Genomic DNA, 140,967 nt, shown 5'->3' on the forward strand with positions numbered 1-140,967 from the left:
GTCACGCGACATTCGAAAGTAAAATATTGTGTGTTGTATCGTATTGTATTGCATTCTTTCTTTAAGACAATAAAGTTCGTGGGCAAGAGCAAACGAAGACAAGAAATGTGTGGTTTAATATTCAAAGTGGCAATCAATCATAATGTAACACCTAAAACTGTGGTGTGAAAAAAAAAAGAACTATAAGGTTTTAAAAAAAAAGTTAGAGCTGAATTTTTGCGTATTTTTGTCCGGTGAATTCGAATATCACCAACGTCTGACCCGAACGTATCACTAAAAGCGAAAGAAACCAAAAAAATAAATAAATAATGATAACCACCGGATGTGACGTCATACCCAGGCGTTTCAGCGCGCGTCGCTTGTGAGGGAAAGCGTGCAGCGCGGGAATGTTGAGATATCTGCATAACGTCAACGGTTCCCTCCTCTCACCAAAAGCGCCTGGAAAAAGGTGGGGCTTCGGCGCTATTTTCAAAGTCCTGTTGTGGCTACTTGGCACATCAATCTGAAATCTAATTTTGGTATTTGTGATCCCGGATGCCAAATAAAAGCCATCTAAGTGTTTTCTTTTTTTCCCCGCAGATACAGAGCCGCCTTTAGTTTTTCTTTCAGTTAATATTTTACTCACCACATCCGCAGGTGTTACTGACTTGTTACTGAAAAAACCTTCAACGTGGCCTTGTGGACGCCCGTCTTTTGTAACTGGGCATTTTAAAATAAAATATATGTACTGTATTGTATTGTATTGTTTTCTACTTTAGAATACTGTGATGTATCCTTTCTTTCCAACAAAACAAGTCCGATGGGTCTAGGAGAAGACAAGATTGTCTTCTGTCGGGGCCCTAGTACCTGCATGGTTACAACACTCAACCCCCCCCCCCCCCCCCCCAAAGAAAAAAAAAATGAAGGTGAGAAAGAGGCAGTACAAAACAACACCAGGAAATTGATCACGAGTGTCAACGGGGCATCAGACACACACTGACTAATGGTACTTAGACCAACAACTTGAGGTACCAACTGCAGATCACGAGACCGTTGTAAAATGATTGTTGAAGGTATCATTTCATGTCTGGAATGAGCTGGTAGTCTGAGTGTAGTCAGTAAGGGTCAGTGAAGTCATTTTTAAAAAAGGTCGTTTGTCCACTTCTCTAGGTTTCTCCACCGGACGTTCGTCCAAGTTATTCTTGGTTTCCAGTTGTGAGTTAGATGGTTGCATTGATAATCTTCATACACTGGGTAAAATCTGCTTTGTCCGTCTTTTGTTTCAGTTTCTCCCATAGAAAGTTGTTAATACTAGCAATTTGCCTTGAGCCCTCCTGCTAAGGCAAATGGCTAGCTAGTACCAACTAGCAATTCTCGTAAGAATACGCGAAGATGACGATTCAAGACGCTGCGTTGCCTTCCCGGATCTGGAATAATAGGATTGCCGCTAAGCTCCTCCGCGACCCGGAACTCTACAGCCAAGGCCATCGGCACGCAGGTGCAGTGGCGGTTTTTTGTTGCGGAGGGTTAGCGGAGGGGGAAACACGGTCTACTAAAACTCCCTAATAACACGTTCGGTAACGGGTTCCAAAAATGAGATTAAGAGAAACAGGGAACCGGTTTTGTCGCTGATTTCAGGGAAAAGCGTGCACAACGCCCATGGGAAACCATAGTGTTGTCTAATTAACCGATTAGATGATGAGTTAAAGCTATACCATGAGCTGCATGGGCTAATTGAATGCGGGGGTTCATGACCGCCGTGACGCCACGGTATGCCGTGGTTTGCGCGTGTGCGCGCGTGGGTGCGTTTGTTGTTGGTTTGTGTGCTTGCTGTATACATGTGTGTTCGTGTTTGCGTTTGTACACGTATACATGGCGTTGGGTGAGCGTACTCCGTTTGTATTTACGTCTTTGCGTCCATTCTTCTCATGCAGGCTCCATATCTTTCCGAAACGTTCGGGCGGTATTTAATATCTAAGGCCGTACTCCGGCTACTGTCAAATGGGTCGCCTGCTACACCGTTACAAGGAACCGTAATGTGGACACTAGAGAGATTTTGGGAACCGTTTTTGCCCATCTGATACGCGCATGCGCAGTTCATTCCGGAGGGTTCATCGTACCGTATCGGATGTGCAGAAACCGTTCCCTAAAACTCTTTAATGAATAAGTGACTATCACTAATGTTACTGTATAAGCAAAGACGACCGCGAAGCACGCGGACTCACACCACGTGGTCGACTTTATGAATGTTGCTTTTCTCGTCGCTGAACTTGACGGACGTTTGCGGGAACTCCATATCACTCCGCCTACCGTCTGCATGGTGGTCCGTTACCCGGTTATAACGACGCACAGCCGGTACGTATTGTGAGCAACGAATAAGTGAATATGACTCATGTTACTACAGGCGGACCACGCCTGCTTGTGTACTGTGGCCAACGAATAAGTGAATATGACTATGTTACTACAGGCGGACCACGCCTAGTTGGGCATTGTGGACATCGAACGCAGAAGCGAACATGACTGATGTTACTATCGGCGAAGACCACCACGGCGCGTGTAGACTAGCACACCACGTTGCCGACTTTATGGATGGTGCTCTTCTCGTCGTTGATCTTGAGGGAGTGGCCTGGACTAGATAACCCCCGAGAGAAGTCGGCGTCTTAATAATGACTCACTCTGTATGCACGCTTATGATTTGTTGCTGCTGCGGCGGGGCTGACGGCCAATTGTCCCTAGTTCACCGACGCGCAACACGGTTATGTTCGGTTGCGTAACGAACCGGAGGTCACGCGGTCACACAGGTCAGGCAACACCCTGTCCCTCGGAGGGACCACCAGAGCCACACACACAAAAAAAAGACACGCTTCAGAATACGGTGCCCATAGCACGCTCGTCTCCGACTGGTGTGTTTAGCGTCCTATCCCCCCCCCCCCCTCCCCACCTCCCATACATCAAAAGTGGACCGGAAGTGGCAACGAATGGCGTCACAGAAGCCCAACTGTCATGTTGTCGGATGGTGCGATGCTGGCGGTTGGTGCTACAAGTCCCGGTAAACAAGTAGGAGCGAACGCGCGTGTCGCCGTCGTCGCAGCGTGCCAACTACTGACTGCAGAATCTTCCGCGGACTGTCAAAGCTGGTGAGCGACCTGCAGCAGAAGAGGGGTCTGCCACATCTACCATCGCTGCTGGGACACCGCCAGGAACGCGGGCGGCGACAACTTGGCACTTTTTGATGACTCCATCAAGCGGAAATCGAGAAACCACTTTTTTGGACACGGTAAACACAGCAGTTGGAGACGCGTTCCAGTGACTTTAGAATAACGACACTTCAGTCGCCGTGGTGCTCAATATCGTGGCGGCCAGTTGTCTGAAGCTTCATCTAAAATCGTAAGAAAACGCTTTTCCGTCCTTCTGAAATGTTGAAACAGCCCGCAACCGGAAAAACAATATTGCCACTAATAAATTCGGTTGACAAACATATAACTGAAAGTGAACATTTAATGAGGCAAACTTGCGCCTACAAGCGTCGGCGACGGACGCCGACTGTCCCGAAGCAGCACGTTACCGCTACTCTTATACACGCGGTCCGTTCAGAAATGTTCTGAACCGGAACACACGATGACAGCCAAGAATGGGCTGGAACTTTCCAGAAGGACATTGACTGATAAAAAAAAAAAAAAAGAACCTTGAGGGTTCCAACTCCGTTCCTCCGCTTGGCGGCCGCGCGGGCGTTGACAACTCCGCCACACACGCGGTAATATTTCCCGAGATTCCTTGCGCCAGCAGCCAGCATGCCATGAAAATCGAGGAGGGTGGAGAGTCGTTCTCCCAGCCCAATTTATAAAATGGCATCGAGAGTGAAATGCCGCGGAGATCCCGCAGTAAACGCTTTGACTATCATCATCTCCGAGAACTCCCAAACATAAAAGATGTATGACTAAGCGCCAGCCGACCGAAACGCCTCGCTACTTTTACTCTTCCATTTATGAAACCTCGGAGCGTTTGAGGAGCGTGGCCCTTTAAACTAGATCTTCTACCGCCACGCACGTGCGTGAACCAGGCTGACGTCTCCGATTCGCGTAACCTATTCCCAACCCCAGATGAGGCGACGCCACCAAGCGGAAAAGGCGCAAAGGAGAAAAGCGAGCTAGGAGCTACAACCTATACATCCAACGTGCCGCAGCAAAATGGCACTGCCTGGCGGCCGAAACGTGAAACAGAGGAAATGAGATTAAATGCGCGTGCTGGTTCTAGTGGCGACTACGTGACAAGCAGCTGATATCCTCGAAAAGCTTCTCCGCTTCAAGTTCGGCCCGAGGTCGCTATACACAACTTGCGAGGTAGACCTATATTTTTCGATCGCGCTCGCACGACCTCGTTCTGTAGCTATAGGAAAAAAACAAGCGACGAGGCCTATTCAGCGGGTATAATAATATAATACACATATCGGTGTTGCTCACGGATAGACGTACTACTACGTACAGTCGTCAAAAACTTCCTCGGTGTTAGTCGCTGCGCGCGCGCCGCGCCGACAATTGGTATCCGTCTGTACACCCTATAAGCTGACACATGAGGTGGAAGCCAGGCAATCGCCGGACCAATCAGCCGCTACCCTTTCATCATCTGACCCCGCTCTCTGCACGTGGGAAATGGCGGGAGTATGATGACGTGGCGAAAGATAGAAGCACGATTGGTCTAACTACCACGTAGCTTTCACAGCACTGTCAATTCAGTGGTGAACGGATTATAGTTAGAGAAACCTTGTACGGTGTCCGTTCCGCAATTGTCGGCGTCTATAAGTACGGCTATGAGGGAACTTTTCGAAAGTCCATTGCTAACAATAGAGTTGAAATGCGTCGGCGACGAATGATTTTCTCTTCGTACCCCTGACGCTGTGTGCTCACGGAGCGGGCGGCGTTTAATTGTGGGGTTTGGCCGATGGGTGGTGCAGATATCGCCCCCTTCTCGAATGAGTTATGGTTTCGGGTGGCCGGTGCCGTTCATTTTATTTTCGAGAGGCACGCCGTTGTTGAAGCGTTCCCGCGCTTCGCGGCGGGCAATTGGTGCTGTGGATAAACTATCGTTGATTCAATTGACCCCGCGAGCTAGCTGCTTCTATTTCTGACCTAGAGATAAGGCGGTTTGTTCGGATTCATTCCTCGTGCTCCTTTGTCATACAGTTGTTTGTGGGTGGCTCTTGTTGTGGTGGTTGAGAAACTAGACCGAAGGCTATAGAATGGCTGCATGATCATAAGTATGCACACGTATGTTCACTGTGCGCAGCGCCCATGGTAGCTTGCGCGCACGTGTAAACGCAAATGAGGATGCGTATATTGCAGAAACTGAGACCATGAGGCAGAGTCCCCGGATCACCGAGGGCCAGACATTCTCCTCTCGAAATATTGCATAATAAGGAGTCCTTTTAACGCCCGGAACATAAAGTATGTCGCTGGCTCACGTAGGAATGTGGAAGGGCGAACGCGAAATGCAAACACAGCGACACCAGAGGTCGCTCCTATTTGCACACAGCACGAAAGTGATTTCAGCGCGACGTACTGTACCCTCCGCTTCGCATCTGAGCTGGCAGTGCGATGGCTAGGTACTCGTTGAACGATTCATACGTCCGTCTTTTGCCACGTGACCACACTCCCCCGCTTATACACACGCGCATAATGCGGGGTCTGCTGATGAAAGGGAGGCAGTGGATTGGCCTGGCGAGCACGTAGCTTCCCCCGTACTGTGCAGCTTGGTGGTGGATGGAGTATAGCAGGGGTCGTTCACTGAGAGCGCTCGAAAAGCACGAGTCTTTTTTATTTTTATTTTGAGGTACAAGCGCCTCACTTTCTCAAGCAAGAGCACGCTTCCACTTTGCATAACACACACACACGCCGAAAGTTTTGTCACTTGTTTCTTTTTTTCACTACTCTGACGCGAGTGTTTCACCTTGTATCCTCGGTGGCTCTAAGCTAACACGTTATGAAATGTGTATTTCTCTGGCGTGAGAGGGTTCCACAAGTTGACTCACGGTTACGACGACAGTAACAAACCGCGCGCTGCACCGCCATAACGGAGCAGCGACAATTATATTCACTAAGAAACTGAGAAAGTGGAGGAGACGAGAGGGCACGAGGACGTCAGAACCCCGAGCCCTAGTTGAAATGATTAACTTAAACCTATGGTTTCCTTTGTCTCTACTGCACTCGTCCAGCGCGTTAGAACGCTGAACGCCTGCGTCCGGCGTTTGCTTTCCCATTCGAGCACGTTCGAAGAGTGCAGTGGCATAGCTTTCTATATACTGAAAAAGCCTGGCAGATCGCCACGAGAAGCGGCCGCCAAAATGGAAAAGGTGGAGCGGCAGACAATGAAAGAGAGGAGAGCCACGTGACTGGCGCCCCGCTGCGGCGAGACGCCGAAACACGTTTTTCCCGAGCGAACAAGTGTGTTTCGGGTCCTCGCCGCTGCAAAAGCGGTGCGTTGACGTCCAGGTTCCCCGAGAAATGGCTTTTTGATGCTCTGTGCTACCAAATCCTCGCGCTCCAAATCTGCGATCGGGCACTCTATGGCTCCGTTGTCGAACTGCCAGGCCTTGTGAGTATATATAGAGGAGGCTATGGCAGGGAAGACGAAGGCAGTCTTTGTCACCACCGCACTCGCTGAGCGCGCAAAAACGCGGAACGCCAGCGTTCGGCGTTAAAGGCTCTGTTATGCTGCATTCACACTGGAGTTCCAAATGAAGCCGCGAAGCGGATACGTTCAATTTCATCATCAAATGCGCGTGAACTTGTACCGCTTCGTTAACCAACCGCGTTCGCAACCGCTTTGCAAATTCGGTTCAGCCGCCAGTGTGAACACGGCGTTATATTCCGACGTCGAGCGTTCAAACGCGGAGTAGCGCAGCCCACACAGCTACCGACTGGTTGCAGATATCGAGTTCCTGGTCACCGGCCAATGAAAGGTGCGCGTTCTGCGCTACGCTGCGTTCGCTGCGCTCAACGTCGGACGGTATACGAAGGGCGATTCACACACTTCCGTCAAGTCCGACCAAGTGCGGCTGCAACGGCTTGCGACGTTAGTCCTTTCACAGATTGCTATGGCGACGTGGTTTCAAGTCGCTGACAACAGCCCCGATGCCATAGCAATCCGTAAAAAGATTAACGTCGCAAGCCGTTTCGATCACTCTTGGTCGGACTCGTGCAACTGTGCGAAACATCCTTTAGGCTCTCCCATTCGAACGCGCTCTACGAGTCTGCAGTGGAGACAAAGGCAGCTAGGTTTAAGTCTATCCACTGATCATTCCAACCAGAGCTCGCCGTTATGACGTCCCCGCGCTCCCCGGTCTCCTCATCCATAGCCTCCTCTATACTCGCAAAGCCTAGCAGTTCGACGACGGAACCATAGAGTGCCCGGTCGCACATTTGGAAAGGATCTGGTAGCAGAGAGCATCAAATAGACATTTCTTGCGGGAACTTGGAAGTCAGCGCACAGTTTTTGCAGCAGCGATGACGCGAAACACACTTGTTCGCTCGGTAGAAGTGTGTTTCGGCGTCTCGCCGCAGCGGGGCGCCGGTCACGTGGCTCTACTCTCATCCGTTGTCTGCCGCTCCACTTTTTCCATTTCGGCGACCGCTTCTCGTGGCGATCTGCCAGGCTATGCCTTATCTCTCTCCCAGTTTCTCGGCGCGTATATGGTCGTGTTCCCTGTTTCCTGAATGGTCGCACGCAAGAGCTTGCATCATGTATATTGAAATTCAATATTGGCAATACTGAAAAAGAGAGAGAAAGAGGGAGAAGGAACTCTACAGCGTTCGTTTCGTCCAGTTTCTCGTTTTGCCCATGGGCCAGTCACGCTGTTTCAGTATATGAATACGTGTATACAACTCACCCGGTTTTTCATCCTGTGAAACTATGGGGGTGGTGCCGTACAATTATTACTGCAGAAACGCCGAGCAAACATAAAGCGGCATGCTTATCGTCTCTGCGCAATTATATACGGATAGAAAGTCGTCTGCTTCTAGCACGGGAACTGCGGTGACGTCAGAATGACGCCGAGCCCTGATTGGCTTTGATTGAAAGGATAGTGGGTAGACCTCAATGCTAGACGCCTTCAGATCTACTCACTACTTTTTCAATCAGCCAATAAGAGCTCGGCGTTCTGACATCATGCCAACCACTGCAAATTTGCGCTCCGCATAATCATAGTACACTTAAGAAACGCGGGGCGGGACTTCTTAAGTTCGCGACAAAAATGCTTATTTCACTATTGAAAAAGAAAAATTTGTTTGTTATTTTATCTAATTAACGGATCAGAACTTATATAAGTTATATTGCGCGTATTAAGTTCTGAAATACTCTTATATGTTTATTAGATAGATTTATATAATCTTTACAAAAAAACTACACCACCCTAACACGAAAAAAAAAAAAAAGAAGTGACGTGAGGCTCTAAAAGCGCTGTCATAAAACAAAATTAGGATTAGTTACACGTCCCAGCTAGACCTTACCTGGTACTGCTGTTTGTCGACTATCCAGTTTGTCGACTATTTAGATCCAGATGCTTTGATGGGCCGCGAGCGCACTTAATATGGTCGTAAAAATTGCGCTATAGTACTTCGTTGCAGGTGAAATCCAGACGCAGCCGAATGCCCCGAGCTCATGGGACTAATCAAACAGCGTAAAAAGCGCAAGTCACTGGGCCTATCTTGTTCACGATAGCTACAGTGATGATGTATAGAACACCGTGATGGTGTGCTTTTGACACTGTCCGATTGGTCACTCTTAGCGTCGTGTTCTGCGGGGCAAAATCAACACACTCAAACTTTGGTCGTTGTCAGCGTTATTAAGACACTCAGTTGGGGAAACTCACCGTTGAAACCCGAACCGCTCGCGTTCACCGATACCAAACTAAATACGACAAACGCGCCACCCTTCAGCGACTAGTCAAAACATGAAAGTTCATTTATATTCCTACTGCGAAATGACAATGCGAGGTGGCGCCACCGGCCCTTGCGCGACTCGACATGAACCGATACATGAAGACGTGGAGTTCCAGGAGTGGCCGCTGCGGGAGAAACGGCGGCGTTGCGATCGTCAATAGTTCGGTGCTCGAGTACGGGCCGAAGCCACTTTTTCAAAGAAGGCTCTATGGCAGTTTCCCAACAGAGTTGTTCTAGTAATGTTGGTCGTAGCGCATATATTTCGTGACACCACCTTCCAGCCTTGCGCCTACTCGTTAAAGGTTCTTCCCACCGAGTATATACATACTTGCGCCGCAGATAACGCCATTGCAACCACGCTGTCGGGAGCCCATCTTCGCGTTTAGGAGGCGCCTAAGTTAAAGCTGATCGCTATCAGACAGCGTAGGACTGCGGGCCAGCGGCGTAGGTTAAATCCTCTTGACAAGAACATTATCTACGTCCTCGCGGTGATTGCGACCGTGAATGCGTTCGCGGAGACAAGAGTGTGTAAACAAAGACGGAAATTTAAAAAATGAGCAACAAAGAAACACGGGTTGCGAAAGCTTTTCGTGGGCGCTCTTTTGTGTGCTCACTGAGGTGACAGGTTAGGGGTTTAGTGTCAGAACAATAAACGTCAACCTCGGCTTTTAGCTGTGATAAAGCCTGGGGGCGCAAGGTCGACTCTTTTGACAGTTCTCGTTGTTTGCGAACTGAGAGCGCGCGACATATTTTGTGTATTTTCTCTTTTTATAGTCCACCTCGCTTTGGAGCTGAACGTGTCGACTGCACAGTTACATCACTCAACGTACCACGCCGTTGATATCAAATTGTGTTATACAAAAACACTGATCCACGACGCATAAATATGGGTTCGCGTTTATCCTCAACTATTTCGGGACTGCATCAGTAGTGTAGACAGCAAAAAGAGAAAGAATCCCCCTCCCCCTCCCCCCCCCCCCCCCAAAAAAAAAAAAAGAAAATGTCTGGCTAAGCCGCGGGACTTGATAGACATGAGAAAATTACGCGCACAACATAATCGCAGAACTTTCTGCGATTATCTGTTGCAATTGTTATTTGAATATTAACTTTGTTGCCGGCTTTAATCATTTTCTGTATCAGTGATTTATATATCAGACATCTTTCTAAACCATCTTTAAAGAACAAAATTCGACCGACTATTTTTTTTTCTCATCGTTTTGAAGTTTTTTCGCAGTACAGGGATGTGCTCGACGAACTTATTATTAAGGTACATTTTAAATTCTCTGCTGTACTTTATTTTTAAAGTACCCAATTCAAGATTAATTGTGGGATTGCGTCTAAACACAATCCCACAATCAATCGCTACGGCGTAATAAAATGTTCCATCCTTAGAAGTTCGCGATATGTAGCAAACTCTGACGAAGAATCCAGCGACACGAATGCCAAACTTGTTCGCCGACACATCAGACAGAAGCAAGCATTATATCAGCCGCCGCAGAGCACGCCGCAGAGCGCGTGCATTACCCGAACGGTTTCACACATCCTTGGCCGCGTTGCACCCTACCCATGAAAGAGTGTGAAGCGCCCACAGACGACGCGAGCAACAACAAATCACCAACGCCGGCGGCGCTAACGGTAGTGACAGATCACACCGTGCAGCCCTTCGAAGCCTCCCTCACGGTCACACTCCATCTTTCTCATAACACGCCACGCAGTCATTCATCAAGCACCGAAGAATGCGTCTTCTTCAGCCTCCCGACAAACAGAAGAAAAAAAAAATCTACTTTAAAAAAGACAGCTGGAACACGACCCACAGCTTGCTTCGAGAGCTCGCCTACGACAAGAACTCCCTGCTGGACTCCGTCTACCGTAGCTTGGCAAACGGCGAAGGCCCAGTGAGCGAATCAGCGAGTCGGATGGAGATGCGTGACTAGTTCACTAGTGGCGGGCAGTGCTGTTCGAAGTCACGGGAAAAAGAAAGATGAACTCCGCTTTCGTACGAATTTTGAGGGATAGGCTAATCTCCGGGATGGGGACAAGAGCGACATCTTGGACACACGATAGAGAGTGCGTGTAAGAGGGGAGTTCCCCCTTCCCCTCTTCTCCAAATGCTTGGATTACGCCCTCGCCCACCCGTACCTTTGCCAAGGTCTGTCACGTGCTTCGCTTCCGTCGTTCTGATTGGCTCGGGAGGGCCGTATGGCATTCGGTCTTTGTCAAGTCCCGCTCAGACGGAGTGCAGCTCCCGCCATCGCCCCACCAAGAGGTCGACAGCCTCGTCGTCAAACACGAGAAACAACACGCACGCGCCCACGCCGCGAATCATCGTGCAATGCCGCGGTGTCGAAAGTTATGCGGCTGGGCTTTTTGATCGTATACAGCACCTACCCTTCATTTCGTGTTTGGGCATGGGAACCATATCGTGACCGCGAACCCCTCCAGAAGGACGTGTCGAGGTTATCTGCGAGAAACAGCGATAGAAAAAAGAGATGAAGCCACGACATATCTTGGGAGACTTTTGCTCGAGCGCGTTGACGAGTTATCTAAAGTGCTTCTCGAACATGACGGGTCAAGTCCAGGAGCTAATGTTCGTCGGTGTGGGTAACCCCTCTTGACTGCCTTTCCTTTAGTTGTTGATTTCTTTCGCTTCATTTATGGGCGAGAGGGAAAGCGTCGTGAATTCTGGTTTCGCCTATGGTCTCTCGGAGACCTGAGGTCGTATACCATAGGCAATGTACACTGCGCGTGCGTATGAACTACGTAAGATACGCCTACAACTAGAGGCGACCCAACTTCCGTGTATTGCGCAAGCGATGCTACGCCGCGCGTGGGCTGTCCTTGCGGGGTTTGATGTTCGAATGCGCGCGTACGGCTGATGGGAATTCTATCGATGCTCGCGTGACTCGACTGTCGAAGTCTTCGGCGCAAGGCGCGGTGCCTTTCTGGTAGACCAGCTGGCTTACGTAGACGGGGCGGGGCTGCAGTTATACTCCTTTCACCCCTTAACAGACAGGTATAAGGAGGGAACTATATATGCTCTATCCGGGTCATTCAACCGCCGCCTTTTAGCCACCCGATCTCGCTCTTTGCCCGTGGGTATGGGCGAAAGAGTTATCACGTGACGAAAGGAGGACATGCAACTGGTCAAACGAGCACGTCGCTTCCACCGCACTGCTAGCATAGGGATTAAAGACTTTCCTGTCTGGAAACGGAGACCCCTTGAGATTACGGAAATTAGCCTGACATGGCTTCCGCACGTAGTGTCGTAAAACTCACCGTTAGTTATCGACTCGACGGCTGCTCGTTCTGCGTGCCGGAAAGGAATGTCGGCTCCAGTTTGTGTGTTCGCTCGTGACGCCACCCGTTTTAAATCTAAACTCAACTTGAGGTATATGTTTCTTGCTTCTGTACTCAGTATGCGCATATTTTTCAGAAATACTAAAACTGAACCTGAACATTTTTTTTTTTTTTCAAGAGAAGAGGTTTTAGAGAAACGATTGTTACGCGCCACAAGAAAAGAGAAAATAAAGAAAACCCGGAAAAAACTACTTGAAAAAAGTTTCGAAAGTCTGGATGTAGGCACCGTAAAAACAATGTGTAATGTTCTGTGTTCGATGATAGTAGTGGGAGCAACGTAATCGCAAGTTAAAGTTTTGTCCGAGCTCTGCCAAATGTCACTGGCACTTCATTATCAGTCCATTTAGACAGCCATTGCGACCTCCCCTTCTGAATCTTTTCATGAATCAGGCAAGACGCACACCGTCTACTTTTAATGAATCTGTCCCACTTTTTGTTTACCTCACTTTCTGGTTCCTCATTGATCTTATAATAACTGTATAAAGCTTCTTGGCGTTTTTTTATTTTTTCTTATTGCCTTTTTTTACGTTATGATCCCGCCAGTTCTCAGGTGTGCTTCTTCGTTTCCCATTCCTTTTTTTTTTTTTTGCATGTTTTAGACAGTTCTTGTTCGAATAGCTAATTAGCCTTATGTAACCCAAATCCGTTTGAGTATCCCCAGAAATTATCTCCTCTATTTGCTTAACAGCTATTTCCAACTGCTTCTCTGTATAAAATGTCTTGCTTTTGACCCTGCGTTTCCTTCCCTATAATAAAGCTCAGCTTTATATGTTTATGATCACTACCGAGGCATCTTGAACCCTCTTCATCTGTTTTCATTTCCTCTAGCCCGCTATACATTCTATTTGCCATCAGTGCGTAATCTATCGTAGAATGTAAACTACCCGTTTCCCATGTTATTAGGTCGTCGCACTTTTCACTGGTATTGCATGAACATAAGTCGTGTCTTTCACACGTCTCTTCTAGCATATTTCCTGTCCGAATCTGTATACCCATCCCGGTCCTCTAAATGGGCATTCATGTCCCCTAGGATAATTAGTTCGTAATGTTCTCCTAGTTCAATAATGTATTTTGAAATGCATTCTATCACATTACTGTTCTCCTCTTTAGCATTTAATCCTGATCAGTGGTACACAAATCCAAGAAGGACCCGTTCCCTCGCTAAATCCCCTTTCAGCCATCATGCATTATTCTCTGACTTATGCCAATTTGCACTTTTCTAAAAAAATGCTCTAATCCCGCCTCCTTTTCTGTTGCCCTCCGTTCTATTTCATTGTTCCCATACGTTATCAGGATAGGCAAGGAGGTTGCTCCGCGTTTGTCAGATGCATTTCAACTAACCCATATGGCATATACCAATAAATCCTCCTGTCTTAGTTGCTCTTCTATCTCCTCCCATTTTTACCTGTCCCAACCTCTCTGCATGTTTATGGGTGCTATATCTGCTCTCCCTTCGCACATAAGTCTCTTGCTCTTGCACTTTTTATGTCACTTACTCTTTGGTACTTCTCCTAGTTAAACTTCATACATCGGAGCCCTCAAGAAACAAGCCCCCCCCCCCCCAAAAAAAAAAAAAAAAAAAAAAAACTGCGACGTCACGTTTAATCCTTCCGCCTACCGCGCTACTGTTGGCTCCACTGTAGTGAATGCCCCATGCAAATAGAGTCAGAGCGAGCCTCATACACCACCCTGTATACTTCCAATACACCGTAGTGAAGTCGTTGGCTCATTCCCCTAATCACCAGGTTTTTAGCTTCCACCACCCGCTGCTCTGTCTGAAAAGACTGTCCCCACAGACCTCTGGGATGGTGCATATTTGCGCATGTACCCTCTCAGAGACCTCCCCTCAGCTTACGTACCCCAATCTCTATGTTTCGGCCGAGGTTCTGCACTGTTAGCAAGTGCCGTGTATTTGGTGAATATTTGGGGTGAAAAACACGCTATTTACACAAATTACCATAAATTTACACGATGAGTAACGGATAATACGTTCAGATATCATGCGAGGTTGTAAAAAACGTGTTTTGGTTCGGTCATACACGCATAACCGTGTAGCCGACCTCGATAACACGCATCGCCTCCGGCGACGACCGCGGCATTGCCGGCTATCGAAGCACCGGAATGCTTGGGGACACACTTAGAAAGGACCGTCGAGACAAATGCCGCGGAAAGAAACATGTCTCGGAAACAGATAAGCACCAAAAGCAATTACGCCATGTCGCGGGACGTTGGCGAAACCCGCGCTTACCGTGGCTCGCCGCCATTTTCTGGTCGATGGCAATGCGGCTTCCCTCATGTCGCCCATGTTTGCATTTAGTTTAGGGCTCTTGATAATAGTTTCTTACACACCACAAATAAAGTCATGGGTCCAATTATTCGTTCAAAACAGTTAAAATGGATATAAAAAGCCTGTCTTCGATGTGAACACGTGACATTGCAGTTGGTTTCGTTTTTGCTTCAACCTTCAACTGCTTCAACTGCAAGCGATCTGGCCGATCTGGCCATGGGGCAAGCGCAACGTCGATGTACGGTGGAAGCAAGAGCCGGTTGGCTTTCGTTCTTTTTGTTTGACCGGAGAAATTTCTGGCAGCCGCTATACGCCTCGCAAGTGGGCTCATTTTCGTCTTCTGCGCATGAGAAAGGAAGTAGCGATGACGTCAGAATGCCGAGCCCTGATTGGCTGATCGCGACCCCCTATCTCAGCGTCGTCTGCTCCTTTGCAACGTCGTCTGCTCGCAACGTCGTCTGCGCCCGTCTTACCTTTCCTGCGACTTTCGGAGCGAACTCGACTTCGAGGGCAGACGAAATAACTCGAGCGGTACGTTGTTTTTGTCTAACAACTAGCAGACGCGCATCAAGGAGGGAAGTCAAAGGACTCACTGGCGAGGTGTCCCGGGGCGCCGAGGTTTGTTTGCTTAGAACCGAGAGTGAGCGTGTTAGTGTCCGCAAGTTCCCTCCCAAATACTTTCTCCCTCCATTCGTGTGCGGCGAGACCCCTCACTCTTTAACGGCGTCGGCGGGTTGGCGCAGTTAACGTCGTCTGCTTTACGTCTGCGTCTGTCGGAGATTCACCGCTTTTTCACCGGAGAGTCACCGTTGCCTCGGGAAGCAAGGAGATAACAAGAGGAAGAAATTGACCTCTTAATCTAAAATTGAGGTCAGCGATCAAAGCATAATTCGGGAAGGGTTCACAAGGGTCGTGCGGGCGTATTCCATTCAGCACGCCAGCCGGTCGTGGGCAGACGGTCGCCGAGTCGCGGAGTGCCTGCTAGGCCTAACTGCCCAGCTCGTTTGGTCGCGTTCGTTGGAATCGAGGCCGTTGGAGTTTTTCCCGGGTGTTTGTGGATCCAGCGTTCTTGTTCGTCGTGGTCTGTTTCAAGTACTTCTTAATTTTTTTCTTGCTGCCTGAAGTCGGGACGCGTCAGAAGCGCAGGTAGAAAAATAAACGTCCGTGGGTCGTCGCGACCGCGACGCTGTCGGCCATACTGATTTGATCGTAAGAAGTGCGTAAGACAGCTTCGGAGCTGCCGTAAGATTTCGTCATAACCTGCGCAAAACTTACGAAAATTTCGTTTCGTGAATACGAAAAGCTTTGTCTTACGCACATTTTTGGCGTAAGATCGTTTCGTGAATCTGGCCTCTGCACTTCCGAAAGTCGCAGGAAAGGTAAGAGTGACGCAGACGACGTTGCGAGCAGACGACGTTGCAAAGGAGCAGACGACGCTCAGATAGGGGGTCGCCATCAGCCAATCAGGGCTCGGCGTTCTGACGTCACCGCTACCCCCTGCGCAAGAAGCAGACGAACTTGCCCTCCGCATTGTTTTGGTTTGACGGGACGCGAGAAGCTTCGCATAGAGCTTCGCAGTTTGCGAGCACATAGTGAAGACGTGACCGGAGAAGTGCCCCTGTGATGTTCCCGGAAGACGGAAAGTACCATTTGTCGTGTGTGCTTTGAAAGCGAGCGAAGTCACAGGGTCCACGAGTGCGCAACCACAAGCCAAGGTTCACGACAGCGCTGCGTTCTTCGGCGATCTCGTTCTGTTTGGGGCAACACGGCGATGCGAGAAAGGGCCGAAACGTTCGTGGTGTGTGGTGCGGTGCTTGTAGGTAGAAACCCGCACTAACGCGGAGCTCATATTGGTTGTTGTGGGGTTGCGTTTGACGGGTTTAGCCCCGTCGTCGTCAGCTGATCCGGTCCAGCTGGTCGGGGAGGACGCAGCGAGCGTTCTTAAAAGTAAATCTTCCTTCGTTCCGTTTCAAAATGTGGAAGATTCCCGACGCATACCGTGAGTAAAATGCTGCGGACGTTTTCAACAAAATTACGTCGTTTTAATTGAACAAGGGACTTCGGATAGTTTCCCTAAATCTGCCGTTTCTATGCTTCGTGCCGTTAGACTGCATTTGCACAGCGACGTGTTCGCACAGCGACGCACACCGCTCGAGTAGATGATTCGGTCCCGCAAACGACCGGTTATACAGAATTTCAGGGAAACTTAAGTCACCACCGATGTTTTCCTGTAAATCTCGTGTGGCTCGTGTGAGTTTGTTGCGCTCATCATGCGGTGTGAATAAACTAGGGCAAGATTTTCTACCTGCCCACAGATGCATGAACTGAGACCAATTTTTTACGTAGAGAACATAGTGGTTTTTCTTTACATTGGGAAGAGGCCCGAATTTGTCTCTTTTCCCTCTGGCACTGCCCCAAGTTTCAAGTTGCAGTTTCAGTAGACATACCTACTAACAGGCACAAACTGCTCTAAAGCAGGTAAAAGACTGGGAAGTCAGGACGGTGCGGACACCGTGTTTTGCGCTTCTCGCAAGGTGACTGATGCTTTTGCGAGGTATGCGGAATATGCAAACGATTTTGTTATGCCCTTCGTTTGCGCCTCCAGAAAAAAGAATAAGATTATTTACAAATTTAGGCGCAATCACAAGCCAAGATTTACGATAACAGTGCGTTCGCTTCGGTGGTCCGTGTAGTGGTATTATACGCTGCTTTCTGCAACACCGCGTCATGACGAAGAGCTGGAACGGTCACGGTCTGTGCTGGGCTAGCGGTTGACAGAAACCCGCATCGCCCGCATCGGCACCGAGTGCACTTGGACTGTTGATGCCCGAGCCTTTCATACGCGGCTTGTCGCCAGCTGATCCTGCTGCTCGACGGTGAGGAAGCGGCGAGTGTGACCTCTGAAGTAAATGTAAATCCTCGTTCATCCAGTTATCCAGTGTCAAAGTGTGGAAGATGTCCAACGTGTACTGAGGGCGGGAACTACGAGCGTTTTGCCTTGCTTTTATAACCGAAACCAGAGCAGCGAGATAATTGCCTTGCGTATACTCCAAAATGACGCAAGCAATAAGTTTCAACAGGTCGATTACGTCACCGCGGATGTAGGCGAGACTGTGCACTGTTTAAACGCTTGCAGTATTCACGAGTGCTACCAGAAAAACGACGTCAACAGAGAAGGAGCTCGCGATTTTAGCATAATGCAGTGCCACGGGCTCGTGAATTTTCAATGTGGCTATATAGAAATATTTAAAAAAAACAAAAAAAAAAATGCATCAGCGCCACATTAATGATCACGAATAACACCGGTCACAAACTCCCAAGCCTCACCGCTTCGCTCGACACCAACACGACATACGACAACAATCTGCATCAAAACGCCCCAAAAGTGAAGGCGTCTGCTCCCGTACGCGTACTACAACTAGCGGAAGTGAAGTGTTGGGCGGATGTCCTTCACAATAATATATATAAAAAATGCCTTGCGCAAGTATAATTTCCATTGATTATTGAATACGTACTGATAAAATCCCAATCATTTGTTTTTCTATCTGATTCAAGCGAGTCGGACTGCTCAACACTGGTCGAGCATGAAAATAACAAAAATTTTAACTTTTTCATGGCTGGTTTAAGATTTATTGTTAGTACATCGTTGTTTTTCGCAAAGGACTAATTTTACAGATTTTGCCTCCATACTTTTTAAATGCAAACAGTTCTTACATACGGCTGTCCATTGTGCCGTGTTTTGTGTCTTCTTCTATAAATCGGTAACGATCAGCGACCAAAGAGCTCACCCGTACATGTCAAGCATATATACGCCGCGGGGAGAGTCCGTTGTTAGTAGGAAGTGTCGGGCGTAGTGTCGGTGTTGTGTTTGTGTATGTGTCGCTTCTGTGTCCTACATGGTGCTCGTGTTGTCTGTGATGTATGAGAGTAGCAGTCTACTCGTGATAGTTCCCAGCGTATTAACCGACTCCTGCTTTTTTTTCATTGGTTGCTAGAAATCGCACTAGGTGGCGCAAGTTACCGCCCGATTCCAAGAGTTTGCTTGAGCTATTTATCCATGTAAGTTCAATATTCGTTTTTTTTTTGTTTTTTGTCTAGCGGTTTTGTCGTAGCTGCCGACGCCACCGACCGCCGACGATGCACGTAGGTACCTTTGCACGTAGCTACGTCCGCCGCTCGGAGACTGTTTACTGTGCATAAAAGACATCGAACGAGAACGAACGCGTCCTGTATGCTTTCAGTTCGGCTGAAAGGCGCGGCTGGCTGGGCTCGTCCCTCGCCTGTTCTCGGCTGCTGGCCGCCATGTTTCATAAGGAACACGTTGAACCGTGCTTCTCGGAAGGCAAACACGGTGTAGCGTGTTAACTTTACACAGCACCTCATGTGTAGACGAAAAACACAGATGGCTCCGTGTAAAACGAACACGTTTCGACGTGTCCAGGGTTGCCACTGGGTTTAGAGTCAAAGTAGCCAAATCACGTGCAGAAAGTAGCCAAAAGTAGCCATTTCGTTTGGGATTTCGCCCAAAGTCGCCACACCTAGTATGTACAATATAAAGGTATTAAAAACAGAAAAGAAATAAAAAAACACTATATTAAACCTTTATAACTAACAGTCTTGAGTTTACTGCACACACGTGCCGGCTGTACTCGGACGTATCACAAGTTCACAAGCGTGAGGGTGAAGCGCTTCAATTGCTAATATTGTATATATCAAACACTGCAGCGAAGTTCTAGAAGATTCTGCTGGCCCAAGAATAGTTTACAGTCATTTTCTGGAGCACCTCATCTGTAACCGTGTATGTATGTGATGTTCTTTGCTGCAGACGGAGGCCAAACTTTATTCTTAGGATGGACTCCAGAAGGTCAAGCTTAATCTTATTGCGAAGCTCCGTGTTGGTCAGCGCTATGTGGGAGAATAGTCTGCTTCGGCATTTGGAACTGGAAGTGTCAGAAGTTTGACTGCGTCTGTGGTTTCCACGTCTCTTGGGGTTCAGGCAAGCCAGCGGGCACGGAAAGAGCAACTAAATATCAGTGCGTCATATTTTAACCAGACGACGCGGAAACCTCTTCCACCCAGGGCCGGCCTTAGGACAGCAAGCGCTCTGTTCAAACTGCGGCCAGTCTTTGGTCCTTGGCTTGCTACTGGTCAGAGCCTCTAAAAGCTTCCTTTTAGTCGAAATACAAAATATAAGTGGCGCGAACCGTTTCAGTCATTTATAAAAGTAGTTTTTGTAAGTATTTTAGATCTGAAAAGAAACAAATGCAGTTTATAAAGTCGGGAACAAGAAATTACCCGTCGACATACCCGCCACCACGCGGTGGAAAAGGCAGCGCATACTAGAAAGGTGTAGTGGGATTAGGCACACACGAGCGGCGAGCGTAGAAAGGTCCCAGATGTAGGCGGCGGCGCTGCGGTCATGTACGGGCTCGCTAGGATCCGACCGGTTGCAAGCTTTCCGAAGGCCTTCGGCGAGAAGGTTTGGCTTGCGGTTTGCCCGTTGGCGGTATGGCAGAGCGAAGTGGTTCCCGTTCTATACTGATCTTTACCCCGTGTTTGCGTTCGTTTGTGGCCAATGAAGTGTCATGCCTAATTAGTGTTTAATCGCGCAGCAAATGCAACGCGAGCCGCCCTGGCTGCCCGCTTCAAACAGCCTATCCAGGACATGCTTTAGGGGCGCCCTCTCGAGCCGTCGACACGGAGTGCGGCAGCCGTGAGCGCTCTCTGAGCTCACTACTCCTCCTCTAGTTCACGGCCACTGAAGCATGAAGGTTATTTTTTTATTGTTTTTGTAATTTTAATTTGCCCATAACTTTTAAAATAAAGCGAAATTAGAGAAAAGGAAGTTTCATTAAGTTACTATTTTCAGTGCACTCAGGTTCGGTGCAAATAAAAAAAAAAACAGTAAAAAAGACCTTGCAGGCCCCTTTTCAACACAGAGCTCGTCTCGTTCGTGGCAAAAGCAGACCACAGTAGTCGGATCTCCGCTTCCAGCTCATTCCTAGAGGTTCTGAGAAGGTGCGAAGGCAAACTAAAAATCTCCCGGCAAGCATTGGACCCCATTACAATCTCCGGCCTGACTGCTTGAAGCCTGCGGAGTGCAGATGTTTCTTTACGATTGCGCGTTTGCACTTGACTCGCCAGTTTCTCCAAATACTGAAAGCATCGTACTGCATCGTAAACATGGATGCACAGTAGCTCCTGGGCAGGCAGTTCGCTCGAAGCAAGCCGTTCTGACAATGCCGTCCCAAAGTCAGCTTGCGCAGGGTCCAGGTAAATGCTCTCCATGCGTCTGTATTCTTTTCAATCAGTCTGCCCGTGTCCAGCATTTAAAGGTTCATGAACCCAACTTGCAGAACAAGCCCGTTTTGGACCGGAAACGTGCCTGTGCGATACTGCTGAGAGCCACAGCGGATTGCCGAAAGTAGCCGAAAATTCGCCAAATCGCCAAGCGTAATTTTCAGTAGCCAAGCGCCCCCAAAAGTAGCCAATTTGGCGAAAAGTAGCCACCAGTGGCAACCCTGGACGTGTCCGCTATGGGACAACGGTTTACACGTCTGGGCGTGTTATTTTTGCTAACAGTGTGGGTGCTTCCCTTCGTTCCCCCTTTCCTTCGTCACCCTATTCAAAAGTGCAGGCCGTCTACTAGCTGCTGCGCCAATTATCTAAGTCCGCCATTGCTTGGATCCGCACTCTGAGCGTGTATTGGACGCGAGGCGAGCGTCAGTATTCGGTGTGAACTCGGCTCAGCCGGTATACGAGAACGAGCGCGGCGCCAGCGTCAGGCGGAGGCACGGGTTCAATATCACACGATTCGTGGCCAAGAAATAGTGACCCCCAAAACTGCTTGATGGGGTTTTGAAGAAGATTCTATTTCAGCGCCACAACTAAATTGAGAGAGAGAGAGAAAAAGAAAGAACAATAATTAAACTGCTTTTAAGTTTTCTATTTTTACAGTGTTCCAGTTCTTTTTTTTTTTTTTTTCTTTTTTAAGCTGGTTTAAGACCTAAGTTTTAAGGCTCGTTCGCACTCTTGCGACCGACTTCGACCGAGAGAGACCAGACATGTTTTTAAGCCTTTTGCGACTTCTTAGGACCGTATGCGATGCAGCGGAGCTGGTCCTAAGAAGTCTCTCTCGGTCGAAGTCGGTCGCAAGAGTGTGAACGGGCCTTAAGATCAACCCAAATAGTATTCCGTAAGGTTACTGCACTCTCGAGCGCTGAACGTCCTCCAGTTGTGTATAGCACAGGCTCACTTTGCACCTTTAGATGCCGGAAGCTTCAAGTTATATTTAATCAATCAGCTTTTTTTTTTTTTTTTTTTTTTTTAGTTTATGCTATGAAGAAACGAGATATAGTGACTGTCTGGAGCTGCAGACATTAAACAGGGCAGATATTCGACTGGCCTCGCGCCCAGCGGGAAACGGCGAGAACATCGCCACGCTGGAAAAATAAGCCGCAACTATTATTACACTAAGAAGTTAATGAAAAATAGCTTTGGTTAGCGTCTCAGACGAAACATAACCATATAAATACCCGAGCATATATAGCGGACGGTCTACGATCAAACAGCTCCATGCGGACGCGGCTCCAGCGGAACAACTCTGCGAGACGTCAGACACGAAATGTACACAAACTGCTCGCGCTTCTGCCGTTTTCGAGCTCTTGCTCTTCGAATTCGAGCACGTGCTCCATACATTCTAATTTATCACAATCGAACGTACAGCCTCGGAAGAGATCCCTCACAAACAGCCATAACTCACAACCGCGGGCGTCAGCCAGAACTTGAGGCACGACCAGCTTTGGTATATAAAAATAAATAGACCGTAAAAACAAGAGGTCGGGTACCCACGGACCCTATAGGCTCACAGTGCGGTGGAAGATACGTGCTCGTTGGACCAATCACATGTCAGTCTTTTACCACGTGATCGCGATCTCGCCTTTAATAAGCGCAGGAAGTGGGCTCGGAAGATGAAAGAGAGGCGGCTGATTGGTCTGGCGAGCCCGAAACTCCGACCGCACTGTCAACTTATATGCACGAACGGAGAAATAAAGAAAGTCGGGCATTTCGGGCTTATATCAAGACGCGTAGACAGTTGACTTAGTTAAGCTTCTTGGGGCTTCCAGTGGGTGCGGCGAGGTTAAGAAGGATCACTGGGGAGCGGCGGCAGGGGGCGGAATATGTATCGCTCGGAATGAAGGACCGAGTAGTTCTTATTAACTATACTCCGTTCACCCCTAAGCTGACAGGACGGTGGGCGCTGCACGCACGACGGACCAATCAGGTGCCTCCCTGTCATCACGTGACTTCGCGCTCTGCGCGTGGGTGAGGAGGGAAGAGGGATGAGGCGAAGGAAGATCGGCGTATGACTGGATAACGAGCGCATAGCTTCCGCCTCCCTGCCACGAACTTTAGTCGAACCTGAGGCTCTACGAACCTTCGAACTTTTTTGAAGAATTCGACGAAGTCCGGTTTTTGAACAGTGCTGCCCGACTTCTACGCAAATATTGCAAAAAATTGAGGCGAACATAATTTATACATTAGTTTGGTTCATACTTAACACAGTAGAAAGGTGGACACATGTTCCTTTTAATTGTTTAGTTGTTTTGTTAACGCTTAGTCAACCTTAACATCTTTCTTTTTAAATCTTTTTTCTATGACCTCTACCGAAACTGCATTTTTGTGAGATAAGAAAGGATATTATTAAACTATACACCCGATAAATAGCGCACCCCCTTTCCGCCAGGTGGCGTCAGATCGTTTTCGCTATCCGCTCAGGCGCGTAAGAGTCCAACTTTAGGCCAACGTATTTTTCGAATTTTCGTTCAAACTTCGAAAAATGTCGAACCAGTTTTCGAACTCGAACCTCGTGAGGTTCGCGTTTCAGTTTCAACCATGGATTCGTGCGTGATGGGGCTTTACCGTTCCTGAGCTGCACGCCAGCCGCGATTGCGTGGGCATCGTCGTCCTAAGCTTAATTTGCAACGACGTTTGCCCCTACTTGTCATTTTTTCGGTGTGTGATGTCTAGAAAAAACAACGGTAAATCATTCTTTTTGTGTGTGTATTTTGAGAGATGGCGGCGTTGCTGTGGTGGAATTTCGACTCGTACGTTTGTTGCGTGTCTAATAGCATGTAACAGTGTTCCTTTTTCTTTTGAGATATGTCTTCGTTTGCTCTCAGTCGACCCTATTAGAATGACGCTCCTTTAACCTATACTTCGGTCGAAAAAAAAAAACTTTGGAGTATAGCGATGATCGTCAACGATGCATAGTTGCGTCACACGAGTGCCAGTGTAAACTTGCGCTTAAATGAGAAACATACGCCAACTGAATAGCTTTGCACGGCCCATCTAACCTTAACTCGTATTCACCTCAAGAAGCGTACTAAAAAAAAAGTCCGGCTCCTCGCGGAACATCACTAATTCTCATCTCTTTGTGAGAACTACTTCGCGCAGCGCACCAATGATGCGCAAAACGTGCGTCTTCTTGATGTGACGAGTATAGACCCACAAACTAAGCCACCTTTCAAAGTAACGATACTCCAGCCATCTTGGTGCTTAAAATCATTGTTGCCAGTTTATTTGAAGATTTATCCGAAATCGCAGCAAACGCTTTTGCGTCCCCCAGAATTCTTTAAAAAGTCCGCGACGGAGCAAGAACGATAGCGTCGGAGCTTCCTGACACCCAAAACTCAGGAAGTCACAAAACGATCGCCAATTTCACCCGCATTGCAGTGAGCACCAAAATGGCGGCGTCCACAATAAAAATCGGGGAATTGATGTCGATTCTCCAAGCGTGGCTTCTTTAGTGGTTGTGGTTGTATGTATGCGCACCGAAAAGGCGGCTGAAGTAATGCAGATCCTCCACCAGGCTTGTAATTTCTAGTAAATTAGTTCAACCGGTTTTAGTGTGTCCGGACGTTGTGTGGGACCCTGCAGCAAGGGCGAATGTCGAATAACTCGAGGGTGTGCAAAAGAAGGCTTTGCGCTCTGTCCATAATGAGTTCCGTCACCGGATTATATTGACGATCTAAAATTGATCTTCTATCTAGTCGTCGCAGGGCCAATCGACTAAAGATTTTATATATCGTTGTTCATGACTCGTTCCTTTTCTTGTTTAACAAATTCATGCAATTTAATACCCCACGTCAGGCACGTCACAAACATGCAAACATGAATGTCGTACCCTCCGCGCCGAGTGTCTAAAACAAATTATTTGAGTGGAAGTCTTCCCGCTAACATTACGAGTTCTTCGTTCACTCAAGAATTTTCGACAGCGCTCTATTGTTGCTTTTCAAATTCATTTTTGACAGTTTAATTATTCTTGCATCTTTTCATTTGTGTATTGCAATAAAAAGAAACTATTCTTGTTGTGTATGTTTCAGTCGTGTATGCCTCCCCCTGCCTTGGCAGCCAAATGGCAGCTGGCAGTATGTGTAAACAAATAAACAAATAAATAAATAAATACTACAGAGGCAGTAATAACAGAGAAGATGCAGACGAGCTGGTGCACTTTCAACATCATTAACAACAAGGACTCGGGAACAAAAAATTAACCTGTGTGTATGTCGTCGACCTCATGCCACTAAGGCTCGGGTCTTCACGATGTAAAAAAAAGCATTTTGTCTCTCGCTATTTTTTTTTTTATGACCATGTTTGCCGTCGGCAAGTGGTATACGGCGTCACACCCCTTATACATCATACGGAATAGTCTGCGTACATATTCGAACGTGCTTCGAATGCCGCATGGCAATGAGTTCAAGGAGAAAACTTGGCACGCGGCATTCGAACCACGGACATTGCGGTGACTCGTGTTTACAGACAGTCTTTTGTATGATGTATGAGCAGTATGACCCCGACCATACTGCAGCCAAGGCTACAAGCGCGAGCAAGCCCGCTCTCCCGGCTTTGAGACGTGCATTTCCTGCGCGAGTGCTCGTTCTGCGGAAGAACGCTTCAAAGCAGCGACTTCGAGCTCTCGAGCATGTAGGGTAACCGCACCCGAACGGGCATTAGACACCCTATAGGCTCAACGTTCGCCGTCTTCGAGAAAACGGCGACGGCCCGACCCGGCCCGGACGAACGAGCAATCGCAGACGCGTGTGGGCCGTAAGCGAGAACCTTCACGGCGCGCGTCCGTCTTCGGAGCAAACACACCGCCAGGCCAGGCGCGTCCAGACTTCCCAGGTACAACGACAAGCTGACCCCGGCCGCCAACCTTGTGGCTCGAAAATTTTTCTGGGGCCGGATCGGGCGTTTCCCCGTTTCCCCAGAGCCACGTGGGCGACTCTGTATACAGGGGGGCAAACGCCGACCGACCTCCCAACTTGGAAACTTAGCACCCCTCCAATCTATTTTGTAATGGCGAGCAACGGGGGGTTTCGGGCGACCGCTCAGCGCCGTTCGCTTGATGTCTATACGTGCGGAAGTACAAGCGTATATCGAGTCATCGACAGTCCAAGGGTGGATCGGTAAATCATACCGGTGTTCACTTTTTCAAGTGATAGCTTTATGTGGGAACCCTGTACGGAACTTGCTTTCTCGTGTTGGTGTTGGTCGTGTACCTCAGTACGTTACAATGTTACCTAACGTCATGGTTTCCCGCCACGTCACGTTGTTGCGTGACACCAGTGTCAGGTGACGTGACGTCATGCTGTGATTTGACGCCATATATCACAGAAGTATTAATACTGCTTTGTTAGGATTGCAGAGGCGTCGGAACTATTCGGGAAGGGGGGAGGGTGATTTTTCGCCCTCTCATTTGCAATGTTTTCATTAACTTTTTTTTTTAATAATTGGAGAAACGATTGCCCCCTCCCCCCCTCCCCCCCCTCCCCCCACTTGTTATCTCGTTATTGTCAGGGAAGAAAACGCGCTGGTTCGCACGCTGGAGCCACATGTTTCACTCACTATACAATAAAATTACGACACGTATCTTGCGAATTCCTGTATAGCTCAAAGTTTAGTGCTAAAAAAGAACGAGTCCGGTCCAAATTGTCATTTTGTTTTTCCTAGAGCGTTGTTTGCATATTCATCAGTTAAAAAGTAACTGACAACCTAATCAGCAATCAGCACAGCACCAGAATGGTTAAATTCAGTTGCTTTAGGCCGCGTGCATTCCAGAGTAGCTAGCCCCTATGGGGATTTACTCTGAACCAGTTGGTTTTCGAATTTATGGTCTATTGTGTTTGTTCCTGTCAAAGTATATATAAAAAAGATTCAGACGGATTCTATATATACCAAGAATATCCAAACTGCAAACCCCGAGAGCACTTTCTTTCGCAGACGTGAGAATGAAAAAGCAGTTATTGCAGCGCCGCCATTTCCTAGCCGGTTTTGACAGCGGTCGTTCTAGCTGGAATGGGATTTTTGAAAAGAGTCAATTAGTCACTCGTCAACCGGGTCTTCTCAAAAGAACTCCTTCGAATGCCAAAGCTCACTTTAACCAGAAGAGAGCAGGAAAATGAACTACCATCCTCAATCACTTTCTTGAACATGCACTTCTAGCATTCAGAAAGTAAAAGTACAAAACAAAATTGTAACTCGAAACGGCAAAAACTTTCCGGCAAAAAAAAAAAAAAAAAAGAAAAGCACGCACACAGGAGACGCTACATGCAAATGTTGACAAGAAATGAATCCATCAAGACCACGTCTGACAACACTCTCAAGAAGCCCACAACAACGATCAGAACTCTGGAGTTGACGTCTGGTCGCAGGGGCACCGGCCCGGAACGCCTCGTCGAAACAGGATCTGGCCGTGACTCGACAAAGAACAACAAACAACCCACCAGCTAGACACAGGCAACAACAACAACAACAACAATCAAACTGGATATATGCTACGGGGGACCAGAGATGGCTGCCGCGGTTTCGGCGATAACCGCGATAACTATACCCTCGAGGTCCTTCACACCAGGACAGAGACTCCTCTGGATGCATGCGCTTGCGCTGCATCGTGCGAAAATATTGACCGTGGCGCCGTTCCAGTGTAGACCCGGCGTCGATTCACACCACTCTTGGGTTTCGAGAATTTCAGCCGGGGTTCTTGAGTGAAGCCGGTCGTCTGGAAGGTTTAGTGGTTTCGTTTTCGTCCCGACGGAGGGCGTCAAGAGTGCCGTACAGAGTTGACACCTCTTACGTCATTCATCGCTCCTGGGGTACGGAGTTCCTTCGTATAAAGTACCCTTGGCGGATTTCTTCTTTTTTTTTTATGTTTGCGATTGAATTGTGTGATGCATCAAGTTGGGCAAACCTGGTAGATCGAAGGGAGCTATACCCTTTTGGGAACTCGTACGCGTCAAAGTTTGTAAAAGTTGTCGTGAGTCGACGCTTATAGGACATTGAACCAGCGTCGCGAGCCTTATTTGGCGAGTCAATAGCGAGGATGTTGACGCGGACCTAATGTCAACAAACAGTGTCGCTTGCCGAAACAGTTCGAGGATATATTCGTTCAAAGGGCCATATCCCGGCTTGAGCCCGCGGTATGGTAATGCTACGGATGTCACTCCTCGATGAGCTTGCATAATTAACTGCCAAGAGTAAGTTCTTTCTACGCTTCATCTCAAGAATTATTCTGCGTAGTTGAGCGTTCCATCCGTATGCAAAGTAGTCAGCAGTAGGGTGGGGAATAAAAATCATGATTGAAACCGTAATTTCAACCACGCCGGTTTTACTTTGACGATTTAAATGGAGCCTTTCCTTCAAAAATAATCTCGAAAATATTATTTTAACTATCATTTCATTATTTCTGTGCATCTGTTTTGTATTTAAATCGAATATTCATCAAGCAAAAAAGATTTATATAAGAAGTGCCGTTCTGAGCGAATCGGGGCGTTGAGCCCCGATTCGCTTCCTGCCTTGCACTTCGTTAGTCAACTACGTAACGTCCTAGTCAAAAACAAAATAAAAAAATAAAAAAAAAACAGAACGCAAAAAAAAAACGAAGAGTAAAAAAGGATGTCCTTTACAATCAAGTTACAACTCGAAAAAAATCATATTAAGTTTTTTAATTAACTAAAAAGAATCAACTGTTTGTGGTCTAGTATGGCGGAAATTACAGCAATAAAAAGAAGGTTAATTATACTGTACTTTACATTTACAGTAGTTCTTTCTTCCCTATCGTTATCAGTGACTAGACGAATCGAGCAATCAATCTGCCATGTTGAAACATTTATCTAGTGACCAAAGAATCACAATTTTATAGCTTTAGCAATTTAAATCAAATAAATCTTATTCATTTGGTTTTTCTTTAATCATTTTTTTTTTTCTCTCCCTCCTGGTCTGCACTGACAAGCACTCCCGCTTGTGTCTTTGTTACCGAGCATAGTTTATGGGATGAACTATAAACGACAAGGCCCTTAGACTGAAAAAAAAAGGGGGGGGGAGACTCCCCCCCCCCCCCCCTTTTCCCCTTTACTTTGCTTTTTTTACAATTTTGACGGGAGGTCTCTAGCGCGGCTTCGCGGATGTCAAGCAAAACGCTAACTTTTTCCTGTCTTTTTTTTTATTTATTTACGTTTCGCGGCAACATTTTGGGTATTTGTTTTTGGCCGGGGGTAAGCTTCAGCTAGTGCGCCCCGCCCCCCTTTCCCCGAAGAAAATTCCTGACTGCTGGCCTGATATACGAAACTATTTACGATGCCGTCATAGGCACTGCTGCCCGAATGTATAGTTATCAAAACTTTTACACGAGCACTCACGAACGAAAAAAGCCGCTGCCTCTCACAACGCCATGCGGAACTCTTGAATGCATGATGCTACGAACAGAGGGTTGACCGCGCATATGATTCTTTTACTGTATACGGGTGAGCCGGAATCGCCACTCCCTTTCACAAGCTGCAACCCCCGGTTCTTAAACCGTAACACGATTATAGGTTAAACCTAATAATTAACGGGAAGTCCCAGCGATTTTTTCAGCTACACCGAAACTGAACATATATATGCGGAATCGCGCACCGGAACTCTTTCTGACGCGCTATTCATTGTCTCTAAGTTCAAATTACCCAAATGAGAAAGCGGCAAACGAAGGTGATGCCGGCTTTGAGGTGGTGTTGCTTTTGTCCCCACTTTTCTTTTGCGTCGCCCCCTTTTGTCTCTGCGGTATTTATAGAGTGATGCCCAAACCCACATTCAAAGTTCCCCGCGCTCTCCATTGGGGTGACGTCACACGTTGCCAGACTTCGCGAGTCAACCGAGGGCCCTAAACTCGTCAAACACAAAGTTGGAGCCAAAAGTTCGTGGAGCGGGCCGATTGAACGTCGGTGACAAAAGCATGTTATACTTTTTTTTTTTTTTTTGCCTGACGTGAATTTAATTAACGTTCATTTCACACCACTAAAGTTGGGAACAAGCTGTGCTGTTCCCGTATTGCTCCATTTTACATCTGACGTCAATTTTTCAGTGTTGTCAAGAGAAGACAAAAAGGGTGGAAAAATATTTTTTATTCAATTAAATGAGATTTAGTTGATTTAAATCAAATGCATTTTATTTAAGTAAGATTTGTTTGATTTAAAATAGATAAATATGGTACAAATCAGATTGATTTGATTTGCACTAGATAAATTTGATTTAGATCATTGTAGCGAAAGATTAGTGACTCCCCATTACAACACGTGTTTTTAAACCTGGTAGATTGTAATCAATCCATCCTATGACTGAGAACATCGCGGAACAGAAAGAATTATACTCTAAATGTAGACTACAATTTAATTAACTACTTTGTATATCTAACAAAAACAGCTCGATTTTTCTAGTAAGCTAAAAAGTCTTACATGATTTTTTTTTTTCTTTCGCGTTCTCATTTGCTTGCAATAAGACACTGCCTTTCTAGTTTTTGTTTCTTTCTTTCACGTTTTGACTTGCTCGCAATAAAACGTTACCTTTCTAGTTTTTTGTTTTTTTTCACGTTTTGAATTGTTTGCGTTATGTAACTGACGAAGTGGAGGGTAGAAAACTTAATAATGCGATTTGCCCAGAAGAACCAATGTATTTTACTCGTGTTCTGCCTGATATAAATCTTTCTCGCTCGATGATTCTTTAATTTAAATACAAAACAAATGCGCATAGAAAGCATCAAGCAATAGGCAAAAGGTAAATAAAAACGATTTTCGGAATTATGTTTTTCCAGGAGTGGTTTGATATAAATCATCACAGTAAAACCGGTCTGATTTAAATTACGATTTAAATTATAATTTAAAGCATCTTAATTTTTTTTAAATTCTCTTCCCTCTTTCAGATTAGATTTAAAAGTCCAATAACTTTGCGAACAAAAAACAAATACTGTGACTTGTAATTTAGATTATTGACCCAGACGGGTTTACGTTGAACCAATTTTGAGGAAAATCAGTAACGGAGCAAGTCTAGAAAACACTATAGTCGGGATTTGCGAGCATGGACTCGAACCACTCCAACCGGCCGTTTTGTGTGTCTGTTGGTCCAACAAGCTCTGTTATCTCTTAATATGTCAAAGAGTGTAAGTTATAGGACCTCAACTTTGCTTTCCATTTCTCCCAGTTCGAGCAACAGCTCTCTCTCTCTCTCAAAAACAAAAAAAAAAAAACAAAAAAAAAAAAAAGAAACTGGCAGGTACGGCAAAGGATCATGAAGGTCTGTTTCAGCTCATATTGTTCGCGACAGAACACAGACAACGCGTAGGATTGAACATCGCTCTGCGGAAGCGATCGCTTTCGGCTCCCATTCTTTTTTTTTTTTTTTTTTGCAAACCGCAATTTTTTTAGAAGCAAGTTCTTTGACCTTCCTCTGCACACATGTCTGGTGACCACTCAACTCGGGACCCGATAGTATGTGAGGCGTAGAAAAAACAAACGAACAAACAATTAATAAGTATAGTATAACTTCCCTTCCAGAATGATGGATTATGCTTAATGACAGACGCCAGAGAGAAGAGACGAGTTCTGGCAGTGCGGCAGCACGTTCCGTCTTCCTTTGTCCCTCGCCGTGGACACCCCCGATGAAGATGTCTACCCCCCCCCCCCCCCCCTCCCCAACCCCACACACACACACATATACACAAGGGCACATTTCGCGTGGGAAGGCAAGCCCGTTGCAATGTTCAAGTTTCAAAATTACGGGTTATTTTTCTTTTTTCGGGGAAAATTGAATGTTTAAGCTCGAGATTATTACTGGGCTCTCCACCCTTGAGCACTGCTGCGGGACAACGGGCTTCCGATATGTCTACATGTTAGAACTCATCAGTGCCAATACACGTAAGTTGTTTTGTGCGTGCTTATAGACATGCTGGAAGTTAGTTAGTCTGAATGGGCGTCTCTGGTGTAGATGGAAAATGTAGCCCGCGCAATACAACCACTCGCCTGGGGTCTTGAACGTGCACCACGCAGTAGAGGTACACGACCGCACGCCGGTAAACGGTGCTCGTCCAGATTGCAAGGGAACCCGAGATCTCTGGGTTCTGCAGCGCGATGGCCTTTGCCCCACGTGCTTCAAGCTCCGTGCGTTAACACAGGGCATGTATTCGTGCAGCGGACTAGTGCCACTAAATAAGCAACCCTTCAGAGTAACGACACTTATCCACCTTGTGGCTTAAAATCATGGTTGCCAGTTATCTTACGTTTTATCTGAAATCGCGAGGAACGCTCTTCCGTACACCCACAAATGTTTCAACAATTGGCCACAGAGCAAATCAAGATTACATGCGCTTCCTAACACCAAATTTTGAGGAAATCGCACTTTTGAATTATGACAATCGGCAGATGCGTTTGCTCTGTACTAAGCACCAATATGGCGGCGCCCACAACAATATCGGGGAACAGACTGCCCATACTCTAAGCGTAGCTCATTTACGGACTCTATACAGCGGACTATATGCTTCACGCGCGTTGAACAGTACGCTAATAACTAGAAACATCCGACGAAGAAATGGTATATCGTGTTCTTGTCCCGGGCACAAGCACCGCCCAATTCGCAACGCCTGACACGCGCATTTTTGATGAGTCAAGTATTTGTCACGAGCAGTCGGTTTTGCCGGTGTCCCTACGGAACTCCGCGCTTTCTTGCGAAGAAGACAGTAAGTGCAATCACTGTGCGAGCCATGAAACCGAGGGAGAGGGAAGGAGACGAGAGCGCGTGGTGACGTCAGAACGCCGAACTCTGATTGGATCGATTAGTGGGTAGACCTCAAGTCAGCTGCCTTTGTCTCCACTCTTGCACTTGTCGGTACGCGTCAGAACGCGGAACGGCGGCGTCCGGTTTGGCTTGCGCCGTTAACCACGATAACGCCAAGGATAGCTAAAAGACACACTAATTAGCTAAATCATTAGCTAAAATTGACTAACTTTTTGAGTAGTGAAAATAAACTAATGGTTTCACTGAAAGACTCGCTAAACATTGAAAACCACTCAATTAACTAATTTTTTAAAGATATAAGACAAGGGCAGGGGATTTTGCGGCATTTCCCCGCCCCTCCCCCCCCCCCCCCCCTCCCTCCTCGAAAAAGAAAAAAAAAAATTACCGCATCTTTACGAGGTGAATGATGTTGATTGGGGCGAAGCTCGGGTGGTGCTTATGATACTGATTTTGGTCATAGGTAGTGTAGTGCTGATGGTGCCGTTTTCATTCATGTCAGTAGGAGAATGTGTGGTTTTCTTCTTTTTCTTTGTTTTAAGAAGACAGATGGGATGGCAACTCAGAACCCCTACTCTTTTTTTTTTTTCTTTTTCTTGATACTGATTTTGGTCATAGGTAGTGCTGATGGTGCCGTTTTCATTCATGTCATTAGAAGATTGCGTGTTTTCTTCTTTTTTCTTTTTGTAAGAAGACAGATGGGATGGCAACTCGGAACCCCCTACTCTTTTTTTTTTTCTTTTTCTTGATACTGATTTTGGTCATAGGTAGTGCTGATGGTGCCGTTTTCATTCATGTCAGTAGGAGAATGTGTGGTTTTCTTCTTTTTTCTTTTTGTAAGAAGACAGATGGGATGGCAACTCGGAACCCCCTACTCTTTTTTTTTTTCTTTTTCTTGATACTGATTTTGGTCATCGGTAGTGCTGATGGTGCCGTTTTCATTCATGTCAGTAGGAGAATGTGTGGTTTTCTTCTTTTTTCTTTTTGTAAGAAGACAGATGGGATGGCAACTCGGAACCCCCTACTCTTTTTTTTTTTTCTTTTTCTTGATACTGATTTTGGTCATAGGTAGTGCTGATGGTGCCGTTTTCATTCATGTCATTAGAAGATTGCGTGTTTTCTTCTTTTTTCTTTTTGTAAGAAGACAGATGGGATGGCAACTCGGAACCCCCTACTCTTTTTTTTTTCTTTTTCTTGATACTGATTTTGGTCATCGGTAGTGCTGATGGTGCCGTTTTCATTCATGTCAGTAGGAGAATGTGTGGTTTTCTTCTTTTTTCTTTTTGTAAGAAGACAGATGGGATGGCAACTCGGAACCCCCTACTCTTTTTTTTTTTCTTTTTCTTGATACTGATTTTGGTCATAGGTAGTGCTGATGGTGCCGTTTTCATTCATGTCATTAGAAGATTGCGTGTTTTCTTCTTTTTTCTTTTTGTAAGAAGACAGATGGGATGGCAACTCGGAACCCCCTACTCTTTTTTTTTTCTTTTTCTTGATACTGATTTTGGTCATAGGTAGTGCTGATGGTGCCGTTTTCATTCATGTCAGTAGGAGAATGTGTGGTTTTCTTCTTTTTTCTTTTTGTAAGAAGACAGATGGGATGGCAACTCGGAACCCCCTACTCTTTTTTTTTTTCTTTTTCTTGATACTGATTTTGGTCATAGATAGTGCTGATGGTGCCGTTTTCATTCATGTCAGTAGGAGAATGTGTGGTTTTCTTCTTTTTTCTTTTTGTAAGAAGACAGATGGGATGGCAACTCGGAACCCCCTACTCTTTTTTTTTTCTTTTTCTTGATACTGATTTTGGTCATAGGTAGTGCTGATGGTGCCGTTTTCATTCATGTCAGTAGGAGAATGTGTGGTTTTCTTCTTTTTTCTTTTTGTAAGAAGACAGATGGGATGGCAACTCGGAACCCCCTACTCTTTTTTTTTTCTTTTTCTTGATACTGATTTTGGTCATAGGTAGTGCTGATGGTGCCGTTTTCATTCATGTCAGTAGGAGAATGTGTGGTTTTCTTCTTTTTTCTTTTTGTAAGAAGACAGATGGGATGGCAACTCGGAACCCCCTACTCTTTTTTTTTTCTTTTTCTTGATACTGATTTTGGTCATAGGTAGTGCTGATGGTGCCGTTTTCATTCATGTCATTAGAAGATTGCGTGTTTTCTTCTTTTTTCTTTTTGTAAGAAGACAGATGGGATGGCAACTCGGAACCCCCTACTCTTTTTTTTTTCTTTTTCTTGATACTGATTTTGGTCATAGGTAGTGCTGATGGTGCCGTTTTCATTCATGTCAGTAGGAGAATGTGTGGTTTTCTTCTTTTTTCTTTTTGTAAGAAGACAGATGGGATGGCAACTCGGAACCCCCTACTCTTTTTTTTTTCTTTTTCTTGATACTGATTTTGGTCATAGGTAGTGCTGATGGTGCCGTTTTCATTCATGTCAGTAGGAGAATGTGTGGTTTTCTTCTTTTTTCTTTTTGTAAGAAGACAGATGGGATGGCAACTCGGAACCCCCTACTCTTTTTTTTTTCTTTTTCTTGATACTGATTTTGGTCATAGGTAGTGCTGATGGTGCCGTTTTCATTCATGTCAGTAGGAGAATGTGTGGTTTTCTTCTTTTTTCTTTTTGTAAGAAGACAGATGGGATGGCAACTCGGAACCCCCTACTCTTTTTTTTTTCTTTTTCTTGATACTGATTTTGGTCATCGGTAGTGCTGATGGTGCCGTTTTCATTCATGTCAGTAGGAGAATGTGTGGTTTTCTTCTTTTTTCTTTTTGTAAGAAGACAGATGGGATGGCAACTCGGAACCCCCTACTCTTTTTTTTTTCTTTTTCTTGATACTGATTTTGGTCATAGGTAGTGCTGATGGTGCCGTTTTCATTCATGTCATTAGAAGATTGCGTGTTTTCTTCTTTTTTCTTTTTGTAAGAAGACAGATGGGATGGCAACTCGGAACCCCCTACTCTTTTTTTTTTCTTTTTCTTGATACTGATTTTGGTCATAGGTAGTGCTGATGGTGCCGTTTTCATTCATGTCAGTAGGAGAATGTGTGGTTTTCTTCTTTTTTCTTTTTGTAAGAAGACAGATGGGATGGCAACTCGGAACCCCCTACTCTTTTTTTTTTCTTTTTCTTGATACTGATTTTGGTCATCGGTAGTGCTGATGGTGCCGTTTTCATTCATGTCAGTAGGAGAATGTGTGGTTTTCTTCTTTTTTCTTTTTGTAAGAAGACAGATGGGATGGCAACTCGGAACCCCCTACTCTTTTTTTTTTCTTTTTCTTGATACTGATTTTGGTCATAGGTAGTGCTGATGGTGCCGTTTTCATTCATGTCAGTAGGAGAATGTGTGGTTTTCTTCTTTTTTCTTTTTGTAAGAAGACAGATGGGATGGCAACTCGGAACCCCCTACTCTTTTTTTTTTCTTTTTCTTGATACTGATTTTGGTCATAGGTAGTGCTGATGGTGCCGTTTTCATTCATGTCAGTAGGAGAATGTGTGGTTTTCTTCTTTTTTCTTTTTGTAAGAAGACAGATGGGATGGCAACTCGGAACCCCCTACTCTTTTTTTTTTCTTTTTCTTGATACTGATTTTGGTCATAGGTAGTGCTGATGGTGCCGTTTTCATTCATGTCAGTAGGAGAATGTGTGGTTTTCTTCTTTTTTCTTTTTGTAAGAAGACAGATGGGATGGCAACTCGGAACCCCCTACTCTTTTTTTTTTCTTTTTCTTGATACTGATTTTGGTCATAGGTAGTGCTGATGGTGCCGTTTTCATTCATGTCAGTAGGAGAATGTGTGGTTTTCTTCTTTTTTCTTTTTGTAAGAAGACAGATGGGATGGCAACTCGGAACCCCCTACTCTTTTTTTTTTCTTTTTCTTGATACTGATTTTGGTCATCGGTAGTGCTGATGGTGCCGTTTTCATTCATGTCAGTAGGAGAATGTGTGGTTTTCTTCTTTTTTCTTTTTGTAAGAAGACAGATGGGATGGCAACTCGGAACCCCCTACTCTTTTTTTTTTCTTTTTCTTGATACTGATTTTGGTCATAGGTAGTGCTGATGGTGCCGTTTTCATTCATGTCAGTAGGAGAATGTGTGGTTTTCTTCTTTTTTCTTTTTGTAAGAAGACAGATGGGATGGCAACTCGGAACCCCCTACTCTTTTTTTTTTCTTTTTCTTGATACTGATTTTGGTCATCGGTAGTGCTGATGGTGCCGTTTTCATTCATGTCAGTAGGAGAATGTGTGGTTTTCTTCTTTTTTCTTTTTGTAAGAAGACAGATGGGATGGCAACTCGGAACCCCCTACTCTTTTTTTTTTCTTTTTCTTGATACTGATTTTGGTCATAGGTAGTGCTGATGGTGCCGTTTTCATTCATGTCATTAGAAGATTGCGTGTTTTCTTCTTTTTTCTTTTTGTAAGAAGACAGATGGGATGGCAACTCGGAACCCCCTACTCTTTTTTTTTTCTTTTTCTTGATACTGATTTTGGTCATAGGTAGTGCTGATGGTGCCGTTTTCATTCATGTCAGTAGGAGAATGTGTGGTTTTCTTCTTTTTTCTTTTTGTAAGAAGACAGATGGGATGGCAACTCGGAACCCCCTACTCTTTTTTTTTTCTTTTTCTTGATACTGATTTTGGTCATCGGTAGTGCTGATGGTGCCGTTTTCATTCATGTCAGTAGGAGAATGTGTGGTTTTCTTCTTTTTTCTTTTTGTAAGAAGACAGATGGGATGGCAACTCGGAACCCCCTACTCTTTTTTTTTTCTTTTTCTTGATACTGATTTTGGTCATAGGTAGTGCTGATGGTGCCGTTTTCATTCATGTCATTAGAAGATTGCGTGTTTTCTTCTTTTTTCTTTTTGTAAGAAGACAGATGGGATGGCAACTCGGAACCCCCTACTCTTTTTTTTTTCTTTTTCTTGATACTGATTTTGGTCATAGGTAGTGCTGATGGTGCCGTTTTCATTCATGTCAGTAGGAGAATGTGTGGTTTTCTTCTTTTTTCTTTTTGTAAGAAGACAGATGGGATGGCAACTCGGAACCCCCTACTCTTTTTTTTTTCTTTTTCTTGATACTGATTTTGGTCATCGGTAGTGCTGATGGTGCCGTTTTCATTCATGTCAGTAGGAGAATGTGTGGTTTTCTTCTTTTTTCTTTTTGTAAGAAGACAGATGGGATGGCAACTCGGAACCCCCTACTCTTTTTTTTTTCTTTTTCTTGATACTGATTTTGGTCATAGGTAGTGCTGATGGTGCCGTTTTCATTCATGTCAGTAGGAGAATGTGTGGTTTTCTTCTTTTTTCTTTTTGTAAGAAGACAGATGGGATGGCAACTCGGAACCCCCTACTCTTTTTTTTTTCTTTTTCTTGATACTGATTTTGGTCATCGGTAGTGCTGATGGTGCCGTTTTCATTCATGTCAGTAGGAGAATGTGTGGTTTTCTTCTTTTTTCTTTTTGTAAGAAGACAGATGGGATGGCAACTCGGAACCCCCTACTCTTTTTTTTTTCTTTTTCTTGATACTGATTTTGGTCATAGGTAGTGCTGATGGTGCCGTTTTCATTCATGTCATTAGAAGATTGCGTGTTTTCTTCTTTTTTCTTTTTGTAAGAAGACAGATGGGATGGCAACTCGGAACCCCCTACTCTTTTTTTTTTCTTTTTCTTGATACTGATTTTGGTCATAGGTAGTGCTGATGGTGCCGTTTTCATTCATGTCAGTAGGAGAATGTGTGGTTTTCTTCTTTTTTCTTTTTGTAAGAAGACAGATGGGATGGCAACTCGGAACCCCCTACTCTTTTTTTTTTCTTTTTCTTGATACTGATTTTGGTCATCGGTAGTGCTGATGGTGCCGTTTTCATTCATGTCAGTAGGAGAATGTGTGGTTTTCTTCTTTTTTCTTTTTGTAAGAAGACAGATGGGATGGCAACTCGGAACCCCCTACTCTTTTTTTTTTCTTTTTCTTGATACTGATTTTGGTCATAGGTAGTGCTGATGGTGCCGTTTTCATTCATGTCATTAGAAGATTGCGTGTTTTCTTCTTTTTTCTTTTTGTAAGAAGACAGATGGGATGGCAACTCGGAACCCCCTACTCTTTTTTTTTTCTTTTTCTTGATACTGATTTTGGTCATAGGTAGTGCTGATGGTGCCGTTTTCATTCATGTCAGTAGGAGAATGTGTGGTTTTCTTCTTTTTTCTTTTTGTAAGAAGACAGATGGGATGGCAACTCGGAACCCCCTACTCTTTTTTTTTTCTTTTTCTTGATACTGATTTTGGTCATAGGTAGTGCTGATGGTGCCGTTTTCATTCATGTCAGTAGGAGAATGTGTGGTTTTCTTCTTTTTTCTTTTTGTAAGAAGACAGATGGGATGGCAACTCGGAACCCCCTACTCTTTTTTTTTTCTTTTTCTTGATACTGATTTTGGTCATAGGTAGTGCTGATGGTGCCGTTTTCATTCATGTCAGTAGGAGAATGTGTGGTTTTCTTCTTTTTTCTTTTTGTAAGAAGACAGATGGGATGGCAACTCGGAACCCCCTACTCTTTTTTTTTTCTTTTTCTTGATACTGATTTTGGTCATAGGTAGTGCTGATGGTGCCGTTTTCATTCATGTCAGTAGGAGAATGTGTGGTTTTCTTCTTTTTTCTTTTTGTAAGAAGACAGATGGGATGGCAACTCGGAACCCCCTACTCTTTTTTTTTTTCTTTTTCTTGATACTGATTTTGGTCATAGGTAGTGCTGATGGTGCCGTTTTCATTCATGTCATTAGAAGATTGCGTGTTTTCTTCTTTTTTCTTTTTGTAAGAAGACAGATGGGATGGCAACTCAGAACCCCCTACTCTTTTTTTTTTCTTCTTTTTCTTGATACTGATTTTGGTCATCGGTAGTGCTGATGGTGCCGTTTTCATTCATGTCAGTAGGAGAATGTGTGGTTTTCTTCTTTTTTCTTTTTGTAAGAAGACAGATGGGATGGCAACTCGGAACCCCCTACTCTTTTTTTTTTCTTTTTCTTGATACTGATTTTGGTCATAGGTAGTGCTGATGGTGCCGTTTTCATTCATGTCAGTAGGAGAATGTGTGGTTTTCTTCTTTTTTCTTTTTGTAAGAAGACAGATGGGATGGCAACTCGGAACCCCCTACTCTTTTTTTTTTCTTTTTCTTGATACTGATTTTGGTCATAGGTAGTGCTGATGGTGCCGTTTTCATTCATGTCAGTAGGAGAATGTGTGGTTTTCTTCTTTTTTCTTTTTGTAAGAAGACAGATGGGATGGCAACTCGGAACCCCCTACTCTTTTTTTTTTTCTTTTTCTTGATACTGATTTTGGTCATAGGTAGTGCTGATGGTGCCGTTTTCATTCATGTCATTAGAAGATTGCGTGTTTTCTTCTTTTTTCTTTTTGTAAGAAGACAGATGGGATGGCAACTCGGAACCCCCTACTCTTTTTTTTTTCTTTTTCTTGATACTGATTTTGGTCATAGGTAGTGCTGATGGTGCCGTTTTCATTCATGTCAGTAGGAGAATGTGTGGTTTTCTTCTTTTTTCTTTTTGTAAGAAGACAGATGGGATGGCAACTCGGAACCCCCTACTCTTTTTTTTTTTCTTTTTCTTGATACTGATTTTGGTCATAGGTAGTGCTGATGGTGCCGTTTTCATTCATGTCATTAGAAGATTGCGTGTTTTCTTCTTTTTTCTTTTTGTAAGAAGACAGATGGGATGGCAACTCAGAACCCCCTACTCTTTTTTTTTTCTTCTTTTTCTTGATACTGATTTTGGTCATCGGTAGTGCTGATGGTGCCGTTTTCATTCATGTCAGTAGGAGAATGTGTGGTTTTCTTCTTTTTTCTTTTTGTAAGAAGACAGATGGGATGGCAACTCGGAACCCCCTACTCTTTTTTTTTTTTCTTTTTCTTGATACTGATTTTGGTCATAGGTAGTGCTGATGGTGCCGTTTTCATTCATGTCAGTAGGAGAATGTGTGGTTTTCTTCTTTTTTCTTTTTGTAAGAAGACAGATGGGATGGCAACTCAGAACCCCCTACTCTTTTTTTTTTTTCTTTTTCTTGATACTGATTTTGGTCATCGGTAGTGCTGATGGTGCCGTTTTCATTCATGTCAGTAGGAGAATGTGTGGTTTTCTTCTTTTTTCTTTTTGTAAGAAGACAGATGGGATGGCAACTCGGAACCCCCTACTCTTTTTTTTTTTTCTTTTTCTTGATACTGATTTTGGTCATAGGTAGTGCTGATGGTGCCGTTTTCATTCATGTCAGTAGGAGAATGTGTGGTTTTCTTCTTTTTTCTTTTTGTAAGAAGACAGATGGGATGGCAACTCAGAACCCCCTACTCTTTTTTTTTTCTTCTTTTTCTTGATACTGATTTTGGTCATCGGTAGTGCTGATGGTGCCGTTTTCATTCATGTCAGTAGGAGAATGTGTGGTTTTCTTCTTTTTTCTTTTTGTAAGAAGACAGATGGGATGGCAACTCGGAACCCCCTACTCTTTTTTTTTTTTCTTTTTCTTGATACTGATTTTGGTCATAGGTAGTGCTGATGGTGCCGTTTTCATTCATGTCAGTAGGAGAATGTGTGGTTTTCTTCTTTTTTCTTTTTGTAAGAAGACAGATGGGATGGCAACTCAGAACCCCCTACTCTTTTTTTTTTTTCTTTTTCTTGATACTGATTTTGGTCATAGGTAGTGCTGATGGTGCCGTTTTCATTCATGTCAGTAGGAGAATGTGTGGTTTTCTTCTTTTTTCTTTTTGTAAGAAGACAGATGGGATGGCAACTCGGAACCCCCTACTCTTTTTTTTTTTCTTTTTCTTGATACTGATTTTGGTCATAGGTAGTGCTGATGGTGCCGTTTTCATTCATGTCATTAGAAGATTGCGTGTTTTCTTCTTTTTTCTTTTTGTAAGAAGACAGATGGGATGGCAACTCGGAACCCCCTACTCTTTTTTTTTTCTTTTTCTTGATACTGATTTTGGTCATAGGTAGTGCTGATGGTGCCGTTTTCATTCATGTCAGTAGGAGAATGTGTGGTTTTCTTCTTTTTTCTTTTTGTAAGAAGACAGATGGGATGGCAACTCGGAACCCCCTACTCTTTTTTTTTTTCTTTTTCTTGATACTGATTTTGGTCATAGGTAGTGCTGATGGTGCCGTTTTCATTCATGTCATTAGAAGATTGCGTGTTTTCTTCTTTTTTCTTTTTGTAAGAAGACAGATGGGATGGCAACTCAGAACCCCCTACTCTTTTTTTTTTCTTCTTTTTCTTGATACTGATTTTGGTCATCGGTAGTGCTGATGGTACCGTTTTCATTCATGTCAGTAGAAGATTGTGTGTTTTCTTCTTTTTTATTTTTGTAAGAAGACAGATATGGGATGGCAACTCAAAACCCCCTACTCTTTTTTTTTTTTTTTTTTTTTCTTGATACTGATTTTGGTCATCGGTAGTGCTGATGGTGCCGTTTTCATTCATGTCAGTAGAAGAATGAGTGGTTTTCTTCTTTTTCTTTTTTCTTTTTTTAAAAGACTGATGGGATCAGGATGGGATTAGAGTGCCTTCATACACTCGTGCTGTAGGCACCCTAGATGGGATGGCATCTCAGAGCCCCTTATTTTTTTTTTTCTTCTTTTCCTTTTTGTCAGTTTTTTTTCTTCTTTTTTTTTTTTGTTTTCTTTTCTTGCTCTCGCTGCTGAACTCACGAGCAGGGGCACGCCGGACGGACATACGGACATGGCAAGCCCCTAGGTTTCAGATTTTTTTTTTTTTTTTTCATCGGAGCGCATAATTTTGCGTCATCTGTCCTACTCCCCGGTGGCCGAGGCTCGCCTCCCTCGTAGGATGGAGGGAGGTGCATGTATGTTGCGCGTCTCTGCCACTGGGGAAGGACCGCCGGCACAAAGATGAGCTCCGATAGGAAACCGAAACCTAAAAACGTGCCCAAAGCGAGCGTTTTTTTTTTTTTTTTGTGTGTGTGTTTGTTTTTTGGAACCGTAAAATATGCTGCTCCTGCCTTAGATAGATCTAAAATTAGTTAATTTACTAGTTTTTGACGATGCTTAGCAATTTTCTCGTCGGAACCTTATGTTTAATTTCACTAATTAAAATCTAATTAGCAAATTTGTATTAATTGTTTTGCTAATTAGTGTGTTTTTTGTTGGCAATCCTTCACGTCCGTTTTGGTTGCCAGTTTGTTCCCGGAAAGAATTTCGTTTTTTCCTTTCGCAACCACCTCTTTTTAGGAATTTTAGGAAGCCTTCGCTGAAACACCCTGTAGGCTTCATATCAAATTATCAACCATAAAAAAAAAATTAGTAAAAATTACCCCCCCCCCCCCTCCCGCCAAACGCGTTACGCTCAACATGTACAAAAGTAACTTGTGTTGTTTTTTGTTTGTAGAACAGATAGCTAAGTTAATGCCTCCAAAAAATAAAACCTAAAAAAAAAAGAAATAAAATAAAATGAAAAAAATGATTTTTTTTAACAGTCTGATTGGAACACGCGTGTCAAAAAATAAACTTTACGCAAAAAAAAAAAAAAAAGAAAAGGCCGATATTGAGGGCGAGAGATTTATTTGAAATTCTGCGCGCGAGGTTCATGACGGCACGGGTCATTCCGGAATGACCATCTCGGTCGTGAAGGCGAAGCCGCTCAAACCCTCCTCCACGCGCCCGAAACGCTCAGAGAGAAAACAAGTGGAAAGACGGTAACTGCCGTCAATATTGCTCTACTTTTTTTTTTTTTTCTCGAATTACTTTTTTGAGACGTGTGTCTCAATCAGACTGTTTAACTTTTTTTTTTTAAGGTTTTTTAAATATAATAACAGAAACATTAATTAGTTCATAGTTAACACTTTTGTAATGGGATTAACTGACTGACGAAGGCAGCAAGCACAGTGGCAGAAATATACCATGTTCGAATGTTTTAGATCTTACACAGGTCGACCTAGTTCGGACTGCGATTGAGCAGAGCGCGTCATAAGAAAGAACCAAGCTCATTCAAAACTGATAGCCAGGTAACATACAGGCAAGTTTATTTGTCAACTAAAATATGTAAACATCTAGGAAAAAAAAAAGCACGAACGGTCTTGCATTATGGCATATTAGCTAAGGTTACTCTTAATAAATTTGTTCACATTGTCAAGTAAAGTAAAATATGTAAAGCGTTAGAAACGATCAATTATGCATCCCGGCTCCTTAAAAGTGATCGGTGTATCATCGAATCGTGCTGCGATTTAGCACGTTGGTAGCCGCAGGTAATGAAATTTATGCATCAAACTTTCAAGGCATGTACGTACTTACCTGAGTAAAAGGCAAGATCATAAAACCAATAAAACATTTTCTCTAACTGCGTCCGTCTGAGCATACGACACGCATCTGACTAATGCTGTTTGCAAATAAAAAATAACTGCAAATAAAAAAAATAAAAAAAATATATATATTTTTTAAAATTTAATATTTGTATTATGATTTTTTAATTGATTAATTGTTTTATATTCGTAAGAATGAAAAAAATCGTCCCTGGCAATTAATACGAAAAAGTGCGTGCCGTTTTTATCTTGGCAAGATCATCGCAAGGAGCAGAAGTACCGCTGCTGCCATCTCTCGACTACTTTGCCAGTTAAGATTAAAAGTACTCGCTAGGTGATGCAAGCAGCCACCCAATTGAAAGAGGTCATCTGTGTGCATACATCCACGCACCTTTACAGTTGTAAATCCATTTGAGGCTCATTTAGTTTCGAGGAAAACCGCCAGGCGTCCTTTTAACGCCATTTTGTTCACGTGGATAGCAGGCAAGATGAGGGTAAGTGTCAGAATTAATTCATTTGAAGACCTCTAACAACGAATTAATCTTCCGATAGTCCCGTCAGCTTCTCCCACTGCCGTGCAGACTTCACCATACTCTCATATTTTCACACTGAACAAAGTTCTACAGGAATTTCGCCGGGGTACCGGCGTATGCCGTCCGTCTTTCTTGTGCCGGCACGGTTTCACGAAGTCTGGAATGTGTAAAGAAAAAATAAATAAAACTCTGCATGCTGGTCATGGCAGCACGGTGTTCGCCGATTCCAAGTACCGGCTGCAGCGAACAAATAGCGTCTCGTATCAGAATCGCATATCAATCTTTTGCGTATGACGTTTCAGCGATTGAGGAAACCGGCGCAATTTGTCGGTTCAATGTTTGACAAACATTTTGTTCTAGGAATGTGCGCTTCACGGCACACAAAACTGAGAACGCGGATCACTTTGCCAACTTGCAAACAACATCGATTTAATTTACTTGAAACCAATGCTCTTTGTGTGTTTCGATCGGCGTTGATCCGTAAAATTGTTCGTCGTCCATGGACATATGTTTTGACAAGAAAGGAGGTCATGGCTTGGCGACCCGTTGTTGCGGTTTGTAAAAAGTCATGAACCGTTTGTTTCTTTTTTTCTTATCTTTTTTTCTTTCAGGGAAGCAGAGAAGCGAACATGAGTTCGCAGGAGAAGTTGACGCGTATCGCGATCGTCAACACGGACAAATGTAAACCGAAACGGTGTAAGCAGGAATGCAAGAAGTCCTGCCCTGTCGTGCGACTTGGTAAGGAGTAGCGTACCTTGACTCGTATCCTGAGCTTCTGGGAGCCTTTTGAAGTTCAACTTATTGTATTTTCGTCTTGCAGGAAAACTTTGTATAGAAGTGACGCCCAACGACAAGATCGCTGCCATCTCGGAGAACTTATGCATCGGCTGCGGCATCTGCGTTAAGGTAAGCAATTTGTTCTACTGTTCTGCCACTTGCATGATCTCTTGTTGGTAATGATTCCAAACTTTGGAACAAGAATCGACTTAAAGGGAAGATGGGGCACTTCTACATTTGAGAAAAAAACGCTCGAATTACGTTCATTTGGCCTTTAGAATAACAGATATCAAAGTTATATTTCAATGCGACGCGCCGGAGAGCCACAAGAGCAATTTCAAAATAGGGCTGAAGCCCCGCCCCCCTAGCCTTGGGCAGCCAAAAGATCCTTCGATGACGTCACGGGCAGCAACTGTCTTTCGCGTTTTTCTCGCGTTTAACAATACTTACGCAGCAAATGGTATGGGTATTCGGGTTCACGGGGTAAAAATACACTAGAATTCACTTCTAACTCATTTTTTCCAAAAAGCTCTGTTGCTTCCTTTAAAAAAAAAAAAAAAAATAAAGCACAATTTTTTTGGGGTAGCTAGCCAGCATAGATATGTCGAAGCTCTGCTCTAAGCTGACATATTCCTGTATTTCACAGAAATGCCCTTTTGAGGCAATTTCTATCATCAACTTGCCCAGCAACCTCGAAAAGGACACTACCCATAGGTATAGCCAGAACTCCTTCAAGCTTCACAGGTGAGCGTTTGGTGGTGGTGGTGTTCCTGCACGTTTGATGGGCACCATAGGTGCTGGTTTCATTTCCCTTCCCTTTCACATGCACCATAAAGGGGCACTGACAGGTTATTTATGCTTGCCAAGGTTTTTTTATTTGTACATGACATATGGGAGCCCAACTACACAGAACACAATTGGCAGCTCGAAATTCATTTTCTTTCCGCCAGAAAACTGTTGATAGAGAACTGGCCGCTTTGAATTACGTTCACTCTCTTTACCGTGGTCATGTGCCGTTCTCTATGGTTTAGACGCACGCACCAAATATAGTCAAAGTCGTAGGTTATTGAATGCACATGCTTAATATTAAAAAAAAAAAAAAAAGACGCTTAAAAAAATGCGCAAAAAACGTTGATTAAAAAAAAAAAAATTTTTACACAGAGAACTGGAAGCATTTTGTGCATTCTCTGCGTAATTCTCAATATGGCGTTGTATTCTGGGTATCGCGGGCTGGATGGCTGAACGAAGCGGACTAAGCAAAGGCAGTGAATGACGGGCGTGGGACCTCTACTTGAGAAATGTTGTTTGCGGCACTGTGAATCTGTCTAGCTTCGAAGAAGAAATCTTTTACTGATCGAAACAAATAGGATTTATTCCATATGACACGCCCAACCACCAAGCTGATTTGCACAAAGACGTCGCTGAGTCGTCACCTTTTCTGGCTGAAGACATAGCTCGCCTTAGGAACACGAATTGGTAAGAGCTTGAAAAACGTGCTGTTTTGCGTTCGACGTGCAACGTGCACGTTTTCGTCTGCTTGGCACAACAACGAAAAAAAAGAAAAAATGCAGTTGGGTGTAGCCACGCTACTTCCGGCAACTCTCTTCTTCCTTTTCAGTTCAGTTTTGGTTTCGAGCAGTCGCGTTTTTGTGACTTTTGCTTCCGACATCCGACATCGTATTATATTTTGCTTCCGACATCGTATAATATTTTCTGGAGGTATACCAGTATTCTTTTAGCTCATTTGTCTTGAGCGATGCGTGCTATGGTGCAGCTGCAGCTGGAGGTTACTGCAAGGTCGTTCTAACACGCCGTGGAACGGCTCTGCAGGTTGCCTACTCCGAGACCCGGCGAAGTGCTGGGGTTGGTGGGCACCAACGGTATTGGCAAGTCTACCGCCCTGAAGATCTTGGCCGGAAAGTTGAAACCGAACCTTGGTCGTTACGGGGTAAGTTTTGAAACGGCTGTCAAGTTAACGAGACAACCTTGTTTTTTTACAGGGGTTAGGACATGACAAAAATAGAATATGAGATAACTTTATTGCTAGGAATCATTGTAGGTTTCTATATTTCTGCTAAATTCGTTGTGAGAATGGCGCAATAGTTTCGGGGACCAATCGATTAATACACGGGACCCTTGGATCCACCCCATTCGAGAAGGTCGCCGTGGTTGTTGGGCCGGCGGCGTCATCAGCCCAGTGTGCGGCGTCCTTTGGCACGCACTTGCAGACTCTGCTCTCTCAAAGTCTCTATCGTCAGCTTCCTCGGCGATTTCGAACATGTGGTTCGTGACGATTATGTCTGCGACGACGCTCACTCGGTCGAAGTCTTTGACACTGATCGCAGCAGCGATGAGAGTGATTGTTATCGAGAGATGTTGGAAGCTGGTCATGACTGCGACCCGCTGGCAACCGGCTCCAGCGACGACGAGTCACGGACGGACTCGCCGTGGTCACTGTCGTCCGGGGCGTTCTCGCAGGTGCATGCGGGGAAGGTCAAAGGCTGGGGCGAGAGAGAAAATGGCGTTGGAGTAGCCGAGTTGCACGAGAGGTTTTAATTGTACCGCGGCAAGGTGAGCTTAGGCGATCGTGGGAGCACCCAGAATGAGAGCATTCGTGACCACGTGGTGTATGGGCACCATGGTGTGACTAACTTGGGCGGTATTGCCTGGTCGGCGGGTAAAAATGATCAAAATTCGTTAATTGATTATGGCAATTACTAAGGCCTTAGAAATCGAAAAACTTGGTGTATATGCTAAGTAGCCTATGAGAATTCTATATCCAGAATAATCTCGTTTAATTTTCGTGTCCTAACCCCTTTATACTGAAACCCTTCACAAATCTTCCTTGCTTGTGTTGGTCTGACTGTGCAGCTTTGTTGCCAATACCCTCTCCCATGACTTGGCGTTCTTCCATGGCTGACACATTCTTTCATAGTTTGACGTCATTGCAAGTGTGACCCGTGTCCCCCCTCATGGTGCTAAGAAACGGGGGCTACAAAGTGAAGTAGGAGCTGTGTTTTCGTAAAATAATCTAGTAGTAGGTGCAGACGCATTTCACGGTCAGATTGTCTGCACAGCGGTATTTTAGTGAGGTTCATGGATGAAGAAAAAAAGTATTTTATACATTCAGAATTCCTTTGCCACATTTCACATTGCATATCATTCCAGTAGCAAATGCTGCCATTAAAAACCCTTTCAAGTGGTGCTTTCGCACTCCTATTGCATTTGGCGAAATCTTTGAGCGATTTATTTGTTGTCGCCGATGAAAGTCCCAGTTCTGCCGTTAAAGCGTTCCCCAATTGGCTTCTGGTTGTCTTCTTTTCTTTCAGTCCTTCATTTTGAGATGTCATTGTATTTTTTTGTTTTTTTATCACAATAAGCATATTTTAATCATTCATTCAGTCTGAGATTCTTGCTTCATTGCCGGTCACCTTGATGGTTTACCAGGACCCTCCAGACTGGACGGAGATCCTGCAGTACTTCCGCGGATCTGAGCTGCAGAACTACTTCACCAAGATCCTCGAAGACGACCTGAAGGCGATCATCAAGCCTCAGTATGTTGACCAGATCCCCAAGGCCGTTAAGGTGAGTCCCATTTTACCCGAAATTGCTCTTCCCTGTATCTTGTCTCGTCTCGTGCATTTGCGGCAAGATGCGGATGAGCTCGAGATTGTGAAGAAGTAATTGTCTGGCTTGTGTGTTCAGCCGACGGGAAGTTAGTCAGCCTCGATGGGTGTCTGGTGTCTTTGCTGTTGATGAGAAATTCAGATAGTGCGGTACCACCGCTAGCCTTGTGGTCTTTAACGTGCATCACGAGTAGAGATTCACGATGGCACATTGGTACCTGGCTCACCCAGATTGAAACAGGCAGGGGCAGGAATTTAACCCAGGGTCCCTTGGTTTTGCGGCGCTAGCTTTCAGTCTATGTGTTCCAAGCTACAGTGCGTTAACACACCCGGCCACTGATCACCGTTGAGATTGTTATCGGTTGGCTCGTAAAATGCCTGAAAGCGTGCGTTTTTCATCTGCCAATCCAGGGATCAGTCCAGCAGCTCATGGACAAGAAGGACGAGATGCAGAACCAAGAAGAGGTCTGCCGTGTCCTTGGTGAGTCTTCAACGAAACTGTGAAGTGTTTGAAGTTACTGTAACTATTTACGGGTATTCAATTTCAATAGCTGTAAGTAGAACTCTGTTGCATTTTTGTGCGTAACCTGTTACTTAGTTTGGTTGGAGTCCTTTGTCAAAATTACGTTGGCTTAGCTTCCACATCGACGCTACATGTTATCCGTGCAAACACTGCCATGTGCAGAGTGCTGAATCGAAATGCAGCTCTGCCAGTACTTTTCCCGCATTGAGAGAAAGAGTCGCAGCACATCTCGACGTCGTGGGATATTTCAAAAGTAATCGAAGTGTAGCTTTGTTACTTTTTCTGAGTAGCTGTAACTACCATTGTTTCCCGAGAGGTTACCCACCCTTAGAAATTCTGTTATTTAGGGCGAGGTGATTTGTAGGGGGTAAGAATATTAGTTTTGACAGTAGTGGCTATTTCTTTGATAGTTAAATCATCAGTCTTGCTTTATCTTTGAACTAATATGACACAAACCAAGTTGAGCGTCCTTTTCTCTGGGTTCTTTTAGGTCGCACGCCAAAGTCAGTTGACCGCCTTTTCACAGCCCATTTGGCCTCCATGGGGGGTGGGCCATCTTTAGGCACATTACGGTAGATACATTTGTAAAATGTAACTGTACACTGCACGGCAGTGTCAGTGCAAACACGACATCGGCATTTTTCACATTTTACTTTGTTAGTGCATTGGCGGGCCCCAACCTTTTTCCCCTTAGGTTAGTGCCCCAAATGAGCACTTTCCATCACACTAGCAGTTTTAAGGACAGCCTTACAGTTCTAAGAAAAAAAAAGTTGACTGCATGTTTGGTCATTTTGTTAAACGCATTTAAATGCGGTAGCTTTACAGGGTGGGTGGAGCCTAGGGTAGGGCTTTCTGTGGAAACAGATTATGTCACACCATTGTCTCTTTGTGACGCTGTGCACACTTCCCTTCAGCACCACCCGGATACAAAGCCTTTGTGCTGAGTTTGCTGGGTCACCAAGAGAGGGAAAGCAGGCTTTCCTGCCCTTTCTACTCCTCCTCGTTCCGCGCTGTTTTTACCCCACCTGTTTCTGCTCCTCTCATTCTTGCCCTTTCCACTCCTCTCCGCTCAAAGTATGTGGGGCATGGTGACAATAATCGGGTTCTACCTCATCAATGCGCAGACCTGAACAACGTGCGAGACCGCAGCGTGGGGGACCTTTCGGGAGGAGAGCTGCAGCGCTTTGCCTGTGCTATGGTCTGCATCCAGAAGGCAGACATGTGAGTACATTCCCCCCTACCATGCCACAAAATACGCTGGGGCCCTGAGAATTTCGGGTCTCGACTTAAACCTCACTGTTGTCCACCCTCTCCCATCTTCCGCAGCTTCATGTTTGACGAGCCTTCCAGTTACCTGGACGTGAAACAGAGGCTGAAGTGCGCCGAGGCCATTCGTGCCCTCATACACCCGCAGAAGTGAGCTTTCCGAGTTCCTTGGTCCTCATTCTAGTTCAGATCTCCGGCGAAGGCTTGCAGCAGTGTGGATCACCAAAGTCCACGGTTGCAGTCGACGTCTGAATGGATGTCCGTTTAATCTTGCAAGTCATACTACTGTAGTTACAGTGAACTCGCTAATGTCAGTATAACTAACTACCAATGCGAAAAAAAAACAAAAAAAAACACCTGTTAATATTTGATCTATTTTTTTTTTTATTTGAGCTGTGTTATGTACGCCCATAGATTAACATTTTTGTGCCAGATTGCCAAGGACGGCATAGTTTTCGCATCCAACGCTGTCAAAGCTACTTCCGCAAGCACGTGGCTTTGTTGTGCAAATCAGATGCAAAACAAAGCCACATGTTCATAACATAACAGGGAAACGTTGATGCCGAACATGGATACAACCTACCTTTATTGATAACAGGCTATCGCAGTAAGCTAACACCCATTCTTCTAGTTGAAGGAATGCCAAAGTGACGCCGAAACATTTGTAGGTCACGATTGCAACTGCATTAGTACCATGCTTATCAAACGCTTCAAAACGAATTACATCCCCTGCGCATTGTTTGTTTTAGACAAGCAATTACCATAAATTAGCCTTTTTTTTTTTTAACTGTAAAAGATTGTCCTTCTTTCGTCTTTTTGATATAACGCCGGATTGTGTCGTTGCAGGTACATTATTGTGGTGGAGCACGACTTGTCAGTGCTGGACTACCTATCCGACTTCATTTGTTGCCTGTACGGAGTGCCCGGGTGCTACGGAGTGGTTACGATGCCTTTCTCGGTGCGGGAAGGTGGGTGTGCCTCTTTGTCATTTCACTTAAATTGAAAGGAACCTGAGAGCAATCTTTGTCAAGTTTACGGTCGTAACCTGTTTAGAGGGACGTTCGGGTTTTGACTGAGGCTTACCTGACCTAAGTAGACTCTACCAGTCGACTCACGACAAACTCCAGTCCTGAAAAACGTCTTAGTAATATCATCAGTTTCTTATAGGGAGTATTCACTGGCGGCCATAGCTGTGTGCGCGAATGCTGAGCGCGTGCTGATGGCGAGCTTCCACGGTTCTTTTGCAACGTGCATTCCGCACCATCAAGAGTGCCGGTCTTAGCAGCCTATTGATGTGAGCTCGTTCTGAGCATGCGCTCTAGGCAGCACCCACAAATATGGCGTGCAGTGAATACTTCCTATAGATTGGGGGTCTCCAAACTTTTGGGCTAAGGGATTGGTTATCTGTTGCCGTCTCGAGGGCCGGATAATAAATAAGTAAATATAAAGGAGAAATAAACTTAATAAATGATCCTAAATCAGCATCTTAACACAATGTTGAAAGTTAGATTTAAACAAATATATATATATATAAGGTGGATGAAAATATATACTTTAATTTTAATTTGAAATCAATATTTAGCTAATTATGACATTACACAATAATTGGGACCCAGAAAACTCGCAAGGCATGAATTAAAGCGCATAAAAACTTTGGCATGTTCACACAGGGCCGAAGACTAATGAGAATGATAGAACTGATGCTGGAAATATGCAAGAGATACGATACAGGACACTAAGCGCAATACACATGGGCACGCGAAGGAATTTTAACATATGTACACAGTTACACAGATGTGAAACAGTGTGCTAAGAATGGTGATGCTGGTGATGACAGTGTCCAACAAACAATGTGACGAGAGAACACTCCTTATCAATTGGCAAAAAAAAAATTTTATAACATTTTTGTTTATGTGGTTGGTGTGCATTGCAATGCCATTTCTTTACGTGCACTTATTGTTGCGCTGGTAACAGAAGTGAGCCGTGGGCCGGACTTCATTGGAAGTACTGCAACCTGCCACGGGCCGGTCAGAAGACCTCGGGCCGGACTTGGCCCTTGAGCCGGAATTTGCATACCCTTGTTATAGACTGACTAGCTTTTACACGAGGCAAGCCCTGCTCAAAATCAGGTCATCTCTCTGGATGTGCTTGTCGTAGTTTGTCTTCTTATAAGTGCGTCTGTTCTTCTGAGCTACGCCATGTACCGACGTTGCATAACGACGCACAAACCGACAACTTGGGAAAATTGTAATCCGGCACTTTGCAACCGGCTTCTTGTGTTACAACACATTGTTTTACTGGGCATAAGGGGGGGAGTTCTTTTTATTTGTTTTCGCACATAATTTAAATCACTACGAAATATCTTTGTGTTTGTAGTAGTCGGAATCCTACAGTGCTGGACCAAAACCGATTGTGATGTTTCTCTTTTTGCCCCACCGACATAAATGCAGGAATTAACATCTTCCTCGACGGCTTCGTTCCGACGGAGAACCTGAGGTTCCGCGACACCTCGCTGGTCTTCAAGGTGGCCGAGACCGCCAACGAGGAAGAGGTGAAGCGCATGTGCCGCTACGAATACCCCAACATGCGCAAGTGCCTGGGTGAGTTCGCCAAACGCTGTCTAGCTCTACATCCGCGTGGAGCTGGGCATTGAAACTTTGTTCGTTGTCTCTTCTTGAGGAAGCCTGTTACAAAGAGCATGCACTAGCTACTACACGTGATGTGAAATGCTGTCCCGTTCCACACCAACTGACTACTTTGACAGTCTCTTGATTTCGCTTTAAAGGCCGACCCACAGAGTCCTCTTCTGCCGGGAAAAAAAACGGTTCCCAGTTTCCTTCTCTTCATTCATTCTTGCACTCCTCTCTCCTTCTTTCCCCACAAGAGCAGGTCTCTGAGCTACACCCTGCAGAAAGGGGGGGGAGAGGGGTTCCCTCTTTCTCAAATGGGAAGAGAAATTGAGGAAGTTTTCTCCTTTCTGGCTATTCAGCTTAAACTTATTGGACATGACTACGCCATCAGCGTTCAGCTGGCGGTAGTGTCCAATCAGTGAAAACACAACTAGCCGAACGCTCATGCCATAGTCATGTCCAATCTCTGGCCTACAGTGACCTTTGTTAGTGACATGGGAAAATTCAGCACTTAGGCTTTTTTTATCTGGGAGGTGTTGGCATATCGAGCACCTTAGGAAGTGAATATAAACATTGAGACTTTTCTCTGAACATAAGAGTAAATAAACCAGCACAAAAAGGGCACAGGCACAAGTGGAACAGAAACACAGGACTGATTGTCGACTGTTATTTTCCTTCAAAGTCGGTAGTCGGTACTGTGTTTGTTTGCGTCTTCCACTTGTGTCCGTGGTAATTTTGCATTATCAGTGTGCTCTTTTACTTCATCAACACACTCCAGAAAGTTTTGGGACTGAAACGACTTCAAGAGCTGAGGAAGAGTTAAGATCGGCGAGTCTGAAACATTTGCCCCGTTTCTTTCGCAGGTGACTTCGAGATGAGCATAGACGCTGGAACTTTTACGGACTCTGAGATCATTGTGATGCTCGGGGAGAACGGAACCGGGAAAACTACCTTCATCCGGATGATGGCTGGGCGTCTAAAGCCAGATGACGGAGGCAAGTGACACGTTTTGTGCATTTTTAGGTGCAATCAGCGACTTGTTATGCCTTTACATGAAAGCTTGATCAGGCTGCATCAGTACCTGTATCATACTGGTACCTCGCATACCAGCATTGCAAGCTCAGCACAGTATTTCTTTGCCGTAATCATAATTTTACTATTTTTTTTTTCATGATGTCCAGAATGAATTTGAAGATGTTTAAAGTCTGTTCATTAACGGTCGTAGTCAACTTAGTGGACTAGTCTGTTAAAAAAAAAGTTATGTTCGAAGTTGGGGTTTAAAGAGCTTATAACTGAAGCCCTGCGTACCTATCACGCTGCTCGCAAGAGCCGTCCTGCCATTGGTTGTCGACTCGAAACAGTAATAATGCCCGCGACGCTTTCAGGAGACGTCCCTTCGCTGAACATCAGCTACAAGCCCCAGAAGATCTCGCCCAAGTCCCAGGGCACTGTGAGGATGCTGCTGCACGAGAAGATCAGGGACGCCTACGTGCACCCGCAGTTCATCGCCGACGTCATGAAGCCCCTGCAGATCGATGCCATCATCGACCAAGAAGTAGGCGACCCGTATCCCTTGCACTTGTAGATTCCGCTAGTAGCTACCAGCAGACAACTGTTACACTCAGTAGTCGGTGGCAGGCTAAGAGTTCAGGGGAAACTCCTGGCACGTCTTTCCAGTTTAGCGGAGGGAACACTGGAGGGGAGGTCGCCTCCCCTCCAGCGTCCACCCCGCTTAATAAAAGGAGGTGGAAAGAGCTTCCCCTGAACTCCTAACCTGTCACCGACTATAGCCTATGACTTGATCGTGGATCTTCTCATAGAGCTTTATTTCAGTGACATAGGCACAGGTGACCTACGTCCTACGTGACGGATGTCGCGATGTCACGTGTGACCAATGCCCCAATCATGCCAGTGTCCCATCCGATTAACGTCTCATGTGACTGATGTCCAACATGACTGATGTCCGATGTATCCACTGACCTATGTCCCATGTGGCATGGGGCATTGGTTATGTGATGGCCCATCTGAATAATATCTTATGCAACTGATGTCCCACATGACCGATGCCCCATGTATTCAATGTCCCATTGACCAAAGTCGCATGCAACCGATGTCCCATCTGATTGATATTCCGCGTGCAACGATGCAGGTGCAGAACCTGTCCGGAGGAGAGTTGCAGCGCGTGGCCCTGGCGCTGTGCCTCGGCAAGCCGGCCGACGTGTACCTCATTGACGAGCCGTCGGCCTACCTGGACTCTGAGCAGCGTCTGGTGGCGGCCAAGGTCATCAAGCGCTTCATCCTGCACGCCAAGAAGACGGGCTTCGTGGTGGAGCACGACTTCATCATGGCCACCTACCTGTCCGACCGGGTCATCGTCTTCGAGGGGCAGCCCTCCGTCAAGACGCGTGCCAACACGTAGGTGCCCGTAGGGTTCTCTGGCCGCACCGTGGTGCCCGTAATTAGTCTCCTACCGGTGTGCTTTCGGCGACGCGTTCCAGGCACCTTGGCCGCGAGGATCAATACTGCATGTCGTGCGATGAAGTTACTGTGAGCGTACTGAAGTAAGAGGACGTGTAAATCAAACATCCCGAATCAAACCGGCCTTTGGCAGACGTGAATAGGCCTTTTCCGCAAGTGTTGGGCGTTATCTATCGGCAAGCAGGAGAGGCGTTTTTGATGGCCTTCCTTGCTTACGGTTCTGCCCTCTCCAAGCTATGTTGGCTGTCTGAACACGGTCGGGAAATAAGCTGAGCTCACTGCTCAGCGTTTATTTTTCCTTTATCCAACACAATCGACGAGCTGATTTGTTTTTAATTATTGCGTTAACTACGGACAACTTTGTGTGTTTTGTACATTTTTTTCCCGAATGAATGGACGACTGACTTCGCCGTGGCGCCCGTTGTGACTGACGACATAGTTGAAGCTCTCTTCGACCTATGAAAAAGTACAAATGGTAACTTTAAACTAGGATTCATGTCATATGCAGTAGCGGCAGTATATTCAGAAAATATTCGAGACCAAGTTACAGTTAGGGAAAGCCTTTTTTTTTTTCAATTGCTAGCTATTTGTTTAATTTGCTCAAAAATTTTAATTGGCAAGATGTGTTCTCATAAATGTGAAAGCTTACTCTAAACCGTCCGAAAAGCACCGGCGCCTGAACGTACCAATGTAATTCTCATCAAAGGTGTATTTTAGTGCTGGATTTCACCTTGTGAAATTTCAACGCGTAGCTCCATTTCTATTATAAAATGAGACCAACAAACTTGGCCGGGTCAACGGCGGACTCGTTCAGCGACTATACCAAATGTAGTTTGTGAGCGCCACTGACCCTGGCGAGTTTGTTGGTCTTGTTTTTGACTGGAAAAAAGCATCACTTCGAAATTTCACAAGATCGAACTCACCACTAAAATACATGTTAAATAAATATCCAAGATTAATACGTGCAGCCACCGATTTCTGAGCGAGCCTCGTCATTGATGTCACCCCACTTCAGGCTACAGCTGTGTGTGACTGTAGGTCCTGAAGAAAAAAAAAACAACACAAAATCGGCCACACCTGTTTTCGTTTTTTTTTTCTTCTTTATTTGTAGTTTAGCGCCTGTAGACAATGTCGCAAACTTATTTTTTTGTTTTTTCAATACATACACGAGGACAACACATCAAGATGATTGTTTCCTCTTTCTTATTTAGCCACAAGACCAGCAGATGCGGTCGTGGTAGCGATAGATCTGCTCCCATTTCACTTTCTGGGTTTGCACCTAGCAACAAACTGTGCAGCATAGCCACTTTATCTCAATGATTTATAGATATTTGAAAACTGGGTTATTCTAATGTTTACAACAACCAAAAAGCAGACAGGCAGTTTGCGTAGCAACGCGAGACCGTCACATTGGTAAACAAAAAAGTGTGCCAGTGAAACGCACTATCCCAGAAACGCCAACTCCGAGGCGCTCACTCTGCGTGGCACATAAGCGACGCGACAGCATACCTAACCAATCTGCTGACTTGTATTCACACTCAAATAAATAATGAAGGAACAAATACATGACCCTTCCTTAAAGTGGCAACTGCAAACGCGGGAGTGCTTTGAAGGCTGCCTTTACGAGCCGTCCGCATTGTATCGCTGGATTGCCCGAATCCAGAGCTGCCTCGTCGTCGAGTGCAGGCTAGTGGAAGGAAACCCAAAGAAGCTTAAACCGCGACAACGCTTGCTGTCGTTGCTGCAGCCAACAACGAAACAGCGCTAGGGCCTGTCGGAGAGCTTCAAAACGCGCGACCACCGCTGCCTCCTGCTGCCCCGAGCCAGACGTACTACGCCATCAAATATGACGGACTCCTGTCTGCGGCTGCCGCGCATGCGCCGTGGAAACCCCGGAAAGGCCCATTGTGTTCGGCCAATTTTAGGCTTCCCGTCTTTGAAAACAGCTAAGTCCCTTTCGTAGAAAGGAAAACGTCTGACTGTGTCGGTTCAGACCAGCATCTGCGGTAGCCACAGAAGTCAAGTTTTCTTTCCTTTTGTCTAAAAACTTGCGCATCTTCAAAGTTTATCGAGTCGACTTTACGGAACCATAGCGTATTTCGAAGTTCGCGGAAGTTTTGTTAGGCCTAATTCGGCTACGGTTGATTTGCGATAGGGTTTGGTTGGCGTGCGAGCTACAGATAACCGGCTGTAAGAATGAATTTCTGCAGGCAGACGATTGAAGCCAATTGATTAACCGTGCCGTTCCAGGCCACAGACCTTGCTGGCGGGGATGAACAAGTTCCTGGAGCTTCTGAACATCACCTTCCGCCGAGATCCCAACAACTTCAGGCCACGCATCAACAAGCTCAACTCTGTCAAGGTGCGTTTATGCATTTTTCAGTCGCTCCTTATGAGAGGACGCAGGTACGAGGCTCTACGTTCCCAAGGTGCTTCTGCAACAGAACATGCTCAGAGCTTAGCTCCAGTGTAGCATTCTGTCACTGGAAGCACATAACCTGCTGCCAGCTCTGCGACGGGTCAAATATGCACAAGAAACGAAATGTATCCAATCGGAGGTTCCTGAAAACTTTAATTCTTCGATTCATTGGATTAAGTATGGTTCATTCATCTGCATATGTTCGTTTATATCCTCCTCGGAGACCACGTACAATGGTGTGAAGTGCCCGTGTTGTGTGTATGTGTGTGTGTGTGGGTGTATGTGTGTATGTATGTATGTATGTATGTGTGTGTGTGTGTGTGTATGTATGTGTGTGTGTATGTATGTATGTATGTATGTATGTATTTAAGATCTTGATAGAGCTTGACAGCTCTATCAAGAACTCAAACAAACTAGATTTAGTCAACCTTGTTGGGACGCACTCACAACACTGTTCCCCAAAGTCAAACGCGAGGTACAAGGCTCCAGGCTAAGAGAAATGCCTTCATTGAGCCTAATCCTTTAACTATGGAAGGCAGCTGTTTATCTCGAGTGTTACTTCTTAGTAGGGGTGTGTGAATACTCGAATATACGAATTCGAATCGAATAGAAAGTTCCCGAATAATTCGATTCGCGAATCGAATTCCTAGTATTCGGTCACTCGAATATTCGATATATTCGGCCAAAGACGTGCGGCCGGCGCGGAGCTGACAAAAAAAGCCGTTTTTCTCCCCGATGTAAGCGCCGTGATGTTAGACAAACCATACGAAAAACAGCTCTCGGTTCAACCATTCCACAAAAATCTAACGCACAGGTTAGAAAAAAGAAAAGTAACGACCGCCACAAACTTTATAGCACGCAGATTTACTCACTATCGTGACACAACCTACCCTTGAATCACAACCGAAACATCCCGTTTGCGCCGCGTCCAGAGAGGAATTGTTGGGAGGCCGAAATCTTGAGCCATGCCTAATTCTTTTCACGACTAAAGCCCCTCGTTTCAAATTGAAGCACCGATGTAAAACACACTTGCCGCACTCACAGGAATCGGCGACTGCACGATCACAGAAAGAAAACTACGCTAAACACGCCGACAAAACCAGCCGAGTTATCGTCGTCGTTCTTTTGGAACCTCAAGCCGCAAATTCTGATTCGGAACGAAACGGAACGGGAAAACAGTGTGCCTAGATTTGAGAGGGTTTCCCATCGATAGCCGCGTTTGAATAGCGAACTGCGAGAAGGTGACGAAAAAACGAAAGCGTCGATCGGGATCGGGCAGGCAGGGCAGGGAGAGCAGGCGTCGTCGCCCTTCTGTTTGCTCGCCTTTTTCCTCGCGACAACACAACACATGCGCACTTACGACTAATCTGCACTGGAGCCATCTCTGTGGTTTCAGTTTTGCTTGTTCCCTCTTTTAAATCAAGGCTCTCGAAAACAGGATAGATAGACGGAAAAATGGATGCATGGCGGCAGTTGGACGGTGTCTTGCGCCACCTAACAATGTTTTTGTTTTTCTTACTTCAGATTATATTCTTTAAGCCTGTTTACTCAGATTTAACACCTATCTGTTTATTTACGTGAAATAAAATCCCGGGTGCCCTTTTTCTTCCTTAAAATGAAAACCAAATATCACAAAATGCCCCTTTTCTGAGATATGCAAACATTTTTTTAAAAAAGTCGCGGTGTTAGGTTGGGCTTAAAAAAGGCATGCGTGGCTGTAACTATGGTTTTTTTGGGACGTTTAGGGAAGATAGCTTATATTTGTGCCATAAAATTGGATCTTTAGTGCCCAACATTCAACAGCAACTGCTTTTATTTTATTTTTTTTTCACCAGAATTTTTTTACATTTTAGCTTTTGTTCTGCACAAGATGCATATTCTGCAACAGGTGCATACTCTCACATATAATAATCTCATTCGCAGCACACTTCGAAAAATTCCTACAAATAAAAACACTATTCAATATTCGATTCGATATTCGGCTTTTTTTTCTTGATTCGATTCGATATTCGGTTCGAAAACTACTATTCGGTATTCGCACACCCCTACTTTTTAGGTTACAAAACTTGAAGGCAGCAAAAGGACGAAGGCAGGACGAGAGCTCTTCCCCTCCGTTGCTCCTTTTTTGCTTTCCATTTATTCTTGTAATCTAACCAGCAAACTCTCCCTCACCTATTACTTTTTAGCTTTAACAGCATCACAGCAGCAGAGTCCTGTTGCAGGAGCGCTAGGTTGACACATGCACTCCCTTTCAGGACGTGGATCAAAAGAGGAGTGGCAACTTCTTCTTCCTGGAAGACTGAGCAACTGCACCAGGGCTGCCCAAGGAAGGGAGCTCGGCCTCGAACCTCGAAGGCATTGAAAGGCTACAGACGCAAGGCCGGACCTCTCGGGAAGTGCGGGTGACCTTCGGTGGAGCGGTGTATTAAAAGAAAAACTGACGGACTAAGCTCCGGTTTTGAATTCTAGACGGCTCCTGTGGTTCGTCTGGTGTCTAGCGTAAGGCCTGCCTGGCGGAGCATACTTGGCCGTTGTCGCCTTGCAACGGGGGTGGAAATTAGGTGTGTAACGGAAGTGGTTAAATGAACTCGGGTTTTCAATGTAACTGGTCCCATTTTGGTGTTACTGTCAACGCCAAGCGGACCCTATGGCTTAGGAAAGAAGTGTCGTTAATCATTGTGAATCGTTAATTTAAGGAACTGTAAAATGGGAGCAGACGTGACGTCTGAAGGTGTGCTCTAGAATAGCTGCACTGACGTCTCCACGAAACGACGTTTCACTTCCAGTACGTAGTCATCGAACACACTGGGGAAGAATTTCTGCAGTTTGCCTTATTTATTTGCATGTAAGCAATGCTTTATTGGTATCGTTTTTTATGTCGTAAAGTCTGAGAAGTGCAGCCAGTGACTTCGCCGCCGACAGGACTCAAGGAGCACGATCAGGGACAAGTTTGGGTCGCATGGACACTTGCCTACTCGGCTCTCCTTTCCAAAGTCGGCTTGGGCGGGACCGTTTTAACCGCTGATGAATCGTCTGTTGAAGCACTTGTCTTAAGTCTACCTGTTGTTCGGTATGCTTGAAACCGAGTACCGTCCGATGCCCCTTTCTGTTGCTGTCTACCTCATCTGGCACAGCCGATTCCGAGACAAGAATGCAAGCGAGCTAAAAAATGCTGCCTTGATGTATATACCTTTGTCACAAGGGTGCCGCCATTTTGAATTGTCATCACTTCCAGTAGGGGCGAAAACATTACTTTGCCGTTGTTATGCCAACAGAAGACATTTAGGATACAGTAAGTGTAACCGTCACATATTCTCGTTTTGCCTCCTCTCTATTTTTTTTACTATTTACAAGTTGAAACCTTTTTTTTTTTTTCGTTGCTCATTTTTGATATGCCTATGAGGTGGCTGGGGACGACAGTACATGAAAAAGGTCTATAGGGAGCATTCATTGGCGGTCATAGCCAAGTTTGCGGCCGTTAAACGCAAGCCAACGGCAAGCTTCCGCAGTTCTTTTGCGCGGCACATTCCATGCCGTCGAGATTGGGAGCTTATAAGTGCGAGCTCGCCGTGAACGTGAGAGGAAAGTTCACCAACGTGGACTCCGACAAGGTTTTGAGCTGGAACTGAGGTTGTGCAAATGCCCTACTAGCTGTCACTTTTCTTTCTTTTTTTTTAATTTTTTTTTTACAGTTTTGTGTAAGGACTGGTTTCTGGCAAGAAGTCCAACTAAGCAGACTATTCGTTTGCCAGGAGATAATTCTTGTTTGTTTCGTTAAAGGTGGAACCATCTGATTGTGGTTGTAGCCATCTAGTTGGGAGGAAAAGAAATACGGGCCTCACAAATACCCTTTCTGAAAAAACCAGCTTGTATAAAAGGAATTGGATTCCTGTTTCATACCTTATCAGCGTAAAGTGTTTATTTTGAACACTAAATAGCCAATGTGAAGATAATATTTTCTGGTAAAACAAAAGTCAGTCAAATTTGTTGTATGAACGTTTGAAGAGCAGGAAGTTAGTCTGCCTCAAGTGTCCGAAGTCTTCGCTGGAGATGGGAAATACTGCAGTCTGCCTCAAGTGTCCGAAGTTTCCGCTGGAGATGGGAAATACAGCCGGTGCAGTACTGCCGCCCACCTGAGGTCTTTAACGCACACCACACAAGCGAAGCACGAAAGTGCACTGGTGCGATGACCATCCAGATCAGAACGGGCAGGGGTCGAACTTGGAATCCCCGGGTTCTGCGTTTGCAGACTTTCGCTCCACACGCTCCCAGCTGCGGTACGCCAACACACTTGACCACCGGTAGCTTTAAACGAAGAACGGTTTCGATGATTTTGAGGAATCTATGCAGTGGCTCCTCTAGGTGGCTGCAAAAGAAAACGTACCATGACAAACATTTTTTTGTAAGAGCGATTGTGCCAATGACTTATAGGCATTTGGTCTTCAATGACTTTTAAACTTGCCAAGATGTTTGTTCCCGAGGGACGTGCCAGGTTTTTCAGTTTTGAGGAATACAAATCTCCCCTTTTCTTCTCCTGGAACAAAAACAAAATTGAAAAAACTTTGTTTAGACTGCTTCGAAAATGTTGAGGTGCCTTGCAAAGCAACGAGAGGTCTCTCACTTTTCGAATGTCTGTCTGGGCACGGACCAGCTTCTTTCTCAGGTCCGAGTTTAGTTTTCGGAGAGACGACGCCTTGGTGCGTGCGGCTCGAATCTCGGTTTCGTATTCTGACGCCATTTTTGAAGCCTCTGTTTTCCACCTAAGATTGTACAACAACAAAAACATTCTTTCGGTCTTAAAATTGGTAAAGCGTGGCACAGGTGTAGTAGGGAGCATAAAAATCTGGGCAAAGTGCTGACTTGTTTTTATAACCTGAAAAGGAATCTAAATAAAACAAGGAAAATGGCACTTTGGCTGTTGTGTCCTGCCTTGATGCAGTGCTTAGTTTTCCAGGGGGAATTCATATACCCCTTATTTGGGAGATATAGAGGTGAAATGTCGTGACCCATCATATTTTGTTTAAAAAAATATTACAATTTAAAAACAATCTTTTTTATTAACTACCTTGATAGGTACTGTGATGTAAAAATGGAAGTCGGGAGCATTGCGCCTTATGTCACAAATATTGCATTATTAATCTTGTTTTTTTTCTAAAATGGAGAACTGCATTTTTTTTCTTTTTTTTTTAGTATTTATATAAAGCATTTTTACGTTTTCAAGTAAGGAACACAGAAAAGAATGCTAATTTCTGTATGCACTGCTCTTTCAACAAGAGTTTGCTATGAAGTATAGCACAGACTTGACCCAATGTCTGAAACGGACCGTAGTGGCTTTAGTCTGCGGAAAGACGCACCTGTCATTCATAGTCTTGTGGGCCTCGAGCAGAGACTGCAAGTCCATGAGTTTTTTTTCGCATCTTTCCTCCGTGTGTTGAAGCTTGGCAGTGTGTTCAGCTTGCCTCTGCCTCAGTGCCTCCTGTAATTCTGCCACCTGTTGGCCAAAACAACCATTATAAAAAGATGTTGCCAGTGTTGGGGGAAGTGCTCGAGGTACGAATTCCTGCTTGGAGCCTTTATGTTTTAGTAACTTACTGTAAATGGCTAAATATTTGCAAAGACCTCGTGTTTGCAGCGATTTTAAAAATATAAGAAAAGATGGGTCATGCGAATACAGTAGGCTCTCATTAATTCAAACTCCAGGAAGCCACAAATTTTGTTTGAATTATCCGTAATTCATATAAATACGATGCAAGGTAAAATTATTATTTGCTCCATATGAAAGGCTACACATACAAAGCAGATATTTGATGGTTTGCTTTACATAGGCCTACTGATCATAAGCAGGTATGCCACACATGAAACATTTGTGAAATGTATGACATAAGTTTATATCTCAAAAATGTTTATCGTGAACTGTTTAGGCATGTCCGTCGTGGTCGGTTTCAAGTACTTCTTTATTTTTTCTTGCTGTTTGAAGTCGGGACGCGTGAGAAGAGCACATAAAAAAATAAATGTCCGTTGATTGTCGCGATCAAGTAACTGAGTGATGCTGTCGGCCATGTTGATTTGATCCTAAAAAGTGTCAAAACAGCTCTGGAGCTGTCGTGGGATTCCATCGCAACCTGCGCGAAAGTTACAATAATTTCGTTTCGTGAATACCAATTTGTTCTTACGTTTTGGTGTACGCACATTTTTGGTGTAAGATCGTTTCGTAAATCTGGCCTCAGGTCAAGAAGTTGTCTAATGTGGACTATGGGACACACGAGCGATGAAGACGAGCACCACGCGGCAGTTTTCATAGCAACTTGCGCGGACACAGTGACGTGGACCTATGCCATGCCGTTAAGTCACAGCATCCGCGCAAGTTGCTATGGAAATTTCCGCGTGGTGCCCGTTTTTATAGCTCGTGTGTCCTGCTTGAGCCCCGCTGAGTGCGCTTCTCACCGAGCACCAGTGCACTACGGAGAAGCAACACCCGCGGAAGCAAGCTCCGCGGGTGTTGCCTCTCTACATAGCACCAGTGCTCGGAATGAAGCGCACTCAACGGGGCCGCGAGAACAAAAAGTATGAATCGCACGAAAACGCCGTTCGAATTAAGCAGCTTATAAATACATGAAAAATAAAGCGGGACAATAAAAATTTTGAAATTTGTTGATTTAACCAGAAGTACGAAAAATCCGAGTTTTAATTATCGGAGCCTACTGCATACATTACCCTACGACAATGATACTACATATCATACCACTCTCAAATGCAAGATTTTGTGCCCACGAAAAATTCCTGAAACCCAAACTTTGCAAAATCTGAAAAGTGTCAAGCCTGCAAAAATAAAAGTTGTGCACAGTATACGTTTCAAGTACAGTTTGGCAGTACATTGTACCTGTATTTTATTGGGGGCACATTTTGCTGGGATTTCCTAGTGAAGTATGATCTCTTCCAAGTATATCTTTTTAAAATTTGAGTATCATAAATGGTTTAAACTAATGAAACTGCTTTGCTGATCATCACAGAAACTTGCTTCTCAAATGGACAGAAAAGATTATTTCATTTATTTATTTTTATGTAACATCTCTTTGCTGGGAGTGAGAGGAAACAGTACATTTCTTAGAAAGTACTGTTCCCTTCAAGTACACAAGCTACCAGCTTGTATATATGATGGGGCTTATAATTAATGCAGACAATAAGATGCAAACGCAACAGGACACTGCTGTTTGTGAAGTGAAGTACAAGAAGCCTCTTTGTACTTCACCTCAAGTTGGCAGGTGTGCTGCACCCAACACCGGATGAAGTAGCTACCACTTTACCTCTGTCTCAACTGTCCTGCGAAGGGCCGCTGACTCGGCTTCCGACACCTGCAGCCTTTGCCGCGCTTCCATCGCTTGGCCCTCGGAGTCGACACGCAGAGTGAGGAGCTCATCTGTGCGCCTCTCCATTTCCCGCAGCGCCTTGCGAAGCTGCTCACTTTCAGCCTCTTTGCGCTTCACCTCCAGTGTGTGCCTTGGGAGACAGGCGCGAGGCTGAACTTGAAATCGGTCACATCATCACATGCTTCACGACGCGACATAGCAAAACATCGTAAGAAAACAGTCCTAGACTTCGTTCGGTTGATAGAAGCAGAAGTGGAAACGGTTGAAATATGTGTACATTGTGATATCCCAAAAGATGGCCTCCCACGCCTTTGGACGCCAAATGCAGCGAAAAAGTGGAGTGGACTAGGTTTTTGCTGTGCGACCGGAAAACAAGCGGAGCAAACATGCTCGACTTGGTTCTTTGTTCACTCCTACTTGTGTCAGCTGTCTTTAATAGTGTTGTGCATATCATGTTAGCTAAAACACAAAGGAGGAACTTTGTTCATTCAGTAGCCTTCTAAGCTGCCAAAGGAATAGACGCTACTGTTGGCAAAAGTCATATTGCCTGAATCCAGGTAACGCAATTTCTCTGAGTCCACTATTTTTCTGTGTTTTTATCAAGAAGAGCACACTGCACCAATAACGAAGTGGTCTATCTTTTGGGATATTGCGGTAAACACTTTATGAAATGCTCGGGAGGCACTAGCATTGTTGGACAAATCACTCTGTTAACACTGCTTTACATTCCCGCAACAAAATCGACTTAGTAATAGTAGTTCATGTTGTAAAAGGCAGTTGTAACCGGTGTACACCGTTTCCAGCAAATGAAAAAATGAAAACGATACCTCCTGGACTGCTCCGAGAGTTCATCACGAAGCGAATCGATCAGCAGGCGGCGTTCCTCGCAAAGCTTCTCCGCTTGTGCCAGAGATTGGCCCAGCTCTCGGAAGGCAGGGTCGCGATTGGACCTGAGAGCCACCTGGATGCTTTGTAGCCTGTCCACTTCGGCCTTGAGGTCAGCATTCTTTTCCGACAAAGATTCCAATGTTGTTGACTGTCTTTTGAGCGCCTGCGGAAACGACAGAGAGGCTCTTGTACTGGGCGATTCGTTTTACAGCGCTGGCGATATATAAGTTACAGCAGCTTGCCTGTTCTAGTGTTCCCACTTGCGCAACCAACTCCTTGATGCACTGGTTGCTCCTAACTCGGACTTTGTCGATCTGAAAAATGAAATTGGCGACAACCAACCTGTACAGTTGCCGGATGGTGACATCATGCTGCACAACAGCTCCACAACCTTCATTTATTTTCTCCCTTTCTTTCTTTCTAATTTAAGCCCGTTCTGAAATCTGGTCTGGCAAAAACCGTTCGGAAACCAAGAGCTACACACAACAGAGCTAAAGTATCTAAAAGTAAATGTGCGAGGCCCTGAAAGTATTTTCCTGACAACACCTACTGTTTGCGGTGAGGTTTCAAAAGTATACAATTTAGAATGTGTACACTGAAAAACAGTGGCTTGCAGAATCTACTAAACCCAGGGTGTTTAAAGAAGCAAGAGTTGACAGCTTTCATTACAATTGGACGAGTCTAATTGACACATCGAGCCACAAAGTATATTTAAATGGCCAGCTTTGAGTAATGGATCAAACCAGTTCATTCTCAAATATACCCAGACAGAGGAACATACATATGAGTACCAAAGATAAAGCAATGAAAAGACAGACACCCATAGTTTCAACTCACGACAACTAATATAATCATAATAGAAAGTGCCTACCAACAGACTTATATTTTATGTCAGTAAAAAAAAAAATCTAAGCACAATCTCTTTCGCAAGTTCCCTTAAGAATGGCTCTATAATATAAAGAGATGACAAGCATCCTTTCCAAAGAAAAGGTCGCCCAAGAACCAGAGCTTCATAATAATAGTACTGACCTCACTAGCTGTGCGTTGGCTCGCCTCGTCAATTATGCAGTCGAGCGATGCCCTGAGGTCTGCCACTTCCTGCTCTGCTCGATTCAGAGCCAGCTCTGCCTCTTGTTTCTCAAAGAGCGCTTTCTCAGCAACGCTAACACTTTCCTGAGCATGCAGCAGCGCGTTGCTAAGTTGCTCCTGCAAGGCGTGACTGAAGCAAAATGTCACAATTAGAGCAATGGCATTGGCATGTGTTACCACGAACCACACTAGCCTACTTACCCAATCCTGATACGCGCCTTTTCTTTTTTTTTTCAAAACATTATGCTCTACAACAGCCTGTGTGTTTGAATTAGATATGAAAGCAGAATCGGCGGATTGTTATATAGAATCATTATTCTTGGGCGTGGAAACTGGCTGCACCTTAAAATCGGATAAACACTGTATACGCTGGCTATGTGCAAAAATATGTTTAAGGCGTTGCAGTTACTCGCTAAGTAAAAAAAAAAACGCTTTGGTGACCAGTGCATTTAATAGGAACAGGATCACCATTTAATTATTAGGTGTAAGTCACTAAGTAAAAAAAAAACGCTTGGGTAACCAGTACATTTAATAGGAACAGGATCACCATTTAATTATAAGGTGTAAGGCGACCACCTTTTGCTGCGGCAAATGTCCACCTCCCGAGATTGGTCGGAGCATTTTTCTTTTAGGGCACTCGCTTCGGCTTCAGATGCTGAAAGCCTGAATGATGGAAGAAAAAAAAAAAGAGGTTAAGATACATTAATCTTGATCAGGGTATCGAAATATAGTATCGTCAACATATCCTCCATCAAGAAAATAAACGTGTGGTACGGTACCTTGCAACGACCTCGGCATGTGCCTCTTCTAGAGCGATGAGCCTCCCTTGAGCCGACTGCAGATTCCGAAGGGTTTCATCCAATTGTTTTTCCTGTAAAGTTTTTTTGTGTTCTTTTTTCACAGAAGCTTACCATTTTAAGTGTTTAATGGAACTGAAGCAACTTTATTTTGAGACAAGTACGCTACCCCCACGCATCACCGCAAAAATACAACACAGTGAGAGTTAGGCTTCTCTGCAGTAGGGAAAGCAGCTCCCAGCATATGTGAGGATGATGCTCTTGCTACTGAAAAGCTCATGGTTCTATTTGAATAAATGAAATTGAAGCTGTTGTGCAAATACATTTAGTATCTATACAGGCTATTATTTAGTCTGTCTTCTACCATGCCTTTTCACATTGTTAGAACAATTGCAGCATGTAGTTTTTTGTTGTTTTTTTTGAGCGGGCGAGACACGGACCAATTTACTAACACAAATATGTGACTGACCAACAAGACAGATGTAATATAAACACATCTTATGGCTCACTGCGAACGTTTTTATAGTTATACTTTATACTTTTATAGTTATAGTTATACTTTCTCGGGAATGTTGCACTAACTAAATGAATCTCATAGGCAAAAGAAAAAAAAAAACTAATTTGAGGAGGCAGTTTTTCTTGTTTACTTTCCTGAAAACATTAGAAGTTCAACACACGGTGATTAAAGATGGCTCCTTGAGAAACGTTCAGGAGCAAAATAAGTTCATACAAGATGAGCCAAACTCACCAATATGCGCAAAATGGAACTTGCATTTGGTGGAACCCACCTTTGCCTCAAGTCGTTGCTGGATGCTGCAAATGGGCTCACTGTAGCGTGCTTCCCTCAGGTTTGCATTGTGTAGGTTTTTGTTTGCCTCCAATAACTCATGTTTGGTTCGCTCGAGCTCAGATGACACTGCCCGTAACTTCATCAGGTGGTCCGACCTCATCTGAAATTTAATCAAACAGATGAATATGTCCTGTGCTCATGCAACTTCGATCCTCAAAAGCTCACTTGTGAAACAGTCTCCTCGAATACCGTCCTGTCGACATGGTTCTTCTTTTCCTGACATGTTTTGAAAAAAAAAAAGAATGTGATGAATGTGTTTTTTGGATGCACATATATATGTTTGATAGCATATAGATCAACTTACATTTAGCAAGCTTTCAAGTCGATCAACCTCTCGCATTGATGTTTGTAGCATTTTCAAAGTTGCTTCCTTGTCCTTCAAATAATAATAATAAAAAAAACATTGCAGTTTTTATTCATTTTGCAGGTAAAGCTAGGCTGCCAAGCTGGTAGAGAAAAACTGCATTTATGCCTGATGAGGCACCCTTACCTATAATTTGGGGGGGGGGGGGGGGGGGGGGAGGGGAAGGGTTAGGTATTTGAGAAATGTTAGAAACTGTATATATGGTAACCCTGGAGCGAGGGGACGAAAAAGGACGAAAAGACACTCGGAGTTTCGTGTCTGTCCGTCCTTTTTGTCACCTCGCTGCAGGGTTTACGATGTCTATCCTTAACCAGCTCACCTCGCTGCAGGGTTTACCATGTTTAACCAGCTCACCTCGCTGCAGGGTTTACCATGTCTATCCTTAACCAGCTCACCTCGCTGCAGGGTTTACTATGTCTATCCTTAACCAGCTCACCTCGCTGCAGGGTTTACCATGTCTATCCTTAACCAGCTCACCTCGCTGCAGGGTTTACCCTGTCTATCCTTAACCAGCTCGTCTACCTACTTGCTTTAACTTCAGTTAGAAACTGTGGTCCCTCATACATCTTGTTATCGACAAGTAACGCAGGATCATACCTTCAGAAGGGTTTCGAGTTGTGACTGAAGGTCCTTGAGAAGCTTGTCGCTGTATTCTTGGTTGGACGACAGATTCTGCTCGACTTGCCGCCGCAAGTCGCGGTGCAGGCTGCGTTCAAATTCGCCAATAAATAAAACAAAAACAGTCACAAGTTTCCAAACTACCAAAAATATTCCTCACCAACGATTGCTTGTGATGAGCCCGACAGTTTCCATTCTCACTTGTCGCAAGTCTTTCTGCAAATGTCAATTCTGGCTTGTAGTCAGCTGAGCTCATTGTCTGAATATAATTGCACTCACTTGAAAACCCTTGACTTCGAAAAACATGCTTCGGAGCAACTCGTCGTACTCTCTTAGAAACGGAGCGATCGCTCTGTAAATTAAAAACAAACTCTAAATGGTAGCATCAATACATTTTCCTCCCGGTGAGTTACCTCTGGTATTCCCGTGATCGTGCGTTTCGCTCCATACTTCTTGCCTCGATCACGTCTAAAGACTGGAATCTACCAAACACCTACGGACAAAACAAATTCCAGCACATGAATATGAGAACCACCCCGTTAAAGCAGCTATAAAACTCGCTTGACGCCGATATTTTAAACAAACCGCTGCTCACAATCCGCCATTTGTAAACAAACCAAGATCTTTAATAAAATGTCTAGAAGAAAAAACAAAAAAAGGTTCTACTGAGGTGTTTTAAAAGAAATAAACTCGTACCATAAAACTAGTATTCTTTAAAGTTTTTTGAAAGCATTAGAAATCCTAACGCGTGCTTTTAATGAACAAAATAAGTTTTTATTAAGACTTTACAAGCGCAGCAGCTAAGTTAGCTCCGCGGTGAAGATCAAGAGGGGGTGGGTGATAGAGTCGGCTGGGTGAATTGGGTGCTTTTCAGGGGGTGACTTTCCGCCGTTTCGCCGATGTGAAGTGGCTCTTTTAGCCAGAATACCTACCTCTAATCCAAACACGTTAAATAATAGCACACTATGGAAGAAGTCGATCAGATCATAATACACACTCTCCGGCAAGTCGGCTGGTACGTTCAAACGCACGTTTCTTTTTTCTCTCCTCCCTAGTCCGGACGTCCCCGCGGTAGAGGTGGTTGACAGATACTTGAAATGACAGCCGCCCTAATTATTCGTTTGATATTGCTTAGTTCAAAAGGAGTGCAACTTTGTGAAACGACCTTTGCAGCGAACTGGGCGACGATGTCGTCTCGTTGAAGCAGTTCACGACGGAGATTACGGTCGAAGGAGTCGTGCGGTGCTTGAGGTTCATAAGTCCTGACCGCGAGCTACCCATCCACGTCTCACCGAACATGGTGGAACGCTACAATTTGGGAATGACGCTGGCAAGCGCGTGCACCGTAAGTACAACTCACTTTCGTGCTCTTCAACCCTGCCCCCCGCTGGCTACACGGCCGTTACTGAAATCGGGCTGTTTTTGCGTTTTTGTCGTCTCGTAGGAGCTAGGTTTCAAGGGGGATCTCGGCTACCAGACGTTTTTGTACTCGAGTGAGGCCGAGATGCGACGGATATTCATGTTCCTGATTGAAAAGCTACCCAAGGAGAGCGAGAAGATAGTCGACCAACAGTTGGGTAAGGTCTCTGCCATCTTGTAGCCAGAGATGGATTTCTTTTGCGCGTCTTTGAAACGGCATCGTGCGTTTCGAAATTTCAAGGATAGCACCAGGATAAGCATTGAAATCAACTTCGTCCCACGCCCGTTCATCGGTGCCCTGGAAGGTCGTCCTAGAGCTCTGCAATGCAGACAAGTCGTCTGCTTCTTGCTCAGGGTTGCAGTGACGTCGGAACAACGCCGAGTTCTGATTGGCTTTGATTGGAAGGATAGTGGGTAGACCTCAATGCTAGATGCCTTGAGGTCTACCCACTATTTTTTTTTTTCCATTGGTCAATAAAAGCTTGGCGTTCTGACATCGTTACAACTCCCGTGCAAGGAGTAGACAAACTTGCGTCCGTATACTTTACATGCACAGATGCCAGATCAGCTGTCATTGTGGTGGCCTCACTGCTGCTTGCATATTTTTTTCAGCGTACATTTCGTGCCACCCAATTTGTTTCTCTCAACAGTGGAAGTAGGAACAGAGATGGGGGACTGGTGGTTGGGTGCATTAGCGCACAGTGGCTCGGAGCACCTGCAGTGAAGGCTTGCGCCGCAGGACTTGGGGATCCTGTGCTCGACCTTCACCTCTAGTTTCGATCTGGATTAGCACCATATCGGTGTGCGGTCATGTGGCCCTTCTGCGTGATACATGGTAGAGACCCCAGGCTAGCAGCTGTACCCTGCTGGCAAAATTTCTTATCTACAGTGAAGACACCAGATGCTCGTTGGGCCTGACTTCCCACTGTCGTAACAAACGTGCATCGCAAAAAGAGTATCAAACGACTGCACTATTGTGCAGTGATGTCACATGCAAGTCATTAATAGAGGGCTTAATCAGTCTACCTTAATGTCCCGAGAGATAGCCCACCTAAAATCGGGGTGAAAAATAAGGAGTGGGCTAACTTTCAATGTACAACCAAGAAAAGCTGAAAAAAAAAAAAAAAAAAAAGAATCAATATTTTTATATTATGTTTTTCTACCAAACCTGTTATTGCGGCGAGGGAAAATGATACAAAGAGGACCATACTTTCAAGTCAACAGTGTTCGCTTATATCCTGCCATAGCTACCTAGCCGCATTTACGCCGAGGTCACCATTGATCCGAACGCTACAATAACTAGGAGTGGGCTATCTTTCGGGGTTTAAAAGAAAATGGTAAATCAAGCTAAAAATAGGGGTGGGTTACCTTTCGGGGGACGGGGCATCTCTTGGGATACTACGGGTAGTGTAACTTTACGATAGGGTCTTTGACGCACGTTATGTGATGGTGACTATGTGCACACTTTGTCCCCAAACTGACCCATAGAATGCTAAGCTTGCTCAGTAAGTTTTCTTATCAAGTCTCGTTCTGAGATTTTCAGTCATCTCTTCTCATATACCGTTCGAGACTGTTTAGCTTTTGCCAGCTCGTAATTTCACCGACGAGTTTGTTCCATTTCAGGGGCAGGTGCCGTCATGGCTCGGGCAATATCGGAGGAGATTTCCAGGCAGCTGAATGCACCGTGGCTTCCGAGCTACTGCAAGAGGAATGGCGTCAGGTGGAAAGGTAGCCACTGGTGGAGAGAGGTGAGTGCCAGGCCCACTGCGGGAGGGCTGAGGTTAACCTGAGAAGTTCGGTTTTAAGACTGTGACAAGCAGGTATCAAGACAGTAACGACCGTGTCTTGAGCTGGTTCACACGTTTGATTTTGAATGTAGTCAACTGCATTACAACCGCTTGTGGCGGCTCGCAACGAGAGGCACCATCTATCGCACATCCCTGGAACACTTGCATTCTGCTTATATACCATGCATAATTATTTCATTGCATGCTTGAAATAGTTCTGCCCATATCATATGAGACAATTTCTCGTACGTAATGTGCAGACTTGGTCTTGCAAATGCTACAAGACTTTCAGTCTAGTTATGCACAGCTCGAAACTGTTCCAGGGTTGCTGATAGATGGCGCCAGCGTGGCAGTGTTTTCCTGTTGTAAGCAGTTTGAAGTGGTTGTGTTGGGCAATCCATTACGCGTGAACATAAACCAGTCTTTAATCTAAATAAACAATTTTTTTTCCCACAAATTCGTTGTATGCTCGAGCGCAAAAATCACACTGGTAGTGCCACCTGGGAAAATGAAAAAAAAAAAGAAACAAATGCATGAAACATTAGTTGTCTATAGTCTCCCATGCTTGGGCCAATAGATCAACCACTTCACCCTCTTAGATTTGCAGCGGAAGCTTTTGGTTCGGGTGCCTTTCGCTTGCTGTATATCCCGTGAAAATTAAGTAGAAAGCTAATAATCGTTTTGGGAAAGCACAAATTACAATTCTATTCGGTATTCATTTGAAGGGGGAGCGTGCAAAAAGCTCAATATTTTCTTTCGCTTGGGAGTATGAATCAAATAATGAAAGATGTTCGATTAAAGGTTTTCTACCAGCTTTCAAACAAATGCCTAATGACAATGAATTAATGCGGGGAGAGTCTTCTGAACTTTCTTTTGATACAACTTCGTCAGTGTTGAATAGTGTGGGGTCAGGGGCTAGCAGCGGTGTAGCCAGGGAGGAGGCTTACAGGGCTTCAGCCCCCCTCCCCCTGAAACCCAGCTGAAACCCCCTCCACACCCCAAGTCATGGGCATTCAAGCTACCTCAACCCCCCCGAAAAAAATTCCTGGATATGCCACTGAAAGGCTGTGATGCAAACGGCTTACAAGTCTGGTTCTATGTTTCAGGACTACAGCAGCTGCAGGGCTTTGGAAACCTGTAAACTGCTTCCACCTGGAAGTGAGCCAGGTAAATGGCTTGTTAAACTTTATTGTTCATTTTTTTTCAAGATGTAATGTGACAGTTGAGTGGCAGCAAAACTATAATAATAGTAATCTTTATTTTGACGTATCCACAAACAGTACGTAGTCTTTAGTGCGGTACGCAACATAGAATTAACAACTCTAAAAGAAGCAAAGGTATCCAAATCTCACTGCAAAAGTAATACAGTAATACCTCGTTATAACAAAGTTGAAGGAGCGGTCGTAATTATTTCGTTATAACCGTTAGTTTGTTATAGCCAATGTCCATTTCTCCCCACTATTAGCAAGCAAGGGGAATTATGATTGCTTTGTTATATCCATTAGTTTGTTATATCCCATTTTGTTATAACGAGGTTTTACTGTATACCTTCGAGTAATATACCTACGTCGTAAAATATTTCAGGGCTATGACAGCATTGACAAATTTGTGATTTGGTAATTAGGTGTATATAAACAATTGAACATATTATTGATTGGTCAGGGACAGAACAGCTTAGCAGGCATGCAGAAGGCATCTCTTGCCAGAACATGTGCAGAGAGTGTTTGGACGTTTGTTCCTTCCTTCCTGTCAGCCATTTCTTGTTTGGGATTGTAACTCGTCTGATAACTGATGGCATCAGAAAGGAAAACTTAAAAAATGGGTAGTTCGATGGAGTCCTATCAAAAGAGGGTGCTCGAATGCTTATCCACTCCGTGCAACGTGACCGGCACGCTGCCGCATAGTTGTTACCGAAGGGAGGTTGTGAGAACCCCAGCGAAACGAAACCACGCCACATGCATTGGTATGCATTGAAGTCGGAGCAGGCAGTTGCGCTGGGTTGACGACATGAAGTGCTGCATCGTTAAGTGCTCCAATAGTAATGTGTTGTCTCATGGGGACCAAGTTTCATAGTTTTTGAACTCGCCAATATTTTGTTGGACAGCGACAACAATGGACCTGTGCTGTAAGACGTGAAAAATTTGGTCTCCCAATCATGTCTGCCACTGTATCGGCATGGCTGACCTATTCTACACTGTTGCTTTGTGCTTTGCGTTTGTTTTTTGTACCAGTAACGCCTACATATGTTAGCACCGATGGGACGAACTGAAATACCATTTCACATTTGCGGGTATGCAGTGCCAATTTCGTTAGTGGAATGCTCTGCTAAGGAGTTTTGTACCCATCGGTGGTGTCAATGATATTTCCAGACCAGTACGGCATGCAGTCTGTACTTCATAAAGAAAGTTTCGGACAGTACAAAAAGTGACAAATATTAATCTAAGGAAATCTACGAGGAAACTTGGAATCACTGGACAATCAATGTTTGAGTATGGCAGTTTATGTGGCGTGCTTTCTTTTTTGATCAGCCTTGTTTCGCACGGAAAAATCACCTTTCTTCACTTATGGGATTGCCGGTAGGCAGTAGGTGACTGCAAAACAAAACGCCTAATCGTTTTTGATCAAATTAATGCAAAATAACTAGTAGCACTTCTCAATACAGAAATTTTAAAATGACAATCTTAAAAAAGTCATGTAAATAATTTTTTTTTTAATGAAAATGCCTAGGAAACGGCTCGTCACCATTTTTGATCAGCTTCATGCGCTCGGTACTCCTGTTGCCAATGCTTCCAAGGCCGGTTTCAAACGAAGTGTTAAAGGTCTTTCAGCCGCACCGAAAGCGAAAGCAAAAAAAGTATATATGTATAATTAACAACGTAAAATTGTAGCCTTTGAACTTGAGCACAGTTTGCAAGTTCTTTAACGACAGGGACTTTTTCCTTTGGTTTTAAAGTGTGCAAGTTGGTGGTATAATTTCATGAGAAAGCAGGCAAGCTTGTGTGAGAAAAAACGTATAGTATACTGACCGATGTAAGATCAACTTTACGTGTACAATTAAATATGTATGTGCCCGTCTCTCTGTCACACCCTTTGTCAGTCTATGTGCCTGTACGTACATGCATAGAAGTTTTGTTTGTTTCCTTTGCATTATGGTATGGTTGCATGAGATGCCATATAATTAACGAGAGAAGTGGAAGAGAGATAGAAAGCTCACCTTTCCGATTAACGTAGAAGAGGACCGCATTTTGCTCGTGTTCAGCGTGCTATACATGTTTATTTGCCTGATGTTCTTTTTTTATTAAAAACAAAATAAATTTACATGGACAGCATCAAATTACATACAAACAATAATAAACATGTATTTATGTTATATTAGGTTTGTGGGAAATGATTTTTGTGAGAAGGTTGTTGACGAAAATCACCACACTGATATTGGTGTGGCCCAAATCGCGATTTAAATCATCTTTTTTCCTCCTTGAACTAAATGAATTTCTGGTAGATTAATTTCGAAATATAAAAGCCTCATCAATGGTTTGAAGAAGTGCAGGGGTTGCACTTTTTAGAAGTCGGAAGCCAGCATGCAGTGTGATTGATAGAAGATATCAAATTTATTTTTTGAGATACTATACAAGAAGCGGAGGACAACTAGATGTCCTTCTTAGGTCTGCCCCAGCCCTCGTGCAACGTCACCCTCAGCATATCGGCTCGGAAAGTCAAAGTTCCGTCCGTGCACACTTTCGCCGCCACAGCTTTGCACGCGAAGAGGCGCCGTAAGCTGCTTTACTGTTGAACGCCGGCTCCTCTGCTAGCGGCGCTGCACGCGTTTTTCAAAGCGCCTCCTATAGTTCCTGCACAGTGTGTACTACAGTGTAGACCGCATATAACGTATGTCGCGGGAGTCGCGAAAATCCGCACTATAAGCGGTACTGTGCTATAACCAAAACATCAATTTTTCAGGCCAAAATGCATGCCATCAGACAACTTACCTTTGTAAAAGAATTTATTTTATGTTAGATGAAAAATAAAGCTTAGTTTGAGGTAAGTCTTTATTTAACCAGACTAGTACACTTCTCTCTCAAGTGTGTCACGCATTTTGAAAGAAATGAGCGACTTTTGCCTGGCGCAGCCTTTTAACGGCTTCGCGGGTTGCGGACGGACGTTGCGAGCGTTCAGGATTGCTAACCCTAATCACTTTTCACCGGCGATGAAAACGCGTGAAAATTTGCATCCTTTATACGGTACGCGCCAGTAATACCTTCAACCTCAGCACAGGCATGAAATGCTCCAAATAAGAAATCCGGGCGATGTTCCAAAAAACACAAATGCTTCACCACTGTAGTCGAAGTAAACAAACACGACGACACGGGCGTTTCTGCCATCTTGAGAGTGCCGCCACAACATCGCCGCACGAATAGGTGGATCTTCCCTTCTAGTACGTGCTGGGTTATCATAGCGACACACAACGAAAATTCACAGTCAAGGATAGCGCTTTTACGCGGAACGATGAGTTTCTACCACGCCGTCTTTGTCGACGAACAAAACCGACGCCATGTTTGCGGATAGAAGCAACCAGCCGGCTGGGCCGGCCCGCGACCGGCATGCAACGTGCGCGAACACTTCTCCTCGACCTGCGATTGGTCTGTCGTTGCGGTTGTTTTCCAACGCAGCGGAGGGACGCACGCACGTGAACGACACGTGCGTGCGTCCCTCCGTCGCTATGGCAACTGAAGCCTCTCTTCGCTTCTCCCCGTTTCTTCGAGCAACTTCCGTGCTTCGCGAGTATGGCACCATACCGCGAGTTCTGCTTGCGGCTCGCGCCGTTATCTAGTGTCGCACAGGGAAGCGTGCTCTCTGCGTCGGTCAGTCGGCGCGGTCGCCGGGCTGTTCCGAAAACCGCACTATAACCGGTATTTCCCTTCGCGCGCCTGCATTTTAAGCAGTATGTAATTACATGGAGTTCTATGGGAGGCGAACCGGTGGTTGAAAAAAGCCGCGTTATACCCGGTCCTGCGCTATAAGCGGTTACGTTGTGAGTGGTCTATACTGTAGTATACTGATCCTTCCTGTCTCTCTCATTGTTTTGACAAGTGTTATATTAGGGTGTGTTTCCCTCGTGAGTTTTTGGTTGCCTTCTGCTCATAAGCAAGCCTCAGTCTTCGTGCCTTCATTTTTGTGATCCTGACAGTAATAGTTTTATTATAATCTATAAATCGTAAGAGAAACACCGAAGAAACCGGCAAATGCTTGTTCTTGCTAGCTGCGTCGTGCTCTACACTTCAATGCACTTGAAGTCTCGCTTGACAGATTCTGTCCTCCATTTTGGTTTCCTCTCTTTCACTGCCTTAGGTGCATCTAAGGAGCCAATATGGAGGCAGGTTCACGACAGAAGAAGCCTAGCGCCCTCTGTGTTTGAGTTCAACGCTGCTGCCTTAGCTTCCCAGCAGGACCAAGAGGCAGACTTGCACCAGGCCGGCTTGTTGTCGAAGGGACTGCAGCAAGTATGTATAGCGATTTTTGTTCTAAAAAACCGGCTACCCAAGAACTAGAGGTTTCTTCTAGCTCTTTCTTTTATTCCATATTTCTTGCCATTTCAAACTGTTCTGTGCTGAAAGTGCTTTGAAATGGCTTGGGAAGTGAACTCACTTAAGTTTTCATCTTTAACAGGTGCTGTTGGTTATGTATCTTAGTTTAAAAGATGTATGACTGCCTGAGCTGGGTAAAGGACCTGTAAAATGTTCTTGAGGTAAAATGCAGACTTCTGATTAAAATATTTAACTTTTACGAACACTTAAGATATACCCTTGAAACTTGTGATCGCAGGAAGGGGCAGCGAACCAAAGTCCAGTCAGCAATGTTCGCTTATCTCTCGCTCTGGTTAAGTAGCACCGTTTTTGCCACAGTCACCATTAGCCAGGTCCCTGCAATTACCAGAAGTAAGCCATTCCTCGGTGTTTCAGAAAACAAAAGCAAGTCATGCCAAAAAAGGGGGGGCGGGCCATTTTTTGGCATTATGCGGTACGCTAACGGCATCTGTGGCTCTTTGGTTGTGGCAAATTTTCAGGAGCACAGGCAGCGGAAGAAGGAGCGAGTCCAGAAGAGGATAGCAGACGCTTTCCAGCAGTCCCTCCTCTCGACGGACCAGTCCAGGGTGGATGTGTCCAAGTTACTGTCCTCGCTGAGCTTAGAGGACGAGGCCATGCGACCAAGGGGCTCCAAGTTCACCCGAGCCGAGAAGCTGCAGTTCACAAAGGTCGGTGTGGTCGCTGCATTCGCTTTCAAGGCATGCGACTGCATATTGTGCTGAACGTTGCTCGAAATCAATATCCTCGACCGTGTGGTGTGGTTGGCTACATATAAGCCTGCTTTCCAAATGTTGCAATCTGGTCGACCAAAGGTGAACCTTTCCCCGTTGCATTTGGTGAAGCGACCATGGCCTTCTTCATGTTGCAGGAAAAAAAAGTACCGTTACTGTCGTTCGCGTTTTTGTGCCACATTGTTGAGACTGGCTTAGTTTCCACAATGTTTTAACATTGCCTTAGATGCTTGCGCGAGCACGTGGGTTTGTTTGACGTTTTCTTCTTATGAGCCTGTGTGTGAATAAGATGCGGGATGAAGCCACGTGCTGTCGGAACAGTGCGGCATTGTGGAAAACAATGACGCCGAGCGTGGCCAGGTTCCAGAAAGACGACGCCTCTGGTCTCGTGTCACAGTTGCGCTGTGCCAAAAAAGCTACGTCGACTCTTTTGGGCTTTCTGGACAAGTCTCCCGGCAGTGTGCATTATTTATAGTACGAATGGGCACATCATTTTTTTGCAGAACCAGCTTGTGAAGCGTGCACTGACATAAATTTCAGTTAATGAATGGAATGGTTGTTATAGTCTTCTCGTATTGTTTTGGCCCTTCCGTCTCTAAGGTACACCGAGGAGAGACATTCCAGGCGCTGTTCGTTTGGACCGAAAAAATCTAATTTTCGACGTATTCGTGCAAACGTGTAAAGAGTGGTTGAGTCGCACAATCCCCGTGACGTTGATAGTGGCATCCATTCTCATTAGGAGGAAGAGACTAAGCAGGCTGCCGGGGATGGTGCGAGACTGGAGCTTCCGAAGCGGACTTCGGAGGAAGACGCAGAGGCCAAGGTGAAGGAGATGCAAGCGCAGCTGGACAGCATCTCGGAGGTCATCGTCCAACTGGAAGGCCAGGAGAAGGAGCTGACTGCTTCGATGCAGCAGGTGCGTCTGCAAGTTTTTGTGAGACTGGATGAAATTGTAACTTTGCTCGAAGTCAGACTTGGAATAGTCGGGAGTACCATAGTTCGAATGGATGGTTTGGCATCAATAAAAATGGATGCATTCCAACTTTTTTTTTTTTACTTCTGTGGCAGATAACTGTAAACAGATGTAAGCTCTGAGGGTACACTTAGGTTTTGCTTAGGTTTGTGCCAATATTGGTATTTTCGAAGAGTAGTTCAGAATAATACGCCATTTGATATTTGCTTCAAAATGAACTTCGACATTTATATTTTTGAAGTGCTGATCACGGCGGGTTAAGGGGTGTCCAAACAGGACACTACAGAACGCACGACTCCGCCAAATCGTGAAAATTTAAGCGGGCGCGAAGTGGGCGCGTCTGCTTAAATTTTCACGATTTGTCAGAGTCGTGCGTTTTGTAGTGTCCTGTTTGGACACCCCTTTAGCCACCCTAACGAGCTTGCTTTTTACCGAGCACCGGTGCATTGAGGAGAAGCAACACCTGCGAAAGCAAGTACCATGGCTGTTGCTTCTCTGCGCGCATCAGTGCTCGGTTTGAAGTGGACTCAACGGGGCTAACCAGCCGCGATTGACACTTTGAAAAATATAAATGCTGCAGTTGTGTGCTTAGAAGAAAAGCACACTTTCAAAGCGGGTGGTGCATGTGCACGCCTGGTGTATTTAGAAAAAATAGAAACTTTGTGAATGTTGATATATATACAGCATGTACTAACACTTAGAACCCACTTTAGACAGTTTGCAAAAATCGGTTTCTCAACGTACCGCGCTGCGATTTACTACATGGGTGCGGCTAGTTGATGGAAGCTTGAAGTGAAAATATCAACGGATGACTTGCCTCATTCAGAAAAGAAAAAAAGGAAAACCTGTTTTGGGCCATCCACGACAGCATTCGCAGACAATGTCATCATGACCGTGCTCGCTTAGCTTTACGCACTGCCGACAGATGGCGTAGTGTCAGACATGATAGTATGCAGCGCCTCGACCGAGCATCTCCGTATAATAAAAATGGGGAGCCGCGAGGGAATTAATTCCTGATTTTGCAATTCAGTTTGTGTTATAAAAATTAATAAATTACCACACTTTCAGAATTGCCCTTAGAGAGACATGCGCTGGCATAGTGAAAAGTTTCAGAAGGTTGTCTGCTAAGATCGGTGTTGGCGCGCTTGACGCCTCTGACATCTGTCGCTGGTGTATACAACTTGGCGAGCACGGTCAGGACATTGTCTGTGAATGCTGCTGTAGATTGCCCGAAACGGGTTTTTCTTTTTTGAACGAGGTAAGTTCACTTGTTTTTATTTTCACTCCCAGCTTCCACCATCTAGGCGCACCTTTGTAGTAAGTCACAATGCATTACGTTGAAAAACCGATTTTTGCAAACTGTCTCAAATGGGTTTTTAGCGTTAGTGTGCGTCCTGTACATGGCAGTACATTTAAAAAAAAAAATGAAACTGACTATATGCAAGAGTGTACGTTAGGCAGAGATGACCTGACAACCTGCATTCATGATTTCTGATTGTCTTTTTTTTTCTTCAAATTCGAAATTGAAGAAAGGGTATTTGCACATAGCAGGAATATTTATAAATACCCTCAATTAAGTAAAGCTGGGCATCTCTATAAATTTAGTTTTGTGTCAAACCGGTCGTTTACTTGCCTTCCCAAGTTAGGCATTGGACTTTCTGAGGCCATAGTCTATAAATATTATATAATAAAATTAAGATTCACTTACCTTAGAAATGGACAAGTGGAAGCTTGGGAACATCCTTCCATGTTCAGCTGGGTTTTCATTTAAGCATGGTGCAACAGTAGTGAAAAACTTCGGAAAACTATGATATTCAATTAGAAAATATTCGGCCAAAACCACTATTCGTTTTAAACTCAAAATTCACTACTCGCACATGCCTAGTTCTGTGCGAACCGTTGCGAGGCATCGGTAGTTTTCTCTCATCAGTACTATACCTTGCAAGATAAGAACTGCAAGAGAGGCTATGCCCCGAATTCACGGGAAAAAATGGCGTCGTCGCACCGATTGGTATAAACATACCATTTTTCTGAGGCTACGAAATGGGAGGAGCATCTGCGAACACCCCTTTTGCACGATCGGTGCCCGTAAGAACAAAGCTCTGCCAAAAGTACTTTGGTGCACTGAGCAGAGAGTCGTCTTTTGTGGGCAGAACCTCTCCTGCAGGTTTTATGTTGCAACAGGTTATAAATAATGCTCTAAATCTTTGCCGTTGGGTTTTCAAGTCGTAGAAGCATGCCTCCGAAAATGGAAGGTCTTTATTTGAAGGCTGATAGATTTCAAGGTCTTCGTTTTTATTTTGTAGCATATGTACTTCTATAATCGATCTTTTCACAACAGGTCACCTACTGCCATTATCTCAAAGAAATCGTCCCTTTTTTTACCACTTATTTAATGGGCATTATAAAGTAGACATCTCTAAAATACCTAATTGGCTTCTGTTTTAGGATATGCCACCCGACTGAGGCATGAACTAGCTATGCCTTTTTTTTTTGGCTTGTGCAATATTTGTTTAAATGTTCTTTGTTTTCGAGAATAATAAGTGACTGAAGTAGCAATCTAGTTTTGCAGCCATCATTATTGCTATTCACATCCCATTTTTCATGATCAATCCTTTCTCAGTATAGATGTTTCTTTTTTTGTTTGTCCTACAGCTTGTTTGTTTCTTTCTTTTTGTGTATCCTGCCGGCTTACGTTACCATCACAACTGTAACCCACACTGCTAAAATCTCGCATAGGTACTGCGGTATTTTTAAATATGTAGGTACTAACTGGAATTCTACACGTGAGCACATCATTCCTTCGAGACATGGTTGCAACAGCTAAAGTTAAATGAGGCTCGGTCTGCCCCTTAATACGACGACGTCTTTCCAGGTCTCTGAGGACATCCGCGTGAAGCAAGCGCAGAAGGCAGAGCTGGAGAGCCAGAACGAGCTGGAACACCGGGCGCTGGCGCTACTTCCGGACGCAGAGGGCAACATTGCCAAGCTGCAGGGCAAGGTGGACGCAGCGGCGCAAAAGCTGGTGGGCCTCTCGGTGCAGTGGGAGAAGCACAGGGCCCCGCTCATCGAGCAGTATCGACAGCTCAAGGAACAGTGCTCCAAGAGGCTCGTAAGTGCTCCGAAACGCGTGCCCTCTGGACGTACCACTTTCATAAATCCCAGCGCACAACGCCCAGCACAACACGTTCCAGGAACCAGTTTGTCGACGAGCGGGGCGACGCAGTTTTGGGCGTCAAATCGGCCGCAGACGAAAAAGTTGTCGAGAGTCTGCAGAGCGCTAGTTCGTCTGCTTTTGCAGGGGCTGCGGTGACATCAGAATGTCATCACTGATTGGCTTTAATTGAAGGAAATTGAGGTCTACTCACTATCCTTCGATCAGAGCCAATCAGAGCTCGGCGTTTTGACGCCGCCGCAACCCCTGCAAAAGCAGCAGACAAACTTGCACTCCGGATATGTAAAGGCCCGTTCACACACTTGCATCTGCTTAGGACCGAGTTTTTGCGATCTCTCATGAGGGAATGCGCGGCGCCATTTATGGAGTGACTTTGGAACGACATTTCACTCAAGCAAAGGTTTTGCTGTATTTTTAAGATCAAAGGTGTTCACCGTCTACAAGAAACAGTCGTTTATGACGTCAAAAAGCTTGTCCAGCCAAAAAAAAAAAAAAAAGAAAATATGGAAACTGCGAGCATTCTATGGCTACAAATAGATGGCGCCGGTGGTGTTCTCTCGTTGCAAGAGGTTTCAAGGCGCACAGTTGTAGGCGGTAGCAACTGCGGGAACCGGCCTTTGAGTGCGGACCACGCAAGCCTTTATGCTTTTTTTTGCACGAGAACCTCATAGGCGTCCAAGCACGCAATTCTTAGCCTCTGCACCGACCTCGGCGACAGATGGATGGATGGCTAATGGCTGTCCCCCTCTATGACGGCCAGTAGCATGCGCCACCTCAGTGAGAAGCCAAAAGTGTGATTCGTCCTTTCAAGCCAATTTGCTTTCCCTCTGTAAAAACCAATGACCAATCGAATCCTAAACTTAGTGGCCAACTAGTGCCTAGAATGCATTGTTGCCAGGGGCGCTTTGATTCTGGATGCAGTCTACTGAGTTATGATTGTTTTGAAACAATGATGGGACCTTGATACTGATTCTTGAATATAGACTGAATCGGAATTGCTTTTTCGAAGATAAGAGTTTCTTTTTTCTTTCTTTCGATAAATTCTATTTGTAATACATTTTAGAGGCTCATAAAGGTTCTACACTCTGTGCTGTTTGAATTGGTTAGGAATTATGGTGGAACTATTGAAGAAAATATCACACAATGTCTGAAATTTCAGCTCACCAAGGGTTATTCTCCCAAGACCTTGAAAACGGGAAGTTTTGGGGTACATTGGATTCCTAAAATGCTTGGAATTCTCCTAGGTGCTCTAAGTGGGTGTTGTTAGAATAGACTGTGTGGAAATCTTGAAGGTATAATAAGACTATGTCCTATGCATCTGATCGAATAAGAGTTCTTTTGGTTTATTTGGAGCTAAGACTGAAATACAAAGATTTTTGGATAAATGCAATTCGTAACAGAGAAGGAACCGTCAAAAAAAATGCTTTTAGTTAGGCTAAATAAGTGTTGTCCTTTTAAAGCTAACACTGCGAAGAGCAGAGATTTTCCAGACAATCGGACAGATTTAACTGGAAAATCTTCACTATAGTAGTATTTGTCAAATTCATCCGAAGAGACAAAGCCCTAGGTATAATGTACTGATGCAATGTACAAAGCCCAGATTCGGCAGATATGTTAGTCTAACAGCAAAGCTATCTTTTTGAGCAACTGAACCCATTATTAAAAAGAGGTTCCAATGCACAATTTTTGACCAATGTCTCCTTTCGTACACCAGGTTCGAGTTGATTCTGATAATTTTTGGCCAAGGTGAAAAAACGTCAGTCACTACCTACACTTGTGCAGCGAGCCTAGTCGCCTATATTTGTACGGATAGGATGATATTATGTGAATGGTTTGCACTGTCAGCTGTACTTCGAAAGTGAGCAGTTTAATTGCAGTCTCATAACAATGTCCTTATGCATGTTTTTTTGTTTTTTTTTTTAAGAATGAAACGCAACAGAAATTGGAGGAAATAAAATCCCTGAAGGACAAGATGCGCGAGATATCGGAACAGGCTAGGAGCAAAGAAGAACTCCACAAACAACTGGTAAGGGCAAGATTGTCCGTAAAAAGCCTACACTTGGGGACTTGGGGGGGCTCCTTGTTTTTCATGGCCGAAAAACAGTACTTTAGAGTCGCCTTGCCGCAATTGTGTCGTAATCCTGCCATTTCTTTATCTACTAGGTTAGCGAGTATGAGAAACTCGCAAAGGATGTGAACCGTTCGTCATACACGAAGCGCATCACCGAGATAGTCGGGAACATCAAGAAACAGAAAGAAGAAATCGCAAAGGTTGGAAATGTTTGCAACTTTTTATCAAATGCGTATGTGACAAGCAATCTTTTGGTTGCACACTGAGAGTTCCTAGGTGGTTCAGATTAATCTCGAGCTGTCGCTCCGTGACTCCTTTCAGCTCCGAGCCACTTTCGGCATGGCATGTTATAAAATTGCGGTTTCAAGTTCTCTACACCGCATTAAAACGACAATTTGGGCCAGTTGGTTCATGAGGGTAAGCGCCAAAAGAACACAGCGACAAGAAAGTATACGAACAAGGGGGCTTTTTAAAGCGGCAAGTTACTTTCATGTGCCCATGTTTTGACAGCGGAGCTGTTAAGGACTAGTTTCCCCAGTTTCGTGCCCGTGGACAAATCAATCTCGACACATAACTCTGGACAGCTACCGCCATCTATAAGCGACGGCGGCAACCAGACAACCGGCTTGCCAGTTGTCTGGTTGCCGCTGTCATTCATAGATGACGGCAAGCTTTACAGCCTTTCCACTCTGGTTTTCACCAGAGTGGAAACGCTGAATTTCTCTAGGCTTCGTCCTTGAGGTCGTTCAAGAAGTTGTCCTTGAGGTCGTCCCACCATAGTAGAGCTCCGCTGATCTTCCTTCTTCACCAAAATAGAAAAGCTGAAAGTTTTTTTTATTATTATTTACCTACGTGATTATGAACCAACTGACCCAAATTGCCACTTTAAAAGTGCCCTTGTCCGTCTTACTTCCTTGTCCCCGTGCGCTTTCTTTGGCACTTGCCTACCTGTTCTCTAAACCCCCACATTATCCGGCTAGCATAATTTCTAGTGACGCAAAACACTTTTTGAAACTTGCACGAATAATTTTTCTCACATCATGCCAAAGTGATCTCACAAAATGCTCAAGGTTATGCCGACCACTTAAAAAAATTTGGATGTTGATCAGTTAAATACAACATTTTCCTACTGTGAAAATAAAATTAAAAAAAGAAATGTGCAGGTTTGTTTTATGAGAGTTCAAAAGGGAATTTCATGCTTCCTGGATCCTAAATATACATGTATATATATATATATATATTTGTGTATGTGTCCAATTATTTCCTCCCCTTAGGTATTGATTGACACAAAGACCCTCCAGAAAGAAATCAACCAGCTAACCGGCAAGCTGGATCGGACGTTCACTGTGACGGACGAACTCATCTTCAAGGTGAGTTGCACAAGCCGAATATGGACGCAACGAAAGTGGGCGACGACAGAGTCGGTGACCCACACCGCACGTCCGTTTCAGGATGCCAAAAAAGATGAAGCTGTGAGGCGAGCCTACAAGTATCTGGCTTCAGTGCATGAGGTGGGTTTTCAGACTCGGTTTATTGCATCTCATTGCTTTAAAGCTTGCATCTAAAAATTGGGTCATATTGTATACGAGTGCAGTAGATACAAGTCCTGGTGTGCACGTGCCACAACATGAAAGTTGCCAAAAACTGGGTCGTCTGCAACAATGCCCGTTTGTGTAATCTAACAATTAGTTCAAAAAAAATTTTTTTTTTTTTTTTAGAGCTTGTTTTAATTTTATTTTTAACCAAAGGCCCGTTCACACTCTTACGACCTCTTAAAACTGGCATGGATGAAGAAAGAATTAACAATTAAAACAGGGACAACACAACCACATCTTCCATGAAAGATGTGGTTGTGTTGTCCCTGTTTTAATTGTTAATTCTTTCTTCATCCATGACTTAAACCAACACGCTCTTCTACCAAGCATACTTAAAACTAGGTTCCTCAAAACCTCTAACGACGAGAAGACACACTGGCACCATCTATTGGGTAGCAAAGTAAACTTGGCAGTCCGGCATATTTTCTATTTCTCTGGCGCTTTATCCTTTCTTTCTTGGCTCGAAACACTTTTGTCAACGTTATAAACGAGCCTTTCTTATTGGTATTATGCACATTTGACCTCGGAAATACCGCAAAACCTTCGCTCTTGTGAACTGCAGTTCCAGGGTCACCACATAGATGGCGCCAGAGTGGCAGTGTGTTTTCTCGTCCTAAGAAATTTTGAGAGGTTTTAACAAGTCTCGGTCTCTCTCGATCATACTCGGTCGCAAGAGTGTGAACGGGCCTTAGGTTGCAGTAATTAAACTGTCTTTTCACTACTTCTCAAAGTAGGTGGCGAAATGTGGTGCCTATTATGTTCTGCAGCCCTTGTTTTTTTTTTTTTTTTTTTTGGAAACATGGTAAAAATCTAGCAAGGTATGAATATTTTTCGAGACAGATTTTGAGTAAAGAGCGATTTAGAAACGCGCTTCATTTTTGGCGCGTCGTCCCAGAATAGAAGCACCGCATAGAAAGACGTCAGGAAACTCAAACAGTCTCGTTCCATAAATATTGCAATAAAAAGACCTCGTTTTCTTTGGGTGAGCTATGTGTCCAGTCAAGGCTCTTGTGTATTCATTGTCACATCAAGAAAAAAAAAAAAAAGTTTTGCGCGTTGTTCATGCACTGTGCAAAGTTCTTCCAAGATTTGCTTGTCGAAGGAAGAAACGATAATTTTGGTGCTTGAAATGTGCATGTCTCAATAAAATAGTGTAAAACTAGTCAAAGACGTACCTATGTGTATCTCGATTGAAGCTAGAAAGGGGAAATAAGTGACGTTCTGCAAGGAGCCATACTTCTTTGTTGCGGTTCTCGAGGCAAGTACGAGTGGAGACTTTTTTCTGGGAGGGGTGGGGGGAGATCAGATACTTTAGTCAAAGAAAATGGTTGCTGTATGTTGAACATACTGAAACATTGATTTTAAATAAGGATAAAAAAAAAAAAAAACACTAACGATGCTTTAGAATCCTCCTCGACGAAGGCCGATCAGACAGGTGTCTAAAACCACCGTCCTCTTTTCCTCCGTTCTCAACCCATAGAATTCGAACCAACTGCTCCAGGCGGTGGAAGAGACGGGCTCCATCATGCGGGAGATGCGCGACCTGGAAGACCAGATCGAGCAAGAGAGCCAGAAGAAGGTGGTTGCCAACCTCGAGAGGATAACCGCCGACTACAAGCAGATGAAGCAGGAAAACGCGTCTCTCTTGGCCCAGTTGAAGGGAGAGTAGCAAGATCGCCGTCCGTCGACATAACCAAAGCCCTCGGAACTGCGGTTGGCAGAAGCGTGCCCCTGACCGGTGTGTTTACTGCATCCTTCAATGCGATCCCTCAGTTTCCCCCTCAACGATGTTGCAGAAGTGTAATGCTATGCGGAGAGAAAGTTGTCTGCTTTGGAGCAGTTGCGGCGACGTCAGAATGACACCGAGCTCCGATTGAAAAGATAGTGGGTAGACCTCAATGCTAGATGGCCTTGAGGTCTACCCACTATTTTTTTTTGATCGCCCAATAAGAATTTGGCGCTCTGACATCGTCGCAACCGCTGTGCAAGAAGCAGACGGACTTACGCTTCACATTGCCTGCCACGATCATGGCGGTGGCACAGGGGTATGTGTGGCAAAAACCCATTCTGCCACAGGTTGCTCCGCAACCAGATGGCCGACGGAAAACTAAAGCAGACGCAAGTTGGAACGCCGCGACGACCGCCTCTTTCGCCGGCATTTCTACAACCAGCTGCCAGGATTCGTTTCGACGTCGGCCGGCGTGACACGCTGGCTTGTGCGGCACAATTCTTTGCCACCTTGGGACCACTTCCGACATGCAGTAAAACATGCCAGTCGAAGGCTCGTTCCAGGCACCATACTCGGAACATTTCCAAGACCTGTACCATAGTATTTTTGTAGGTAATTTATATACTTTTTGCCGTTAAATAAACGGAAAGCTGTACAGCTCTACACATGCCCGTCAGTCTTCGAAGTCAGCCTACGGAACCTTGAAGAGGATCTCGCCATCTTCGTCGTAGTAACACTTGCCCACGCGATACATTGATGCGGTATTTTTCTTCCTCAGACGCGGCGGTATCTTGATCTGCCTCTCAAACGGTGCCTCGCCAGTCAGCGGGTACTCGAGGTCTTTCCGGGCGTTCTCCGGAAGAGTCCTCTCAAGCGTCCTGTCCCTGTAGATATCAAACATTTCGTCGACCGACCCCGGTTGGCTCTCCGAGATTGGCGCCGAAGACTCTACAAAGGCTTCAACGTTCGGAACGTCGACTACGTCTTCGCTCGCCTGCGAGTTTATGCCCCTCTCTTGCAGCCACGCCGACCACTCGCCCTCAATCTCCGGATCGGAGCCGATTTTCTCAAGCGCCGCATCCTTGTACTCCTGGAAGCGGACATGCGAGCCGTGGCGCTTCAGCGACTTCAGCGTCGTCGCCGACTCAAGGTCTTTGAGGTGCCTGTCTTCATACGGCGGCTCACTCCTTGGAACGTCTGCGTCGGAAGCCTCCTCCTTGTTTTTGAGGTGCAGGTAGCCCGAGATGAGTCTGCTGAATTCGCCAGGTTTCCGGTTGTGCCTGGACTGCACGCGGAGCTGTCTGCTGGTCACATCTGCCGGCGGGGGCGTCGGTAGCGAGCTGTTGCCGTAAGAGTGGTCCTCACTGAGTTTGCCTTCCAGGTACAGCTGCCTCGTGACCGGAGAGATCCTGTCGTCGAAGCGGCCTTCCTTGAGGGCCTTCCACTTGAGCGAGACCCCGAGGTCGTGCTCTCGAATCCTCTCGGGCGTGGCGTCGAGGAACTGGGTCTTGAGAAGCTTCTGCAACGAGACGTGCAGTGGTTAAATGCGTGCCTCCAAATTCCCGGACTGTGCGGTTCTCCGGACGAACGGAGTTTTAGAAGCAAGCCTAGAGTGACGTATACAGGGTGCTTTTAAGGGCCACTAAGGCATAGAGAATTTCATATAAATGAACCGATGTGAATTGTAACTTTTCACAAAGGTGTCTTTAGGTGGGTCATTTGATCATACCCAAATTTCTGAGTGTGGGATCTGGAAAATAAATTCAATCAAATGTTTTTTTTTTTTCTCTCTAAGTGTCGGAAGGAGAACAGTAAAAACCGTATGGATCACCTTGCTACTCGGATGGTACCTCTGCTTTTGGGTGTTCATTTCGAAGAAGCTTTCACATTTTTGCTTTATGCTGTGCCACCTGTGAGTATCAATGTTGGCCAGAGTTTTTACTGTTTTCCTCCCTGTGCATAAAAAAGATCTTTGAGGTTTAAATTTTTTTTCTTCTTGAATCTGCGCTTGACGTTTGAGCATGAAAAACGTTGGCCACTTTCTCGTTGCCACTGGATGGGCTGATTAAAAAATGCAGGTGCAGTCGTGACGTCGCTGAAACGACTCGGCAACCGCCATAGCAACAGCTTCCAAGTCTTAACGGCACCAACCTAATAACCCACTATAGTTTGCGCAATGCCGTCCAGAATTGTGAAGTGAAATAAAATAAAACTTTTTTCGATTTGAGAAGGCACAAAAGCTTTCCATGAACAAAATAATGGTATGGAATATTTTGGCTCATTTGTCTATGCAGTCCCATACACTAACAAATTTAAAATTACACTAAAGGAATTGGGACACGAAAATTACAACTAGTAGATTATTCTTGAAATGGAATACTCATATAGGCTATTTAGTATACATGGTCTTTTTTATTCTTTTTACAGATTTGTTTTGAAAACGTGAAAAATACACTTGCACGGTTTATGCAGATGAGTTATACAACCAGGGTGGGATAGTATAGGGAGCTAATCGTAACGATAAGTTGGCTAATTAAGTGCAATTTGTTACATAACTTTTTAATGAGTGGAAATAGACATGGTTCCAATTAGAAACTTGCTGAGCATCATTGACGACCAGTAAGCTCTTTTTAGAAAGTTGTAAGTAAGGCAGAAGTAGCATTTTACGGTGCTCTAAAAAACCTATCCGTTTGGACGCATTTCTAGGTTCCGTTTTCCTACGGCAGCGCATCTTTGCGCCCGTGGTGTCGCGGTGCGAAGCCATGGCCTCGCCCGCCTTGTAGGGTGGAGGGAAGTAGGGCGCATGTGTGTTGCACGTTTAGGCCACTGGGGAGCAGGACTGCAAGCGCAAAAATGTGTTCTGATAAGAAACCGAAACACGTCCGAATTAAGTGTTTTTACGGAACGCTGTAAAATGCTGCCCCTGTCTTATTTCTTTCTTAAAAACGGTTGATTTTGTGGTTTTTGACTACGCTCGGCAAGTTTCTAATTGGCACCATGTGTCTATTTTCACTAATTCGAAAGTTAACAAATTTTACTTAATAAGCCGACTGATCGTAACGACTGGCCTCTACATGATGTCCCCCTAGACATAGTGTAGAGGTCAGAACCAGAACAAACCGCATAAGTGTAGCTCCCATGACTTTCTTTAAACAAATCTGTAAAGTTAAAAAGAAAAAAAACTCCCTACATAATACATTAAGTACAGCAATTTCTAGAGCTGTAGTAATTCAAATCATCGGTTTACGAATGTTGACAATAAGAAAAAGTACAACGTAGAATGTTGACAATTTTCATCCGGCGACTAGGCAACACGGCCCAAGGTAGTCTCACCATGGTGCCCATAAACTATGCGATCATAACAGTTAGTTGGATGCTCTTGCATTCTAGCAAGAAAATGCCGTGGGTGTATATCGTGGTCTCGAAACCGCGTGCTCAAAACGCGGAAGGTAAACTAGGAAGCTGAAGCTTGAGAAGCCGAGGGAGCCTTGCCTGGGAGTGCATGCAAGGGGACGCCGCACGTTGGGTGAAGGACGTCACTGACCCAACAAACATGGCGGCCTCCCCGAGTCGGGCGGGTCCGAGGGTCTTTCAGATAAATTCATTTATCCATAAAACTATCTTGCTGTTTTAAAAACAAATTTAGCAAAAAATATAGGAACATACAATGGGCCCTGGCAGTATAGTTAGCTCACCTTTTATTTATGACACGTCCTAGCCTCTGTAAATGAGTCAATTCTTTAGCTAGGTGTCTGTAGCCCAGAGATGGTGGAGGAAGTACTTGCTGGTAGCCATAGCCGAGTTCGTAACTGTTGAACGCGAACTCGGGGTGAGCTTCCACAAAGGTTTCGCAACGTGCATTCTACGTCATCAAGATTGCTGGTCTTGGCAGCTTATAAGTATGAGCTCGTTCTGAGCATGCTCTGTGAACAACACACTCAAATCCGGCATCCAGTGAACAGTGAATATAGTATTGAATAGTATCAGCAATACTATAATAAAATCATATAAACTGAATTGAATTGCCCTATTTTCAACAACAGAAGTGTTGTGAACTGTAGAAGTTTGCACAACATCAATTCTTTCAGTCTTCCTGTGTGACGCAACAGATGCACTGCTGACAAGCACAACCCACCATCTGTAGCTCTTCTAAAATATGTAAGGAATAGCTGGCATACCCTTGCTCCCTGCACACTTATTGGGAAGCACTCTGCGATACGTTCGGGCCTCCACTCTTCAGGGTCCAGGGTATGAAGATGATGAATCTGCTGCTTTGCCGCCCACGTAAGCAAGTTAGTTTCTGGCGGCACTTTGAAGTACTTGCGGAGTATTATGCTCTTTTTGGCCTTTCTCTTTTGCCACCGGAGCTCTCTGCAAAGTTAAAGACAACATGGTAAGACAGAGTGAGGACGGACATGCACCTTGGAGGGACATGCACCTGAGCTTTTTCACGTGAACACCATATACCAAGTGGCAAGAGCTCGAACTACGATTGGTAACCGGAAGGGGAGTTTCGCTACCTCTCCTTCCTCTTCCACAACTCAAATAGTCGCGGAGGAAGGAGAGGTAGCGCAATTCCCATAGCTTAAGTACACCAATTGTAGTTCAAGCTTTTGCCGCTGCGTGAGGAGGGCCTGCACATGCGCAAAACACTTCTTGAAAAAGGTCCATTGTCAGCAGTAGCATTCCTCATTATTCTGGCTCAACGAAATATCTGTTCAATCCTGTTTGTAAAGTTTACAGTACGTTCATTTTTTTTTTTTTTTTTCTTGCACACAAATTGGCACCGTGCTTCCAGCAACAAGTTTGGTCCAGTTCTGGAGATAATTAGATATGAGAACATACAGCAATGAATGAAAAGCTTGCCAAAGTGTTGTGTAAAGTAAGGTGCTCTGATAATTCAGTACGTTCGATAAACCGTGTCATATTTGCAAATACTCACTCCTGATGACGATCGTAATATTCTTCGGGTCTGTTGAGAACGTCTTCGGCATCTTCATCGTAAGGTTCCGAAGGATCGTCGGTTCCCAGTTTTACTTTCCTGAACATGATTCCGTCCTCGGGTTCTTTATGAACGATTGCAAGAGGTCGAACTTTTTTGATTGGATTTCGCGTCTTGATATGTTTGTGTCGCACGACGCGCGACAAGGTGGTCGCGGTGCAGCTTCGGAGGATGCATACGCACGTACCCAACTGAGTACGAAGCATAGTTACACAGAAAGAAGAACAAAACCATACACTACGGGACACCAAACTTCAAGAATGCACAAAATTTCTGACCACCACTCCAAAAAAACAGAGAACTTGCGCGCTCGCCGCTCGCCGCTACGCTCGGGTGTGCTCAAGTGAGGTCCGACCGGCAACTTTCCATGTCACGTGACACTTTCTAATGACGTAGAGAGTTGCTCACCGGATGTACACTTTATGCACTGATCGAACGAGCCTAGCTGGCCTAGCCTCGTTCGTTGTTTTTCCGGTTCAGTTTTGTGATCGAGAGTAAGCTCCCGGTTTCCGGTCTTTTTCATCTTGAATTTGGAAGCAATGGCTGTCGGCAAGAATAAGGGGCTGTCGAAAGGTGGCAAAAAGGGCGTCAAGAAGAAGATGTGAGTACAAAATATGTGCTTGATCTTATAGGGGGATGTTTCGCCTTGCCGAAAAATATAATATATGCGCCGTTTGTGTTTTACCTCCGCCGGATTGAAGTCGATAGTTGCACGGTGTGGCACGGATCAGTTGAGGCCGCCTTGTCTATCTACACACGAGCAGAGCGTAGAGTTCTGCAGTTCTATCTGACTATCCTCATGTTTCGATTTCAGCGTCGATCCGTTCACCCGCAAGGACTGGTACGATGTTAAGGCGCCGACCATGTACACGGTCCGTAACATTGGAAAGACGTTCGTCAACCGAACGCAAGGCACAAGTAAGTGACCGCTTCTAGCTTATTGTAGCGGCTCATAGGATTCGATGTCGGACGCTAACAAACTCGGTTTAAAACCTCTTCTACATCGCGGAAAGGTTGCATCTTACAGCGTCCTTCCATTTTCCAGCACTTGAACCCTCTGGCTTGAGATCTTCTTTCCATGCTGGTTCTCAAAAAAAGTGCAACAGCAAAACTGTCCACCACTGGTGCTCTGCGCTTTAGCTTGCGCCTTCCATTATGGCAGTAACATTTTGTTATTTCTAAGTTGCTCGTTTTATTAAGTTGACAGCTTGGAAGTGTGATTAATATGCCCTAGACCCCATATAATTTCTTTTGTGATTTAACATTCGAGGAAGTCTGACTTTTGGCTCAGGAGCCGATGTATTTGTGTGCAATATGCATGTAACGTCACGTGCTAATTATTGGATCCAGCTCGGTGATCCATGTGTTTTCCGTATCCAAGGGCACGCAGCCGTTGTCTGTGTGTGCAAGCGTGTGGTGTTAGTGCTTTGATGCCTTTTTATTGCTGGCAACCCATTGTCATGCTACCTGTACCACATACCAAATGCGCTACTGGAGTTGGTGCACACTCAAGAATAAGCACACGCTTGTCGTGACTGTACTTGCGTCTTCTGCTACACTTCGGTTCAACATAACTTGTGAAACCACAATCGCTGCGGTTTCAGCGAGCAAATTGATGGATGCGACTGAGTAATCCAAAGATTTTTGGTTCACAATTCGACTTGCACTCTGCTGAAAGGTAGAATACATTAACACTGGGTGTAATGGCAGAAGTTTGCTAAACATTGTAGAGGTGAGAGTGGCATAGTGAAAGTAAGTCTTCTTAGGACGTCCAGTTTCTTGGATCATTCGTCAGGTTGCACTGACAGTACAAAAATCACCTTGCCATGTTGCTCGTATCTTTCCGAAGTGCCTGCAAGCTTCTGTTAAAGTTTGCTTGGTTTGATGTTACCGACCAGCGGCGTAACCCATCGGCTTCGTTCCCTGCCGCCTCTGCAGAGATTGCCTCGGAAGGGCTGAAGGGCCGCGTCTTCGAGGTGTCCCAGGCGGACTTGACGAACGGCGAGGATGCCTACCGCAAGTTCCGACTGATTGCCGAGGAGGTGCAGGGGCGCAACGTCCTGACCAACTTCCACGGCATGGACCTGACCACAGACAAGCTGCGCTCCATGGTCAAGAAGTGGCAGGTGGGTCACGCACGGCTTCGGCCGCCGCCTTTCGAGGCGTTCGGCTACCCTGCTGAAGTTGCTGGGGATCGGCAGTTCGGGAGTGGTTAGATGAATGGTTTATTTTAGTGCCAGTCAAAAACCTGCAGGACGGTACACATTGTCGTATGCATTGCAGAACGTTTATGCAATGAAACTGTATTGTTGGTGAAAGCACAGTCTGAGTAAATGTCCCGACACACCCAAGGAAATATAGAATCCTACTGAATATGTCTCACCGTAAAAACAATGGCTTGGATGTTTGTTGAGAGATCATATCATTGGACGCTTTGAAAGTATTGTAAAATACTCTGGAAGCGCCCACTATTAATGTTTCCCAAACTAGAGAATGGACCCTTTTCCAGCAAGCTTCTGTGCATGTGTACACTCTCGCTGTCGCCATTTTCGCTGAACACCGGGACGCAGTGACCTGCAAAAATGACTGCAACTTTGTCAGCATCTATCTTCACTCGTATTTAGCCTACTTTGACGCTTTGTTTTTTAGTGTCGGTAGTATGAGGTATGAAAAGCACTGAAAACCGATAAATGGTATGATGTCAATGTGTTTTGACGGGTGGAGGCATGCTGGGCTGCTCTTTTGTAGTTTGCTGATAACTCTCCAAAACGGCACTTGTTACTCGAAAAAGGTCCATTCTACAAATAATTGTGTATTAAAATGTCCGATTTCACTGGAGAAGCGTCCATGCCTAGATTAACCCAGTTTTCAGTGAAAGTGGGGTGGACACTCCCCTGCTATTTTATGGTAAGAAGCTTGTGCTGGCTGAAGGACCACCGAAGGACCTCGCTGCCATTCTAATCCCGTTGGCGGCCAGAGTGCGGGACGGTTGGCACCTGAACCCTCCGATTCGGGCTTCTTCTGCTCGAATCGGTTCTCAAAGACGGTGCGAGATCAAGTCGACCCTGTCCACCACAGGCACCTGCACCTTTGCATCTGCCTTCCATTTTGGCAGGAACACCGATGATCGTGCTATCCAGTGCAGGCTGTAGCTTTGAAGGCAGCTCTGTATCTGATACCATTTTCAGTGCCTCAGACATCCCTTTTGAGTATTTAATAAGAGTTTGGGGCTCGCAAGTTGCAGCGATAATCAAGCTTCGTTTTAATGCATGTAAGTTTGAATTCACAGCACCAGAATTGTTCTTAGTTTGCTCATCTTCGTTAGATTAATTAATTTCAAGCAAATAATTCAAAATTCATTACCAAGCTATATTAAATGAAAAGACTCTTCTGCAAGATGGCGACTTTTTGCGGCTGCACTGCATTATCTGGGGGTTTCAAAGCCCAAGAAAAAGACACATTTTTGAAAACGATTGTTTTGTAAGAGGCCTCTGTTGTGACCGTGGGCTGGTTCTGAATGTCTTCAATCTCCCGTGCAGACGCTGATTGAGGCCACGGTCGATGTGAGGACAACGGACGGCTACCTGCTCCGCATGTTCTGCATCGGCTTCACCAAGAAGTGCGCCAACCAGCTGAAGAAGACCTGCTACGCCCAGCACAACCAGGTAGGGTCGACTGCTCCCCGCACGTCTTTGCACGGTCATCTGCTGAGACGCATGTAACAAGTTGAGAACGTCCTTTCACCCGCTTTGGGTGAAAGGACGTTCTCAACTTTGCACTTGGGTAGCAGATACTATAGTCTATTACACTGCCGAAGGCAGTCTGCAAACTCTTTATGTGATCTATGAACACTGACTACAGCTATAGGTAATCATTAGATGCTCTAAACCACGTCGTCAGAATCTTTTCTATGTTCCGATGCCAGGTTTGTGCAATTGAGATGAATAAGCCAGAGAATGTAGAGTGTGGACGCAGCAGTGGGCACCACTGTGTTTATTTTATGCCACAACGGCATGTATTTGTCATAGAACGGTAATGAAAATTCTCCTGAAGCCAGATGATTACCATGTTTGAGTGGCATTAAAAATTTAACGATGCTACAGTCAAACCTGTTAATAACAAACAGCAGGAAACGCTACGATCAGTTCGATATAGCAAGAACGATTTACAACGAACTACCATGATGTGTTCGTTGTAAGGCGAGGGGTTCTTTCTTTCTCATTCCTTCAGTTTCGCCTTGTAACAATGCGCTGAAACGACTTGTTTTTTTTTTTTTGCATGCGTGAAGGGTTTCTTCTTTCAGCTTATCTCCCTTTCTGAATCGCTTCTCTTTGTGAGCGAATGCTTTGGGAGGAAAAGTTCTTTTTCTGTGTGTGTGTGCAGAGTTTTTTTTAGCTTTCTTCCCTTCTGAATCACTTCACTCAATTTTGTTCGCAACTTGAGCTTTTGGAATTTTCTTTCCTACTTTCTTGGGGGAAGGGACGGGCTAGAAGACGATTCTTTGCATGTTTTTAAAAGCCTGCCTGGGGGGAAACAGTTTGATATAGCCAATTGGTTGTTTTTTATAAACAGTGCTTTATAAACAGAGTTCGACATTGACAATAATTCGCTGTTTGTGGGTTCGTTCTAAGCGGGTTTCACTGTATACGCATGACGTGCACCTTGACCAGAAATGGCTATAGGCACAACACGATACTTGTTGGGTCTCGTATAAAACAAATATTTCAAGTTGTATCATAGCTTAGTGGACAGGTGTCTGCTTCAAGCGAAGTGGACCCAGCTTCAATCCAAAAAGAATAGATATATATATTTTTTTTTTTTTTTTGTCGAATGTTTGGCGGTATTTACAACATTGTTTTAGCAGTTGTTGCTGAAAAAAAGCGCCAAATGTTGTCGACGGAACTTTGCTGAACTAAACAAGAGACAGCGGGACTTGGGTTGCCGACTGAATGCTGCGAGTGTCGGTTAATAGTATTGTAATGACCAGCCGCAGACTCGCCGCGAAGTGGTGTGAATGCAGGTGGGGGTGGGTTAACACGCTCCCAGTTTCCAGTGATATGCGCGCCGTCCGAAAAGGGTGACCCAAGTGGCATGATCTCCGTGTCATGCGTATAGCCACTTCCGGTCAAGGTGTACGACGTCGTAAGCCTAGCCTTACTTTTAAAATTTGCCCTGTAGATTCTGTTGCTTGTGTTAATAAAGTTGGATCTCAGTCGCATTCGTCGAGCTATAGAAAGTGGGGGAGGTTCCGAGTGACCTTTTCTTGGCAGAGTTCTGGTTCAGAAAGGACTATGTTTGAGTAGCGAGGAATCATAGTAGTCAACAGTATAAAACAAAACAAAAAAAAAAACGGGCGTTGCTTACCCTGCACTTTGCGATTTGTCTGACTATGCGCTGGTCGAAATTTCTTAGCAGAGCATCCTTTCTGAGAAGCACCTAGTTGGGTAGCCCGTACGCCATCCGGTCAGAAGCCTGAGTACCGGCGTTTCCTTTCTCAGGTGCGGCTAATCAGGAAGAAGATGACTGAGATGATGGTGGTGGAGGTGTCCTCTTCCAATCTCAAGGACGTAGTGAACAAGCTGTGAGTTTCCCTGTAGATTTCTCTTTTAGTTGCAGGCCGACTTGGCCATTCCCGAACGTCGGAACCCCTAGCATTTTTGAACCCGCAGTTGCAGACTCCATTGTCACTGACACAATGAGAATGGCGGGGCGTCTTAGTCAAACACCCGGCCAGCGGCACACACTACTTGCCTTTGTGCACACATGCTCGAGGTCTTTGAGAGGCTGAAAGGTAGGAAGCTTGTGCCGGTATTGAGACAACCGAAACTACCCACCGTTCTCATTTTGTCTGTGACAATAGCTGCGTGAGCAACCTTGTGGCGGTGTCTGTAATCATGTGCACTTTGGCCATTTTCGTGGATACGCCAGTGAGGATGTTGCACAGCTTAAGTGTGTAGTAAAGCAGAGGTCTTCAACCCTTTCCCATCTCGAGCAACACCTATCCCTCTCTATCCACAACCGAGGAGCTCCTCAGGATCTCGGCACCTTAAACCTTGTAAACAATAATGCTTACGATGGGGAGTGTTTCGCTCATGGCGCTTAAGCTAAGAGACTTAAGCTTCGTGACAGGAACTACTGAGGAAATGTGGGAACTCCGGGGACGTCCAAAGGTGCTTGTGGAGCCTGGTTTGTGAGCTTATGGGATAGAGAAACAGTTTCGTGACACATGAATTACTCACATAATTGTCTGGTGCTGTTTTTCTAGTTTTGGTTTAGGTCAGTGCAATATGGCGTATCGGGCGAGCACCCTTGTGATCAGGAGAGGCTGGGTCTAGCTGCAATGTAACGGCTGGCGTCCTCTGCATTTGCAGCATTCCAGGGAGCATCGGCAAGGACATTGAGAAGAGCTGTCAGCACATCTACCCCCTGCACGACGTGCTCATCCGCAAGGTCAAGGTGCTCAAGAAGCCCAAGTTCGAGCGTGAGTTTCCGGAGCCGTTCTCGCTCGTAAAAGTTGCTGCCTTTCACAGGTTGCGTAGGGTGCCGTCCTGAGTGCAAGAGCTTTGCTGCGCAAAAATGATTTCCTTGCGCGAGTGCTGCTGCACAGAAGCTTAGAATTGGAGTATGTCGTTTTCCGTAAAACCTGGTGAATTATAATTTTGCGAGACAGACAAAGGTGTTCGAATTATTTGCAAGTTGAAAGATGGAATGGACGGAAAAAGTGAATGTAAAATATCCCCTCAGTCGCCTACCTTTTCTTTTGTTACGAGCTGTTACTATTGCCTTTTCCTTGGGCCAGGGGTTCTTTTGGACCTTGTGGACCCCTCACCTGTCTCGAACGGCAGTCAAAGAAGCCCTCCCTCTCTCGGCATTGATCCAGTAAACCTGTGTAAGAGCCTGGAGACTTTGTAAACAATGATGCAGATAATAGAAAATATTTGGCTCATAGTTATGTATCATCGGATAGCTCAAATCAACTAAAACAGTGCTTAAGCCTTTGTTGATAAAGTTTATGTGGCAACAAACCAAATAATTTTTTTGTTGTTTAATAGTTTGTTTTATTGCATTTCTTTTTAATCTAGTCTGGCAACTTTATTGAAGATTGAAACTACAGTGCCATCTATTGAAAAGAAACGCAAATAGTTGACGAGAAAAAATTGTCGCGCGACAATGGCAGAGCGGCGAAAAATATGAACGAGTGTTTTTCTCTCGACACTAATATTTTACTACAGTTGACTGTTTTACTTGAGGCTATCGTATGTACAGATATTGACATTTAATGGTGTCAATATCTGTACATCTTTAGAGGTTATGTAAGGGAGCCACCTTTGGACTTTTTGCCTGGTGTCGCCCGCAGGCAACAACTTGCAAGTTTACCTTGCGATTTTTTAAAATTTCAGCTCTGTTCTTTAATTTGATCCTCTTAAACATTATTATCTTAAAACCCAATTTTTTCGGCAATTTTTGTATACCCCGTCAATGAAGTATTTAAGAGCGGGATAACCTGAGATATTTGGAAGTGCGGGGGAACCCAGGGGGTGTACGAAAACAATATGAAGGGTTGAAAATAAAAATGGAGGCAATTTGAATAATGATTTAAATTGTGCCAGTTTTACCAAGGTGATCTATATCAAACCTTTCTCACGAAAATAATCTTGAAAATATTTATAGTTTGTCCATCATTTGATGCGCTCTTGTCTATACATTTGTTTGTATTTAAGTCAAATAATAATCAAGCTAAGATATACAAACAAAAGGCGGCACTCTTTTGAGCATATCAGTTTTCTTTCTACCTTCCACTTCATTTGTCAGGCACATAATGTTCTATTAAAAACAAATCTGAATGCGAAAGAAAAAAAAAAGAATGCAAGAAAAGTAAGGCCTTATTGCAAGCAAATAAAAGCTAATACAGCTTTTTCACCGACTAAAAAGATCACGCTGATTTTGTATGGCAGGGTTTACCTTAACAAAAAAGTTTTTAATGAAATGGTGTTGTGAAAGTTTGAATTTGTATTGACATTGTTTCCTCTTGCAGTGGGCAAGCTCCTAGAGCTGCACGGTGAAGGCACCAGCAAGGGTGGCGCGGCAAGCACTGCGGCGGTCGCAAAGGGAGAGGAAGGAGTCAAGGTGGATCGGCCCGAAGGTTACGAGCCCCCAGTCCTCGAGACTGTCTGAGAGCCTTGTTTCAATAAACAAGTTTCATGGGTGCATTTGCTGCAATTGTGTGTCTTCCGGTGTGCTGGCAGCCTCCAGGTGTTGACCAGTGGGGGGATGTCTGGAATTGTCGGGGACTGGAGGCCTGTCCCCTTTTCCCAATGCACAGATTTGTTGGTTTAAGTATGGTGCCAGTTAGATGTGTGTTCTGCACACTGTAAGGTGATGTCTCTTTCGGCTGGTTTGAAGCGCTTTAGAGTGTCTAATTAATTGCAGTTTCTGTCATTAACTGCTTGTAACTAGGGTTTCATGTTTATTTTTTTTAATGGGGGGGGGGTTTCTGTTTATCTAAATTATAACCAATTTACAGAAAACCAAATCTGAAGGGAAAAAAAAAAAGGAACATGCTTTGATGGCCACCAAACGTGCTTTGTGGCCTGAATAATATGCACACAACATTTGCATATAAACTTCCTCTTCTCTAGGAGAATGCGATGCCAGTTGGATCAACAGTTTAAGTTAGTGTGAACATTGAAGGACACAGTTAAATGCATGTGCAACAAACTACAATGCGCTCCTTCACTCACGAATAAATTTAATCGGAGACTTCGCAGCAGTACTTGCCTTTCTGAAAAAAAATAAAACACTGAAGGTGGCATCTGACGGCTTTCGTACAAGCCCTTTGCAATCAGAAGCAAGCTGTAGACAGCGATGGGCGCCAAGTGACGTCACGGCAGAGCGACCATGGTTGCTTGATGTCAAATTTGCGGTAGCGGCCGTAACTCTATGGTAGCGGCGTAGTAGCACAAAAACAGTACAACACGAAAATGATTTCAGCTTGCTGTTCTTTTTATTTTGTTTTTACGGGCCCCGAAGACGTTCATTGAATCATGTTTACATAATTGTTAAAAACCGTTTAATTCAAATCACATTTCGCCGGTTCGGGGTGTCGGCGGCTGGGCTGAAACGGTCTGGGCAGCGGGCTGCTCTGCTTTTTGGTGTTCAAATTTGGCGTGCTGAAGCTGAAACAGGCTACCACATAATCACCTTCTAGACTGTTTCACTGACATCGCGACGAGCTTAATGCTCCAAGTAAGCAGCGTGCTGACATGAACTATGTTCGCGACCCTTTGAGCCTCGAAAGGGAAGGCAAGGTCCGCGAAGTCGGGGCGCAAGCGGTCTGGTCCCTGTCGTCCTGCAAGCCCGGTGAGCCCAGCCGACTTTGATACCGACGCCGAATCTCGATATCGCAAGATTCGGTGTCGGCAGACAGCAGGATATCGCGAGAAAAAAAAAATATAGATAACATCCCGCTTGTGGTTAAGCTCCGTAACATCATCTCGCTTCTCCAACGATGAAACATGCTAACGGCTTTATAACATAAAAAAGTAGAGGGTGAAAGTTGTACACGAAACCGCCCTATCGTTCTGGTCGCATTGTGCCCTGTTGCTGCTGTTTGTCTGGCACCTTTTAATTTCTCTCTCTTTTACAAGCACGGGCATGCTCGCAGAGTAAAGGGGGCTCGCGATACACTGCAGCAAAACCAACATCAAGCTGTTCCCTTATTAAAACAAACAAACAAGCCGGTGGTCATAGCTGGTGGGAAGAACATGAAAAGGAACCGACCGGTATCAAACTTGCAACCTTTTTTTTTCTTTTTTTCTTTGTTTTTTTGTTTGTTTGAGGAACTTTGGTTTGTTTTAATGAGCTGACTCTTGAAGTGTCAGCGGCCGCCTTGAGGCTGCTTTTCAAGTGTTTTCCATGTTTGTCAAATTAAGTAGACAGTAATTTACACACTGTCAACAATATTTAATCACTCACATCTTTTCCTGCTTGTTTGCCGCACGAGTGTAGTTTATGATCAGTGGGGCCGTCCTAAACGGTCAGCACCGCGTGTGTTTTAGGCTTTGGTGTGGACCAGCTTCGAGACAACTGTCTGGACACATACTGGCAATCCGATGGACCGCAGCCCCACCTGGTGAACATCCAGTTTCGCCGCAAGACGACGATCCAGGGCATATGCATCTATGCCGACTACAAGCTCGATGAAAGCTATACTCCAAACAGGTAACGGGCCAACGATGTTAAAATAACATCCCAAATAGTAGGCCAAAATAATTACTTTTTTTCCACAAAGTTATTGAATATACAATGTTGGTCCTCGCCGTGTTTTTCAAACTGAAAGTCTCTACTGGCAACAATAAGACTGATGCCAGCAGCAGGTAGTGGCTCACTCTTTGGACTGTAGGATTTGTTCTCAATTGATTACAATCAGTTTCGTGGTGTTGTAGGAATGCTTTTGAAGCTCTCTGCATCACCCTTGCAGCAGCACAAAATCTGTGCTCGGCATAGTTCATTTTTTTAGGCTGCCTGCCCGGCCGGCAAGTTTTCCTGCCACTGACGTCATGGCACTGAAAAGCGGGTATATTTGAATGTTGGCTCTAGCATCATTTTCATTTGCCGATTTCACAAGAACTATTAAGAATTTTAACATACTAAATAGCATATCAGAAAGGGTAAAGTCCAGGGATTTAGAAAGTATAGTCAGTTGGGGTAGCTCGAAAAATCACCAAAGTACTATCGCGGACAATATGAGCTGAAACAGCGCTCCGGCCTGTGCACGGTACTACCTGCGCCGCCTGTCGCATCGCTCCCGAAACACGGCGCACCCTGAGGCCGAGATAAATTATCACTTGCGCTCACTGCGCCACTGCGCTCTTCCGGCCGTCTGCTAGCCCAATGTTCACGTTTTCAGCTAGCATGCATTTCAAGAAAGCGCCGAACTGGAAATGCGCTGTCACGCTCGTATCTCATCGAGGAGCGCTGCCTGACGAAGCTGCCTTGGCCGCTAAAAGGAGCCGATCTGAATATGATCGAAAACATTTGGAGGCGCATCAAGGTAGCTATGTCACGGCGTCCCCTCCACCGCGCCACTGCTTACAAATTGTGGAAAGCAATGGGAGGTGAATGGGAGTGGCTTCAGGCTGTGCCAGACTTCGTGGCCGCGCTCTATGATTTCTTACCAGACAAGATGAGAGCCGTGGTCGCGGGTCAGGGGAGAATGATGCGGTATTAAATTATTTAGCAAGTTTTACTGCGCCTCAGGACCCCCTTAACTGGACTTCTGCCGATTGGAACAAAGCTTGACGCTACGGTTGCGACACACTGTTTGACGCCGTTAACCATGCATACTTTTTGAGGGGTGCCTCCTTCATCCCGATCTTCTTGTATAGTGCAGTTGAACTTCCACCCCGACTATTAATCTTTTGTATCTGACAATGTCCTCTGCAAATATTAATCTTCTTCTCTTGACAAACATATGACTGTTCGCCCCACCTTATTAAGACTAGGAATTCGTAAACAAAAAACTGGTGTCTTGTCAGCAACTTGTTTTGCTTGAAACAAACACGTGCGCCCAGTAATAAATAAATAATATTTTTGAACCTTTTCATACTACTCAAGGTTCCAAAACCTTCTCAGTAACATGTATGTTTACCGTTTTTTGAGCATCTGTGATCAGTGAAACAGAAAAAAAAAAGAAAAAAAGCATTGGAGCCGGACTAAATCCGGCATACAGATTTTGGCCTATATTTTACGATGTCCCACTTTGTGCATGCACCTCTAATCAAACAAAAACAACCTGCAACGTATTTTGATATAACTTTCGAAAACGGTAATCGCAGTTGAAATTTAAGACACTTCAATATTTTTTCTTCACCAGTCAGCGTTCTTTTTTTTTTTTTTTTTACGGGATTTTACGCGATAAAGTAAAGTGAATCAATACCAAAAGGGGAACGACCAGTGTAATCTTTTGTTCCCCCCGCCGCCCTACCTCACATGCCCGCTGTCGCACCCGCCGTCTCGCTTGCAGACAGCTGGAAGAGCGCAGTGGCGCAGCGAGCGCAAGTGAGAAAATATCTCAGACTCAGGGTGCGCCATATGTGCGGAGCAAGGCGACAGGCGGCGCAGGTAGTACCGTGCGCCGGCCGGAGCGCTGTTTCAGCTCATATTGTCCACGATAGTACCCCTTTAAAGGGATACTTCAACGAAATTTGAAATATACCTGTTGGGTTCAGAAATAGGCTAAATATGATCCACAATATCCATAAATGACAATCACACGTTTGTATTTTGAGCCTGATGGCTGTTTTTTTCATTATAAATCGCCCACTCTGGCAAGCGTTCCAGCCACTAAAGCGGTCGAAGCACCCCAGCCATTCGGCCATCGCAGCTAACCGCAAATCTGCTTTTGTGTGAGTTTTGAGTGACGGGTTAATCTTCTATAATCTCGTAGAGGGAGAAGAGCGACGTCTGGGACACACACAGAAGAGTCCCGTTGAGTAAGGAGTTCCTCCCTCCGCTCTTCTCTTGTGCTGGCTATCTCACTACCTGCCAAGGTTTCTAGATGCGCATAACAAATGAGGCTTTAGCAACATCTGCCAGGCGCTCTTTGCTAATTGTTTAATTTGTTTTAAAACTCCTTTTCGTATCTTTTTTAACAAGATATTGGTGTATCCGATGTGATACTGCTCCTTTGAACACATACATATACACGAAAAAATAAGTGCCAAAATTTCGTTGTAGTATTAAAGGGGCACTCAAGTCATATTTTAAAAAGGTTGTTTTTGATCTTTCATTGTTTAAAAATGTGTTAGTTCCCACATGTACCAAGTCTTATACTACAAAAGTGCCCATTCATCTCTGGGCAATAGAGAAACATATGAACTCTTTTTTCTCACGGACTACATTGTGTGGACCAATAAAAGCCCTACAACATGCACAGATTCCAAAGGATATTTATTATAACTCATTTTGAAGAGAGTCTGATAGGTACACATTCGGATGAGACTTCTCTTTTTCCCTGCGGGTGAAGCCATTGCTTGCAACTTGCTGACAAGCGCCCTTCGTCGACCACTTCACTCGGAAGAAAATTCTTCTCAAAAAAGGCATGTCGCAATCTTTGAACACACTTTTAATGAGGAAATAAGCTACGCACGATTGTCATTCCGGATTTGTTGGGATGTTTAGAGCGTCTAGATAGCGCCCCTTTAAAGGGGCAATGAAGACAATCTTGTTTAATATTTTTCAATGTTTTTTTATGCTTCTTGAGAACATAGCATGCTGCCCAATTTTTTGTAGACATTTGTGACACAAATTTCTGTGCCTACGAAAGAAGTAAAGAAACTGAAACTGAACAATCTTCATTCTCGTTCCTGGGCCTCCGAAAACGAAGGTGACGAAGGGGGTGACGTCAAGTGTGAATAGTCGGTATCGGTAGTACTTACCAGATCGAGACTCTGGTTACCGCGGCGGGTTATAGCAGCGCGGTGGTGCGGTCGTTTCGTCGAATCTGTCAACATGGACGGCAATGCCGCTCTCGTGAGCAAGTTCTAGCTTCCGTTCAGTGACCCAACACAAACGGAATGGGAGTATGTGTGTGGCGGCCTTCGCCGCCACACACGCGGGAGAGATGTTGAGGGAAAAATGGCAGTGATCCGGCCGTTCCGGGAACCGGTTCCTCCGTGGGGAACCCTCCCGAAGAAGGAGAAAATAAACAGCACCATTTTTGGTTTTCATCAAAGTCGGACGTCCTCTTTTCGTCGTCAAAAAACACGAACAGCAACCCACACGTGAAAACTAGCGTCGCCCGAACGAATACTGGTCTTCAGTCGACTGTTAGAACAGCCATCTACAGCGCACAAATTTGGCATGACTACCATTTTGCAGAATCCTTCGAGTACCGTGTTCTTTTTTTATTTTATTTTGTTTGCCCATAGTTGCTCGTTGCCTGTTTCACGTCCAGCATAGCAAAGAAAAAAACAATTATGCTGCTTTATTTATGGTTTAGTAATAATTTTCGGTCCGGTTTATGCTTTTCATGGTTACTCAAGCAGAAATTAGAACAGTATTCTGAACCAAACCGTGACCGAGGGCACGTCTCGTTTCGACCAATCGCTGATGTGTCTCTTGTGACGTCGTGCTTCTTGGCCCACAACGGTCACGTGAGCTCCGCTTCTCCTGGCTTCTCCCGCAACTCTGAGGGCGTCGCCCCAGTCGATCTTGGTACGATTATTACCACGACTGTTTAATTGGTTTGCGCGGCACATAAGTGCCGGTTTCGGCTGAAATTTGGGCAACGTGGCCTGAGACGTGCCTTGAACCCAGTTCAATCGCCTAAAAGATGTCCGAAATCGCCTTCATTGTCCCTTTAAAGACCCTGCGCTAGCAGTGGTACACCACTGGTTAAAATTTTTCATTTGCAGCGAACGCATGCCTGCTGTTGGAGCTCTTCAACTTTTACTACATTTCCTGATGCGCTGTGGAACATTTCATAGTCGCCAAAAGGAGAAAATTTGTGAGCAGACGACTTCCCATGTCAAAGTGGAGCTGTGGCAGAGGTCTGCTGCAAAATGAATCGACAGAAATGCTCGACACTGATGCTGGGTGTGCTCAGTGTTCACGTTTTGTCATGTATTTTCCTTGTCTTTTGTACAGTGTGGAACTTCATATTTTTTTTACAAAATATGATGCTTCATTTTCATGACAATGCTAAGCAGGTATGACATATGATCTATAGTCGGTTACAAGTCCAGATGGTAGGAGAAGCACCTCCCATAAGCGTGATGCGCCCGTTTCAAATCCATCTGCAGTCGAAAGAATAGTTCCCCGGAAACGCCCCTTGTTTTGCTTTAATGAATAGATAATGGCTACAGAGTGATGCCAACTTGTCTCCGACCCCCTTTTTTGAGAAAGCGACCTTTGTATTGATCGGAGAGGGAACCGAGCCCCTGAAGATAGCCTTTGTATCCATAGTAGGGGGAACCTAACCCCCTCAAAGTCGTATTTGTTTCCATCGGAGGGGGAAAATTCTAATCTCCCTCTCGTGGCTTCCACAACACTAAGTCAAAGTCGAAAGATAAAGCAGATAATCGCAGGAAGCAAAACCCTCTCCCGCATTATCCACAATGTCACGGAAACAATGGGACGCTATTGAATGCGGACGTGACGGAGGGATATATGAATCCCTTTGAGGAGCATTTGCCGTTACCTTCTTGACCTGTGACTTACTATAGTAGATACTGTAAACAACTTTATTATCGTGGGCTCAATATTTTGCAAATTTGGGGAGATGTAAATTGAGGGAATATTTCATGGGCACAATATTTTGCTAGTATGAGGGTTATGTTTATAGTGTGGTGATATATTCACGAGATAAATGTTTCGCAAATCATTTCAATTTGCGAAAATTTAGTCATTTACAATATACTACAGCTACCTCGTCACGTGGCAGTGGTTAACATTTGCTCTCTGCCCCCACAGACACTTACAGTATGCCTCCTTCGCTTAGTTGGTTCAAAGAATGCAGTTTACAGTTTGTTTTAGCTCATGGTTGACATGGTAACAGCAGCTATGTCCTATGCTTGCCTTCTTTCGTGATAAACGTACCGCTGCATATTTACGTCGAAAAAGCAGTAAGTTTGGGGTTTGGTAAATGTAGTGGTGATCGCACTAGAGGCACCATTTTGTCTGCGTGCACTGAAACGACAGAATTTGGCCACTTGAGTGATCATTCGCATGCCGTGGAGTCCGCCTCAAAGATATACTCTCAACCAACACTGTCAACAATGTTCTCAGTGCATTTTGAGAAAAATATGGTGTATAACAGATAAAATGGAAGAAAGACAATACCACTGGCAGTTTGCTCAATAATGGCATCCTTGCGAGAAGCATGATAGCCATCTGCCCAAGCTTCCTTGTCTTCTGTACCAATCTCCAACAGCACTCCTGCGACACACAGTGCCCTTTCGCTCTGCTGCCACAGTCATCGCTGACAAAGCTCGCGCTCCTCGGGTGCGCAACACACTGCTTGGCGTTCTAGTATACTGTAGTCTGGCCAATGCTTATGGCTTAATCCTGAAGAAAGCCAGAAGCCATAGTCGAAGGCATTGCTTGTGGCTTCGTCCTGGTCAAAGCCAGTGCTTGTGACTTAATCCTGGTCAAAGCCAGGAGCCGTAGTTAAAGCCAGTACTCGTGACTTAATCCTGGTCAAAGCCAGAAGCCGCGGTCAAAGCCAGGGCTTGCGGCTTAATCCTGGTCAACGCCACAAACCGTAGTCGAAGCCAGAGTTAGTGGCATAATTCTGGCCGAAGCCACAAGCCGTAGTCAAAGCCAGTGCTTGTGGCTTGATCCCGGTCAAAGCCAGAAGCCGGTAGTCAAAGCCAGTGCTTGCAACTTAATCCTGGTCAACACCACAAGCTATCGCAAGACGACCTGGCGACGTGCAACAGCGTGTTTCTCTTTGCAGGATCTCGGTGAGGGTGGGCAGCAGTTTCCACGACCTTCAAGAACTGGAAGCGATTGACCTCAACGAGCCGACGGGCTGGGTGCACATCTCCACGCGGGACACCAGCGGCCGTCCGATCCGTACCTTCTTCGTCCAGATCGCTGTCCTGTCCAACCACCAGAACGGACGGGACACGCATCTGCGGCAGATCAAAGTCCACTCGCCGGTTGAACAGGCCAGCGTCAGTATTTTGCCCAAGGTCAGCTTTACGAGCGTCGAGTGCTGCGCCTTCAGTTCAATTCGTTGAAGCAACCTTGACTGTGCGCGTTTTCCGCTGCCTCCCCGCCCACGATTGGATTCGATTGTGGCGACAGCTCAAAAACTGGATCTAGCCTAAACACTTTAAAGAAAAAGGTTATTCTGAGCACCCTAACGTCTCTTAAGGCTCAAAAACTTGTTGAGGCAGCCTCGTTTCCGGCGTTTTCCCAACGGCAAAAAGATGGATGACAGGCTCAAATCTGAAAAGGAACTGATCTCCTCGGTACTTGTAACCATGCAGAAGGACCCCACAGTATCGGAGTTCCTCACGGAGTACCGTCAGATGGTGGAGCGCGAGTTTCCCTTTCGAGACTACGGCTGCAGCAGCGTCTTGGAGTTGTTTGAGATGATTCAGGACACGGTCACAATCATCAAGCGGCCTTACGGCGAGCCAATCATTCGTCTCAGAGTGGACGAGAGCTTCGAACACATCAGCAACCTCGTTAAGACCCAGAGAAAGTCGCCAGTCAAGCGCACCACTCGCAGCAAGTTTAACACTACGAGACAGTTTGTTCCGACTAAGCGACCTCTTCTCAGGAGGCCCCCGCCCCAGGTGTCTTCTTGGTCTCAGAAGGCTCTTACCCCCACTGCTCTGCAAGGTCGTCAAAAAGGAGTTGGTGTTGTGTCCCAGTCCAAGCCAGTGGAGCGGCTGCACTTCAGAGCTTTGAACAGTGTCAAACAAGAGCTGCCAAGCCCTGCACAAAGGACCAGGTGCGTGGACTTCTCGTGCCAGACAGACCTGGAATCCCCGGAAATCCTCGATGCTCCAAATGTAAGCCTTGACCGTGAAGGCTCCCTTGCTGACAAGGAAAGGGAGGACCGTCTGTTTTGTGAAAGGCTTTACTTGGGTGCTGCAAAAGCTAGTGGTAACATTGTCAAAAAATGGCAGGCAAGCAACAATCCGCCAGCGAGAACGTTTCACACTCCGGTGGAAAGCTTGCCCGTGCCAATTCCCTGTGTGCGACGACTGGTTCCAAACCAGCAGAGCAGCCAATTAACTCCAGTTGGCCCAGCTTGGGGTGTAGCACCGGGTCCCGTGGTGCTGAGTCCACAGCATTACGTGATTCACAATAGCATCCCCCTGGCATGTGCCCCCATGGTTTCTGCTTCTTATCCGACTTGGCAAAGTCCGAAACATTCGAGTCTCAACCCCCATGCCACCGAGTATGTGCCAGAAATTTTTGATCGCTCGGGCACAGAGCTGCAAGCGGAGGAGAGACCAGAGCTGGTGGACCAATGGACAAGCACAGCCGACTTGTGCAAGGCTGCGCACGCTCACACCAGCACGGACGACCTGCCAGAAGGAACCTCGGACGAGGTGATTCGGGCTGTCAAGGCTCTTCTTCAGATGCACCCGGCTGGCTTGGAAGTTGGGGAATTGATCGGTCTCTGTCGGCTCGAGACTGGAAAAGATTCCTGGGGGGAGACGGAGAGTCCTCTGGAGTTTGCTCGTGCGCTCTTGGCAAGTGGGTCTTCGATATCGATCAACAGCTTCGAGCCCGGAAAGCTCGTGGTCAAATCTCTCAAAAGTGGTTCGTGCCCGGATAAGCCTTCCGCTACGATTCCGAAAGAGGTTGCTCACGGGCTTACGTCGATCTTGCTTCGTTATCCGGATGGCCTAGACGCGAAAGAGTTGCTGAACGTGTACAGAAAGCACTTTGCTCCGCACGAATATCTTGACGGAGCTTCAGCAAATCCGGCCAACTTTGCGCGTGACCTCTTGGTTAGTGTGCCCACCATGACAGTAACGTCCAAAGGTGAGGACATCTTCTGGGTCAAGCTGTCTGCCAAAGTCTGCCAGTCGAGTAGTGGTCGCAACAAGGACGCGAAGGGTTTAGGATTGAGTTCCAGCATCGACGAATCTGACACGTCGGAGGACGAGGGCTCCTTTGACAAGCAAGAACTTCCCCAGACGCGAGACTTTCTCGTCGTCATCGGAGAAGTCTTCGACCCCACAGAGTTCTACATCCTTAACTTCGCCACGGTCTCGATGCTCCAAAGCATGATGGCCGAGCTGGACAAGTTCTACTCCACGGCACCGCTCCCGTTCTACTCAGTGAACAGGAAGAACCTCAAGGCAGGCTACGCGTGTGCGGCGCCCTACGTGATCCACGGCAAGCCGTTTTGGCACAGGGCAGTGGTGACGTACGTGAAGGCTCCCAAGGTCTGTGTCCGTTACGTCGACTACGGCACGGTGAAGAATGTCAAGATTGAAGAGCTGCGCAGGCTTCGCCCCGACTTCATGGAACTTCCTGCGCAAGGGATCAGGGCGTCGCTCGCAAACCTGAAGCCAAAGGGTTTGAACACCTGGTCCGTCGAGGCCAAGAGGCGCTTCCTGGCGTTGACCAAGGCGACCGGACTTAGCTGTACCGTCGTCGAGCAACGGGAGGACGTCGTCGTGATTGAACTCGCCACGGCTCTTGACAGTGTGTCCTGCTCCATCGGCGACATACTCGTGGAAGAAGGGTTTGCTCGTCGGGTACCAAAATACATAGAATCCTGCCAACTCGCGGAAGACTACAAGGTGAAGCTGGTCGTCCTGAACAATGTCCGCTACATGACCGGTGCTGCCATCTCTAGGCTTTTCGGTTGGGATCAGGCCGAGTGCAGCCTCAGGCTACAGAACCTTGTGCTTCCGAGCGTGTTCAAGACCTGCTCCACTGTGTTCGTGGGCAAGCAAGAACTGCCCGAACTCCACGAGCAGATCTGTGAAAGCGAAGACTCTCTGTGTCCAAGCGATGTGGAGCTTTATCCTCTGGAGCAGCTGCCCACCATCCTCAGGCTTCTGGAGCACCCTTCGAAGACGCTCAGGAGGGAGATTCAGAAGCTGGCGGACGGCACCAATGGCTACTCGAGCGACGAGACGACACATTTTCTGGACATGTCCGAAGAAGATGACGAAGAGGAAGAATGCGACAGCATACTCAGACGCAACGGGAAAAGGAGGGACCTCGTGGCCAAGCTCGAGTCCTTTACAGAACGGCGACGGATCCTCAGAATGAGGGCTTACGAAGCAGACGACAGGGAAGCGTTGTCGCAGTTGCCACACGTCGAGAGGCAGATCAGCTCGGTGAGGTCCCTCTTGGAGGAGTTTGATCGCATTCCGTCGGTCTCGACATCACAGTATTCAATGTCGGCACAACAGTCATTGTCGAGTCCTAGTCCCATGCCCAGCGTTCTGGACACTGCCACGGCGTCCCGGCGGAACAGTGGTGGCCCTGTGCAGGATCCGGACGTCTCAGTTTCGCTGCAGAACAAACTGTTGGAAATGCTTATATCTGCAAAAAGGGGAATGTGAGGAGCGATCTAACTGCGTGCGAGTGTACGTTTCTTTTACCCTTCTTACCGTGTGGCAGATTGTTCAATCATGCTTGAATGAATGTCGAGCTCTGTTTTAAAAAGGTGCGTTCGTGAGCGAGAGCTCTACAGCGACGACGGGGCAGACAGACTGATTACCCAAACCTCTGCCCCATGGGGCATCGGTAAGAGCCGTGACTGCAATTGCTGCTGACGTTCAGGAGGCCGCAAGAAATGACCGCACTCGGTTTGACGTTAGGTCTGACCGCAGCAGATGTAATGTGATAGAGCTAATCAAGCAGTGTCAGAAGTGCACAGTCACGGTTGCTGGTCGTCTTTGCATGTTTTTCTTATCACCGCTAAAGCAATCACGTGCAGCAAAAGCTTGGGATTGTGGGGCATTCACTGTGCACGATTGGTTTAGCCGGGAATCGCAAACGCACGAAGATGACGAGCGCCGCAGCGATGCACTTTCGGAGCTGCTCTATTGGCTCCCCCCAATCATACCGTCAGCTGCGGTCATACTAAATGGGAAATGGAGTGTAGATGCAAGGTGGGGAGGGTTTCATATTTTCACTTCACAAGAATGGGACAACAAGGTTACGACCTCAATGCCTGGCGCTTCTTGTTTAGGTCAAGCATGCCTCATCGTCCAAGTGTTTTTTAGTTCATGGCCGGAAGTCAACCACATCGTGTGACTGGACGACGAAAAAAATCCAAAGCAAGTGCCCTAAAGGCTGAAGAAAGTGCTGCACACAGTAGACAATGGCCTAGTTGGAGACCCTTCAATGAGGAAAAATAATTCTTTCGTTTTAATAATCTAACAACGTTTTAGAGGATGCTTCAGCTGAACTGTCACTTTTTCGAGTGTACCAGTTGTTGCCTCCCCACTTTATGGAAATAACTTGACAGACAGAGTGGACAGTTGTTTCACTGCCAGGAAATAGGCCAGAGGTCGATGGCAAGAACGTTTCAGCAAATAAAGAAAGAACGACGGTGGCGAAGGTTCTGGTTCGGTTCCGGTTCGACGCTCTGGTGCGATTTGCTCTCGACGAGCAAGTGAATGCTCTCTGGTGCGAGGAGTTCCAAAGGATGCAATAGGCCCGCCGACATTTTCTTTGACCGGGGACTGATGAACCGGGTTCTGAAACTGGCATTCGCTGAAGAGTTTCTAATGTTTCGAACGGTTGACTGAGGTAAGTTCTGTGCGGAAACTTGTGAAACCACACGAAAGAACTAAGCTTAAAGATGAGCATGAGCTGCTGTTCGTACATCTGTACGAAGACCAGCAAACTTGCCCGTTTTCTTGAGTTACGTCGCGATTGCTTTCATCTGCTTATGCCACAAGTCACCGGGACATCTGTGTGTCCTTGTAGTGCATTGCAGCAGGTGAAGAACGAAGTAGAAGCTCCTCCTGCCTCCACTTTAGCGGATTGAGCGCTGGAGAGGACGTCTCCTCTCCAGCGTTCGCTCTGCTAAAGTGGAAAGAGGTGGGAGGAGCTTTTACTTCGTTCTTAACCTCTTGCCAACTATAGGCGTGGCTACCAGTTTGAGATAACCTAGCATGCAACGTTTGAGACGAGTGATTTAGTGACTTATCCATAGGGATGCCGCAAACTTTTTGCGAACTCGAGATTCTAAGACTGAACCAGGGGTTTGAAAAGATCGCAAAGTTTCGAAACTTCGAACTTATTATATAAATAATTTAACGTTTTTCTAACGTTTGAATTTTTGGCACTGAGAAATTTGATTGTTTTCAAACTTCCGATTTTTCACGCTATGAAAATTGACATTTTTGAACTTGTTACGCTAAGAAATTATACGTTTTTCGACCTTTCGACCGTTACAAGTTCATAAGTTTGACGAACTTCTGAACAAAAGTTTGAACCAAGTTTACCTCCACAGTTTCCAGGCAGCAAATATAACACAAGGTGTCAATGTGTGAAGTCGAGTTAAAATTGCAGTCAAAGTCTTACCATTAGCAGATTGTGCCACAAAAATTGCGCCCCCCCCCCCCCCCCCCTTTTTTCCCCTGCTGTCGTCCTGTTCTTTTACTTTATCTACCAACACCTCCAATTTGCAACACACTGCAAAGTGATTCATCCTGTCGCACTTGTTGCACTTTTTCTTGTATGCCAAGCACTTCCGTGGGTCGTGTTTCCGGTCGCACTTGGGACAATTTTTTTCCGTCGGTTGGACTTTCCGCTTATGCATCTTCGTTCTCTTTTTTTTTTTGTCTACCTCGTCGACACGTCGGGGACCGTCGAGAATTTCATTTTGTGCTCGAAGAACCTCATCGGCCTTTCCGAGCTGTATGGCCTTTTCCAATGTCAGATCTTCACGCAACAAACGCTCGCGCAATTTTTTTGTCAGTTACCCCACATACGATTTGATTTCTTACCATGGAGTCCGACAAAGTCGAGAAGTATGATTTCTTTTTCAGTTGTAGCTCTCGCACGAACTGTTCAAACGGCTCACCGCTTTTTTGTTTTCATGAACGAAAAACATACCTTTCGTATGTTTCATTTTCCAGGGGCATACAGCACTCTTCAAACTTCTTCCGTACTGTCTGGTAGTCCTGTTTTTCTTCAGGTGCGAAGGAAAAGGTGTCGGAGACTTCAATGGGATCGGGTCCCGTCACATGAAGCAAGATGGCTGCCCTTTGTTCGTTGTTTCGCTTGGTGGTCTTGTCGCCCTTAGGTACAGTTCCACACGTTGTCTGAACCGTTACCAGTTCCCCGCTATGTTTCCTGTCAAGTTCAGGCCCTCGGGAGGCTTGAGTATGTCTATGGTTCGGCTTCCTTAGTTTACTGCGTTTTTCCTGGAACGGGTCACTTCTGACACCATACATTGAGTTTGTCTTGTATCTAAACTGGTTTATTGAGGTTGCCAGGCTGCTCTTTACAGCTGACTGAAACTGGACATTAACGTCAGATCTGACACAGCTTCAGCAACCAGAAGTTGGGACGCCCCAACACTCACATTCGCTCGTGCTCTTTGCCAGCATTTCTACGACCAACTGCCAGGATCGCGACATCCGACAGCAGGACACTCCGGGTTCTGTGACGTCATTTGGTGGCACTTTGGGACTGCTTTTGACGTATGGGCGGGATGGGACGCTAAACACACCAGTAGGGACGGGCTCCAGGCACCATAATTTCAAAACATGCTGTCAAGTAATGTCACATCACGTGGACCCGTGACGTCATGTGACGTAGTCGCGTGACTCGCTGCGTCAAATCAATTTAAATTTAGAATGTCATTAGATTTATTAGCGTTGTTTACACCATGGCTTCACATGACATCACGACTTCACACCGCAAGTCATGTTGCACCCTAACATACTCTATGGTCATGAGCTGGAGTCGAGTGCTCCGGTTCATGACAATCAGCATCGCCCAGCATTCGCATAATGGGTCATGTTCAATTAAAGAAGGGGAATAGCAGAACTCTAACAATGCCTGGAGCTCAGCCCATGCTCTATGCTCTGCCAACCCCAGAGCATGACTATGACAAACACTGACATATATATATATTTAGCATCAGTTCACGTGGCCGCTTATTCTAATTGCGACTTGAGGGTGGGGGGAGAGAGAGAGAGAGCTGTTCCTTTTTATTTTTTCTTCGTCTACCATTGCACGGAGAGGAAAACTAATGGGTATTTTTGCAAGTTATCAACATCAGGGATTCATTCCTTTGCGGCATTTACGGAAAGTGCAAAAGTTGTTGCGCGACCCATTTTACACGTTCACATCATTGAGGCACCCAAACATGTTTCCATTGTTACTGAACGGCCTCAGAAAGTTGTCCCCGAAAATAGAAGCATTGAAACGACTAAATGTGACTTGTTAATCCGACGTTACATAGAACTACAGCTGTGTACGGGAGGGATACTTGAAAAGAAAGATCCCAGTGACCTCGGAAAGACATCAGATCATTGCCCCAGAGTGTCGTTCTCAAATGTTTCCCCAACCTTCGCCCACCTCTGTATTTTAATTCGTGGGTACAAAATCAAAGCAATGGAGAATTACTGTAAACAAGTGACAGAAATATAATTGTTGAAATAAACACCCCCAAACCTCAGGAATAAAAAAGTCATCTCTGCAAAAGCAACCAAAAAAGAAAAAAAAAGGGGGGGGGGGTATTTTTGCCAGAAGGCATGGCCCTGGAAACTACTATCTCTGCAAAACATAATCTTGCCAGAAAGTGAGTTGTCGTGGTGCTAGACGCTCGCGCCGTTCCTCACGACGCTACACCAAGCAAGAATATTTTGTTTCTCTCAAGTGCATGGCTTGCACTGAGCGCGAACTGGCGCAAACCTTCTGCAGCGTGCATTTTGCACCACCTGATTTCATTTTCTCACCAAGAACAAATCGCACTTACCACCAGCGTAAAGTGTGATGACGTCACGTGCAAGCCATTTAAAACAGTTCATTTTCCTGGTAAAATGCGAGCTTCGCATTTTCGCGGTTATCTTGCTCATCGCCAGCCTCGGCCATTGGTTTTTAGCGTTTTTGCGTTCAGCAAGCTAGTGATTTCCCTACACACCGCCTAAGGTAGCTGTACACCCCCCCCCCCCCCCCCTCCCCCCAACTTGCTTTTCTGAAGGCACCCCCTTAAAGGGCAACTCCGCTTGATTTCGGAAATATTGAGATAGTGGGTGATATAAACGTGAAAAGTACTTCAAAACAACCCTAGGCCGTTTGTCTCATTAAAAGCAAAATATTTTTCGTGCGATCTTGTTATTTACCATAATCGCAAACCGAAACTGAAACTTCGGCACAGCCGGGCAACATTGTACCCTCAACGTCAGATGCATACGCACCCACGTGGAATACAAGGGGTCACATGATCTACTAGCGGTAACCCAAGAAGGACGCGGATGCGAGGGGAAGGGCGAGGAGGCAAGGGCGGGCCTAGCCGCGGCGCCGAACAGGCAACGCAAGCAGCAACGAAGCAGGCTATGTAGGCGGCAACCCAGGCGGCTAGTCGGTTGGCACCGATTGGCAGGTGTGTCAGCGAAACTCATCCCGTACAACTCTCTCTCCCTCTTTTTGTTTCTCTTGTTCTCGTTCATTCTTTTTTTTTTTTTTTGTCTGTCTCGCCCACTGATCTCTATTGTAGCAGGCTCGCCTCTTTGCTTGCTCAAACGTGGAGCGCGTCCGTAGCGCCACCCGGTAAGCTCTCCCTGGAAAAGAAAATACCAAGAAAAAAAAACTGCATATGCAACAGACGTCAGCCACAACGGAAATACAACGTTGGCTGCGCCGCACGTCGCCCGCTAAATTAGCGGATTTTGGTGACTTCGCGCGTCTCAGTTTTTGTCGGCCGGTTTAGTGATCTTTTAGGCGGTATTACGTTATAATATTTGACATTCGGTCTCTTTAGATGACACTAAAGAGAGTCGCAGTGTTTGGTAACAACCGAGAATGAAGCGGAGTTTCCCTTTAATTTGCAACGACTCCTCTATTCTCAATGCACCCCCCCCCCCCCTTCCTAAAGTTTGGACACCCCCCTAATTTCAATTCCTGTGGGAACCCCTGCAGCAAGCCACCCGGGAGCGAGCTCGTAAACAAAATAGGCTGGTATTGGACCAGGGTGTAAGATAGACAGGTGGGGAAACGAGAGCCAAATGAGCGACCGGATTGTGTCCCCCTCGGGTTTTTTGTCTGTGGCGCCATTTATGTGGAGCACCGCGAACTCTCACTCCAGGTGGGCGACCGGTGCCGACCGGCTAAACTGACAGAGATGGTTTCTGGTGGATCTTCAATGGAGGACTGTCGTGCTCTCGTTTTATTTTGCGCACTCTCCCATAAAGTTCCATGCAAATCTGATTCCGATTTTTTTCCTCTCGCCGCAGCGCCATCTGTCGCAAATCGGGGGTACCCGCAAACAGACGAGTACACAATCCGGTCACGGCGCTGCGGTAGGCTTCTATGGGCCGTTTCCCCACCTGTCTATCTTACACCCTGTATTGAACATAACAGATGCACGGTCTCCGATTTTACTGTAATTTTAAAGGGATACTTCGACGAAATTTGAAATATTCCCGTCGTGTTCAAAAATAGGTTGAATATGATCCACAATATCCCTAAATGACAATCGCACGTTTGTATTTTGAGCCTGGTGGCTGTATTTTTCGTTATAGACGGCCCACTCTGGCAAGCGCTCGGAGAAGGCCCAGCGGAGACCACGTGACATCCAACGCAGTCGTGACGTAGGTCGTCTCAAGACGAGCAAAGCTACGGCGAGGCTGACGTCGAGAGGATGGCCTGGTCGTTCCAGCCACCGAAGCGGCTGCTTTTGTACAAATTTTGAGTGCCGGGTTAATCTTCTATAATCTTGTAGGGGGACAATAGCGACTTCTGCGACACACAAAAGGCATTCTCGGGAAGAGGGGAGTTCCTCCTGCCCCTCTTCTCTCGTCGTGGCCGGAGACGAGACAACATCCGTCACTAGCTGCCAAGGTTGCCAGACGGGCATTACAAGCGAGGCGTTAGCGACATCCACCAGGTGCTCTTTGCTAATCGTTTAATTCGTTTTAAAATTCCTTTTCGTGACTTTTTTAACAAGATATTGGTATGTTCGATTTGATGGTGCTTTTTTGAACACATATAAACCAAAAAATGAGCGCCGAAATTTCGTTGTAGTATCCCTTTAAAGGGGCCCTGCAACAATTTTTTTGACTGGTTTTTAATTTGCACCCAACCTGACCGCACTGAAAGTAGTAACTTAAAGAAACTTTTCTCAAATTTCGCTTTATTTTAAAAGTTATACGCCTCGCAAGTGGGCTCATTTTCGTCTTCTGCGCATGAGAAAGGAAGTAGCGGTGACGTCAGAACGCCGAGCCCTGATTGGCTGATCGCGACCCCCTATCTGAGCGTCGTCTGCTCCTTTGCAACGTCGTCTGCTCGCAACGTCGTCTGCGTCTGTCTTACCTTTCCTGCGACTTTCGGAAGTGCAGGTCTTTACGAGCGAGCTCGACTTCGCCTTTCAGAGAGGGCAGACGAAATAACTCGAGCGGTACGTTGTTTATGTCTAACAACTAGCAGACGCGCATCAAGGAGGGAAGTCAAAGGACTCACTGGCGAGGTGTCCCGAGGCGCCGAGGTTTGTTTGCTAAGAACCGAGAGGGGGTAAGCTTGTTAGTGCCCGCAAGTTCCCTCCCAAATACTTTTTCCATCCTTTCGTGTGCGGCGAGACCCCTCATTCTTTAACGGCGTCGGCGGGTTGGCGCAGTTAACGTCGTCGGCTTTACGTCTGCTAGTCAAAGCGATGGCTGCTTTACCTTTCCTGCGTCTGTCGGAGATTCACCGCTTTTTCAACGGCGAGAGTCACCGTTGCCTCGGGAAACAAGGAGATAACAAGAGGAAGAAAGTGACCTCTTAATCTAAAATTGAGGTCAGCGATCAAAGTATAACACGGGAAGGGTTCACAAGGGTCGCGCGGGCATATTCCATTCAGCACGTCAGCCGGTCGTGGGCAGACGGTCGCCGAGTCGCGGAGTGCCTACTAGGCCTAACTGCGCAGCTCGCTTGGTCGCGTTCGGTGGAATCGTGGCCGTTGGAGCTTTTCCCCGGTGTTTGTGGATCCAGCGTTCTTGTTCGTCGTGCTCTGTTTCAAGTAATTTTTACTTTTTTCTTGCTGCTTGAAGTCAGGACGCGTCAGAAGCTCACGTAGAAAAATAAACGTCCGTGGGTCGTCGCGACCGCGACGCTGTCGGCCATGCTGATTTGATCGTAAAAAGTGCGTAAGACAGCTTCGGGGCTGTCGTAGGATTTAGCCGTAACCTGCGCAAAACTTACAAAAATTTCGTTTCGTGAATACGAATTTGTTCTTAAGTTTTGTCTTCCGCACATTTTTGGCGTAATATCGTTTCGTGAATCTGGCCTCTGTACTTCCGAAAGTCGTAGGAAAGGTAAGACAGACGCAGACGACGTTGCGAGCAGACGACGTTGCAAAGGAGCAGACGACGCTCAGATAGGGGGTCGCGATCAGCCAATCAGGGCTCGGCGTTCTGACGTCACCGCTACCCCCTGCGCAAGAAGCAGACGAACTTGCCCTCCGCATAGGCAAATTAGAATTACAAAAACAAGCAAAAAATAACCTCCTTCATGACGTCGTAGGTCCTGGCTTGAGTGGCCGTGAACTAGAGGAGGAATAGTGAGCTCATCGAGCGCTCACGGCTGCCGCACTCCGTGTCAACGGCTCGAGAGGGCGCCACTAAAGCACGTGTTGGATAGGCTGTATGAAGAGGGCGGCCAGCAGGGGGGTAAAGGTGGGTGAGGAGGAGTGGCAAATCCCGCGCGCCAACATCCTGGGTCCCGGGTGAAAGATCGCGAAAGAGAGCGACAGAACACGAAAGAAAGGAACCAATGTTGCCAGGGGAAGGACGACAGTCGCAATGGTAATCGCGAAGACTGAAAACTCTCAGCAATATAAACAGTGATAATTTAACGTTGCAAACTAAATTTTGAGCTATTCTAACGTTTATAAAAAGGAGCATACTCATTACGCTGCATTAACTTCCCTTCTGTCGAAATCTCGAAAATCTGGTAGTTGCGCGGTTTCGTATTTCCGGGCGCGGCCACCCGCGCCCGGAAATACGAAACTAAACCAGATAACCGAAGCCGGTTATCTGGTTTAGTTTAGTGTTGACGGGAGGCCGTACTATCGGGGAAAAATGAAATGCGAACAGAGGAGCGCGTGGCTCGCGGTACAGGCTGCGCCGCCTGGAAGTGAGCCTAGGGGCGAGGGTGCGTGGCCTACTCCGATGTGTTCACGCCCCTCGATTGGCGCTCCCCAAGCTTCAGCAGTGCGCCTCTTAGTGCGCTGAAAGCTATCACCGCTATCTTTGCTGGCTCAGCACGTGCGGTGCAAAGATAGCTCGCCGCACTCGCCGAGCAGCAAAGATAGCGGTGATAGCTTCCAGCGCACTGAGAGGCGCACTGCCGAAGCTGGGGGAGCGCCAATCGAGGGGACACATCGAAGTCGGCCACGCACCCTTGCCCCTAGGTTTACTTCCAGGCGGCGCAGCCTGTACCGCGAGCCACGCGCTCCTCTGTTCGCATTTCATTTTTCCCCGATAGTACATCTGCGTGCTATGCAAAAAGAAAGCTTCGAAAGTAACGCGAATATCTTTCCACCGGTAAGCTCGTGGATTGTTGAAGTTCATGGCACTGCTCTGATGATATATTTGTGAAATCGAAGGCAGTTGGTAACCATGTGGGACCCCGAAGGTCTGCCTGCATGTTCCGCCGCTTGCGGCAGCCAGAATGCATGGGAAAATGGCGGACCTTTTCCTCTAGAGTTAGTATGTATGATCTCTATGGCGGCCAGGGCGGCTCGCATTGCATTTGCTGCGCGATTAAAGACTAATTCGGCATAACACTTCATTGCCCAGAAACGACAGAAAACACGGGGTAAAGATCAGTTCAGAACGGGAGCTACTTCGCGCTGTCATACCGCCAAATGGCCAATTCGCCAGCCAAGCCCGCGCCGAAAACCTTCGGAACGCTCGGAACCGGTCGGACCTTCGAGCCGGTATACGACCGCAGGGCCGCAGCATACATCCGGGACTTTTCTACGCTCGCCGTTCGTCGGAGCCTCATCCCACTAGCCCTTTCTAGTGTGCGCCGTTTTTTCCGCAGCTTGGTGGCGGGTTTGTCGACGGGTCTTTTCTTGTTTTCGTGAACTGCATTTGTTTCTTTTCTGTTCTAAAATACTAAACAAAAACTACTTTCATACATAATTAAACGGTTCGCGACATTTATATTTTGTATCTCGACTAAAAAAAAAGCTTTTAGCGGCCCTGACCAGCAGTAAGCCCAGGACCAAAGACGTCACATATTGCGCGCTTTCGGCAACGTGGGTCGCCCTCGTAGGTGGAGGAGGTTTCCGCGTCGTCCAGTTAAAATATGACTCGCTGATATTATAGTTACTCTCTCCGTGCCCGCTGGCTTGCCAAGAGACGTGGAAACCGCAAAAAAGGTAGGCGCTTAAATATGATTGCAGGGCCCCTTTATGACTTCACTACATCAGAACTGAGCTCTAACAAAAATATGACATGAATTCGCGAAACTGCGTTCCCATATCAGGTATGCACGTTTGGAATTGCAACCTTGAATGGCGTGTCAAATATGTTCGTCCTTACGGCGGCACCCTGTGTATTGTAAAACGTATTTGTAAACTATATTTTATGATATATATGGAGACGAGATAACCATTCCATGATTTTATGCACTGCAATTCCTGAGTTTAAGAGCACAACTACGATTCAGCTTTGAATACTGCGATGCAAAGTTGCACCAATCACGAGTATTTTAGGTGACCTCTACCAGACTTCGTGACAACCTTTCGATTCAGATCAAATATACGTGACTGAGGTAAGCAAATGGATGTTGAGTCGTATCAACACGACGTTTTGTGTGTTAATCTAAATTGTCTTTTTCTGTTGCGTCAAAATTAACGCAATTTCTTATTTTAGAACGCAGCTCTTCGGCGCTCATTTCCGGCTTGAGTGGCGTCGTTGTCGCCGTCGGCGTAATTGCGCATAACCCTCGTAACCCTCGTGAGGTTTACGAGGGTTACTCTCACGAGGGTTACCCTCTTGAGGGTAACCCGCTTTCATTTTTTGGTACCTGAAAATAAAATGGATTGTACAAACGATAAGAACACAAAAAAACACACACACAAAAAAAAAACGCTATAGAATTATTTGTTTCACGGCATAAATAGGCTCTATTTCCGCCGTGCCAAAACGACGTGGAAAATATATTCTCAATTTAGTGGTTCAGACCGGTTCGAACCGGTTTAAACCGTTATTTTTGCTCCCCGGAGCTGTACCGCAACTGAACCTAATGCCTTCCTCAAACCCGAACCGAACCGAACCGATCAAAATTTCGGTTTAATACTCTGAATCGCACCATGACGATGACTTACAACTCAGAAAGGTGAAGGATGAAACGAAAGTCGCATATACGAGAGTGCAAAGCAGATGATGACATCTAGCCAAAAATAATTGTTAAAAAAAAAAAAAAACGAGACAACACATTTGTTTTGTTTTTCTCGTTCTATCTTCAATTTTGTATGTTTTATTGGTACAATACGATAATGATGCACTAACAATTCGCGCGAAAGAAATCAAACAAACAGCGCATTGCTCCTGCGATCTTCGTGCCACCATTTGTCGGATGTTGCGCCAACCTTCGTTAGCAGACGGACGCCGTAGGTAGGGCAAGTTCTTGATTTCTAACTTTTCACTCGGGTAAGTTTGTTCAGTGAAAATTTTACACCCCTAATGCACATTACTTGGCGACCTCTGTCCGAAATCTTCGCCAATTTATTCGGTCCCTTCAAGCAGCCATCGCTTCAGTTACTGCAGCTCGATAGAGCCAGCAGGACCTTGTGTCCATTGGTTGAGAAAGTGCCCGCGCTCGCTTGAGCGCGTGCTCACGTATTTTCATACCAGAGCTTCCTGAACCGAGGATTTCCTAGAATGGTTAATTTCGGGAGTTTCCTCGAAACAATTTTGAAAGGTTTGAAATCGATTTTGGACTATTACAAAGATCGCCTTTGTCTGCAGACTGCAGTGCAGACAAAGGCACAATTAAGCGCTTGAGCCTATTGCTCAGCAGAATGCTTCTTGCTTGTACGTGGACTCACGCATAGAAGGCACTTTCCGTATCTCCGCGCTGTATCCGTTTTTATGTAAGCCCTGCGGATGTTTGTGAGATGGATTGTTGGTTTCGATAGGATACAGCTTAACGGCTTTCCGCTAAACAAAGAGAGACAGTTTACAACAAAATTTGTCTTTTGTTCGTGTACACAATACAAACAGCAGGCTCGTTTGTAAACAGAATTGGTGCATCAGAATCCCTCTCTTTCATTTGAAGGTCTTTCTTGAAAGCCGTATTTATCGCTACTAGCTCTACCACGCTCCAGTTGCTCGTTTGCAGCGAGCGAAGCCGTCCCAAGATCCGAAAATGCGGATCAGATGTTAATCGGGCTTTCCGTAGACCTCTAACCCATTTCTACGCTTGCGTTTTTTTTTTATCTTCCCCCTTTTAGTGCTGCTTTGAGCGACGTTTATGCATTTTGTTTAGGTTTCTGGGTTCCCGTCCCTTTTTTCGTTTTGTTTTGTGTGTTTCTCTTTCATTTATTGGCGTGAGCCAGTGCATGCAATGAGACGGTTAAGCGTCGACGAGTTCTGCCGCCCGGCTCGTGTCGCGTCCCGAAGGGGGTGTGTTTGTCAAGTGCACTCTCACCCTCAACCCCCTTGGCAGTTGCGAAGATCGACGGCACGCCCCCGACTCTCTCTTCGAAAGGGAAACTGAGCGAGCACTCGCCCCGTGTCACGAACACAGTTCCTCCGTCGGCTCGATGCCAAATGAGACTCTGCGTCGCCAACAGCGGTTTCCCCCCTCGTGCCGTACGTTGTCGCTGGTAAGTCTGTGGTTTTTAGATTATTTTCGTTGATTTATTGCGTGATTGCTGTATTCGATGTCCCCGCGCAGCTGGACTCTTTGCTTCTAGCGTTTCGGCGGATGATTGCGATGTCTACGACCGAAAGAAGTATTTTATGCACTGTCGTCTCGTCGGCAGTAATTTCGTCGATTCCCATTTCGTTGACATGCGTTCTGTTGTAACACCACAACCTTTGGTCCGGCGATCTTCCGACCTTCTATATGTGAAATCGTGAGATTGTCTGAGCTCGACACTCTTTGACGATTGCATAGTTTTTAAACCAATTATTCAGTAAGTTTTATTTTCAGGAGTTATATGGTACTAATCAGCAGTCTAAAAAAAAAAAAAAAAAAAGAAGGGCTGGAGAGGAATCAACCTCCCTTTTCAACCTCCAGTCTTCTGAATTTCCGACGCCACTAATTATGCAGATTATTGAAAAGCTATCTCTCTGCTAAAGAAGCTATAGCACCTGGGAATAACGCAAGGAGGTTAGAAGTACTAGGAGGGGGCACGCTGCAATATTGGTGAAGCCTAGTCATAAAAAGGTCATAAAAAGTTTACACGATATTGTGCCCAGCGTGACCGCAGATCTCTCTGGCGATTGGTGCGCGTGGCATGTCACGCGCGAGGTGGATAGTTGATCGTTGGAGGATTCCTTGCAGGCTTGCGCGCGCTCCGTCCGGTAGGTTTTATCAGATCGAAGGCTAGCCGAAGGCTAGCTACGGTCTCGTGATGTGGTCATGTTGGCCTTATAAGTGAGGAGAGTAAGGAAAACGAGAAAGGCGAGGCGTTAAGGGAGCATGGCTTGTGGAGGTTACGCGGCTGACGTCATGCCCTCTCCTACCCTTCTCCATGGAATAAGGGCATTTCAGCAATCTTGGCGCGTAAAACCATTGTTGCCAGTCCTTTATCTGAAATCGGGCGAAGCGGTTTGTCGTCCTCCAGAAATGTTTAGGCAGTCCGCGACAGAGGAATACGATGTAGCCCGAGCTTCGTGACCTATCCTATCGAAATCCCACGTTGTAGTCGCATATTAGAATCGTGACGATCTCTAATAGACCATATAAAAAAAAATGAAAGCCGTTAAATGAAAGCTGTTTACAACTCTCTGTAACACCGAATTAGAGCGCAGCTCTTGAGGAGGATGAGGGAAGGGTACTGAGGGGAAGGTATACGCCTCCTCCGTTTTCCTCACCTCCTCATCATGTGTGCTATTCCTCCGTCCGAGCGGCGTCGCCGTCGCCTCATGAGGGTCACGTGACCTCACTGGGCTCATGTGACGTCATCAGTGACGTCACTGATGAAGCCATCAGCGACGTCACTGATGACGTCATCGGTATTAGCATCGCCATCGTCACTAATGACGTCACCAGTGATAATGACGTCATCAGTGACGTCACTGATGCTGATGACGTCATCAGTGACGATGCCGATGACATCATGAGTGACGTCACTGATGACGTTATCAGTGACGACGACGTCATCAGTACCGTCACGCGTCCCATAATGCACGGCGCGGTTACGCCGACGGCGACGGCCACGCCGACGGTGACGCCGCTCAAGCCGGAAACGGGCGCCTAAGAGCTGCGCTCTAAAAGAAAAGCGCCTTCTAGTGCACTTACGATCAATTATCGAAATTTCGCCATATTGCGTGTGTGTGTGTGTGGGGGGGGGGGGGGGGGGGTGTTGTTCCCGTACCGACAGTTTCGCCCGAGGGACAATGGTCCCGGCAAAGTGAGACTCGTAGATCTTTATTATGGTCACGTGCTACAAGTTCAGTACGAACCCTTCGCACAACCTGTTCGATAAGGACCGTTCACTGACCTGGATGGCCTCCAAAAGTCCCTCGATAAAACTCACGCTTACAAGAACCGTTAACCACTGTTGTGGAAACGCGCAAGACACGACGTGCCACGACCGGGTGGTCCGCCGCCATTCGCCTCCATCTTGCTTCCAAGGGCCGCTCGAAGCACGGGCCTCGTGCACTGGCGCATGTGGCGCTACTTAAAAGACAAACTCAACAAAAACGTCGAGGGGCTTTAGGATGGCCCAGTTCACTGCTTGAGTGGCGAGTCTTGCGACCTTTGCTGACATTTTCTTCTTTCTCAGAATTTCGCGGCCGTCTTTCCTTTGAACCAGAACTAAACAGAGACCCGTTGATCGCACGAATACATTGTCCTAATGTCATACAAATCGAATTAAATGCAAATTCACCTCGTCCACAGCTGAAATATGTGAACCCCCTCTCCCCTCAATATGGCGGCCCCGAATGACATGATGATGATGATAGCTGGCACCAGTAGCTGCGGCGTCAGCGTTCGGCAAGGAGTCGGATCCAATGGTGACTTCATGGCCAAGAAATGGCGACCGCCATTGTTTGGCGATGGGTTTGCCACTATAAACGTGAATATGGCGGCGTTCATGAGAGTCGGGCAATGGAGTTCGGGTACTGTAAGCGTGACTTGTTGAGTGGCTCTATACTCGGGTATTCACCTCAACAACCACGCTAAAAAAAAAAAAAAAATGAAATGTTTGGTTTCTTTGCGGAGCATTTGCATTTACAATTTCCCCTTTCGTGTGTCGAATTAAAGGGTCACTCGAGTGAAATCTCATATCGTCTGTTTATGGTGATAACTCAATCTACGGGCTCTAAACATCCTAAAAAAAAAAAAAAAAAAACACGAACAGAATTTACGTTTAAGGCGTCCGATTTCCTTATTAAAAATCAAGTCGAAGATCGTGACCCACCCCTATTTCTGCGCCTTGGAGCAGTCATCAGGAGACGCGGTCGGACAGCGTTAAAAATTAGCTGCTGTATTACGTCTCCTACACCCAAATAGTTGACGTTTTTGTTAAAAAGAGCAAGGTGAGTAACATTCGGAATCTCCGCGCTAGTGACTATTCTCATTGGTCAAATTTTATGGAGGTAGTGGGTGAAAACCCAAGGATGCCCCCCCCCTCCCCCTCCCCCCCCCCCCCCCCCCCAAACTTCCCCCCAAAGAGAAAATTGTGCCCGTGTATTTATATTGCTGCGTGTTTACTTGGACGTCTTGCAATCTAGAAATGGTCATTTTTATTGAATAAAGCCCGGCAAAAAATAAGGGCTGGGCAATTGATCGATTAACGTATACCGATGAATCAATCAATGCTTTAATCGCGATTAATCTTTTTAACCTGTTAATCGGTTAAATTTTGACTAACAAAAGAAAGTAAAATTGAATGCTTTCACCACGCAAGCGTGAACGAGTACACTTGTATGAAGGGCAAACTTTAGGTGAAATTTTTACCTAAGGTACTCTGAAAGTACTCTGGTGGGGCGAGATTTGCAGCTCCAAAGAAGTGCAGAAATTTACAGGTGTCGCACGGGCGTCGAAAGTTACACTTTCGACGCCTTGCGAGTGTTCATTTAGCGCAGCAGGGACTATTGTGAAACCGCCATAGGAGCTCGTTCTTGCCGGAGGATATCAGCGAACCTCTTTGTCTCATGCAGGTGAAGTAATAATCTGAGTCTAATACCCTATTCACACGAGCATAAAGGTCCCTTTAGCTAAGGGACCTTTATGGCCAAAGGCGAATCAGTTCGCGATCCTCCGCGCGTGGCATATGCTCGCGATCTACCAGCGCGGGCTGACTTGCCGATTGCAAAGGGACCTATGTTAAAGCATAGCCAGTATACAGGAGGTTATGGTTAAAGGTACCTTTATGCTGGTCGTGTGAATGGGGTATAAGGGTCTTTTGTCTGTTCTCAAATACACGTCGAGGTTTATTCATAATCGAAATTGTATATTGCGCCGTTTATCGCGCAATCGCCAAAGGCAAAAAAGTGTAATTTTGACTTTTTAAAAATATTATGCATGGAAATAAACGAAACCGATTAATCGATTCATTAATCGATTAAAGGGTGGCGATTAATCGGGTTAACATTTTTAATCGAAGCCCAGCACTACAAAAATGCCCCCCCCCCCCCCCCCATCACAAACAAGCGTCTACAAAAAGCATTTGAGTCCCCCTTTAAGATATACGTAGATACATTTTAAATTTGCTTCATGCTATTTTATCAAGACGCTTTTGTTATAATATACCGCACCTATCATAATATGATGCGTTCATCGAGACGTTTTTGTCAGAATCCAAACGTCAAAAACATCGTTTCTTCGATAACCATAGCCTTGTAAACACTACTTCGCGTAGCGTATGAATAAAGTACAAAACTTAATTTTTTTTTTCTCTTTCTTGGTGTGACGAGCATAGTCTGAACCAGACCTATACTTTTAAAACTGGCATGCGCACCAAAGGCAGGCTGTTTCTGCTCACAATGTCCGCGACCGTACCTCAAAGGAATAAGCTGTTCTCTTCGGCCAGAAAGGAGACAGAGCAGAGCATCATCTATACTATCGCTATTCATAGACACCTTCAGAGTCAGTTCTCGATCGCTCAATCACGACCATTTCCGTCATGTCGGTCGACTAGTCAGGAAGGCAATCTCGTTTCCGATATATGTACAAGCGGAAACTTCAACAAAACGAAAACGCCGGGAGCAGGTTTCATCCCACACTGGTAATCATCGCCACATTTTTTTCCCCCGTTTTGTGACACTGTTTGTTGACCCGGATTTGTCCTGTCTTGTTTTCGTTCAGTTCTTTAAAAAAGAATATACGCGGTTCCTTTCTGTTTCTATTGAACCATTAGTTTCCATAGACGGGCGGATTGTTTTATCAACTCGTTGGTCACACCTCTTGCTCTGCGATTCGTTCTTTAACGTTCTTATCGGCTAATGTCGCAACCTCATTGGCAGCGGAATGATAACTATAGATGCTAGTCACGGCTTCCGTTTCCTAAACAGCTAACGACTAATATATTTTTTTTTTGCTTTTTTTCGTGTACGAACGATTGCCGTTGAATAGCCGCACATCCCCAATCGAGGATGCGTTTTTCCTTGCGATCGACTGGGTCTGGGAAAAATCAGTGGCATTGCTGCCAAGGAGGAGAGTGACAAAGAGAGAGAAAATATGCTTGACATCTTTGACACCCCGGTCCGAATAGCAGGGTAGACGGTTTTATGAATGATATAAGAAAGTGTCGTCCAATACATGTAACAAGCTACGCACCGCCGGACGCTCATTTGCTGCCCTAATGTAGCGCTAACAGTCCGAAACCAGATGCCAACGTTTTAGAACTAACGGTTATCTTTTGTTAACAAGTTATGAGGTATGAGGGTTTTTTCTTTTAATATTTTAAATGGGAAAAGGGTACTCTCGAGTAGAGGGAGCTAAATGGGCGCCAGTTACCAACAACGGGCCACAAGTTTTCCTGTAAAAAAATTCAGAAAATAATTTGTAACTTTTGATTAAGATGACGGTGGTTTTCAACCTTTTGTATCTCGTTCAGGTCGCACTCATAAGAATTCCTGCGCGTTTACTTACCCTCAAAACACTCAAAGAGCCAATCTGAGCCATCTACAAAATCAGCACAGCGAATGATGAGAGCGGAACATGTACCTCAAAATGAAGTCTGCGCTGTGGCATCACGCAATGCAAAGCGTCATGCTTGCATTGCGTAATGCCACTGCGCCGACTTAATTTTGAGGTCTAAACAGATGTTCCGCCTCATCATTCGCTGAGCTGATTTCGTAAATCGCAGATTGGCTCTTCGAGTGTTTTGCGGGTAAGTAGGCACGCTGGCATATTTTAGAGTGCGCTAGCGCTACATTTGTAATGGCGTGCTCGTCGGCCGGGATTCAAACTCGCCAACTGACGACCCTTTAGGACAGCATTTTGTCTTGGAACCACAAAGGTCCTGTTTTGTTTCTTTCATTTTTTTTGGGGGGGGGGGGGGGGCCATCGACGTTTGCTCTTTTCATTGGAGATAAGATGGACCTTGAGGGGCCGCACATTTACAATCGAAAATGTGTTTTTCTTGCAATCGATCCGATTTTTAAACGTCAGAGACACAGCTGCCAAGGTGGACAGAAAAGAGAGAGAGGGGGAGAGAGAAGAGAAATATTCTCAGCGCCTTTATGCTCGGCACCTTTGGTACCCAAGGACGAATCGCACGGTGGATCTTTCTTTGATCCGAAAATTGGCATAAAATGTGAACTTGTGTAGTTGCTTCGACACTTCGAGGGTTGTACCACCGAAGTACCGCTACTTCGCTACGGTACAGCGACGTCAGTCAATCGCAAATGGTATGTGTACTTTAGGCAATCTACGATGAACGCCGTCGGTTACCGCGATTTTTCCTAAACACCTATACACGGAGGAAATAAAGTAATGGACAAGACGGTACAATTGTTTTTTGTCGTTATTTTCTTTTCTTTGTGTCTCGGGGCTTGGATTATAATGTTTCCTAACCGGTTCGCCGGCACACTTTCGCTTCTCGGAATAAACCGTTTGCAGAAGAAAATGTCACGCAAGGTCGAGGGAGTCCATGCGCTTTTTACAATACACTACAGTGATATGATTGTTGCGCCATCTGCGCGAAATTGCCTACTTATACCTCCTGCAGCATTTCAGCGAAATGCGAGGAACTCGCGCCAACATTGTGCCGTAAATCAATTTCACTTGAACGTTAATGCGGAAATCGATAACTCAGGTTTTACTGTGTGGTTACTACACGGCCGGATCGTTACGGTAAGCCGTTGGAAATTTTCACAACTTTTGAGCATCGTTTAGAATAATGCGTTATTAAGGCCGTATTTATTCATTTCTTTGTTTTAATTCACAATACTGTCAATCCCCTCGGGGGATTAGAACGAGCGAGGATGCATAAGAACATGATTTTGAGGTGCGCGAAAACAATATAAGTCAAAATCGCCACTTTCTTAGATATTCAAACGCGTCAACTCCTAAATTGGCTAAGGAGGTGCTGTTCAGGAGCAATAATGAACGAACCTACACTCGTGAAGCTAAAGAAATGTGTTTCAAGGCTTTTGTAACCTCTTCTGGCAGAAAAAAAAAAGTACCTGAAGGTATTATTATTAAATTAATATTTGATAAGTGTATTGCTGTGTTTGTGTCTTGTTGTTTTTGTCTGAGAAAAGTTCACATACTTATTTTGAAGCGTCGTTTAAAAGGAGATACAAGAATTAAAATTTTGTGTCATGAGCAATGGTCAAAACACCGTATCCTTTCAGCAGCTCTGTGGGGGAATCAAATCGTCCATATTGTCACGAATGACAAATGATGAGGCGGTGAATAACTGGACGAACTAAACGTTTAATGGGGCGAAGTTGTGCCCAAAACAAAATAGAAGAAGGTTAGCGTCGCAGGCGTCGATGTCGCCGAAACAGCAGGAGCGAGTGCTGCATGGGGCGAAAACTGACATGCGGCTCGGCACGCGGAGCCCCTTATCTGTACACATGTGGGCTTCTGGAACAATCATGTTCGGCGCGTAGAAAATTCGGACCTCGAATGAACAACAATGTTCTCGAGTTCACCAGAACGCGACATTTACAGAAATAACAAAAAGGCGCGTCCGCTTCCAAACATCGAACCCCGAGCCCTTTGCGTAGGAGCCAAGGACGATAACCATTCGGCCACCGGCGCGCTGCCTGCTTCGCCAACTGCGCGTGCGGCAGTGTTTGTGGTACACAAATCTTATTGCTTTCCTGTGACCACTTTCAAGACTATTGATATTGGTTTGTGTATGAGGGAACCAGGCTATGATTGCATATCCGAAGTATACTGGGCGCACCAGTATAGTGCATATGCGAACAGTTTGGTTTCATGACTTGCGTGTTTGAACGTTCTTGAAAAAAAAATAGTAATAATTTGATAAGAGCTTTAGATGTCGAATATTGTATATGCGCGTTCCAGTGTAAATCTGATGTTATCACTACACCTAGATGCTTGCATTCAGTTACTCTACGGAAGTTTATACCATTTAGATTGCAAGAATATTCTAGAACATTTATTTTTCGTTTTAGTCAGGCACATACAAACCGTCTTTTCTGCGTTTATAATTATTTGCCAGTCACTGCACCAGGGAGCCACTTTTCTTAGAGTCGTGTTTAGTAATATTTGGTCATTTTGGCACGAAATGTCCCGATACATAATGCAGTCATCTGCGAATAACTTTATGTTTGCGTCGATGACGTCTGTAACGTCGTCTATATGAACAGAAGACATCAAAGCGGAGCTGAAACTGCACCTTGTGGAACTCCAGATTCCACTGCAACCGGTTGCAAAACGCGCGCCCTTGATAACAGACAAACTGAAGACGATTTCTTAAATACTCCTCTATCCATTTTAGTGCTGGTCCTTCCCGCGTAATGTGTTTGAGCTCATTTATAAGTTTGACGTGTGAAACGCGGTCAAACGCCTTTGACAGATCTAACAAAAGTACAGGCTGTCACAAAAGAAAATTTACAGGGTTTTTATTTGCGCAAAAATAAACTAGGCATCCCCGAACGCTCATTTTCCGCGCAAAGGTAGAGCTAGAGGTCACAACCAGATGCCAAAGTTTCAGCCCGATCCGATAACTGAATCAAAAGTTATAAGTGATTTTCTGAAAATTTCAATGGGAAAATGGCGGCCGACGGAGTTTTCGAATACATGGGGCTCTATGGGCACCAGACACCGAAAACGGGCGAAAATGGGCTCCTTTTTCCCATTGAAATTTCCAGAAAATCACTTATAACTTTTGATTCAGTTATCGGATCGGGCTGAAACTTTGGCATCTGGTTGTGACCTCTTTCGCTACCTTTGGGCGGAAAATGAGCGTTCGGCGATGCCTACTTTAATTTTGCGGAAATAAAATCCCTGTAAATTTTTTTTTTTGTGACACCCTGTACATATATTTTTCTTCTGTTGTTTATACCCACCGAGAAACCATAGTGTGTCTCGATTAGCGTCGTCGACCCCTCGCAGTTCGATACTATTCGTAAAACGGAAAGGTGAAAAAAAAAAAATCTACATAGGTTGCGGCGTGCATTAAAATGATTAACTTGAGGCACAAAATACAGATCAACACGCGTCTCTGACGTCACGCCTCTGCGGTGGCGCTGTTGTCGCCACGGCGCATGCGCAGAAGCTTCACCTCACGCGAATCTGGTTTCTGCGGTCGCGCAGTGCCCACACTTGGTGTGGGTAAACGTGTGCTTGTTTGTAAACATTGTGCACGCGTTTCTGACGTCACGCCTCTGCGGTGGCGCTGTTGTCGCCACGGCGCATGCGCAGAAGCTTCACCTCACGCGAACCTTGTTTCTGCGGTCACGCAGTGCCCACACTTGGTGTGGGAAAACGTGTGCTTGTTTGTAAACATTGTGTCGGTCTATAGAAAAACCACGTAAGTTCAACGTAGATTGCGGGGGAAAAAAACACGAATATAATGCTTGGGTGGTGGTGGGCACAGAACGCACTGCACTGACGAGAAATTGGAGTTCAGCTATGGTGGCAGAGTCACGTGATAACAAGATGGCGGCGCCCATGCAAAGCTGCTGTGAAACGTCTGTTGTAGAATGACCAACATTATAATCGTAAACAAAGGTAGGGTCATAAGCGACGGCGTGGTGTTTTGAGTGTTACATAGTTGGACCTCCTCATGCACACGGAATAACGGATTTTTCATGCACCTTGCACACACCTAGAAAATAATTGATTTAGCTGTCCGAATCCCAGTAAGATTTATGACGTATTTTGACGGCGGGCAGCAAAACTCCAGTAGGAATGGTCTGGCTAAAGATATTTTTTACAAGTTAAGGGATCTTAGGTAAAAAAGTGATCTAATTGTAGCTTCACACTCCTATTTTGATGCTCACCATGGTCGATAACGTTATCCTGAAAATAACACAGCGTTATTTCAAGCGTCTTTTTTTTGTTGTTGTTGTAATATTTCCGGTTGTTGGTGAAACTCTGGATTTGTATATTCATACAAAACTAAATTTCATCGAGTCGAAATGGCAAAAACTAACACGAAGTGCAAGAACTGGTAAGCAAAACCTAATTAAAGGTTATAACAAAATAATTCGCGGCTGTAAAGTTTTAACCACAGAGTTTTGTAACTTTCATTTAAAACGCGTTCTAATAAATACAATAAAAAATCTCGTAACGCAGTGAGTTGATGATGGGGTTGATGGTTGAATAAATTCGCTATTCTTGCTGACCAACTTTGACGAATAAGAAAAGAAAAAAGAAATGCGAACGCACGGAAAGCGGTTAAGAAAAAAAAAAAACCGATGTTTAGCAGGCGAAGCAAGCGCATCGAAAGCGCACATGCCTGCCGAAACGATGTTTTGGGACTTCAGCGGACGACACAGAAAAGGTCGACGCACTCTGTCAGCAGCACTCCCCATCAGGACCCTTTTAAGAAGTTGGAGCGCCGGGCTAAGATGTCAAGGATGGGCGGACGGCAAGGGGACACTCCGTGGAGATCAAATAAAAGCGAGACGCGCTGCTCTTCTCTCCTCACGGTCTTGCTAAGAGAGGTTTGCTTTCAGGAAAACTCGATCGTCGACTCTCGCAGAGCCACTCGGGGAAAGGGGGGGGGGGGCTCTACTTCGTTCACCCCCCCCCCCCCCCCTTTCTGCGCTGGCAGTGTGGTGGGAGCTACGTGCTCGCCGGACCAATCATAAGTGTCCCTTCAATCACGTGACCCCAGTGTATGCTCGTTGTCATGGGCGCGAGCGTGTTCGCGTGGCGAAAGATGGACAGAGGAAAACGGGGTGTTGGAAGGGAACGGCATATCACCGACGACATTTTGGAGAGTGATACGAAAGGGAAATCTATGATCAATACAAAACTATAGCAAGACGCGACATTTATCGTCCCTGCAACTGTACATATGTTACAAGTTTTTTTTTTTTTGGTGAAGTTAGGAGATGGCAGTTTTACAACTGGAATCTTGTTTTTACTCTTTCTGATATCTTTGTCGGGACTTGCCTCAAATTTAGCTACTCGAGCAGTCTGAGCACTATGTGAATTTCTAATTCTGCGTGGATTTATTTCGGTAGCGATCAGTATTCTATGCGTGGCTTGCACTGACGTCATATCAGCGGCCTTTGTCGACCTTGCCGCTGAGCGCGCACCTTCCGAGGCGTACATTTCGCGACGTCGAAATTATTTTCCTTGACGTTAAGAAGGAGAAATGACCACCAGCAGAATGCAGTGACGTCACGTGCGGGCGATATATAGGGTAATGTATTTATTTTGTGTGCGACAGTGTCTCGGGGAGAATGATTGATCCATGTTTTCACGAGCATCTGTACGAAATGAATGCCTCTCATGGGTTTAATATAAAACATACAAAAAATACGGTTGGGGTCATTAAACTTAATCGTTAGCGAGCCTTGCACACAGTGCCCCTTATAGCAAATCCCTAACACTTTCCAACATTTTTGGGGATTTGTGACAGGAACAGTTGTTGAAAACAAAATCCCTCAATACGTGCCGAATATTTTGTGCACAGGACGATTGCTAAAGACATAAAACCTAAAGAGTCGAAGGAGATTAATGTCGAGAACACTGTTACTCTTTGAATTATAGAGCTCAACAAATGTATAGTATTTTTTTGTAGCGATGCTTGTGTAATATCAAAGATTCGTGCCACTTATCGACTGAGACAGCTCTGCATTAAATATTGCTGTGTTTGGTGATGAGGACCTTTTGAGGATTTGACGCTTGCTGGGGGTATACCATTCTCCATAGCGGACTAGATCTCTCAGTCGTCCTGGACAGTTGCCGAAGACGACAGCCCGCAACAGCCGAGGGGATTTATGTTGAGGGCATTGAACTCAAGAACCGTATATATTTTTGTCGTGATGCTTATTTACTATTAAGGAGTTGGGACACTTGTTAACAATTCCTCAACAAGTGTCGCGGAGTTTGATGATAATGCCATTTGAGGACCTGTGACCCTTGCTCTCTGAAGTGATCCCTGGGCAAGTGTTGCCGAGTTTGACGATGCTGTTTTTCTGAGAATTTGTTACACTGGCAGAGAGTATACGAATCTTCAGCGCGGAAGACAGCGTCAGTCGTCCTTCTTGTCTGTGACAATGGACGGTTCCCGTTGAGCCCGTCGCTGCTCAGCCGCGGCTTCCCTCTCCGCTTCCTTTCGAATCCGGCGGGTTTCGGTGACGTAGATGATGGTCAACAGGACTACCACCTGAATCACGATCCCGACAAAAGGCACCAGAGGCGCGTACCTGGAACGAATGTGTAAATGAGGGATATTTTGGACGCTGCACCTGTCGCGTGCCACCTTGGCTAGACAAGATTTGCGTTTCCTTTGCGCCGCTTACCTGCTCCTGACCCTGACCATCACATCTTCCTTGTCTGTGTCGGGACCATTGCTGGCGATGCAGGTGTACACCCCTCGGTCGCCGTCCACGACTTGACGGATGATAAGGCCCCCGCGAGTCGTGTTATGGACGTCCTCGAAGAGAATTCTCTTGCCGTCTTCACGAAGAAGCTTGCCGTCCTTGAGCCAGCTCACCTGGGGTGTCGGCACCCCGGTGGTCTTGGCCACCAGCCTGGCGCCTTCGTCCGCCATCCAGTACGAAGGCTCCGGAGAGGACAGCTCCCTGTCGATCACGCACGTCACCTTGTAGCGAACCTGCGTTGCGAGGCGCAAAAGTGCGCTGAAGTCGCAGTAAAGGCTCGTTCAGCACTTACGACTACTTAGGACTACAGGATCCGGCGTTTTTGGATAAATCCGAAAAACACTAGCCGGTCAATTTTGTCCGAAAAAAAAAAACAACAACTAAAAGTTTCAAAATCACAACAAGGACGACAACAAAAAAGACGGTGTTTTACAAATGAATTTCAGTGGTTCAGTGGCCTTCCGTTTTGTTTGAAATCTTGGACTACTGGAAAAAGCGGGTTTACATCTCAGTTCGCCGAGGTTCGTTCAAAACTTCTGGGTCACGACAAAAAAAAAAATAATAATAAAACGTAGTGTATGTATCTAATTTGAACCATATACTATGTGTACTTTTTAGAGGATGGAGAAGTGATGTTTCAATAGTTGTAAAAGCTACGAACCCATATGTTTCAATCAAGGAGCTTAGGCTTCTATGCTTCTCAGCGACTGCGTCCAAGAATTCGGTTTTTCAAAGTATCGACTGGCGCTGAGGTATCACTTCATTGATACACTTGTCGTGGGATAATTAGTAGTGCCAACGGCAAGCGCGCCAATGCCAATTGCCGCTGCAGAAATACAATTTGATACTGGTGATCCCTGATGAATTTAGGGTAGGTTTGTGTCCTGTCTTTATTTCTTTTGTTTTTAAGTTGCGGAAAATTAAGAACACAGTAAGATAAAACTCATAATTTCGGAAAATTGGGAATCTAACAGCAATAAACTCCGATAAACCCCAAAACTAAACTCCAAAAAACACCCCCGGAATTTTCACGAGAAATAAACTCCGAAAACACACAGTCCCAGTGATAATTAAGCCATGCACGCGATTTGGTTACGGTGCCTGCAAGAACACGTTTTGGATTGGTGTTTTTATCGTCCTAACCCGCCCATGCATCGAAGTTGGTCCCGAATGCTGGCGGTTGGTCGCAGAAATGCTGGCGAAAAAGGCGAGCGGAAGCAAGGGTCGTTGTCGACGCGGTGTATACCATCTCGTGTCTGCTTTGGTTTATGCCGACTGGCGGCGGGCTGCAGAGCGACCTACACGAGAACAGGCGCCTGCCGCTTCCACCTCCGCCGCTGTGCCACCGCCAGGATCGCGACATGCAACAGCATGATACTTCTATGACGTCATGAGGCGGAAATCGAGATACCACTTTTGAAGGTGCGTTAAACACACCAGTCGGAGACGCGCTCCAGGAACCATAGCTCAGGGACCACGCGTTTCCAGCCGCAGCCGCGTACCTCGATGGTGGCCGTCTCCGTGGTGCCTCGCTTCTTGCAGCTGTAGTTGCCGGCGTTCGCCTGCGTGGGATGTCTGATGGTCAGGCTGGTTGTGTCGTCTGACACCGTGACCCCTTGGCTGGCGTTGAGTCTCGCGCCGTCTTTGTCCCAGTCGAAATCGGCGCTGCTTTCGTTGGCCGCTGGCGAACAGGACAATTCCAGAGTGTCGTCGTAAGGCTTAACGAGGAGACCGGACCCGGGGAAGCGTTCGTTGGTGTGGATGCTCTGGGCCCACACGAAGAGGCGGGTGGACGTTTCGGTCGCGACGCTTCGGCACTGGTGGTGCTCGGCCCGGCAGGTGTACACGTTGCGGTCGTTGGGCGAGACGTCTCGGATGGTGAGAACGGCGTC

The 140,967-nt window shown here is 45.5% G+C and overlaps 7 protein-coding genes across 7 annotated transcripts in view; 4 read left to right on the top strand and 3 right to left on the bottom strand.

Annotated features, from left to right (window-relative positions):
* Positions 1 to 44,373: 44,373 nt before the first annotated feature.
* On the top strand, positions 44,374 to 60,672 carry LOC115319288 (ATP-binding cassette sub-family E member 1). Its single transcript, XM_029979157.4, has 16 exons — positions 44,374 to 44,446; positions 45,097 to 45,223; positions 45,306 to 45,391; positions 45,909 to 46,006; positions 47,093 to 47,210; positions 48,710 to 48,847; positions 49,300 to 49,369; positions 50,536 to 50,632; positions 50,738 to 50,827; positions 51,524 to 51,645; positions 53,128 to 53,277; positions 54,171 to 54,302; positions 54,693 to 54,862; positions 55,457 to 55,722; positions 58,036 to 58,147; positions 60,460 to 60,672. Exons 1-16 carry the CDS (start codon positions 44,441 to 44,443, stop codon positions 60,505 to 60,507), a joined length of 1,830 nt encoding a protein of 609 aa, XP_029835017.1. The 5' UTR covers positions 44,374 to 44,440; the 3' UTR covers positions 60,508 to 60,672.
* A 1,657-nt stretch (positions 60,673 to 62,329) lies between these two features.
* Positions 62,330 to 70,790, bottom strand: LOC8030789 (myosin-14). Its single transcript, XM_040221697.3, has 16 exons — positions 70,591 to 70,790; positions 70,457 to 70,529; positions 70,338 to 70,393; positions 70,157 to 70,265; positions 69,500 to 69,571; positions 69,361 to 69,411; positions 69,134 to 69,295; positions 68,328 to 68,419; positions 68,125 to 68,211; positions 67,489 to 67,678; positions 66,702 to 66,773; positions 66,399 to 66,622; positions 65,509 to 65,701; positions 63,559 to 63,695; positions 62,826 to 62,964; positions 62,330 to 62,738 (listed from the first exon to the last, which is right to left on the bottom strand). Exons 1-16 carry the CDS (start codon positions 70,623 to 70,625, stop codon positions 62,547 to 62,549), a joined length of 1,884 nt encoding a protein of 627 aa, XP_040077631.2. The 5' UTR covers positions 70,626 to 70,790; the 3' UTR covers positions 62,330 to 62,546.
* A 209-nt stretch (positions 70,791 to 70,999) lies between these two features.
* Positions 71,000 to 89,902, top strand: LOC8030790 (coiled-coil domain-containing protein 22 homolog). The gene is made up of 14 exons (XM_029979161.4): positions 71,000 to 71,192; positions 71,351 to 71,522; positions 71,622 to 71,754; positions 73,220 to 73,344; positions 74,490 to 74,550; positions 78,730 to 78,881; positions 79,445 to 79,633; positions 80,436 to 80,612; positions 83,545 to 83,781; positions 85,769 to 85,870; positions 86,008 to 86,115; positions 87,190 to 87,285; positions 87,367 to 87,426; positions 88,991 to 89,902. The coding sequence occupies exons 1-14, from the start codon at positions 71,143 to 71,145 to the stop codon at positions 89,177 to 89,179; spliced, it is 1,851 nt and encodes a 616-aa protein (XP_029835021.2). The 5' UTR covers positions 71,000 to 71,142; the 3' UTR covers positions 89,180 to 89,902.
* Positions 89,838 to 94,587, bottom strand: LOC8030791. Its single transcript, XM_002402771.4, has 3 exons — positions 94,182 to 94,587; positions 93,418 to 93,610; positions 89,838 to 90,758 (listed from the first exon to the last, which is right to left on the bottom strand). The coding sequence occupies exons 1-3, from the start codon at positions 94,445 to 94,447 to the stop codon at positions 89,931 to 89,933; spliced, it is 1,287 nt and encodes a 428-aa protein (XP_002402815.3). The 5' UTR covers positions 94,448 to 94,587; the 3' UTR covers positions 89,838 to 89,930.
* Positions 94,588 to 94,647: 60 nt separating this feature from the next.
* Positions 94,648 to 102,451, top strand: LOC8030792 (40S ribosomal protein S3a-like). Its single transcript, XM_029979162.3, has 7 exons — positions 94,648 to 94,842; positions 95,056 to 95,159; positions 96,180 to 96,367; positions 97,781 to 97,906; positions 99,740 to 99,822; positions 100,613 to 100,722; positions 102,277 to 102,451. The coding sequence occupies exons 1-7, from the start codon at positions 94,781 to 94,783 to the stop codon at positions 102,414 to 102,416; spliced, it is 813 nt and encodes a 270-aa protein (XP_029835022.1). The 5' UTR covers positions 94,648 to 94,780; the 3' UTR covers positions 102,417 to 102,451.
* A 732-nt stretch (positions 102,452 to 103,183) lies between these two features.
* Positions 103,184 to 115,295, top strand: LOC8030793 (anaphase-promoting complex subunit 10). Its single transcript, XM_029979164.3, has 3 exons — positions 103,184 to 103,601; positions 104,300 to 104,462; positions 110,701 to 115,295. Exons 1-3 carry the CDS (start codon positions 103,505 to 103,507, stop codon positions 110,984 to 110,986), a joined length of 546 nt encoding a protein of 181 aa, XP_029835024.3. The 5' UTR covers positions 103,184 to 103,504; the 3' UTR covers positions 110,987 to 115,295.
* A 23,428-nt stretch (positions 115,296 to 138,723) lies between these two features.
* LOC120849471 (hemicentin-2) overlaps positions 138,724 to 140,967 on the bottom strand; it is a 2,968-nt gene continuing 724 nt past the window's right edge. Inside the window, exons 2-4 of the mRNA XM_040221698.1 lie at positions 140,578 to 140,967; positions 138,995 to 139,308; positions 138,724 to 138,898 (exon numbers count right to left, since the gene is read on the bottom strand). The exon at positions 140,578 to 140,967 is cut by the window's right edge and continues 117 nt beyond it. Of these exons, the coding sequence (XP_040077632.1) occupies positions 138,724 to 138,898; positions 138,995 to 139,308; positions 140,578 to 140,967 (879 nt within the window). The remainder of the gene's footprint in view (positions 138,899 to 138,994; positions 139,309 to 140,577) is intronic.

Source organism: Ixodes scapularis, unplaced genomic scaffold (assembly GCF_016920785.2).
Source record: "Ixodes scapularis isolate PalLabHiFi unplaced genomic scaffold, ASM1692078v2 PGA_scaffold13__105_contigs__length_92229423, whole genome shotgun sequence".
In the NCBI taxonomy this organism is placed as follows: Eukaryota; Metazoa; Arthropoda; class Arachnida; order Ixodida; family Ixodidae; genus Ixodes; species Ixodes scapularis.

What these genes read in the sequence shown, in the direction of transcription:
- LOC8030793 (XM_029979164.3), top strand. Translation starts at nt 103,505, where the DNA reads ATGAACTATGTTCGCGACCCTTTGAGCCTCGAAAGGGAAGGCAAGGTC. An exon ending in CCTGTCGTCCTGCAAGCCCG is followed by an intron (nt 103,602 to 104,299) that starts GTGAGCCCAGCC and finishes CGTGTGTTTTAG; the next exon opens with GCTTTGGTGTGGACCAGCTT. An exon ending in GAAAGCTATACTCCAAACAG is followed by an intron (nt 104,463 to 110,700) that starts GTAACGGGCCAA and finishes TTCTCTTTGCAG; the next exon opens with GATCTCGGTGAGGGTGGGCA.
- LOC8030792 (XM_029979162.3), top strand. Translation starts at nt 94,781, where the DNA reads ATGGCTGTCGGCAAGAATAAGGGGCTGTCGAAAGGTGGCAAAAAGGGC. An exon ending in GCTACGCCCAGCACAACCAG is followed by an intron (nt 97,907 to 99,739) that starts GTAGGGTCGACT and finishes TTCCTTTCTCAG; the next exon opens with GTGCGGCTAATCAGGAAGAA. An exon ending in CAAGAAGCCCAAGTTCGAGC is followed by an intron (nt 100,723 to 102,276) that starts GTGAGTTTCCGG and finishes TTCCTCTTGCAG; the next exon opens with TGGGCAAGCTCCTAGAGCTG.
- LOC8030790 (XM_029979161.4), top strand. Translation starts at nt 71,143, where the DNA reads ATGGAAGAAGTCGATCAGATCATAATACACACTCTCCGGCAAGTCGGC. An exon ending in CGCTGGCAAGCGCGTGCACC is followed by an intron (nt 71,523 to 71,621) that starts GTAAGTACAACT and finishes GTCGTCTCGTAG; the next exon opens with GAGCTAGGTTTCAAGGGGGA. An exon ending in GTAGCCACTGGTGGAGAGAG is followed by an intron (nt 73,345 to 74,489) that starts GTGAGTGCCAGG and finishes TCTATGTTTCAG; the next exon opens with GACTACAGCAGCTGCAGGGC.
- LOC115319288 (XM_029979157.4), top strand. An exon ending in CGAACCTTGGTCGTTACGGG is followed by an intron (nt 47,211 to 48,709) that starts GTAAGTTTTGAA and finishes ATGGTTTACCAG; the next exon opens with GACCCTCCAGACTGGACGGA. An exon ending in TCTAAAGCCAGATGACGGAG is followed by an intron (nt 54,303 to 54,692) that starts GCAAGTGACACG and finishes CGACGCTTTCAG; the next exon opens with GAGACGTCCCTTCGCTGAAC.
- LOC8030791 (XM_002402771.4), bottom strand. Translation starts at nt 94,447, where the DNA reads ATGCTTCGTACTCAGTTGGGTACGTGCGTATGCATCCTCCGAAGCTGC. An exon ending in TATTACGATCGTCATCAGGA is followed by an intron (nt 93,611 to 94,181) that starts GTGAGTATTTGC and finishes TTAACTTTGCAG; the next exon opens with AGAGCTCCGGTGGCAAAAGA. An exon ending in TAAGTGTGCAGGGAGCAAGG is followed by an intron (nt 90,759 to 93,417) that starts GTATGCCAGCTA and finishes GTCTCGTTGCAG; the next exon opens with AAGCTTCTCAAGACCCAGTT.
- LOC8030789 (XM_040221697.3), bottom strand. Translation starts at nt 70,625, where the DNA reads ATGGAGCGAAACGCACGATCACGGGAATACCAGAG. An exon ending in TCGAAGTCAAGGGTTTTCAA is followed by an intron (nt 70,394 to 70,456) that starts GTGAGTGCAATT and finishes TGACATTTGCAG; the next exon opens with AAAGACTTGCGACAAGTGAG. An exon ending in CATGCCGAGGTCGTTGCAAG is followed by an intron (nt 68,212 to 68,327) that starts GTACCGTACCAC and finishes TCCATCATTCAG; the next exon opens with GCTTTCAGCATCTGAAGCCG.